The 144,179-nt window shown below is 44.7% G+C and overlaps 2 protein-coding genes across 3 annotated transcripts; both read right to left on the minus strand.

Moving 5' to 3' along the window:
• Positions 1-2,507: 2,507 nt before the first annotated feature.
• Positions 2,508-15,726, minus strand: DMRT3 (doublesex and mab-3 related transcription factor 3). Its single transcript, XM_040247158.1, has 2 exons — positions 15,276-15,726; positions 2,508-3,475 (listed from the first exon to the last, which is right to left on the minus strand). Exons 1-2 carry the CDS (start codon positions 15,724-15,726, stop codon positions 2,508-2,510), a joined length of 1,419 nt encoding a protein of 472 aa, XP_040103092.1.
• Positions 15,727-22,762: 7,036 nt separating this feature from the next.
• Positions 22,763-114,752, minus strand: DMRT1 (doublesex and mab-3 related transcription factor 1). 2 transcript variants are annotated; one of them, XM_040247298.1, is made up of 5 exons: positions 114,387-114,752; positions 110,933-111,116; positions 78,475-78,758; positions 61,930-62,074; positions 22,763-23,950 (listed from the first exon to the last, which is right to left on the minus strand). In XM_040247298.1, exons 1-5 carry the CDS (start codon positions 114,750-114,752, stop codon positions 23,796-23,798), a joined length of 1,134 nt encoding a protein of 377 aa, XP_040103232.1. In that variant the 3' UTR covers positions 22,763-23,795. The 2 variants fall into 2 exon arrangements, with proteins under 2 accessions (XP_040103232.1, XP_040103195.1); XM_040247261.1 differs by having other exon boundaries at positions 78,475-78,756; positions 110,925-111,116.
• Positions 114,753-144,179: the final 29,427 nt, after the last annotated feature.

Below are 144,179 nucleotides of genomic sequence, written 5' to 3' on the forward strand. Positions count from 1 at the left end.
AGGGCACAGGATCTTTACCTTCGATTTCCCCCTCTGACCCCTGACTACACTTACTGCACCAAAGTGAGTTATTTCTTGCTTCAGAAGATTATGCTGAGGATCAAACATACCTGTGGTAGCCCAGGAATGAGCTGCCTTACAGTTAATTCCATATTGCTGGCCATTGGAAAAAGCAGGCAAGGACTCTGATAATCTGTGGGCAAAATCAAACTGTCAGGATATGGTATTTTAAGCCAAGTTTTGTCAACCCAGGTCACTCAACCTAAAGATGTGACAGATTTTATAGTTCTATCACCTCATATGGGATTTGTGATCACTTACTTGTTAGATAAATGTAGATAAACTTTTGAGATGAAGATACCTCTGAAAATCCAACTGTGTTAGGTAGGCTCAGACATTAGCCCATCACTACCATATAAAATGTCCTGGACACGTGTTTTTAGAATCAGGGGTTATATTATTCTATCCCTCACTTCCTTAATTTATGTAAATACTAATATTTCAATATAACCTTAACCTAGAGGGGTGGGATGGGAAGGGGGAAGGGAGGCTCAAGAAGAAGGGGATATACATATACACACACACAAAAAAAACCTGACTGGTGTTGTGTACAGCCTAAACCAACATAATATTATAAGGCAATAATCCTTCAAATAAAAAAATAAATATAACCCTAACAACAAATCACGCTTACTTCGAAACACCCTGGTATGAAATCATGTCAATTAAATACATATTAGTCCAACTAATCTAAGGAGTTTTTCTCAATGATTTCTCATTCCCAAGGTGCCCAACAGAAATAAAAATGAGATTTTAAGTATCTTTTTTTCTCCTGGGACCCACGCAAGGATGGTGAGCAGGTGACATTAGCTCTTGTTCCTCAATGAGGAAGCACCTCAGGCCAAGAGGATTTGCCCTTCTCCCTCCAAGACTGAAGATCCCTTCAAGACTTATTCTTCTGCAGGGAGCTCTCTCTCTCTCTGCACCCTTGTCATGTAGAGGCTTTTGTTTATTTTCTTATTTTCTTTCCCTTCAACATTCACGAGTTTATTGTCTAACCTGGACAGTCACCTTTCCTCTCCAGCACTCTGAAGAAAGGAAACAGTTAAGAAGTGGCTGGCGTGGGCACCACTGTTTATTACTGTTTAATAACTCACTTATAAAAGTATCTGACCAAGTACAGCACCACCCAAATGCTTTCTAAATGAAGGGGGAAAGTCCTGGTTTCCAATGTCTTGTTGTGGTTATCTGCCAAACCGGAATGGCATCTTCTCTGGTCAGAATGAGGGAATTCACTTCTACAATCCTGGCTGCAAATAGGAGTATAACCTGAACCTAATAGGAGTAACTGCTCTCCTTTACTGAGTACTTTCTCTATGTCAGGGACCATGCTAAGCACTTTGCTTACTTTCCACACTGTCGATTGTTTCATTTTTACTTTGTTTTTAATGAGATTCTCCATTATATAATCCCTGCTATCTTGGACTCATGGGCAGATAACTTGGACAATAACATACAAAGAGCATCCTCTTACACAGAGTAGGCACTCAGTAAGTATCTGTTGAAGAAACGAGCAGATGGAGGAATTGAATTAATTCTCTTCTTGAACAATCAATTCTGTCTTTCTGAATGCAGCCTCAAAGCTTTGCCATTCATATTTCTCAAGCAGCATCACGTTTAACTGAAACCTTGATCCATGCACTAGTAAGTAGCTTTTTTATCAAGTTTCTATTTTTAGAGATCCTCTTTCCATAGGCAGAAATGACATAAACCAAGATCATCTCCTTAGTTTATTTTTTTTCTAGAGTCCTTAGCATGCTACATTAACCTGACAAAGCTTAATCTTGTGTTCATTTCACAATATATTTCATGCAGTTCATAGCTGTGATTGGGTTTACATTGACATTACACGTTTTGATTCAGCCATGTGAAAAGAATAATTCTTAATGGAGTCTGTCTCTGAAAACTGTCCAAGCTTAAATAAGCACGTGAGTAGTTCACTCTATTAAGTGCAGTCTCTCTTTAAAATGCAAGAAGGATCTTTAGCATAGGAATATGAGGCCCCTGTTTATAGTCCATTTGCAACCAAACCACTTCTTTAGGTTTCATTACCGTGAGGAATCCTCTTTTACAGAATTGCATTCAAGTACACTACGTTACTGAAGATTCCAGGTTGAGTCTAGGGGTGGGGCCGACCTTCGGCTTTACGTCCCCAAAGACATCTTCCATGGGCCCAGGCTTTCCCCAGACCATTCTTAGCATCAGACTCTCTTTGACAACCAACATTCAGCACTAAAGCCACAGAGCAGAGCTATTTGGCATTTTCCAGTGAAGTGCAAGAAATTAAATAAGTTATGTTTTTTATTGCTAAGGTCTAGAATCAAGCAGGGTCACTTTGTCATATGGCAGGAGAAGGTATACACAGGACGTGGCCTCTCCACAAGGGGAGGGGCGCAGGGTTCAAATGCGCAGAAAATGTCACCTGGTCACCCCCATCGAGCGGCGCTTTAAGATGACGAGTTGAGTATTCGGGAGTCTGAGGAGTCAGACCTCTCGTCATAGTCATCCTCGGTGTAAATGGACTGCTTTGACACCATGGGACACCCGTCGTCGGGGATAGCGATCCGAGGGTCTTCGGGGGTGCGGGCGGGGAGGACGGGTGAGCCTCTGAAGACGCTGGTGGAGCTGGTGGGGAAAGGGCTGACGTACTGGGACCGCAGCTGGTACTGCTGCTGCAGCGTCATGGTGTTCCACAGGGTGACATCGTTGGGCAAAAAGGGGCTCGACTGGTTTCTCGCCAGAGTATTCCTCAGCATCAGCGGGTACCGGGGCGGCTGGGGAAACGGGTGCTGAAGGGGCACGGCCAGGGGGTTGGGGACCACGTTGGTGGAGTCGGCAGAAAACCTCAGCGTGTCGGGGACTCTGAAGGCCGACCCCACAGACCACTTGGACGAGGAGAGGGGGTAGGAGCTCAAGGTGTGCTCGAAGAGGTGCCCATTGGAGGGCAGCACCAGGCCCTCGGGCTCCCCAGCAGAAGTCCGGTCGGCAGCCGAGGAGGACGAGCGGCTGGAGAGCAGGACCTCCACGGCGCTCACCAGGTCACCCCCGCAGCCCTTGAGGATCAACTCCAGCACCGCGGGCTTCTGGTGGGGGAATATCTTTTTCAGCACTTCTAGGGGCGGTCTGTTGGCTTTCAAGCTGAAGGGCAGAGACACGGTCCCCGAAGGGCCCTCAATCAGGAGGTGGCTCTGCTCCCCGGGGTACTTGGGGCTGTCGGGCCGGCTCTCTGAGCTGGCCCCGTTCTTCTGGACCGCAAACCCCGCTTCGTCCACTGGCACGATCTCAGGGCTCTCGGGTGTGAAGCAGCCCTTACTTTTGGTCACGTCTGGGGAGCTCCTCTGGTCCGTGTCTTTGTCGCTGAAAGTCTCAGCATTGTCGGTGGTGCTGCCGTCCCCAAGTCGTTCTTCTGTCAAATCTGAAAAGCAGAGAACAGCTGGTTGAATCCTCTCCTGGTGTGCAAAGAACACAGGTGCTCAGGCGAGGGCCCTACCTGCCCTTTTTGCAAGGGGAACTGCTTCTCTGTGGGTTATAACATACTGCGAGCCAGAAAATTATCCAAACTATGTCATTAGCAAATGGCAAAAAACGAACAAACCCTGTAAGTAAGGATCTAGACATCAGAGTGATTTCTCAGAATGGGCTGTTCAGGAAAGCTTGCCTTCAACACAAAACGGTGCAGAAAGAACCACAACCACAGATGATGTGGCTATCTAGCAGTAACAGTCTAAATGCGGGTCAGACTGGGGATAAACACCATCCAGGGACAAACAGAAAAATGAGCTTGGGCTTGTTTTCTAGCTCCTCTTCTCCAAATGAGGGGTCTGCTGCCACCAAAGGACATCAACAGCTGCAACAGCTGGTGCACGACCCATACACCCAAGGGAAAGTTTAATATTTTAAAACCATTTTCCCTAGGCAGATTCTGTGTTATATGTGAACTAGTCATCAGTATGTTTCATCAGGGATACCATGTAGAATAACAAGTCAATATGATTGCCAGAGTGAAAGAAGCCTCCATACGTGGAAACCTCTCTTAAAAGGCCACTCGAGATCCCAGAAGACTTGGTTGCCTATAACCCGCACCAGAGGGCAAGCAACACCAGCTGTGAAACCTGGGTGTGGGACAGGCTGCAGGGAGGGAGCAAGAGATGCCTGGAGAAGGCTTATGAAACTGGAGGAAGACCCACCAACAAAACAATGTGTCTGTAACTCTAGGACCTGGGGTGTAAGAAGCTATAGGATGGACTTCAAGATACCTTCCTGAACCATATTTTAAAAAGAGAGAGAGAGAAACAAAGTAAAGCAGAGCTTTGCTGTGAAGTAAACCAGTAAACCAGTTGTAAATCTAACACTTTGGTCTAAGACATCACTCACCCCCTGATGAGGGCTAGTATTACTGTGCTAAAGAGGCAGAAAGGAAGGAAGAAGTAAGAAAGACTGGTTTGGTTGCAGAAGTAGGTTCTAAGAGACCTTTCTAATAAAGGAGCATATTCTTTATTAACAAGTTATATACAAGCAGATTTTTATCTTTCTTAAAACATGTACTGGCTGTGTCTACTCAGAGCCAATGTAACTGATCTGAAGATGGAAATTATTAATGACCCAGTTGTCAGGTTGTAAACAACCAGTTGGCCTGTGTTTTCCACTGCCTCTGCCTGAATAGCTTCATTGTCGCCTCCTCCCTGGGCACACCTGATGATGTGTAGAGAGCCAGCTGGTGAAATTTCATCAAAGCAGCATCTAAAATCCATCTCCTCCTATTTGTTGTTGTTTATTTTAAAAGCCTTAAACAAAGACCCATTTGTGAGCTTTTTTCTAATATGGGATGTACTTTAATTATAATCGAAAGACAAAACTTTGATTCTTTACAAACCAATAAATATGTTCTAAGCATAAATAAATACTTCCAAAAAAATATCCTTAAACTATATCAGTGAAACTTTTGAGTGTAAATCTGATACAAATTCATACCTATCCCAAATTTGCATTTAAACTGCTTTTTCCAATACAAAATATCAGCTGTCAGTGTGGGGACCATCTTCAGCCAACACGCATGAAGCCATTTTTGCTTTCTGTAACAATTCTGGGATATGTACAAGAGACCTTTTCCCAAGAGAAATATGACATATCCTCTTCAGCAGCATCCTAGGATTGGTGACCCAATTTCCATCTCCTGGGTTAATGTGGTAGTTGTCCTTGATCCCAATGAGAAAAACAGCAACAGAAAAGCTTCCACAGGTTCATACTGCAAGCAGGTAGACCTGTCTAAAGTCTCCTGACCCATGACCCTACACCTACCTCTTGGTGTTACTCTATCATTAAACACTTGACCATGAGCAGACAATGACAGTATGTTAACTTAGCACTGAACTCAATGCACAATTGGATCTTGGCCTCTGCTCACTGGGGCTTAGGAAAACAAGTCAAATACTCTCCCGGGGGAAATATGGACATAAAGTAAGGCTTTAAACACTGTGCTTCTCTAAACAGTTTTCTTATTTAACTTTCATTATCTATTATTATCAGCATCAAGTACTTTTATCACTGTACCCTGCAAGACATCGAGGGCAGAAAACATCAGCAGATATAAGACTGGCCCCTAACTTGTAGAATTTATTACCAAGTTGGGGAGATGAGATGCGTGTGCAGGGAGAAAGCAAACACAGCCAGGGAAAAATTGCTAAGTGGCAAATATGCACACATGGAACACAAATGTTCACAGCAGCATTATCCACAAGAGACAAAGGTTGGAAGAAACCCAGCATCCATCAACGATGGATGAACAGATAAACAAAATGTGGTCTATACATACAATCAAATATTATTCAGCCTCAAAAACGAATGAAATTCTCACATATGCTACAATATGGATGAACCATGAATATATGCTAAGTAAAATAAGGCAGACACAAAAGGAAAACCATTCTATGATACCGTTTATATAACATACCTAGAACAGGCAAACTCATGACGACAGAAAGGAAGAGAGTGTTGTCAGGGACTGGGGGAGGGAATAATGGAGATGTATAGTCTAATAGGTATTGAGTTTCAGTTAGGGATGATTAAAAGTTCTGAAAATGGAAAGTGGTAAGGGCTGCACAACATTATGAATGTGCTTAATGTCACTATATTGTATCCCTAAAATGGGTTAAAATAGTAAAATTTATGTTTGTGTGTTTTACTATAATGAAAAAGTGAAAGAAATATGATACACAGCATCACAGCAATATAAGGGATGGTGAGATTGTTTTAAAGCAAGAAACAGCTGGCTCTTCTAGGAAAGAAAGGGTAACAACAAATTTTTTTAAAGCTCTAATTTTGATATTTTGATATTTTCAAAAGCATACTTTCAAAAGCAGTGTGTGAACCTCACTTCCCATTTTAAAAGGTAACTTTTCCCCCACCCTGGATCAGTTGCAGACACTGAAGACATTTGGGGAAAATGTCTCTAGGTCTATCACCAAGTTCATTCTTCCACAGAATGCTTCAGACTACAGAAGAAGTGATTCAAAGGGCAAGTTTAGCCAAAGGAGAACTAAGGAATAATGCTCTGGCTAATCTGCCGCATCTACCATTAAGAAAATGTAGTAGTTTTTTCAAGACAGTAAAGGATGTACTGTTCCAAACAACTGGATATTGGATGGCAGGATTATAAATCAGACAATGCAAAATTTTATTTTTGAGCCTATCTTCCTGATCTGCAGAGCAGGCCACAGTCGGCAGCTTGTCCACCAGTCATGAGCCGCTGGGCTGCATGAAGTCTCTTCTGCACTCTCTTGTACCACCTTGTGTACCTGCCACTGTGACATCCCCAGTGCAGGAAGTACTTGTGGTCACTTCTCAGAGAGGGATGTTGGATTGTACTGATTTGTCCACTCTCTCTCTGCAGATTTCTGGGCTGATCAACCTCTCCGAGGGGTGTGCAGGCTATGGCCAAAAAGTGAGAAAATCTAACGTGATGTCACAGGAATCAAACGTACAAATTCAGAACATCCCAACCAACCAAGTTCAGCCCAGTTTACACCATATCCAGTGGGAAGATAGACGCTGTTGAAGGAAGCCGTGAGTGGGACACACCTATGCCGGCCACACACCTGAGCGCCACGTGAAGTCCTGCTAAGGGGTGCTGGGTAAGCAGAATCCCAGCCAACATCCAGGGATGCTGGGGTTTCAAAACTGGACAAGGGAAGGCTAGCCTCTCACCTTATACCAAGAATAACTCCTTACCCAGGAATAATGCCTACAGGGCAGAATATATGATCCCTTCAAGTTCATGGTGTCAAATGTTGGTTGTATTGTTATACCTAAACTACAAGTACTGTAAATTATTCTGTCATAAATACAGACTTTCACAAGTAATTATAGAGGGTGAATCTTGGGCCCAGTTATATAGTGTAATTTAATAACAGCTGTTTCTTTATATCTCTAGATTTTTTTTTCCTAAATGAACTTTATAAAATGCTCCTGTTGGTTTAAAATACAAAGACTTTTTGAGATATAGAAATGTGAAACTGCCAAGTAGCAAAATGAAAAACGAAATGCTCTCCAAATGTTTTAACCTCTTTCTTCTTGAAACTGACACCCTAATTCCTAGAACATTAAAGAGTAAGAATATATTTCAATTGATAATATTTTTACTCCTAATACACAGGTGCCAAAAACTGCTAGACCAAAAGTAGAAATCACTCATCTGCTACTGCAAACCAGTTATTGAAAGTGATATAATTTGCTATTTCTAAAGATAAACATCTAGACATTTAAAAATCTTCTAGATGTTCACACTTCAATTTCATATTTTTCATAATGTAGAAACACTCACAGCTATTCCTGAAATAAACTCTTCACAAGGGTAAAAATGTTTTTTGAAAGTAGATACTCAATTAAGAAGGAAATTTTTTCTCTGGAAAACAGTGCTACCAACTTCAAAAATATATCTGTGCCATAAGAAGCTACAAGACTTTAAGGACAGAAAATGAACACTCACACAAAAATGACTTCCAATCTAAAATTACAGTTTGCAAATTTTAACTTTCTTTAGTGGATTTTTTTTCATATGAAAATGCAACTTCAAAAAAATCCCAAGTATTTATTTCAGAGATTTTGAGAAAGTCTGCCACATATACGAAACAGACACTGTGCTCAAGACACAGAAAAATGAAAAACCCTCCTCACTGAGATGTAGGGGGTTTTAATCCATTCTATCCAATGATATCTACAGAAACAAAATACAGCATCCATCCAGAATAAAAAACGAAAAAAGCACTGGCATAGGGAGTGTTTGCCAGTGGGAAAGTCACTGGATTTCATTTTTTTCTGTTTGAAATCATGTCACGCATTTTGAAACATGGGATTGTGACATCCTCATGTGTTCACTTGAGCTTTGAGGAACACACCTCTAAATAACTATTTACTGATGGCTTGTTTTCAAAGCACACAAATCTCACAACAATGGCAGGGAAGAAGTCCTGGCTGGATAGGGCTTTCAAAAAAGACCACTGCCCAATCAGAAGTCAAACAAGAGACATGCTTTTTACATTTTCTGTTACCTTTATCTTGCACTGGAAGTGCTGAACCATAAAAAACCCAATGGATAAAAAGCTTAGCATACATACAGCAGGGGATGAATGTCAGTCTAAAAATCTTTCTTTTTCTTCCTGAGGTGGAGGGAAAATCTATGAAAAGTAAATAGTCATGCTTTTAAAAATCAATGACAACACTGACTTAATAACATATGAAGAAATCAAGAAGATTCCTAGGGACCAATACTTTGGCAGACATTGATATAGAAAGGGCTGGACTTCAGGAAGGATGGTTTGCAACTGTGGACTTTGTAAATCCTGCAAAAACTTATTTCTGACCTCTTTCTTGACTCTGAAAGGAATATTTTTCAAGAAGCAGGAGGGAAATTATCTATAAATATACAAGTACGTTTGGTACTTATAAAAATGCAGCTAGCTACTTATTCAGCGGTCTATTTAACAAGTTTTAAATCTTTTACCAAGTGCCCTTCCACTGTGCTAGGTAAGATTACACAGAGATGATCAAAGCATTTACCTTGTGACCCCTGAGAGGCTTACTGTTTACTAATGAACATTTTGCAAAATTTCCAAGTTACCTATGCAATGAGTCGTATTTACATTGAAACACAGCAGGTAACCCAAAGGCCAGCAGCTGGGCAGACTGTATTCATGGGAGGCAATGTTGTTGTAAACAGTCGTATAATGGCTATGAATGGAACATATACTGAACAAGTAATAATTACGGGGTGGTGGGGCAGAACACTGATCTCTGCTTCGCAAAATTTATGTCTGCCTAGTCACTGGCATCAAAAGAGATTAGAGATTTGTTAGAAAACCAATGATGTGAATGTTAAGTTTTCCATAATATCGTTATTCAGCAGTTGATTGTGCTGATTTTCTTATAGTTGTTTAACTGTATAGTAAGATATAAAAAATTAAAAATAAAGCCTGCCTAGTTATGGTTTAGTTTCCCCTCAGTTTCTTCAGAGGACAGTGATTTGCAGGGCTCAAACAAGAGGGTGACTCCCTAAAACCACATGGGACTCTCCGACGCTATGTGACAGGATCCCAAGGTGATGGGCCTGCAAGGGCCAGCATTCCACTACTCAGGCCCCAACCTCTGCCAGGAGAGGCCATGCAAACCCCAATGCAAGGCCCAACCCGCCATCAGAGCCGTATGACACAAGACATGGGGGTCTAGGACCTGAGTGACTAATGGCTGAGGGGCCACAACAGGTTCAAAAGCCAATCGAAGGAGAAAAGGAAGAGAAAGGGGAGGCAGGCAGGCAAGTAGGTTTTCAGTGGACTCTCTGCAACATTTCCCAGAAAGGGGCTCGGAGTCCTCCAGGGCGTTGATTTATGAAGACTTACTCCCTTTCCCTCTGTAAAGCTGTTAGCTGAAAGTGCTGACTGGCTGCAGTGAAGAATTTCTCATCAATGCTCTTTGATTGTATTTTGCAAACAAAATGCCTGTTGCTTGGTAACATTTCACTTGAGCCTGACCTTCCCCGAAAGTTATTGCTATCAGATTCGATTTACACTGTCCTCTTGTGATTACTGTAATCTTTTAAACTCGGGAGTTCATCCATCAGGGAAAAGAAAAGTTGGTTGTGTAAGTCGAGAACAGGACTGTCCGCCAGATTTATAACCCAGAGGGGTGGTGTGCTGTGTGGGGGGAGAGGTTTTGTCCTGGGTGGCAGGGAAACTCTGGTTCTGAGATGTGGAAAACGCCCCCGGGGTTCCCTACTCCCGGCGCTCTAACTTCTGGGGGCAGTTTGGGCTCCCCCGGCAGAAAGGGGCCTGGAGACTAGCCACAGCTACGCCAGAGGGGCGCCCAGGGCAATGGGGCTTGGTCCGCCTCCCAGGCTGGAGCTGCCAGATAAAATTGTCTGCAGGATGCCCAGTGGAATCTGCACTTAGGAAAAACAATAAAGAATGTTTTAGAAGTCTGCCCTTTGCAGTATTTGACATCCTATTTTTGTGTATGTTTATTTGTAGGCTTTTTGCTAAATCTGGCACTCTGCCGAAGCAGGGAGGTGGCAGGGAAGGAGCGGGTAGCAGGAGAGCAGAGAGGCGAGGCGAAGCTGAACGGGGAGGGCCAAGCGGGCGCTGGTCGAGCCCTGCCGGTGGGGCTGAGCGCCCACCGCTCACTGCAGAAGGAGCTGGGGAAGGAGGCAGCCTCGGCTGCGATGCCACCGGACAGCGACAAGGTCCGAGGGGAAGCGGTCCAGGGCAGCCGCAGGGGAGCCACAGGCACTCGGCTGCCACCACAAAACGGCTGCCATGGCTTCTATGGGTCTCCCGACTGTCCCAGCTCCAGCCCCGGGGTCCCCGACCAGTCACCCGCACTTGCCGAGCTCAGCGCAAAGGGCCGGGGAGCCAAGGCAGCCACTGGCGGGGCGAGGGAGGGAAAGACCGGGGCTGGGGGCTGCCCCCGAGCCGGCCACTGGTCGGGCTTGGAAGAGACCAATCAGCCTCGCGTCTTCCTTTTGGTTTGGTTGGTTTTTATTGCTTAAAACTAAACCCCTCGCCCCAAATCAAAACGTCTGCAGTAACCAGAGCCTGTCTTAAATTCTTAGGTGCGCTTCAGGAAAGACTTCGAGCTCTCCTACCACTTTCCCTGTGCTTCAATCCCTGGTCGTTGAGCATTTCCCACCCTGGCCTGGACTAGCGCTCTGCCCACAGCTCAGGATCGGTGCAGGGGTGTGTGTGTGTGTTTTAATTAAAAGTAAAATTTAAAATTAGGAAGCTGACAAGACAGGACCTAATCAAGCTGAACTGAAAAGCCGAGAGTAAGCTTCAGGATGTAAGGAAGTGCCGGCCAGGAGGTAAAATAAAAGGCAGTTTTCCGAAATCTCCCAACTTCCCTCCCTACAGGTCTCTTGATTTGCTTCTTTTCAGGAGAAATAAACAGGAAAGAAGATCCTACTTTTCTTAATCCTGCTCTCTTATTCCTAATCAAATATGATGCTTTCGATTTACCTTCAGGAAATGTTAAAACTTGCTCACACATTTCTTTTGATAGCAGATGTAAACCTAGCGAGAGTCTATAGCCACAGACCTGTCCTCTCTCAGCCCAAGGAGACCCAGGACACTCTTCAGGAAGCAGAGGAAGACGTGGGGGGAGGGAGCCACACAGGAATGTAACTTTAGCTTCCCACCTTGGTCATGACCCTTAACTTTCCTGAGCTCTGGAGCGCAGTCCAGAAAGGCAGGCTTGGCTGGCTGAAGCTGCTGACTCAGATACACTAAGAGGTGAAAGATGTTCAAGCTTCCCTAGATATTTTCATGACGGGAAGGAGGAGGGGAATGAGAAGGATGAAGAGGGAATGGGAGAGGAACGAATCGACAGGGTAGATTTAAAGAAGCTGAGACTAGAATTTGAGGTTCCATCAAAATCTACTAATTCCAGGCCAGTCATAGATGATACTCGAGCAGCAGGGGAAATGTACTCTCAAAAAAGAAAAAAAAAATGCTCTAATCCATTGCTAAAAGTAATAATCTGAGAATATGAAATTTCTCCTTAAAACCACTGCCACTTTTAAAAGGATGTTAAACATGATACACCATTAGATAATATAATTCCTGTTCCTTTAAAGAATCTGAAGCATAATTTGGGAAATAAATTTCTTCCAGCTACAAAGCAGAGTTTTAGTATTAATGTTGCTCACTGCACAAGGTGTTTTTTCTCCAGCAGTTGCCCAACAAACATTCCCTTCTCCAGGGCACGTGCTTTTCTTAAGGATCTCTGGAGAGGGGGAAAGATACCGTGTGTGTGTTTCTGCACCTGCATTTGTAGCCAATAAAAAAAGCCAATGTCTCCACAGCTATGTACTTGAACAAAATCTCCATAATCCCACAGAAACAAATCTCTATAAATCACCAGGAGATATTCAGATTCCTAATGGTCTGTGAGGACTTCCCTGGTAGCTCAGCAGTAAAGAATCCGCCTGCAGTGCAGGAAACATGGGTCAGATCCCTGGGTCGAGAAGATCCCCTGGAGAAGGAAATGGCAACCCACTCCAGTATTCTTGCCTGGAAAATTCCATGGACAGAGGAGCCTGGCAGCCTACAGTCCATGGGATCACAAGAGTCACACAGGACTTAGCGACTAAACCACCACCACCCACCAGTGGTCTGTGAACTTACTGTACATGTGGACCTACAATTTAAATAGTGCTTAAGTAGTGAGCTAAGAAGTGAGCTAACTTCCCTAAGTAGTGAGCTACTTGCCCAGGACCATACTTAACAGCCTTCTCAGTATGCATGGTAATACATACAAATAAATCCTAAGAACACCTGTAAAAAAATACGTACAGCAACCAACAGTCCCATCCAAGCAGTTCTCCCTAACTTAAATCCCAAACGGGCTTTCTCCGTATAAAGCACTGCATAGAGCTGATCCGCTTGTGTGCCTGCCTTCCTATCGGAAAACAACTATCTAGTCCTTTCCTGCCCTCTCTCATCGTCATCAGATTGGAGACTGGCTTTTTTGTTGGTGTTAAATGGAATTATGGGATCGAACCAATTGAAAGAAGAAAACAAAAGTTACATAAATAAGATGTGCAAGGTACACAGCAGGACCAGCTGTAAACTGAGCTGCTGGTCCCTGACAGCTTAGTCCCCCAAAGCCATCCCTCTGACCTCTTCTTGTGTCAAATCCTATTCTCCTTCGCAATTACTGGTTTTTGATTTGAAAGGCTGAGGCTATCCGGGAACACTTGGTTCCCAGTGAAAGACAGCACACCAGGCTTGGCATGTCTGGTTGCAATCAGTCTCCCTCTCTTCCTCACCCCAAGCTTGTATCTTTCTCCAGCCGTTGCTGCTGCTGCTCCGCCTTTCTGCCTGCCCTCACTCCCCACCTCTCTGGGCTGTTTTTGGTCTCGATGCTTTCGAAACGGTGAACTTTGGCTATCCCAGAGAACAGGTGTGAAGAGCACAGGATGTGAAAGGAACCAAACCCCTCTTGGACAGGGACCCCAGAACCCAATGCACTATTATGGGGGTGCTGCCTGCACTATCACAAACGCTGCCCGAGTGTTAGGGGAAATGGAGACAGAGGAAGTAGAAATGGGAAGGTTCAGAAAAGTCACTGGCATAGATCAACTTTGAGAACGGAGACAAAACTCTCCTAGTTACCTGCCCTAATTTAAAAGAGAAAAAGGTTCTTTCCCCTCCCCTCTGACTCGTCTGTAAAACATGAAGAGATCACACTGACAAGAGAGAGTCACCAGGAAGTGAGTGGACATACTCAGGGCAAGGTTTATATCCTACCCTGGATTAAACAGTCACAAAAGCCACGTTCAGCAAACTCACTTCTGTCCTTAAACACCCAGTTCTGCTCTTCACATAAGATGTTCTCAGAGGTTGGGTCTGCAGAGCATAACTGAGGAACAGGGCAGCAGAACTGAGCCTGCCAGGCGGCCTACCAGCTTATCCCCAAGAAATGGCATGTCCCTAGCTCCACCCAGCAATCCAGTGCTCCAGAAAGCCTCTCTCCAGAAACCAGAAGTATTGCATTTTGGAGGGGAGGTAGTTAGGGGTAGGCGGAAGCTCTACCATTAGGTCCACCCACAGGAGGGCTTTGGTCCTTCGAGAGCCTTCCACCTCTGAGTCCCAGCATACCTCTCAACCCTCTCCCTGAGAAGATGGGGTTTCTTTCCTTTGCACATCTGCCCCCAGTGAAAGGGAAACACCAAACACCTGTCCACTGAATTCCAAGGGGTTAAAAACCAAAGGAGCACTTAGGTTGGGCAGGACAGTCACAAGCTAGTAAGTCTCCAGGAGGAAAGGCTCCAGTGGGGTGTGCAAGGTTTTGGTGGCCTGAAGGAGGGAACTGGATAAAAAGGTGGGTAGGGGCATCTGCGCAGCTCCAAGCCTCAGGGCAGACCCCTGCTCTCTAGAACACAGTGGAGGGGGAGGAGGAGAGGAGAGGGCCGCGGGAGGCCCAGGCCACGGAGAACTGGGGAAAATGCTCTCCAGGCGTGGCCTTCCTCACTGCAGGTCAGGTTTTGTCTTTCTTTAAAACCGCAGACTGCAGAGGACTGCCTGCGAAATGGTATTACAGGACCTGAACTCCTGCAAAAGGAGTTGGTTGGCTCTGGGTGCACCGAATTGAGTCCCCGCTAACAGTTTGGGGAGTCTTTCTGGTCCCTTTCTACTATTGCTTCTAAACAAGTCTTCCTTCAACAAACCGCACAAGGCTGGAGACCACAGCAGACTACCAGAAAGGCTTCAGGTTCGCTCCAGTTGCCGGGTGCCGAGAAAATCGCCCAGAGTAGGCCAAACCGCGGGCCTGGGCTCCTTCTCTGCTCTCCCGTCCCAGCCTCCAGATGCGAGACCTCTCAAGCCTACAGTCGGAAAGCCTGGAGTGTGTGCGCCCGCGTGGATTTTAATCTGGTCCTGTTTCGACCTCTTTATCTATCCGTCCCCTTAAACTTAGAGAAGGCACTTGGCGAGCCCGAGGCGCCTTTCCTGAGGGCACCTGGGTTCTACCTCCTACCTCGCCGGGTCCAGACTGAACGCCGCTTCCGCCGAGGGAGTCAGGACCGGCTTGGCTGGAGTTGGGGGGGTAAGGTCGCGCCCAGCCCACTCCCGCCACACTCGCCTTCGGGCCTGCCGGCCAAAGCCTCCAGAGCTGCTTCCAAGGGTTTCCGCCCGGGCGCCAGCCCGGCCCGGCCCCGCCGCGGCCCTTACCTGGCTTGGCGAGCGGCGCCTGCAGCGCCCCGGGCGGGGGCTCGGCGGCCCAGCGCAGCGCGGCGGCCGCAGCCAACTCGGCGGCTGGGCGCGACGGCGGCTGCGACGGCTGCGAGGTCGGCGGCGGCTGCGGGGCGGCGGCGGCGTCTCCCGGCGGCGGGGGTCCCGGCAGGGCGCGCAGCGAGTCGGGGATGAGGCTCTCGAGGCTCTCGTTGGCCTGCTGCCTGCGCAGCGCCACCTGCGCCGCCATGACCCGCTGCCGCTCGATGATGAGGATGCACTTCTCGCAGGTGCAGTCTTTGAAGCGGCAGTAGCGCTTGTGGCCCTTGAGCCAGGACAGCACGCCGTGGTTGCGGCAGCGCGCGCACTTGGGCGTGCGCTGCAGGGGCGCCCGCGGCGGCTGCGACACCGGGCCGCCCATGTACAGGTAGGGGGAGCCGTAGCCGTTCATGCCCCGGGCTCCCGACAGAGCTGGCAAGCTGGCGGCGGGAGCCGGTACGGGGCCGCTGGACGGCGGGGCTGAGAGGCCCTCTCAAAAGCGGCCTCCGGGCGGCGCAGTCCTCAGTCCCGCAGTCCAGGCGGCCTCGAGCGCTTCGGAGTGGCTGGAGGGGCCGCGGCCGTCTTTACGGCTCCCGACGGGCGCTTCCCTACTCCGAGTCGGCCGAGTCTCCGCCCGCCGCCCCTTTGGCCGGCACGTCCTCCGCGGCCGAGGCGCGGCGGCGGCTGCGGGGAGCCAGCGAGAGCTCTGGTTAAGGTCTGAGGCGGCTCGTCTGCAGCTCCCGCGCGCAGACCGGCCGGCACGTCCTCCGCCGCCCTCCCCCCGCCTCCCTCCCCCGCCACCCCCACCTTCGGGGTCCCGGTCTCCTGGCACTCTCCACCCCACTCCACTCCACGCCTCCTTCCTTCTGCCCGCGCCTCTCGAGACCCTGCGCTTCACTCTCCCTGCTACCTGCCGCCGGGCCACTCTCACGGGGGCGCTCACAGCCCCCTCCTCCCCGCTCCCTGCGCCTCCCCTGCTTGCACGGGAGGGACTGCAGCACTCGGGAGGCGGCAGCGCCCTCGGGGCGGGGAAGGGAGGACCAGCGCGGATGAGAGTGAGGGTGCCTCTGGGCGAGGCGGGTGGCAGTTCCCCTTCAACTCTCTTCCCGCCTCCCTCCAGGCCCGATTTGGCGGCACCGGGCCCAAGGCGGCTTTCATTCCCACACTTGGCCACAGAAACACGGCTGGGGGAGAACCGGAACCTATCTGAGCGCTGCGGATGCACTAGGGTCCCGGCGCGAAAAGAGGTTTTAAGTTGCGGGGAGCCAGGCCCTGCGGCCACTGGCTGGAGAAGTTGGGGGTAGGGCATTTGAACTGGTTCGAGAAATGGAGGCTTTCTTGATTTCTTTTTGCAACGTTTTTTGTTTTTTTCTTTTTGCCGCTGCAGAAGAAAATGCTTTTGAAAACCTGCTGGTCCAAGGACGACGACCCGTTTTGCAGGCTATTTCAAAGGGGAAAATAGTCCTCCCTCTGTGGCGCAGAGTTTACCTTTCTACACCTTCACGTTGTAATAAAAGATAAAGTCTCTGTCCTGAAAAGCCGGCAAGTGCTCTTTTGGAGTTTGTGTTTAAGCACTGGGTCTAAACTTTCGGAGAGCGAATGGAGGGGCCACGCTAGCGCCCCCAAAGTTACCGCATATGATCTGCCCCCTGCCCAACGGTCTTTGAGAGATCAAACGGAGGTCTCGCATCACCCCATTCAAACGCCCGCGGACTCAGCAATCTAGTTATGAATAAGGGATGGGGCCACCCCACCCCCACACCAGTGTCTTTGGGTGGGAGAGGGCCTTTGCACAGATGACAGTGTAAAACTTTGTTTAAAGTGATACTTGTGTGTATGGGTTTGGCCTAAAGCAGAATACCTCCACAAATGCACAGAAATGCTCCCCTAATGGGAGAAAACAAGAAAAGCAGTGGTTACTGCGGCGCAGGGTAGCACAACGGCTCAGTGCGAAGAGGCGCGATGGTAATCCCGGAGCCGTCTTCAGAAGGCAGGCTTCAGAGAGCGCACCCTGAATTCATCTCTTGGCGGTCTGGACGAATCCAATGCGAATCCGGAGCGTAGACCAGTCGGCTGCAATGGTCAACCGGTCGGCGCCTCTCAGCTTTATTCTGCATTGCTTTGGAAGCAAACAAACAACCCGAAAACGTCTGTGTGTGTGCTGTGAATTCAAGTACCACCAGGCGTTCCAGCAGCCAACCCTCCGCCTAAAAGGGCGATTCCGGGAGGAGAGGAGGTTAAAAAGTGAACCTGACTGTGTATGTTTCCCTTGAGGCCCTTGGCTGCCCCCCACCTTCCCCATTTCAGACCTGCGGCCCTCGTGGGGCGCAGAAAGGAACCCCCAGCAAGAGACTGCTAACCTTAGGAGGCTTGCTTCCAAAACTTCTTAGGGCACAGACCCCTTAGTCTTACTCCTAACCCCCACCACGTCATCAATCTCTCCTCCCAAACTTCGCGAGGAAAACAAGCCTTAAGGCACTACAACTGAGAGGAACTTGCAAAAATTCTCGGGACTGGAGGCCTGGGTCACCCGCAGCGCTGTGGCCCAGAGGCTTGGAAGTGGGAAGTTCACAGTGAGAAACACATAGAAGGCCTAGAATGACACTGAATCTGGGACACTGAAATCTCTAAATCTCTTGGAAATGCAGAGACCACAAACTTTTCAAAGCCAGATTTCTCCCATATTTCCTTCAAATAAATGGTCAGCAAAACCAGGAGTATAAGAAACCTGAGAGTAATGATTTTTTTTTTTAAAGGAAAGCAGCAGAGCTCAGCACCAGGTTTGGGGGACATTTCCACTACAAGGCGACCCACTCTCCCTCAGTCACCTAGTCACCCTGTCCCTTTGCCACTCAAACAGTCTTGCATTATTCGGTCCCCGGGGCCCCCGTTTCACTCCAGTGCACATAGGGGCTGAGACCTAAATACTCATTTGATATAGTGCAATAATCCTTTTCTCATATTTGATGGGAATGTTTTCCATATCCCAGTATTTGACAACATCTCCCTATAGGGACAGGTTTGTATTTATGTTGGTAAAATATCCCCTGCCTCAAAGTCTATTGTAACCCAACACCTGACAACCCCTAGTCCCATTTCTGTTTGCAGAAAGGGTTTATTCAAGCACATAATGGGATCCCAGCAGAAAGCCTTTCAGAACAAGGGGCTATGGTAAACTTCACCACATGAACTCCGTTTCCAGGGCTATTAAGCTTTTAATTGGAAAATAGCAGAGGAAATTTCAAGGTGACTATAACGTGTTAGTAGTTAGTGTGGAGAAGAAAAGCCGGAGCGGGGATGAATGTAGAAAGCATATGGTGCGAATCACATTTAGGAGGAGAGGCCTGCCGCTTAGCAGAACTAAGTCCCGGCGGCTTATATACTTATGGGAAAAATCATCAAAGAAATTGGAAAGGAAGCAGTGAGGGTTACAAGTAAGTGTAACCTCGCTAGACTGGATCCACTCAGTCCTGCTCTGGGTGGGTGGGTGTGGGTGCGCGCGCGCACGTGTTCAAACCACAATGGGTAAAGTTGTGTGTGTGTGTACGCGCGCGCATGTGTTCAAACCACAATTAACCGGGTAAAGCTGTGATAGGTATTAAAGAGTCAAAGGCTGTAACACAAGTGTGCATATGTGGTTCTCTTTCTCTTGGCGCGCACACAATCTCACGGGGTGTGTGTATATCTAAAAGTTAAAAACACAGTGCTAGTGCTCAGAAACTGAAGATGTCCTGATTGGAAGCTGCCCCTCACCGCAAGCAACACTTAATCAAAAGGACAGTTTCATATTGTCCCAGATGTATAAATACATCAAGAAATTTTCTGCTTTGCTGGATTCTCATGGAGGAGGAGGTCAAGGTTCTTATACTGCTGTTTAAACCTCGACCACGGTGACACTGAAGACTGGGGCATGTAGAAAGCCTTTTTATGTTTTTATTTTTTTTAGAAAGCCCCTTTAAAGCAGGACAACGAACTCCCTCTCCCCACTCAAGAATTTTTCAATTCTCACCCTGTCCACCATGCCTCTCAGCATCACTCATTGGTCAGCTTCACATTGAAAGGGGGGAACAAATGTCCAGTGAGGCATTTGTTTCTAGAGGGGAAACCAGCAATCGATTTCTTGAGGTGACAATGATGCCCCGGTCTGCCACATTTGGGAGAGCCTCCTATACACCCCATGGATCCCCGAAGTCACCCTCTGAGGCGCAAGACAGAGGACAGAGACCATGCGACCAACGAGTGATTGAAATTGCGCCTGACCGGCGAGGGACGCGGCTAAGCAGAAGGAAGATCCTGGAGTCTCGTCCCACACCAGTTTGGCATCAGGCTGCCTGAGGATCTCGGCGGCGGAAGCTTTTCGGAACAAACGGGACCTAAAACGGCTTGCAACCCCACCAGCCCCGTACAGATGCGGCTGCCTGGTCCTTCGTATTCTAGAACTCTGGAAACCAGCAACCGCTCACGCCAAGGTCGCGCCTGCCCCTACCATCTAAGGCGAGTGTAGGGGTGTCGCTCCCGCACTGCATCTGAGGCGCGGCGACATCCGCCGAGCGCTTCCCCTGGGCCGGGGCCGCGGGGCCCTAGGGCACCCGGGGCTCCTGGGTTGAGTCGCACACAACCCGCCGGCAGCGGGAGGGCGTGTGGGGACCCGGGGCGGTGGTCAGATCCCTATACCGTTTTAGAAGAGGGTCGCCTCGGCAGCCTGCTTTCTGTGCCAAAGGAAAAGGAAAGCATGTACCCTCCGAGACAAAACGAGAGCAGCCCGGACTTTTAAGTTTTAAGACAATCTTTTCTCTGCGACTCCAAAAACCAAAAAGGGTCGGGAAAATAACTTTAAGTAAGTTAGAGAAAACTTAAAGAAACAAGAGTTTCTTTTCCCCGGAGTATTTGCTTTCGGGGCTCTAGTGCAATGCCCCAGAACAAGCCCCCTTTCCAGAACTCTCTGCCGACTCCTCGGCAGTCCGAGAATAAAGTTCTGCGGGGTGATGCGGAGAGAGGTGAGGACTTCAGCGCTGAAGTCCCTTCTCCACTCCAGCGGCACGATAATAGAGTGAGAAACGCCCGGCGCTGCCCGCATGCCAGGGAAAGCTGGGTACAAACGCCATGCACCGAGACCAGACCGTCAGAACAACGCTGCAAGGCCGAAGCCCCGTGCAGGAACCGAAAAGCAGCCCACCCCAAGAGACTAGGCACAGACTCGGCTCACCTAGCCCGAACCAAAGCCTCCAGGGCGGGGCGACTTCCGGAGCACGCGGGCCCCACCCACCTAACGCCCCGCCCACTCTCCCAGAACCCTCTCGCGCCGTCTGGGCCGCAGCTTAAAGCTGCTGAAAAGTTTGCAGGCCGTTTGGCCAGCGGTAGGGGAAGGCACTTAACGTATTGACTGAGTGAAGGCCTCGCTTTTCCCTGGGGGCGGGGGAGGGAGGGTAGGTGAGAGGCGTCTTTTAAAGGCGAGAATAAAAGATTCATTGGCGACTGAGCTTACGTGTGCCCGGCGCGAAGCAAAGGTCTCAGGCCTTGTTCGCGTGCGTGTACGCAGAGAGAGCGAGGACGTAAACCCACGCAAGGTTCCGGAACAAACCTCTCAGAGGGGCGGCGGGCTGGCTGTGGCGACCCCAACCGGCGGGGCGGATAGGGCCCAGTCCCAGTCCCGGGAGCTAAGGAAAACCCTGCGCTCGCCAGGCTGCCTTCTGTATCGCTTGTGACACGAAGCACGTTCTATAAAGCGTGCCAAGCGTGGTGCTAAGCGTCAGATGCGGGGTGGTCTACATGTGCACGTGAAGCCAGTTCAGCACTGCGGTTTCCGAGAAACAGGGAGAGGGCTCAATTTCTACGCCTGGGTGGCAATCTAGTTTCCACTAGGTGCCCGGGAGACGGCTATGCAGGCTCTGTGCGTGGGGTTTGCAGGGGGAGTCCCCGCTGCGGGTGTAAGCAGGGATAATGGCAGCGAGGAGCCCAGGGTCATCAAGAGTGCCCTGGGCTCCGCAGGCCGCTATCCCTGAGACCCTAGTTCCGCAGCTCACTAGTGGGGTGAGAACCAGGGACACACCGAAGTGGGCGCGGGTCCCGGGAGCCGCGTGCTCCGGAAGGGAGAAAAAATCGGTCCTCACCCCCAACCACTCGAGAGTCGCAGGCGGTCCTGAGGAAAAGGCTCGGGCTTCGTCTGCCAACAACATTCAAAAAAGGAAGGCCCAGCAAGCCTGCCTAGGTTTCCCCGCACGGAAGACAGCGCCGGTAAGGAACAAGAACACGGCGTCCGGAGCGCCCACACCTGCACACGCAGTGTTTGGGAGAGGCTGTGGCCTTGCTGTTACAGGTCTCCATTCAAGGGCGGAGCCAAGAAACTGATCGCCCCTCAAACGTGGTTATTAAACGGTTAAAATTAAGCAGCCCAGACACGCAGTCCGCCTGGGCCTGGCCCGCTTGGTGCTTTCCTCCCTAGCAGTCAAGAATAAGCCTCCAGGTGAGAGCTGGCTAACGCGCTTATCCGGGCTCCGCCTGGCTTTTCAGTAATGTTCGCATGTTCACAGCGAAGGGGGCTGCGATGGGAGAGGAAATACACACACCCATCCACCCATTGAGGGGGCAGTGCCGAGATTCTCCATTAAAGCGAAAGTCGCTCATTCGCCGACTCTGCGACCCCATGAACTACACAGTCCATGGAATTCTCCAGGCCAGAATACTGGAGTGGGTAGCCTTTCCCTTCTCCCGGGGATCTTCCCAACCCAGGAATCAAACCCAGGTCTCCCGCATTGCAGGCGGGTTCCTTACGAGCTGAGCCATAAGGGAAGCCCATCAAAAACACCCGACAAAGTAGTGTGTTCGGTGGGGTCATCTATGGAACAGTAAGCCAGGATTATTCAAATAAATGGAGGGAATGTGGGCCGTGGGCAACGAGTGCGAAGGTGAGGAAGGGATCTTCATCCCAAGAAGCCACCATTACCGCCTCGGAGGTGGCGTTCAGGGGCCCAGTCCTTCCCCGCGCACCCTTAAGCCTCTGGCGTAGCCTTACCGTCACAATAGCTACAGCTACAGCCGCCCCGAAGGGCACACGTTTGCAGTAGCAGCGGCCTGACAAGTGTGATAAAATGATCTTCCTTAACTAAACTCGTAAAGCACTGGGCAATAAAACTCAATCTTCTGTAAAATCCAATTAAGTCATTATCTGACTGATTGTATCTTTAATTGAAAACAGAAGTGACAGTAAATTTCTGTGATATATCAGGATCAATCGATACCACTATACGATTCAGCCCCAAGAAGTGATTTATAATGTCAAACCTATATAGGTAACTCCACATTATTCTCTCTAAAACCACTGGTGGATGAAATTAAGAGTAAGTGCATTTAATAAAAAACAAGATGGTCAGGTTATTGATTACAACAGATGGGGGTGAAATCAAATAGATGTTTTCAAAGCACAGAGCGAAGAAAATACAAGTAATTTCTTTTTTCCTGTTTAATACCGCTCGCCAAATATACACACAAGAAAATTCAGTCATCAATAACATTTTTATTTCAGGTACAGCTGCAACTACACACAACAATGAATTTTTTTTAGACTAGTTTCATTTCAGGATGGCTTCTGTTACATAAGGAAGTAGGCCAGAAGCAATTTTTAACGAAATAATGAACTCAGAAATCTGTAGTAACTTTTAAAGATGTACTTATTTTCAAATCAGATTACAACCTAGGGTTACAAAATTATCTAGATTGCATCCATATTTTTTTGTAGTAGAATGTGCATCATAAACTCGATCTAGAAATAATATTCAAGAACTCTGCATTACTAGAGTTACTTTAAATTGTACTATTTTCAAATTATCCTTTACAGAAAAGGTAGCAATTCTTAAGTCACTATTTTTTTCTTCTGACTATATTTCAGTCATGTTTTGGATCTGAGGGCCTAGGGCAGGCTAGGCTTTACCAACTGCAACACAAACACACAATATTCCTATTGACTAACCTGCAGATATCCAAAATAGTCTCTAACTCTGCTCTTTTCTTCTCACCAGTCAGGTACTTGGCTAAATTTATATTTTTTGCAATTTTATTAATGTATTAAAATTCCAAAAAATATCTAAGGCACCCAAGATTTCATTTTAAAACTAAAAGTAGTATCTAATTTTGACACATTTAGATGCAAATGTACTACTTTACTTGAGTGAATTATTGTATTTCTTGAAAACTACACGTAAACCAATGTCATAAAGAAAGGAGGGATACTACTATTTAATATTTAACTCTGTGAGCAAAGCACTTAATTGCTGCAGATGGTAGACACAGATCCTAAACTATTCCAAATGTGTTCTATTCTCTGGACTAAGCTCTAAGGAGTATGAACCAAACACCTTCTCAATAGTTAAATCTACATGAGTAAAGACAAAATATTAACAACAAACCCTGTGTATAACGAAATAAGCCTGCGACTCCAAGAGACCGGCCACAGGCATCGTGGCTGCCGCTCATCGTGGCTGCCGCTCACTCGTCTTCCTCGATGATGGGAGCAACCGCGAAGTTGCTGGGCTCCGAGGCAGACTCGCATTCGAGCACTGCCTTTGTGCTCTCGTTACCAATGGGAGAGCTGCTGGAGAGGGAAACCAAGCCGGAATCCTGACTGCTGGGTGGCGAGAATACTGGGAAATGGGGAGAGAGAGAGAGAGGGAGAGAGGGAGAAGAGCACATTAGAAGTGGCTAGTCTCTACAACCAGTAGGCAATTAGGTTCCAACAAAGAGAAAGGTGCTCTGCAATTTCTAAGTTGGAAGTGTTTATACAGACACTCATTAAAATCTCTAACGCTTCTTTAGAATAAAAAATAGTACTTCTGCACAGTATTATCTATGCAACTGTAGAGGTTAAGTTAGGCAGCAGAGATTAAATTTTATGTTCATTAAAAAGAAACAGGCCGCTCACCCCTCTTTAGGGACACTGTTTCCACCCTACACAGAGCCCCTTCCTTTTATGTAAAGGATGCTAATGGAACTGGAGCCTTGTCAAATGATCCACTTGATCTAAATGCTTGATCAGAATCTCCCCAAGCAAGACCCCACCCATGTTATTCCACCATTTGATAGGTAACCCTAGTTTCTCAATATATAGCAAGTGAAAGAGACAGCTTATGAGAACTTTCCTATTATTTCTCTTGGATGGGGGGAAATAAACACTCCAGGGAGGGTCAGCATACATAACTTTTAAAAAATAAATAACAGTAAATGGGAAGGAAACTTTTTTTAAAACATAAAGAGTAAAAGAGATTGAATTATATAACACTAAAACAGTAGTCAGGTAAAGATTTTAACAGCAAACCTATAAAAAATATAGCCCGACAAGGAAACCAACATTAAATATGAAGGATGCAAAAGTAATAATGTGTTGAACAATTTTTGCAACCTTACAAGTCACAGTAGATACAAAATTTAAGCAAAAGGGTCTCTGACCTTCTTAACCTTATCTGAGCTTAGATCCACCCCCAGAACTCCCTTCCTGCCTAGTGTGAATGTAATTAAGGGGAAGCTGCAGTGGTAATTTCTCTCCTCATTAACTTCCTGATTGGTTTCAGCCTCAGGATTCTGCCGGGCAGTAGTTTGTCACCAATTCCAAATGGCCAATCGTTAATACTAATGTTTGTGTAACTAACTGCCAGCATCTGCCACGGCTTCTTGTACAACAATAATGGTGAAAGGGTACATTAGTGCTCCTGTGTTAATTCAGCTTGTGTTCATCAATAGGGAAATCTATGATGTAATTAGCAAAATGCATTGGGAGCTGAGTGCTGAAGTCATTTGTAGAGAACTAAATCATAGTAGAAGCTGTACTGGGTCCTGATGTGTTTGCCGTCAATACTTATTATGTTTGGAATTTAATAAGGTATATTACCATGCTGAAAAGAGACCTTTTTACAAGAGAACACTATTTATGCTTGTTATGGGTTTGCAGAAGGTTTGCTGCAGCTAGTGGAACCACACAGAAATAAAAGAACAGAGCTGGGATTTAAGAAGCAGATCTTTAACCACTCCACTGGACCAAATTATTTCAGAAAGTCCCATTCTTCTAATGTGACATATGGACAGACAGACAGATGGATAGTTGGAATAGCTACGTCAATATCCAGTTACAAAAGGAATGATCTGAAAACTTAGTGAGTTAATAAATTTGAAAAACAAAGTAGGTAACTTCCTGACAAGCAATTTACTTTTGATAATGAGAGTATTTGTTTAGATTTAGTAAATTAAATAAAAAGCAAGGGTACTAATCTGTAAGGTTTTTTTTTTTAAGGAGTACTTTACAGATGTCCACAAAAGTGTCCACATGCATATATAAATACATAATAGCAACCAAAAGAACTTGGAACTTAGGAAACCTAAAGCTTTCTTTTCTTGTTTTGCTATTCATAAAGGCTTCTTACTAAATTTGAACTGTTATATGGATTTAAATTTCCATGCAAATCCAAGATAATCTCTGAATTGTGTTACATGCCCAAGGATGCTATATCTACAGACAGCAGACTTTGCTCTAACATCCTGTCACTACACCCAGCCCTGGAGAGCCAGCTAAGGGCCAAGCAGTCTGTGAGTTAACCTGCCCACCCCCATCCTCACCTCAAGCCAGTAACAGAAGGTCCTCTGTATATGAGATGGGGAAGGGAATGAATGTTCTCTGACTACTTCTTGTGTGTCACCTACTTCAATGAGTATGTAAATTTAACCCTTAAACCACCCACTGAGAGAATTAGTCTGCCATTTTACGAAGGGGACCCTGTGGAAGCTGCCATGGGCAGTGCAACCCTGGTCAGGCCCACCTGGTCAGCTTGTGACCAGTCACCCTGGTCAGCTTGTTCTCACCCACGCACTAGCCCACCCTTGGGTGCCATATTTGTCAGTGGCCACTGAAAGTTCCTAATGTCTGTGTGAATTTGAGGAGGCAAAATAACTGACCCTTGTCAACTTGATTCAGAGGCTATAAAGGAACAGGTGAGTGTTCTCCAGACAAGTTCTGAGCCCTGAGATTGCCTTCCCCTACAGGTAACAACAGCTCACCTAGGGATGCCTCCCACACCCTGATGCCCCCATTCAGCTGACTTGGGACTGGAAAAACGAAGGGCGGGAATTCTGCAAAAGAAAGGATCTGGGGATAGTCCCCTTTCACTCTCACTTGCCTTGTGGATATCTTCTTGGAAAGTATTCCTCTGACCTGGGGCTGTGAACATGTGCAGAGTGTGTCACCTGTATAGACCAGGGAGGCTCCAAGCCTACTTACTGCATGACTGCACTCCCGAGAAGATGCGAATAAATGAACTCAATCTGTTTTGGGAAATGTCTATATTTTTAAAGCTTTTCTCCTTTCAAACTTTAAATCCACGTTCATTTTACTCTTGTTGAAAGGCTTAGCACTGTCTTTCAATGTTGAAGTTAAGGACAGTATCTGTTTAACTCATTTTGTATAGCACCTCATAAAAGTAGTTCCAAGTGCATCAAAGATTTATTAAGTATTTACCCTAGTGACCAATTTCCAAAATTTATTTTACTATCACCCTTAAATATAGTCCCTCAGGTACCCTCTTCATTTAAATGCCGCTTCATTAAACTTCACTGGGGCAAAGAACAATTGATCATTTTAAATCACTTTATACCAATTAAAAATTAAAAAGCCAAAATTCTCTTTTTGTGTGTGTTGATTCTAATGAGCCCTAAAGGCAGCTAATTTCAATTTAAAAGGTTCCTCAATATTATTTTGTAAAAATGCTAATGCCTAGTGTCTATGTGACTGTGGGGAAAGATATGCGGTTGGTAGCACTAGAAATTGGTTCAATCTTTCTGGACAGCAATCTAGTGACATGTAATAAGAACCGTAAAACTGTTCATCCCCTCTGACCTGGTAATTCCACTCTGGGGAATAAACCCAAAGAAAGAAAGAATAATTTGCCGGAGATGCTGGACACACCACCATTTGCATGAGTGAAGATGGGAGTGCTTTGCTCTGGTGGTGGGGGGGTGGGATGGGAGCAGGAAGCTCTCTCAAGCAATAGACAAATCAGGACTGCACGACTCTGTCATTATCAGTGGGCTCCCAGCATTTACAGAAATGGAAGAAACAACTTCTGGAGGCCAAAGTAGAGACTGAAAAGTAAGGAAACGGGCAAAGTGCCCATCTGATCTTTTTTTCATGTTACAATGAAAGGTGGGTAAACCTCTGAGGCTGACCCTGCTTTGAACCAGCAAGCCTAATATCTGTTTTCTCTCAAGTAGTAGCCTATTCATCTACAGAAGCTAAACAGTCTTTCTTTATTACTTCAAAACAAACCTTACACATAATCACTTGCATCAATGCTGAGGGGAAAAAAACACATGATTTCTGTGATGTCATCTAATCAGATATTCTTCTTGGAACATATTATAGACTATCCCCCCAAACCCACCTCTCTATAACACAACCGAGTCTAACTGCTAAATCTTTGACATTGCAAAGACCCTTGACTTTTAACTTGAATGATCTGTTGGGAGTCAGTGGACTGGAATGAATAATTCTCTTCCAGTGAGGTGAAAAAATAGGATATTAATGCTTGAGAAAGAAAATTGTTCTTTCTCTATATGCTAAATACTAGTAAGCTCCCAGTAAGAAACCATTTTAAAAATAAAAATGCAAGTGGTATTCTTCAACTATTAGCAACTCTTCACCTAGATGCTGACAGAAAAAAAAAAAAAAAAGTGCCAGCCTCTTTGGTTTCCTCAAGTTTGCAGGCCTAAGAGGCTGATGAAAAGCTGGTGAAAATGTCTTCAACAATGAATTCTTCCACTTCATGATAACCATGGTGTTTGGAAATAAAATGTCCAATCAATACCACTTAGCAGACATTTCATGTTTCACAAGAGGACTCTATTCCAGAGTAGAACTGCTGCCCTTCTCACTAACATTTAAAATAATTAGGATTATCTTAGCTGTCCAAAGCTTGGCAGGTTCAGCTTGTACTTTCAAACAGCATTAATTCTTGGCACTGAGAACAAGGGATAAAAGGTAAAGATATGAATAGAGATCTTTATTCCACCTGATCTATCAAGGATTAGCTCATTCTTTTCCAGTCCATGCCTGCACACTAGTGAAGAGGAAGGCTAAGCTGTAACTGATGTAATTAGAAACCACAAGCTGAGAATAAAATAGCCCTTTATTAATCTCCCCCATTTACTATAAACTTACTAAAAAAAATCATAATTGTAGAAACAATTAAACGTGGTTTTTTTTTTTTTCCCAACTGTGTGTAATCAAAGAGTAATGAGTGGCTATAGAGAGGGTGTTTTTAGGATGACCCATTCTCTGAAAGCATCATCGTAACTGTCAGTTAAAATCTAGCAGTGTTGAGAGGGGCCAGCTGGCCACTGTGCACGCTGTGGAGAGAAGTCAAGCATCATAAAGGAAGCTCTGGTGAGTGAACGAGGTGCACGGCCGCTGCTTCTCCTAGGTCCTGCTACCTACCACACTGCCCTGGCAAGCTCTTGAGAAAGCCGTCTTTACAAATAAGGGAACTGATAACAGAGAGCACATATTTACCCATTATCAACACAGCCCCCTTACCAGCTACAGAGTTCAGCTGAAATGCTCTGATTCTGTCTGTAAGTGAAAGTCGCTCAGTCGTGTCCGACTCTTTGCAACCCCATGGACTATACAGTCCATGGAATTCTCCAGGCCAGAATACTGGAGTGGGTAGCCTTTCCCTTCTCCGGGGAATCTTCCCAACCCAGGGATCGAACTCAGGTCTCCCACATCTCTGGTCCAGGGGGATCTGGCAAAGGAGGGCAGCCCATCTGCAGTGGGGGCAGGGGAGGAAGGCCTGGGCCAGAGACAGTTCTGCCTGGGTTCCAGGTGAGCTGGATGGCTGAACCACATCCCTTCTCTGTTCCCTTTTTGTATGCTACCTTACAGACAAAAAAAAAAAGGAGAAGGGATGTGGTTCAGCCATCCAGCTCACCTGGGACCAGGCAGAACCGTCTCCAGCCCAGGCATTCCTCCCCTGCCCCCACTGCTGCGCTCCTTTGGGAGATCCCCCTGGACCAGTGTGGCAGCTGCCAGGACCCCACACTCCCCGGTTTATTTCAGAGGGGTCACTAAACCTACTTGAGTCTCAAACCAAGCCCGTAAACAAGCGACATGTCTGTGCCAGTGGCCCTGCCTGAGAGGGACTCACCCTCTAAGCACCTCCTCAGTCGTCACCTCCCCAGAAACCTCTTGCCCATGGCTGTGGTGACGCTCCTGGCTGCTCCCTCACCCCCAAAGTGGCCCCGTGAATCGTGGAGACTCCTCTCACTGACATTTCTTCCTGTGAGAGGTTAACTCATTATGGCTGGCGCAGCGGACGTGTCTCATCCAGGGAGGCAGTACCTGGGTGACGCAAACGGTCCAAAGATTCAAAGATGCTCTAATTCACTGTGTTTTAACCAAAATATGCTCGGTTTTAAAACCTAAACATAGTGTGGCTTCTTCTTGCCCTTCATGACAACATTCTGAGGTAAAATCCTCACACAGGCTAATTCTGCTCTCTTTTCCTCATCACTGAAATAAAGCCAACTTTGATGAAACTTCAGTTTCCCCATCTCCAAGATGAGGCTAATGGCAGGCCACCGTGAAAATGACTGAGCGCACAGGGGTTTCCTTACTTCCTTTGTCTGCAGTCTCAGTCTCTCCACACTAGATGACTCTTGCTTTTGAAGGAGCCACAATCCAATCAGGATTTAGTACAAGGTCTATTCCAGGCCACACTTAAGAGAGAGCTCTTAAGAGAGAGCCCTCTTAAGAGAGGTCCCTTGAGAGAGCCAGGAACCAGCGATATACAGCTGCTTCATTTGGGGCCTACATGAAAGCCAGAGTCAAATCCAGGAGGCACACAGCCTGGTCCTCCTTTATCCAACAGGTCCCTCATGACGTAAGTTCAGCCTTTTTCATTCTTGGAGCAGGGGTAAGAAGACAGCTGGTTTCAAATTAAAATCAAGCAGCAGAATGCCTATGGACATGCTAAACCATACCAAAACAGTGTTGTTATTTATTGATCAAGTGAACCATCCCTTCAGACAGCAGTATTTGAAGCAGAAAGTCTTCTTTCTGAGCTTACATTTGTCCTAAAAGATGAAAACCCTGGAAAGTACTAGGCACAAGCATCAGTGCCCCAGAAGAAGTAGAGTTCTCATTGCCCCTCATCGACAACTGCTGGGAACCTGGCGCCCTGACCGGACGAGGCTTGCCAGGGACAAAAAGCTTACCCTCAGTCACAAGGCAATACAGCAGGGCCGGGGGACGTGTGCCGGCCTGGGAGAAGGACCATCACTTACTAACTGAAAACCTGGGCCAAGCGCCTTACCCTCTCTGTACCTCTGTCTCCTCATTTGTAAAATGGGGACAGACTAAACACTTAGGGTGGTTCTACACCAAACAACGCTGGGGCTCCATGAGGCCCACATCACCACTGTGCACAGCTGTACCATTTAGCCATCCACACACGTGGCCCGCAGACGGCAGCACCTCAGCACTGGCCATAGGCCAAATCAAGCTCTATTCCTGCTATCACTGTTCCGCCCTTATCCTCCCCTCGGCTGACCCGTCTACCCCCACCCGCCCTGCTCAGTCTTCCTTGAGAGCTTGTCAGCTCCGGTCCAGCTTCTCCTCTCTGAGGAAGCAGACTATTTCCCTGGCACAGACGTACACTGAAAAGGGCAGGAGGGCTGAGGGGTCCTGCTCCCGGGCCCAGTCCTATTCATTCCAGAGGATCTGTTAGGCTGGGCTCAGCCCAGCTCCCAACGGTGGCCCCCTGAGAACCAGCGTGGAAAGACCAAGAGCTCTGCCATCAGAGATGGTACCTCAGTAAACACTGCTGAGCCTCAATTTTTCATTGTAAAAGGAGGCTAACTGTATCTCAGAAAGTTGCTTTGAGGATCAAAAAGATGATAAATGACAAAATCATTTGTAAATGTGAAGGCTCCTTGCCCTGGCATCAGTCTGTACACTTCCCTAAAGAAGGATTGTGATTCAGTCTCCATCATCCACTGCCTAAGACAGGACCAGGAAATTAGTAAGATTTTTATTAAATACTGGTTGGGAAAGAAAAAAGAAAGAAATAAGTGTTAACATAACTCAAACCTCCCTAAATGTTTTCAGACAAGTTGCAGTTTCAATGTTCAGAGAAGGATGACTTTTACTTTATTAAGTAAAATGAAGTACTTATTTCATTCATCCTTCTTTACACACCAGAAGGCTGAAAGTGAGATGAATTCCAACTGAAACCTGAGCCTGTTATTTTGTGTTTTCCAGGGACTTCAGGTACACATTTCCTGAGGCTGGGCCAACAGGGAAGGAGACTTGACTGAACCAAGGGCAGCAGCCAGGGGAACCACCTCAAGGCAAGGAAAAAGTCTATGAGGCAAAACCCTGAAACCTGCTAAACTGAAATTCAGCCCAGAACAAGTACAGTGCACTACTTAGCCCAGAGCAGTGCACCCAGGAGGTGTATAACGATGGATGAGTTAGTGAGAAAGACCATGGAATTCGGTCTTCACAAGGCATGCTGCCACCATAAAACAGTGCCAACCCACACTGGCAGAGAGTGCCTCAAGTCTAAAAACAGTTTTGAAGATTTTACAGGACAAAGGCTGTATTTGCTGCAAAGACTCTCGCCACCGAGGTAGAGAAAAGCCGCAGCAAACACCCTGAGGCGTGATCTCAGCCAAGAGCCTGGCTCTCGGTAAGCCAGGACCTGATCTTGGGGACTCAGAAATGCCTAGTCCATAGAAGACGGGGGCCACGACTGGGGTTCATTTGAGCAACTGCATTTGAAAACAGAGTTTAAATATGTGTGTGATCTTCTCAGGAACCAAGGCAGACCAGACTAAAACAGCCTCCACAAGTCATCTCGGGAAGAGATTTCCCATTTGATTCTGGGAAAGCTGTTTACTCTGATACAAAGGGCATCAAACCCACAAAGCAGGCTGCGGCATTTGCCAGCCTAGAAACGAGGTCGGCTCTGTCCAGATATTTTGCAACAAGAGACATTTCTAAAGTAGCTTTGCTGAGAGCTTCCTTCACTCTGACAAGAAAGAATCTCAGGTGTTTCAACCTTAAAAGGTAATAGATGATGGAAAACTCAACCTTGATGGAACTCCTGTTAAGACTAAGAAACAGGATGAAGTTTTGGAGTCAACACCACAGCCAGGAGAGCCAGGCAGGAGATGAGATGGGTTTCCGGCTAATCCACCAGCCTGGGGTCAGCCTTTCCCCGTGGGATCACATGGTCTTCGATAAAGCATGTTGTTACAAAACATGCAAGCTTTGGTTGTATGGCTTTTAGGAACACTTTCATTTAAAAATATCTGGATACTTTGCGATTAAATGAATAGAGGAGAAAGTTCATGAGCCATTTCTCAAGTAGAACTCTGCGGCTTATAATCTGAAAATAAATACTCTTTTCCAAATGACAGGCTAGTAGCAGGATAGAAGACAATGTCCAGCAAATACCTTCTTAAAAAAAACAACAAATGCAAAACTGCATCAGCATTGGCTATTAACACTATGCCAACTTTTCCTTCCTCTTTCTAACTAGCATTATAGGAAATTTAAGATGAGTAATTATTAATACTTTTCTCTGATACAGAAGGAGGAAGCAAACATAAGGACGCACTTAAAACATACACCAGATGAAATCAATCAGGACAGAAAATTCCAGGCATTTCCAGACAGGAGGACACATGCCTACTCAGTCACACAGGTTATTTTATCTCCTAAATAAAACATAGCCACCATGGATGGATAAGGTAGTTCAGATTACAGGCTGAAGAAAACACTCTTTCAGAAAGGTTTGTGCTAAGGGTGAAGAGAAATAAGAAAATATTAATAGTACAAGCTGTGCTTCTCCTCGAGAGTATTGACACACTTTGCATAAGACTGCAGTTGCTTAAAAAAAAGTTCATATATGTACTTCTTGAAACACTTTGCTGTTTGTTTAAAATGCCTGTCAATTAGACCAAGAAATGACTTCACCTGTTTAAAATGCCTGTCAATTAGACCAAGAAATGACTTCACCTCCTCAAGAGGTTTGATGTGTGAGTGATATAAAGCATTCAGGGACTGTGACTGCACCGTCCCATCTCCGGTGCTTTATGATATTTTTGTTTCAGGAAAGAAGAACTCACATTTTGAAAAGTACTTTACTTTGCTTTCAAAGAAAAGATTTTCCTTTTCCCCCTAACCACATCCTTTCTGAAGCCAAACTTGACTATCGCCTTTTTTTCAGAGACTTCTCAGACTAACCCACGATCTCTGTGGGGGGAGAAGCTTTACTTGCGGCCTGCTGGCCCTGGTCAACCAACCTCAACTCTGAACCAAGTGAAGGAACTAAAGGCCGGCAGGTACTGATCAAAGCGTAAGACAACTTTTATTTAATTCTCCCTCTCACTGGCCAAAAGACTGGTCTTCTTTCAGGATTTTGTTTTCTGTTTATGAAAAGTATTTTTATTGTGCTAAAATACACAAACCATAAAACTTTACCATTTTAACCACTTTTAAGTGTACAGTTCAGTGTTATTAACTGTATTCACACTGTTGTACAACCAGCACCGCCCTGCCACCTCCAGAACTCTGTGACCTTTCCAAACTGAAACCCGGTAACCATTACACAAGAGCTCCGCAATGCTTCTGCCCAGTCCCTGGTAACCTCCTGATACCTTCCAGCTCTCTGACTATTCTAGATACCTTATCTAAGTGCAATCACAGTGTTTGTCTTTTTGTTCCTGGCTTATTAAACTGAGCATAATGTCTCCAAGGTTCATCCATGTTGTAGCATGGGGCAGTATTTCTCTCCTTCTACAGGCTGAATAATATTCCAGCCCACATACACGAATGGGATGAGCAACCATACTGTGTTTCCCTGAGCATTTCTCAGGGATACTGGACTGTGTCTGCCTTCTGGCTCTTGTGGATAATGCTGGTATGAGCCCTGAGTGTGTGCTCAGTCGTGTCTGACTCTGCAATCCTACAGACTGTAGCCCACCAGGTTCCTGTCCACGGGATTTTCCTGGCAAGAACACTGGAGTGGGTTACCAGGAAATCTTCCCAACCCAGGGACGGAACCCATGTCTCCTGCATTGGCAGGTGGATTTTTTTATCATTGTGCCACCTGGGAAACTGATGTTCAAATATCCGCTCAAGTCCCTCTTTTCACATTGTTTGTATATACACCCAGAACTGGAATGGCTGGACCACATGTTAATTCTGTTTTTAAGTTTTTGAGGAACCACCAGACAGCTATCCACAGCAGGGGCACCATCCAGCAGTGTATACAAGGGTTCCAATTCTCCTCATCTTCAACAACATGGTATTTTCTTTCTTTCTAAAATAATAGTCATCTGAATGGGTGTAAATTGTGGGATTTTATTTTTTTTATCCTTTTATATTAATCCTTTACTCCATTTCTTCCTCTCTTCCCAATCCTGACCTACCACCCAGTCTCTGTTTATGATCACTGCCCACTACTCACTGGGTTATGCCTGGCAAACTGGTGGCTGCTTCATCCCCAGAAACACTTTCTCAAGGTCCCCCATAGCCTGCTGGTCCCCAAAGCCAATGGCTGGTTTCCCTCTTGGCCCAGGAGCACTGACAGCTGACATGTCCTCTCCCTGCTACCCCCCTCAGCTCTCCTCCAGGCCTTCTCCCCCCTGAGCATCCTCCTCTCCAAGCCCAACCCTACATACAGACTCGCCAAACCACTCCACTTGGTCCTCTTGTCCACACAAGCTTTAAATATCCCCTCCTTGCAAATGACTTCACACTTGGTATCTGTTGCCCATATTTCTCACTCAGAACTACTTTTGTATTAAAAATATTGTCTGAACATCTCTGCCTGGATTAGCTTCCTGCCATGTAAACTCACCTGTTTAGAACTGAAGCCACCATCTTGTCCTCTCTTGGGTCCTGAGCCAGCACACATCACTTGCAGGTCAGGTCCTATCTCAGAACCACCCCCGTCCACCTAAGCCACTGCTCGGCCCCACTGTCCTGAATTGCACGGAGCCCTCCTGCCATCTCCCTCCCTTCCAGTCACCCTCACCTGCAGGCATCTCTTTGCCCTGTCCACTCTTCTCTACTTCATTTTAATCTACCTGGGATGGCCAGTTTCTTATTCTTCCAGAAGCATGTCTCTTACCAGATGTTTTTTCCTGAATAAACACACGGAGAAGCTTCTGAAAAACTCCAAACTCATTGGCCTGGCATTTGGGGAGCAATCTGATTTCTCACTTCTCCCTGCAGGTAAGCCATGTTTCAGAGTTGGCCCTGCTCTCAATCCTTGCAGAGCTGGGTTCCCCACCTCAGATACTGAGCTCATATGGGCCCCACCACCTCCCCAGTCTCCACAGGTCAAAAGTCAATCTTCCCCGATCTCTCTGCACAGAAACAACTCCTTCCCCTAACACCCAGCACGTGTTGTCTGGACCTCATTTGTGTCCATCACTTTCACCTTCCTATCACTTTCCCACCACTGACCTAACTCCCCCCCAAAACAGGGAAGGATCCACATCATATTTGTGGTCAAAGCCCTTTGATAGTCACCAGGTAAAAAGCCTTACCCCAGATCAGTACTTAACAAGTGTTGAGGAATGAAAGTCTCACTGGCCAAAGTCAGCTAATCTGTTTCCTAGACCCCAACCATCATGGCCAGCATGACAGATGCGTCTGCATGGAAAGAACTGTGGGGAGGCAGCTACAGTGACAAGAGAGAAGTGACAGGTGCCAGCCCACATCAAGGAAGACGTGAGAAAAACTCAAAAGCAGGTCGCTAAGCAGGAGAGCTGGGAGTAACAACAATAGAGCTCTGTGGCAATGAACCTGAACCCTCAAGAAAGATTCAGCATCCTGAAGGTGAGAAAGAAGAGAATTTATTTGGTAAAAGTCCCTGTCATCAAAGGTTGAGAGGCAGAGAACTTTGGCAATCACAGGAGAAGTTATCAGTTGTTTGGAAAGTTCATTTACGCAAAACAGATCCTTTCTCAGTGATGGTGAGTTAATGTGACATTGTGAATCTACTCTTAAAACCCAGTCCTTGGATGGATGTAATTTCACTCTGGACACTAAGGACAGAAGCTGGAAGACTGAAAGGTATATAGACATTTTATTTCCTCCATAACAAAAGAAGCTTATAAAAACTACTACCTTAAAAATACGTAATACGGTGCCACTGGATAGATTTTGCATAGATTGCTTTCATTATTGTTGAGTGATTGATGACTGACTGAAGATGTGAGAACACAATAAAAAAGCTTGATTCAACAAACTGATGTAGAACTCTGGCTCCAACAATAAGCCAGTCCACATTCTTCCCAAGCATACCTGCAACATTAATACAAAATGACCATGTACTGATCTACAAAGCCAAGTCTCCACAAATTTCAAAGATGTATATCTTTCAAACCTTCAAAGTCTTGGAGATTTAAGCCTGCAGTCTATCAGAGTAACTACTAAGGGAAAAAAAACCTTTCAGCTTTAAAAAATGATAAAGAAGAATATAAATTTCACTGACTCTGACTAACCAACAGGCCAGCATTTGGCCACAAAATAATTGATTTCACCCTTAATGCTACTGTTGAAGTATTTAAGTGCCTGGGCACTCACTCCAACCCACACACTCCTCCTCGATCTCACATTCCAGTAGATCAAGTATTTTCACACTTGGTTCATCTTCAGTGGAGACTGTAATTAAATCTTTAATTTGAAAACAAGAGCAGAAGTCCAGCACTCAGTGCATTATTGGCTGCCCTCAAAGCTTAGAGCAAAAAGCAATCAAATAACAAATGGCGACCTCAGCTCCTTCAAGCTCAAGGTACCAGCTTCAAGGTGCAAGCTTCAAGGTACCAGCACATCACGAAACTGACCAATTTACATGTGGAAACACCTTCCACAGTTATCTGCAAGCTTCCTGGGGATCAGAAACATTATTTAAATTATGCAAACTGTCAAGTTTATGTGCTGCCTAGCCTTTTGATTACACCATAATTTTTAAAGCATAAATTTCAGAACACGCTTTATTTCATATTCAAGGTATAGGAAGAAAGCTCTCAGAGAGCTGAGTACTCAGGAACACCATGGCTACTGCTGGTCCTCTTTATGTTTTCATCTACCTCCAGAACTAGCTAACACTCTTAAGCATTAAAGAAGGCAGTGTGGTGCTAACCAGTTATTTAATTCATGGAATATTTACTGAGCATCTGCTCTGTGCTATAGCCATGAATAAAACAAGTCTCTGTTCTCATAAGAAAAAAACAGGGACACCTGTAATCAGAGACACTTGGGACCAGGTTCTGCTGGGTCACTTACTAGTCATGTGCCTATGGGTAATAATTTAACACTATGAGCCTCAATTCTGGACATTCATTAACATTAAAGGCTATAGTAATTAAAACTAAAATATATTCAATCGACACTATTCCTTTCTCTGCCTGTTGTCCCTTTCCATAATAAGAGAGCAGTTAATCAGTAAATGCTTCACAGGTACTGCAGGGACCATCTGAAGCAAAATCAGGAAGAAGGTAAATTTTCTCTCAATTATGTTTTTCCCTGATCCTTCGTGCCTCCCTCACCTCTGAGCACTTTTTATTTTCTGTTCTTAGGTATCCGGTGCTCCCCGACACTCTGCCCCTGGTCTCCCCTTGGCCGAATGACACCCAACACCTCCCCCAAACCCTCCAGACACAATTATATTCTCTCAATTTACTCCTTGGGGCTCTTGATGAAAGGCAAATGGCTAAACTAATTCACCCAAGAGCTGAACTCAGGCTTCAGGCCCCAGCTCCTGTTGGTATTCTCATTTCAAGGAGGTGGCTTCTAGACACTGCAGAGATGTCACCTTTTGGGGCAGAGCAAATTTCTAAAGTGTTGCCTATATTGCTCAGCATACAAAAGGTACTACTATTATGTGGGAGAATTCCACAATTTTACTTTTCCTATGTCAGGCTTCCACATTTTACAGAAAAGATGTATTCTTGCTGAGTAAGGTTCTGGACCCACATTGGTCTGAGTCCCCACCCTATAATGAACTCACAGCCTTTCAAAGCATCTACCCATAAGAGAATCTCAAGCTAATAATCAGCTTCCCCTTCACTTGGTCTCCAGGAACTTAATTAGAATGGAGTCCTGTGGCTAACCAGAAAATAACTGGTATTTAAAGAACTGACATTACAAGACGATTATTTTCAGCTAACAGTAAGTCTCGTTTTCTAGTGCTTCAATGAGGTTCCAGAATTGTTCATGTTGGAGGAGAGGATAAAATGAACTTTTAATTATTTTCATTAGGAAATAATGCTAGTTGTAACACAACCAGATAAAACTGAAAGGAAAGAAAAATATACAAATATTAGCATTAGCTAATGAATGAGTTTGGTAGTTAAGGGAGAAATTTTTTATAATGCTAAACCAAGGTCATCCATTTATTTAAAAAGTCCTTAGAACCTTCTGTGAAAAAGCAAAAATTATCAGCTGCCACAGGCTCTAATTTACTTTAATAAACACAGATTGCCTTTATAATAATAAAAAGTGATATGAAAAGACAAAAAGCAAAGATAAAAGGAAATCAAAGAAAACAGAGGCCACTGCTGGGAGCATGGCTCTCTGCTTTCACTGTAGGAGTGAACTGCTTTCTCTAATAAGCGCAGGCTAGTGGATGCTGGGACGATGAAACAGGACTCCGGAGGAAGGCTGGACTACCAGCCCCAGGCAGGAGCTGCTAAGTGCTGACTTAGGTGAGATGAGGTTCAGCCCACATTATTTATTAGCATAATTATTAATAATCATCGCCATCATTCATTGAGCCCCTATCACATTGCAGGCACTGTGCCTTACCTACCATCTTCAGAAAAACCCTTTGGGGAGGTGGGTATTAACATCCTCATTTGACAGAATATAAACACTGAGGCTCAGAAAGGGTGATTAACATCCAAGGTCACACAAGTGCTGAGAGTCAGGGCCAGATTCTGTACTCAGGACTTGAACCTGGGTCTGTCCACCACGAGGCCACAGTCTGACAGGTTTGCTGGTTTGATTTTTCATGCAGCCCACTCTGCTGACATGACCCAGGGAGCCAGGAGCCCTCCTCTTCACGTTCACAAAGCTGCTGCCCCGAGCTCCCCTCCAGAAAGCCAAGATTTCACTGAAAAAGACAGCTTTAAACCCCAAGCATCACCTGAGTTGCACGTCTGCCTTTTGCAAATGAACCCAGAAAAGCAGCTACCTAGTGGATGCTGGTACCCACATCTTTCAAATCTACATTCCACCAAAAGAGGCTTCAGGGATCCAACATGTGACTCAGTGAAGTCAATGATTGGAGAAAGGTATCCATCTGCTGCCTATCAGATTCCAGGTATTTCAGACAGTATAGTGGGTGTCACTGGGCAGAACCCGATATTTACTTCAGAAGTGACCCCCTGTTGAAGAACCTTCTGAGCCCCAAAACAGCAGAGCACATAGGAGGGGTGAGCAGGGAGGCTGCCAGGGGCTGTGGAGGAGATGCTGACCCCTACCCAGAGTCCCGAGCCTCTGGCAGGAAGAGTCGGATATGGAATCATAGGATCTGGGAATGTGAGGGCAACCAGACACAGAGGCAGCAAAAAAAAAAGTGATATCAAAAAAGTTCAGTCGTGTCCCACAAAAAGGGGTCTGATTTTTTCCAGTTACATCGGCCTGAGAAGAAGAGAGTAGAGGGGCATAGGAGCCCCCGCCTAAAGCAGAAATGATGCTTTCCTTCATCTAAGATAATGATGACGTGTTCTGCAGAGCCCATGTCTGGTGGAGGAAATGGGGGGTGGGCATCAAAGTGGACCCATACCACAGGTCTCACCAAGCACAAATGGACGCAAGACAAGAGGGCGGACTTCCCGGCTGACCCGTGCAGGTGAGCTTTCAGAGTGGTAAGTAATTACCCAATTCCACCTCCTGTGACTTTCCATGAAAGCAGGATGGAGACAATAAAAAATGAACCAGTCAACCCAGCAAGCTCCCATACCTCCCGGTCAGCAGTATCAAGGGCTCCGGATACATCTAACAGAAATGCCGTGGGGCCTGACCAGGGCCACCGGCAGGCAAACCTATCCATCAGCAAGGCTAACACAGTCCAGTTCAGACTCAAATCTAAAACCAGAGCACTGGGGGGACAGCTTGCAGTAACACACTCTTGGATTCTACAAAATTTGTCTCTAAGACCACACCATCCCTTAGGCAAGCCGCACATGGGGCCTAGTTTCCACATCTATAAAGTGAGGGGGTTGAGCGCAATGGCTTCAAAATGCTCTCAGCGCTAAAATTCGTTTGTTTTACAACTTCTGAAATCTTTATTTCTTTTAAGCTCTAAGAGTTTAAGTGCCTACTTAAAGTCAAAATTAATGAAGTATAAACCAGAACTAATTCAGCATCAAGTGATTACTCCTGAAAGATGTGAAGACCTTTCTTCCCTAGTAGACATTAACGTTTTCTCTGTCAATGACACACTAAGCTCGTCCCAGTCCCTGGAATCCAGGCATTAAATAGGAGGCTCAAATTCTGTCTTCATGCTGCTGTAGAAGAGAGCTTCGGGTGGCACACGACAACCTCTGCCTCATAGTCAATGGCTGATTGTATTGGGAGACTTGGTGGAAATCAGATCATTTATCCAACTTTTCACAACGAATTTCCTAACACTATAATTTCGCTGGTGTCTCGACTGACTCGGTCTATGAATCCAGTCCTTGGAAGAGTGTCAATCACTGCTTTTTCATGTAAATCTCAACAGTTGCCAGTATGACCTCACAAACCTGGACGCATGCCCATTACATGGTGAGGCCACACTGCCTTCTCCTTTCTGTGTTGTGGCCTGTATTCTATCAGACTAGATCCTCTGGTAAGGACAACACAGCTATAAGAGATGAAAATGCCTAGTCTGTCTGTCTATAAAGGAGCTGTTTTCCAAAGTTATTTTTGAGTACTCTCTCTTAAATCTCTGACTTGAGTACTTTTTAGACGAACACAGTACAAAACATAGCTGTATAGCAGGTTTAATCTTGATGGAAGTATAAATGGCTGATGGCAAACTAGTACAAAAGAAAAAAATTAACTGTAGTGTAATTATACTGTTCATATAGACCAATTTAAACTATTTTGGTTTTTGAAAATCCTACTTTGCAAAAGATCTAATTCACTGATAAAATGTGCTGTGGATGTTATTATTATTCCTCATTGGTTAAACACAGAGGGTCTTTATCAGAGGTCAGGACAATTCCTCGGGCTGTTAGTCATTATGGGGTGTGTACTTTAGGCAAAAAGTTTACTAAATTATCCTGTTAATGAGTAGGCATGCACCTTCCAAAGTAAACAACTGACAACTAGAAAAAAATATACTATAATGTCAATGTTTGAGACATAAAATAACAATATTTTATGACATGGAAGTGTGTGGTATTACAATAGGGGCACAAATATAGTATTTGGGATAAAGCCAAATTTAAAGCACTTCAATCACCAACACGTTTGAGTCAGGCTTGGCTCCCTGTACACAAAAAAGGTGGTTACATATAAAAGAGTGACTTAAACATCAGGGGACAAGAGTCTGTCCTTAAAATATGCCTGCCATCCAAGGACCAAAATATTTGAAATTCTACCATTAAAGATGCATTTCTTCAGAAGAAACCCTGATGTCCTTTTAAAATTCAAATACTCCGGAGGACTAAGACATAAAATCAATACTATTTTACCATGTTATTTATCAAGTTGTTTTTTCTCAAAAAAGGGATGGATAAGAGTGGAGAGTGGAGTAGGTAGGCTACCAAAAGTAAGAAAAGTCCCAGGTAAGTATGCGTGCTTATCGTGAGGCTACTGAGGGAGAAATGACCAAAGCTCAACATGACAGCATTCTGTTTCTTTTTTGGAATTGGTCCTGCCTGGAGCACTTGCAACTGTAACCTTTCTAAGAATTTCAGCAGGCTCAGACTCCACTGTGCGTGCTTGCTAAGCAGCTTCAGTTGTGTCCAACTCTTTGTGACCCTATGGACTACAGCCAGCCAGGCTCCTCTGTCCATAGGATTCTCCAGGCAAGAATACTGGAGTGGGCTGCCATGCGCTCCTCCAAGGGATGGAGAAGCTCCTTACAGCTCCCGCATTGGCAGGCAGGTTCTTTACCACCAGCACCACCTGGGACGACCTCTTTATCCCTCGTGAAGCAGCATAATACAAGGGGGTGGGAGGCAGTGAGAGATCTGAGTGTGAATCCTATGTATTTATTACACTATTTAGGGGAGTAACTTCCCTTAGGCCAGCCGGCTCTATCACCACAAATATCCACTTTTTCTGTGGGTCATAAAACAAACATGTAGACATCAAGATTTTAAAAAATCTCTTTAAGAAGAGATTAAGTTATGTCAATCAAAATCTACATGTGAACAAATAAACTCATGATGGTGATATGAAAGGACCAATAAAAAAACCAATCTTTAGAAAATCTAACCATGAAGACAAGAAAATAAGCCTATAAAGAGAAAAGTATTACTATGAGAAAGTAGATATAACCATTAATAGGACTCAGGCATCATGTAGTTCTTAGAGGAATGGGGTATCCCTGGGACCCTGGAGGCAGCCCTCGAATGCCGTGGCTTTCACCCAATGAAGGGCAGTGTGGGTTAGAAGGGCCACCTGGAGTTGACAACCCCGCCACCCTAGCACCTCCCAGATCAGTGATTGTCTTCAACTCTAGAGTAACCTGAGATGGCTGCATGACACCGTGAATGCCCTTAATGCCACTGAATTCTACACTTTGCAATGTTTAAAGTGGCAAGTTCTGTTATTTGTGTTTAGCATAAAGGAAAAGTATAATAAAAATAAAAGATTATTAGTGAGTCACTGAGACAGACATTATTAATGTGCCTGGCAAGCACCATGGGAAAGGTAAGTCAAAGACGACAACAGCCCAACCAAAAAAAAGGAAAAGAAAATCCTGAAATGGTTCTTCCAACCAGTGCTAAAGGTGAAACAGATTTCATAATAATAGGGCCACCGTGATCAAACTCAGTAACATCTGCATCCCAAGCACAGACTCGCAGACCTCTGGTCACTGTCAGTGGCAGAAGCAATGAATACAGCCACGTCCACCATTTTCTCTCAGCTATCAGAACATGTAAGTACCGTGTAGCACACCTCCTTCATGAAGAAGCAGAGCCAAGGACTTTCCTGGTGGTCCAGTGGTTGAGAATCCACTTGCCAACGCAGGGGACACAGGTTCGATCCCTGGTTCAGGAACTGAGATCCCACACACTGCAGAGCAACCGTGCCCATGCGCCACAAACTACTGAAGCCCGGTGCCTAACGCCCGTGGTCCCTAATGAGAGGAGACCCCACTCTCGGAAACTACAGAAAACCCGTGTGCAGCTACAAAGACCCAGTGGAGTCATAAGAAAAGAAGTAAGGAAGGAATGGAGAAAAGAAGAAAGAAGCAGAGCCAAAGAATTCAAAGAGACAAACACACTTTCCCAAATTTAGTTTCTTTGCTTAGAAATTTCTTGGGCAAGAAACCACACTCTCTTTTCAGAGCTCACTGCCTTTCTGGCACATTTTAAGTAGTGGTTGAAAACCAGGTTAACACCCAGAATTGGTCTTGAAAATGACTTTGGAATAATTTCACTTACTGCACGGGGAGATATTTCTTAACGAACTATATATGGAACTTCCTCTCTGGTTTAACCGCAGCAAAATGTAATCCACAGGATTAAAAAATCAGCAAATCATTTGCCTCCATTTCCTGGAGACAATATTTGGTTTGATAAGTAAACAAAAAGTCATTTATACTCAAAAGACCACTTGGATGGATATAAGCAGTTCTGATTTACTCCAGTGGGTCTGGAGGGGATGCAATTTATTACACTCCACTTAGCGCTGTAACAACTGCTTTTCAAAAATCGACAGTGATTCATGAAAATGAACATACGGACTCTCTTTGCAGCATAAACCCCAACAGCCTCAGGCAAGTGCTGAGAGAAATGTAGTACAAGGCATGGCGGACCGATATGCGGAAGCGAGCAATTATGTCTGTATTTAACCCAATCTATTGCTCATCAGAAAAGCACTCAGCACGGGAGTCAGACCCAGACAAACTGACAAGGCACACAGCCACTTAACTGTCCCCTCCAGCAATTACACTCTCAACCCAAGAGTGTGTCAAATTAAAACAACTACACATTGACTTTTTGCTCCTGTAAACATTAAGGGGTGATTGACAACTCTGGGCTGCAGCCAACCAGTCTGGCATTCTCATTCACCGTCTTTGCTTATTTATCTGCTCGCAGCTCCAGGAAGTGTTGCCTTGGGAATATTCCTAAGGACACAAAAGGATTCCATGGCTTTGCCACTGGAGCTCACTCAAAGAGGTTCTGCCATCTCTCGCTGACAAGCAGCTTCAGACGACCCCTTAAAACGGAGTATTTTAAAAATTAACATTTGTCTGTCCCTTTCTATTAGAAAAACTTTACTTCCAAGCAGAAAAATGGAAAACCAGCCAGTTTTACATGCACTTCTGCTTTCACAGCGTTACCCACTAGGGTCCTGATTGTGGAAGGACCCCCTCCCCTGTTATCCCATTCTTTATTTCAGCACTTTAAGGGGGGGGGGATACAGTAGAAATAGGAGGGAGAGATAAGTAAACAAAAGTAAAAAATAGCCCCAGGAAATCTCCTCACCACGGAGATCCACCCCCTGCCAAGGCAGGAGGTGTAAGAGATGCAGTTTGATCTCTGGGTCAGGAAGACCCCCTGGAGGAGGGCACAGTAACCCGCTCCAGGATTCTTGCCTGGAGAATCTCATGGGCAGAGGAGTTTGGCAGAAGGACACGACGGAAGCAACTTTGCACGCACGGAGATCCAGGTGGATCAACAACCGCCAACTGTAGGCCTGTGCTGTGCATTCAATATTCAGTGCCTACTCTTCTCTGATGATCACAGAAAAAAAGCCACTGGCAAGTGTCAAACTTTGACTCTTTCACCATTTTCCCCTCTGCCTTGTTCAATGAGGAAAGGGCAGGCTTTTCAATAAATGGGGTTGGGATATCTACACACAAAAGAATGAAGCTGGACCCTTACCTTACGCCATATATAAAAATTAACTCAAAGCTGGTCCAAACTCAACTTTTAGAAGAAAACATTGGGGAAAGCTTCATAACACTGGATTTCACAATGATTTACTGGTCATGGCACTAAAAACACAGGCGAGAAAAGGCAAAGCAGGCAAACTGGACTTCATCACGGTTACAAATCTGTGCATCTGAGCACACGACCAACAGAGTAAAAAGGCACCCCAAGGAATGGGAAACAGTATCTGAAACTGCTGTATCTGAGAAGGGATCAGTACCACTTGACCCTCCTGGTTTTACCATAAGCAATCGTTGGCAAGGATCAAGACTCACATGCTGCCCCACGCCCAGGACACAGGTTTTCCGCCCTAGGCAAGCACTACCATTCCTGGACTAAGACCAACCAGGTTCTAGTTTACTTCCTTCCATGTTATTTAAAACAAACAAAACAAAAGCACGCACCACAATTAGACCCAAAGACAGAGTTCAGTCAGTCCAAGTCTATTGTTTCTCCTCAACCTGACAGGCCATTGGAATAAGCGCTGATGGCCCACAAAAGACTTTTAAAGCGTGTCTGATGAACTTGTGGTCATTGTGTCACTCTTTTATCTTAGGTTTAAAGGCTATGTCACCCCACCTCATCGCTCTAAAAGTCCTAACAAAACAGCTTTCACGTAACTGTCTGAGACAGCGCTGCCCAACAGCACTGAGGATGGAAACCGCTCTACTTCTGCTCTATCCAGCCCGGCAGTCACCAGCCCCAGACGCCTACTGAGCACCTGAAGTGTGGCCAGTGTGGCAGAGGAACTAGACTTTTAATTAATTTAAACATAACAGGCCTACGTGCCCAGGGCCTCCTGCACCAGCTGCGGCAGGTCTAAGGCAGAGGGCTGAAGACAAGGGCTGCAATCCTGTGGTACAGTGTGAAGTTGAAAGTGAACCAGAGAGACACTGAATCAGAGAGAAGACCACCCAGCTTCACGGTCGGCTGCCACCTATGCTGTCTGTACAGCGAGTCCTCTTCCCTAAACAGGGCCACTGATATCTGCTCTACCAACCCGTGTTATCACAGAACGATATTTGGACTTGGTCCCTGTTGCCAACACAGATCCCCGAAAGTGGAAGTCAAAGTCAAAGTCACTCAGTCATATCCAACTTTTTGTGACCCCATGGACTACACAGACCACGGAGTTCTCCAGGCCAGAATACTGGAGTGGGCTGCCTTTCCCTTCTCCAGGGGATCTTCCCAACCCCGGCATCGAACCCAGGTCTCCCGCACTACAGGTGGATTCTTAACCAGCTGAGCCACAAGGGAAGCCCAGGAATACTGGAGTGGGTAGCCTACCCGTTCTCCAGAGGATCTTCCTGACCCAGGAATTGAACCTGGGTCTCCTGCACTACAGGTGGATTCTTTACCAACTGAGCTATCAGGGAAGCCCGCAGAGCTCAGAAAACCCATGGAATTTCTGCAGTAAGAAGGGTGATAGGAGCCTCTGTTTTCTAATGGGTGACTCTTGGTGGGCTAGATGGTTTTAGGATGGGGGCTACTCATAGATGCAGGGGGGGGCTGAGCACCAGGAAGACCCAGCCCTGATGAGAAGCCTGGAACGTCCAGCCCTATCCCCCAACCTCCAGGGAGAAAGAGGGGCTGGAGATTGAGCTAACTGCCGATGACCAATGATATAACCACTCATATGTAGTAATGAACCCTTCCTAAGAACCCCTCAGTGATTGGGCTTCTCAGAGCTTCCTGGCTGGTGAGCACATCAGGGTGCTGGGAGGGCTTAGAAGCTCCCCACCCTCTCCTCATATCTCACCTTAGGCCTCCTTTCCATTGGCCATTCCTGAGTTACATCCTTTATAATAAACTCATAATAGTAACAGTAAGTAAAGTGCCCTCCGGAGTTCTGTGAGTCATTCTAGTGAATTATCAAACCTAAGGAGAAGTCGTGGGAACTCCCACATTTCTAATGGCCCAGAAAGAAATGTGTGCAGCCTGAGCACCCCATTTATGGCTGGCATTTGAAGTGGGAGCAGTATTGTGAGACTGAGAGCCCTTAACCCACGGGGTCTCGGCTAACTCCAGATACTCAGCATTAAAACTGGACTGAATGGCAGGACATCCAGTTTGTGTTAGAACTGGTGTCAAGAAAAAAAGGCCTCTTATTACCTAAGAAGATTGTTGTTGAAATTAAACAAGATGATGTATGTCAAAGTGCTTCATAAAGTAAGAGATTATTTTCTCTATTTGGTTGATCTGTAAGGGACATTAACTAATTCATAAATACTAACCTCAAGTTTACCATGAAGCAACCTTTGAATTGGTTCATATTAACATCAGGAAACAATGCAATACTTTCTCATTCACTAGGCAGGAAGGCCCTAATTCTCATCTGCCTATTTGCCAGGAAAAGTGGCAAAGAGTCTAATTTGTAACAGTACATCAGGGTTTAATTGTTTAAGGTTACAGACCACTTCAAGGGCAAAAATTGCAAGGAATCAGAAACTCTTTCCCCAAATTCATAGAGAGAGAAGAAACCAAGTAGGGAGGGATGAGAAAAAGAAAAGCAACAATCTGGAAAAGAAGTGCTTTGGGTGAGTGGCATGTGCCTGACTGTGGCATTTTACATCTCTAAAAACCTCTGTGCTCTGGGGACCCAGCTTGCAGATGAGGGCCTGCTACCAGCTGGGGTCAGCATGCGAGACAGCTTGGGAAGTGAGTGAACGGGCAGCAGACGCTGCAAAGTCGGCAGGAAGACCAGACAAGACTCTCCATTCAGTCTATACACACTGGCCCCCTGACATCAGCATCCTTCTGCTTTTCAGGAACCTCATCAAGAGGAAGACGTTCAGAGACATTAAACCCGTCAACAGCGTTACAGACTGAGCTTTGTGTCCCACCTTTATATTAATAAGCTGAAGCCCTAGCATCCAATGGGACTGTATTTAGAGACACTGCCTTTAGGAACATAAATGAAGCTACATAGGAAGGTCTTAAGGGTAGGGCCCTAGCCTGACAGGACTAGTGTTCTTATAAGAGGAAAAGAAATCAGAGCTTGCTCTCTCTGCATACACAAAGGGAAGACCAAAGAAGAGGGGCCCCACCAGAAACCAACCCCGATGACACCTTGATCTCAGACTTCTACATCTCAGAACTGTGAACTTCTGTTTCTTAAGCCATCGAGCCATCTTCTGTGTCAGCAGCCCTAGCAGACTAGTGTAAACAGTATTAATATAAAACAGGAAAGTCACTCGACCTGGTGGGCTGGGTATGGGGAACCTAGGCATGCCAGTTACGGGTGTCATTGATTTCAAACAGTAGGATCTACTCATTATAGACATTCATGTCGTGAGCTGAAAGATGTTTAGCACAATGAGATAAACAGTTTAACAGAATGATATAAAACAAGTATTTCCTCTTGAGAACCTTAGGGTTTAACAGTTTTGCCAGGACCTGCAATACATTCGGAACTCAAAACAAACTAAGCCTTTTCATATATTGAAATGTTACTTGGCTAGAAAAAAGAATGAAGCCTTGTTACATGCCTTACTTTGAATGAACCTCAAAAATATTATGCTAAGTGAAAAAAGTCAAATATAATAAGGCTACATATTATACGACTCCATTCATAAGAAATGTCCAGAAATAGGCAAATCCATAGAGACAGAAAGTAGAATAATAGTTTCTAGGTGCTGAGAGGGAGGTGGAAATGAAGAGTGACTCCATATGGAGATTCTTTTGAGGATGATGGAAATATTTAGATATTAGACAGCAATGAGGGTCGTACAACTTTGTCAGTACTAAAGATTACAGTTTAGTACAATATTTAGTTAGTATTCAGTTCAATTCAGTTGCTCAGTCGTGTCTGACTCTTTCACTCCATGGACTGCAGCACACCAGGCTTCCCTGTCCATCACCAACTCCTGGTGTCTGCACAAACTCATGTCCATAGAGTCAGTGATGCCATCCAACCATCTCATCCTCTGCTGTCCCCTTCTCCTGCCTTCAATCGTTCCCAGAGTCAGGGTCTTTTCAAGTGAGTCAGTTCTCATCAGGTGGCCAAAGTACTGGAGCTTCAGCATCAGTGCTTCCAAAGAATATTCAGGACTGATTTCCTTTAGGATTGACTGGTTGGATCTCTTTGCAGTTCAAGGGACTCTCAAGAGTCTTCTCCAACACCAAAGTTCAAAAGCATCAATTCTTTGGTGCTTAGCTTTCTTTATAGTCCAACTCTCACATCCATACATGACTACTGGAAAAACCACAGCTTTGATTAGACAGACCTTTGTCGACAAAGTAATGTCTCTGCTTTTTAATATGCTGTCTAGGTTGGTCATAGCTTTTCTTCCAAGGAGCAAGTGTCTTTTCATTTCATGGCTGCAGTCACCATCTGCAGTTGATTTTGAAGTCCAAGAATATGGTCTGTCACTGTTTCCACTGTTTCCCCATCTATTTCCCATGAGGTGATGGGACCAGATGCCATGATCTTAGTTTTCTGAATATTGAGTTTGAAGCCAGCTTTTTCATTCTCCTCTTTCACTTTCATCAAGAGGTTCTTTAGTCCTTCTTCACTTTCTGCCATAAGAGTGGTGTCATCTGCGTATCTGAGGTTACTGATATTTCTCCTGGTAATCTTGATTCCAGCTGTGTTTCTTCCAGCCCAGCGTTTCTCATGATGTACTCTGCATATAAGTTAAATAAGCAAGGTGACAATATACAGCCTTGACGTACTCCTTTCCCAATTTGGAACCAGTCTGTTGTTCCATGTCCGATTCTAACTGTTGCTTCTTGACCTGCATACAGATTTCTCAGGAAGCAGGAAAGATGGTCTGCTATTCCCATCTCTTGAAGAATTTTCCATAGTTTGCTGAGATCTGCACAGTCAAAGGCTTTGGCGTAAGTCAATAAAGCTGAAGTAGATGTTTTTGGGGAACTCTCTTGCTTTTTCTATGATCAAACGGATGTTGGCAATTTGATCTCTGGTTCCTCTGCCTTTTCAAGATGGCTTGAACATCTGAAAGTTCTCGGTTCACGTACTGTTGAAGCCTGGCTTGGAGAATTTTGAGCATTATTTAGCTAGCATGTGAGATGAGTACAACTGTGCGGTAGTTTGAACATTCTTTTGCACTGCTTTTCTTTGGGACTGGAATGAAAACTGACCTTTTCCAGTCCTGTGGCCACTGCTGAGTTTTCCAAATTTGCTGGCATGTTGAGTGCAGCACTTTCACAGCATCATCTTTTAGGATTTAAAATAGCTCAGCTGGAATTCCATCACCTCCACTAGCTTTGTTTGTAGTGATGCTTCCTAAGGCCAATTTAACATCACATTCCAGGATGTCTGGCTCTAGGTGAGCGATCACACCATCGTGGTTATCTGGGTCATTGAGGTCTTTTTTGTATAGTTCTTCTGTGTATTCTTGCCACCTCTTCTTAATATCTTCTGCTTCTGTTAGACCCATATGGTTTCTGTCCTTTATTGTGCCCACCTTTGCATGAAATGTTCCTTGGTATGTCTAATTTTCTTGAAGAGATCTCTAGTCTTTCCCATTTTATTGTTTTCCTCTGTTTCTTTGCATTGATCACCGAGGAATCTCTCCTTGCTATTCCTTGGAACTCTGTATTCAGATGGGCATATCTTTCATTTTCTCCTTTGCCATCCCACCTCTACAGCCATGTAAGAATCAGGAAGCAAGCCTGGCAAGGGCTGTGTATGAAGCATACCTATCCAGAGTCTGGTTGTGATCCTGGCTTCTTTAACTGGAGAAGGAAACGTTCTCTTAGGTTCACAGCAAAGTCATCAACCAAGTCTGGAAAATGCTCAACAGAGCATGGCATATGGCTGCTCCTTTGCACACCTTGCAGAGGCTCAGAGGCAAGACTATTCTACTTTGGACATGAAGGGAAGGGCCTATGTCCCCAAGATATGGCGACACTTAGGCATCACTGCAGCATGTTCTGGGCCACAGTTCATCTCCTGGGCATAACGCTAGGGCCACAAACACATAATTGGCACTCCATGAATTTACCACTTGTTTAATGACTGAGTCCTTGGTTCACACCCTGGTGTGGTGTGGGGAGGTCTCAAGAAAGAGACAGGAGCTGGTTTTGTTCAAAACTCACTGTAATGTCCGGTAAAGATAGAAGGGGGCAACTGAACCACATTCACAAAAACTATACATTTCCATCTTGAGTCTAAGCAGCACTGGGCTCATTTTTATTTCCTCTTATATTAATGGAGCTGGCCTATGAAATATGATAAAAGAAACATCCAGACCTACAAATTACCTAGACAGAGGAAGATACAATACAGTTAACATATGCAAGGAGAATTTATAATCCAGAAATTTTTCATGGAGAAACCCATAAAGAGCTTCAACCAAAACAGGAAAGCATTCTGAGCATGATCAGCACTGCCTCTTGTACTATTTTTGTAGAAATATAAATGAAACAACTCTTAAAACTGCTGAATATGCTTAGTGAAGGTACTGCTCTCCTCCATCCACCGTTCATTTCTGCCTTTTTACCCCACTGCCGGAAAACGGTGGTTCAGAGGACTCGGGTGAAGCCGGAGGTTGCCAGATTCAGACACAAATAATTTTTAACATAATAAAATACTGTGGACATACTTATTAAACATTAAAATAAACCACAGACATTATGTGACATTTAACCCTAACTGGACACCTGTGTTGATCTTACAGCCCTAATGAAGCGATGGCGCTGGGCTGACAAGCGACTGCTCTCTCCTTCCTCGGGCACCGTGGTCAGTGGGAGGCTTCCGCCCCATCCCTCCCCAGGGGCCGGCGCTGCACACCTGCAACAGTGTCCTGTGCCGCTTCGGGAGGCTCAGATGTGGCACCGTTAATCCATCCCAAGTAAGAAACCCTGCAACCAAGAGGGCACACATCCAGGAAGAAGAGCGGAGAACACTGGTGGGAGGGCTGTATTCACCTCTGCATCCAGAACGGGGGGACCCCTGCCCTAGATCTGGGGTACAGAAGGGAGAGGCCCTGGATTCAGTGCAGTGGCAGGAGTGTGAAGACCACACAATGGCTCTCCTGACAACCCTGCTACACTGAAGAGCTAAGTTAAAAACATGCGTGTTACGAAGATGATCGTGGGACTGCAGGGCCTGCTGTTATCTCTGAATATTATTTTTTTATGGAGCTCATTTTTAATATCGGCGCTTTTAGGGTGAATGTAAATAAACCCGATCATGCAATAAATTCAGCGTGCTCTTTTATTTTGCCGATTTCAGCTAAAACACCATAAATCTTCTCCTGGAAGCAGCGTTTTTCAAGATAACAGAGGCAGCACTAGGATTTTGATACCCACTAAAAAATAATAAACAAGCAACGGACTTCAGAGCCCTCCTCCAAGTGCATGTGTTCAGACCAACAGGCCAGTCCTGTGTCGTTTCCTCTCTTCACCCTCCTGCCAAGGGATCATTCCAGTACCAGCATAATCCCAGAGAGAGGGGCCCTTTTGTGTTAGAGAGAATGGAAAATATAACCACTTTACACAGCAAAATGAAACCACCTCTATCATGAAATAACCATCTACTCTAGTTTCCCCCAAAGATTCTGCTGATGCCAATTTCAGTGAACAACAGTTGGAAGGGACATAAAAGCCGGTCATCATTCTTTACAGCAGAAGAAGCCCAGCTGGAACCTGACCCCAGCATATACTGTATACCCATGTATACGTGCAAGATGGGAAGTATATGCCTATATATAAATATAAATACATATAAAGCTAACTTTCAGTGTTCGGAAAACAAAAGCTATCCCCATATAACAGCCAAATTCTGACATAACTCAATTTGGACACCTCATCTGGTGTGCACTGCACTCATTCGCAGTGTAAACCCCGCCGCGCCGGGCAATGATATACTGTAATGTCACATCGCAATCTGGATTTACTATAAAGGGCCGCTGACGAGCTTCAGAGCAGTAAACACTGCAGCGAGGTGTATTTCACACTGAGCTGGTTTTTATGAAGAACACTTCACCGCCCAGGCACGGCACCTGGATGATGAATGGTGAAAGATGCATGACAAGCTTCATCATTGTTTGTAAATCTTAACTGTTCCTGCTCACTAACTCTGGAGGCAATTTTCAAAGACAGCGGCCGACAGAAGGACAGCACAGCTTTCCTGAAGGTTATTCAAGTTGTACTTGGCCTGGGCTGGGCCTCTGAGGAGCTGAGGAGGGAACATAAACTCCAGAGTTACTCCACACTGTGCCCAAGAAAAACTGCTGAGGCCCAGTGGAGTCGAGTCAGATTCAAGTGAGGAAATCTCATGCATGATCACGTAGGAGACTCTGCCCAGGGCAGCTACTGTCCATCCAAGCTCACACCCATGTTAGCGCTGCCTCTTCAGGATTTTTAAAGACAAGTGGCCACTGAATGCGTAACAGAATCAGCCACCTTGATGGGGTGTGATGTGCCCACAGATGGATGGGGTTCCCTGCACCGAGCAGTAAGGCAGGGGCCTGACGTCACACCTGCAGCCCATCAAGACAAAATGAGCCTGAAAACACGGGCCAGCAGTGTCTCGCCATGGTGTTCAACCTGGTTCTTTCAGGACATTTGGGAATTCCTAAAACTGCTTTCCAGAGCTCTGCTCTGTGTGTTCCCTTCTGACTGCAATCTTTAGCCCAAAGGAAGGCCTCAGCAAAAGTGCCCTGTATTTAAAAGACAAACCAAAAATATAAAATCTACCTTGTGATAAGCCACTGACCGACTATGCAGAAGATAAAATACTGTTTCCCTCAGAAGTTATCTAAGGATGGGACTCCCTCGGCAGTCCAGTGGTTAGGGTACCTCACTTCCACTGCAGGGGCCATGGGTTTGACCCCTGGCCAGAGAACTAAGATCCCACTTGCCACGGGCACAGCCAAAGGGAAAAAAATTACCTGGGGAAAATGAACAAGCCTTTTATTCACACTAATTTTAAAATAATAATCATGTCCAAGGAGGGGGGAAAAAAAACTTTTAAAAAGTGTTTTTCTATTTGCACTTTAAATTTCAAAGCTAATAATTAGCTATTTAATTTTGTAATCTTTGCCTTTGTCAAATATTGCACTTTGTTGCACTATCCCTCCTGTTAAATAAAAAAACTCAAATATCACCACAAAATCAAACATTGACTTTACCATGTTAATCAGGAGATAAACATGTTTTGAAGTTTACATTCAGCTTTAGAAATAGTAATGTAAATACCACACCTGATACGCTGTGAGTTTTTTAAGCCTATTTTGGGGGGTTTTGAGCAGCTCAGTCATCACTTTCCTCAGCTTTTCTACCTGCGGCAGGAAATGAGTAACCCTTCTCTTGCCTGCTTCACAGACATTGTCTCCATGTCTCAGGGTCCTCATCTGCTAAATGGGGATAATACTATGACCACAAGGCTTAAATGCGCTATCCCCCACAACACACACGGTGTGGTGTTACAGACAGTATGAGAGTTACGTGTTTATGGGAAAAGGAAAGCGGGAAGAAGAAACCACAGGATTCACCAGCAGAAAGAACACCAGGGGAGTGGTTTCGGGAGCTGAGCTCCTATGCCTGCAACTCTTCTTCAGCTCTACAAACTGACTCAGAGGTGGCACGGCATCCTGCCTGCAGCTCCACCAAGCCTCTCTTGGCCTGAAGAGAGATTAAGCCTCTCTTGACTTCTCATGCAGGGCTGTCATTAATCAAAAATCCATCACATTCAAAGATTTAAGTCTTTAAGACTCAAGCTTTCCAAAGAGAAGATTGTACATGATATAAATCCAGGATATGTTGCAGCCTGGGGGGTTGCACCCCATGTTTTTCCATGACCTATTTATTTCACCAAGTGCTTTATCAGAATCCCCAACTCTGGGTCAGGGAGACACCTGCAGAAAGGACCCAGAGGTCAGTTTCTTATTCATACAAGAAACCATGAAACTCCCAGGAGTTCTGAGAGCATGGCACTTTGGGAGGCACCTGGAAGAATACAAAGATGTATGAATTTGCTCCCTGTCCTCCGTGTGTGAGAATACATCCTGATAACTCCTGCTGAAGTGCTGCAGTGAGTGAACTTCTTCCTTCATGAGCGAGTCTGACGTCCCTCAGTCTGACGTTGGGCCCTGGGAACCACCTGCTATTTCTAGACTGGTGGTGGCCTTGTCAAAAGGCAGCATGCTACACAGAAGACAAGTCAACATTCCATCAACACTCTCTTGTCTCATGGAGGAAGGAAAAGAAGTTGTCAGAAAAGACAGAAGAGAATTTGCTGGCTGTTCAGAGGTTAGGTCTCTGCACTCTCACTGATGAGAGCCTGCACAAGCCATGCAGCCAAAAAAAAGAACCCCAGAAGCCTGTGTGTCACCTGACTGTTCTCACCTGCAAGACCGGGAGGCTCAACCTCATCATCTTTTGCTAAAATCCAACTCTGATGCACAACATCTAGAAAGTTCGTTCTGTGGAATGAAAGCTCAACCACTTCACGTTTAGTCACGACGACTTGTGGGCAAGGTAGCATATGCCATCAGTGGAATCAGGCACTTCTAGATTTGGCCTACAAAACTGTAGGTGCTGGATGCATTCAGAAAACCCTATTTGGGGACACAGAGGCCTCTGTGAGCTGCCCAGGTATCACAAAGGAACATGAGGCCTTCAACTCAGGAGGCCTTTCTGCTGACCTGGGCCATCTGACTTTTGGGTGAACTGTAAATGCTCTGCCCCAGGCCTCACAGAGCTGCTCATGTCCTATGTGTGTCCGAGGACTTTTACATAAACAGCTCATTATAGAAAATAAGCACCTCAACTGTGTTTCTGTCTCCTAAAAAAAGGCAGAGTTTGAACATAAGGAAGGGTGGGTTTGCATAGGAGCCTGTCACTTCTTTGAGCTGGAAGAGGCCAAAGACCCAGAAGAAACAGGATGCAACAATTCTGACTTTCAAACTGAGCCCATAAGACAACAGACAAAAATATCTGAGTATTTTCACCTTCACCATTTTAAATCTAAACCTCTTTGAAAATGCTGGCCAGCCACATATACTCTAAGAACTTACTCAAGCAGTCAATATGTAGACAAAAACGCCTGTTTACAGATATGAAGGGGCTTCCCTGGTAAAGAACCTTCCTGCAATGCAGAAGACCTGGGTTCGATCCCTGGGCTGGGAAGATCCCCTAGAGAAGGGCATGGCTACCCACTCCAGTATTCTGGCCTGGAGAATTCCCTGAGCAGAGGAGCCTGGCAGGCTGTGGTCCACGGTGTCACAAAGAATCAGACAGGACTGAGGACTAACACTTTCACAGATATGAAATGCCACCTACTTGCAGACGTGTGTGCATCTATAGTACTGCAGTATTACTGTGGACACTGCCTCTTTATTCCAAGTTGAGGAAGGATCATTTACCAGAATGCTCCTATCACCACTTTCTAAACAACTTGCAGCTGTTACTCTGACCTAGCTACAGTCATACATAAACAAACCAGCCCTCCACCTGGACACTAGGTCAGTATTTTTCAAATTATCTGCAAGGAGGGACCTGTTCTGTTGAAATCCTTTTTCCAGTTTCCAGTCTGCCACAATCTGATGCTTTTATAAAATACCATAAAAATGAATTTCTAGAATCATAATGCAAAAACTGGAAAATAGTGTGTTTTTTAGCTAGAGAAACTGGAACCCTCACACACTGTGGTGCAAATGTGAAGTGGTATCGCCAGTGTGGGGAACAGTTTGGAGGCTCCTCAAAAAATTAAACACAGAATTACCATATGATCCAGCAATTCCACTCCTGGGTATATATGCCCAGAAGAACTAAAAACAAATCTTCAAACAAAGACTTGTATGTGAATATCCATAGCGGTACTATTAACAACAGCCAAAAAAGAGTGGAAACAACTCAAATATCCATTAACAGATAAACAAAATACAGTATACCCATACATATAATTAGGCTATCCTAAGGAATGAAGTACTGATACATACTACAAATTGTACAAGCTTTAAAAAAATTATGCTAAGTGAAAGAAGACAGTCCAAAAGGCCACATATTATGCTTCCATTTACACAGAGCATCTAGCATAGATAATCCATTGAAACAAGAAAGCAAACTAGTGGTTAACAGGGACAGTGAAAGGGAGAATGCAGAGTGCTGGCTTCACGGGTACGGGATTCCCTGTGGGGGGTAGAGATGACTTGAAACTAGGCAGGTGAAAGTGGCCAATCCTGTGACCTGCTAAATGCCACTCAAGTGTGCACTTTAAGATGGTTAATGGTTATGTCAGGTGGATTTTACTTCAATGTAAAAATGAAGTATTAGAAAAGTGAAAGACAAAATCTACCAGCCCCCAACTTTTTTATTGTTCGATAGAACTGGTTTGTCAAGTTGCTGTAAAGTTTTTGTTTACTCTTAATTCCTTTGCTGATCTCTTCTTAGACCAGTGACAAAACATGCCCAGCCCGTACCTTGGGGACCACTGCCCTATGAGGGGGTGTCCTTGGGGATCCCCCCGACCTTGCTTACTCAAGAGTCACTGCCATTATCCTGGACAGTTGTGCCCCCCCCCAACACACCCCACACCAGCTTATCTTAATATAACCTATTATAATAACCTCCTTCTTTAAAAAAAGAAGAAAGGACCTTCCCTGAACTCACCACCTTCTCCAGGTACTGCTCCCCTCCCAGTAAGACTCCTTCAGGAGCTGTTTACACTCACTGCCAGGACGCTTCTCCCCGATGTGTCCCTGAATGCTCAGTCAGGCTTTGGTCCCCACCTCCCCACCACACCGGCCACTCATCAAGCCACTGATCACTCTGATCATTTCTACCTTTCAACAGCCCATGGTCAACTCCAGTCCTCATCTGATCTATCAGCAGTATTTACCTGGTTCACTGAAATGCTTTCTTTCCCTGCCTCCCTAGATACCTTCATCCTACCTCATGGGCAGGAGAAGGCACCTACCTGGCTCTACCCTTTGCTGGTCCCGCTCATCCACCAAACCTCTCAACCTTGGCAGGCCTTAGCGCTCAATCCTCGGTCCTCTATTCTTTGTCTACACTCAACTTCTCCAGGTGATCCTACCATATTAACTTCAAATAACACCTACACACTAAACTCTCAAGTGTCATTTCCAGCAGTGATACTTCCCCTCAACCTCAGACTTCATTCATCCAACCCCTAACTTGATGATCCACTTGGATGAATTATGTACATCTCACACTTGAGTGAAAAGTCACTCAGTCGTGTCCTACTCTTTTCGACCCATGGACTGGAGCCTCCCAGGCTTCTCTTTCTGAGTGATTCTCCAGCCAAGAATACTGGAGTGGGTAGGCACTCCCTTCTCCAGGGGACCTTCCCGACCCAGGGATTAAACCCAAGTCTCCTGCATTGCAGGCAGATTTTTTTATCGTCTGAGCCACCAGGGACACACAGTTAACATGTGCACAATTAACCTCCTAATTCCTGCAAGTTTGTTTTTCCCATGAACTTCTTTACCTGACCAAGTAAGTAGAAACCTCAAGTTCCTATTTGATCAGATCAAAAATTACAGAGTCATTCTTCACTTCTCCCTTTATGTCACATCCCAAATGCATCGCCAAATCTTTTGTTTCTACCTTCAAAATGTACCTAGAATTCAACCCTTCCACACCCCCACCCCGACTAAGCTACTGCCATCTTTTGCAAGAATTACTGCAATAGCTTTCCAGCTGGTCTCCCTGCCTTTACCGTGGACCCCTACAGTCTGTTCTTAAACAAGAGCCAGAGTGATCTTTAAAAACCACAGGCAGACATGTCACCCCTTTGCTGGAAATCCTCCAGGGGCTTTCCATCTACTTGAGATAAAAGCCAAAGTCCCCGCAATGGTTCATGAAGTCTTACACACCAAGGCCTCACCATTTCTGACCTATGTCCTTATACTTCTCAGGACATAGAAGGAGACAGAATGGATCCTAGCCTTTTTGCAAAGAAAAACATTAAACAGAAGCAACACAGCGGAAGTAAAACTTCCCCTGTAATTCCTTCCCTCTCTACATTTCATTTTCATGTTACAATCTTCACCAAAACCATAAGAAAACCTTGAACTTGGACACATTTCTTTAGATAGCAAAGAAAGGTTTAAACTTACCTTTAAAGAAACCAAAGAAAAATAGATTTAGTGGATAAATTTATACTTAAGACTTTACAAACAAAACATCTACTGAAAAGGCTGTTTTTCAAATTACTTATAAGTCCCCACACAGGATAATTGACATACTATTTACAAATCATTATTTGTTAATGCAACCTCAACTCAAACCTGGTAGAATTGATAAATGTAACTGGTAATCAGCCAGCCTCTACCACCTTCTCACAAATGACTACTGATGCCCCATCCCTGTCCCCACATCCCGTCACCAGCCTCACCCCACTCATCAGAGGGTGTAAACGGCCCCCACTTGTATCTGTGCCGACGATAAAACTGATGCCCGGGAGATGATCCTGGGGTGTTCCTAATGATCCGTAACTTTCTCCTTCCCTGTCCCTACCCACCTGCTCTGTAAAAGTGTCATGCAATGTAGAAACCCAAGACACCATATATTTGGAAGTTATAAAGCCATTATTTCTTTAAAAAATAATCTGAGACTTGGATTTCCTATTAATTCATACTCTCCTTCTCCATGGCAATTTCAAAGTAGGTATTGCTGAGATTCCACCGCATTTCTTCCCAGCTATCTCCCTCGTGTCTGAAGCTTGCCCCTCCTGATTAATTATCAGTGAGTTAGAGAAGGACCAGAAGGTTACGCCTGAGGTCTCCTCACAGCAGACTTTCAAACACATGTTATCGCCAGAAAAGTTCTAGGAAATTTTAGGTGTTATTGACCCAGTCTCTCACTATGGACACTCGGGTGGCTGTCTTTTTTTTTTTCCCTTCTTCCCCCTGTAACCTCTCTCCTTCTGAGTCTCTTCCTTTTCTGCCATAAATTCAAATGTTTACTGCGCCTCTCCAAATTCCTTCCTCTCTGCTCTAGTAAATTTCCTCTTATCTTTTTGTCTTACTGCCTTGCTCTGAATTTACACCTCTGTCTCCAGAAATGCCAGTGCTTCTAAAAATATTCCATTATTCCTAGAGCAAAGAGCTCAGGCAATTTCTTCTTAAAAGTAAGTTTCAGTCCTAATTTGCTGTATGAACAAACATTTCTTTAACTGCTTCATTCCTAAATTGTGCCCTGGCTTCTTGAGACAATGAGTTAGGAATCTGACCTTTTGTTTTGGGATGGTGTCTTCTTAAAGACCAAGCTTACTTACAAATCATACTTACTACAAATCATATCCCTTTGTTCATTCATTCCCTCAAACTGATGAACAACAGATATCACAGCAGCTAAAAAGGTATATAAGGTATTCCTTGTCCTTAAGGATCTTATAATTCAAATTACAGAATCAAACACAGTATGTAAAAAGGACCACGTGGGCAAATATTATATAGTATGAATATTTATAAAACAGAATTGTGCTTGTCCACTCCTGAAAAAAAGTGATTATTAATAAAACTCAAAGTGTAATCATCAATGTGTGATTCAGTCTCTCCAGAGTTCACACTGTCAGTCTCCTCGACCTATGTATTCCGTACTAACAAAACCCTTTAATTTAGTACGGAAAATAAAGAGTAACTTTTCCAGATTTTCTAGACTTCACTGTTCTGAATTTGGAAATCAAAGCATGTTCTAATTTTTATTCTCTAAATACTCATTTTACAAAGAAGCCAGTTCTTTATAGAGAATGAAGCTATCTAGAAAACCAGCTTCTTTTGTCCAGTACAGAGTTAAGTTCTAATAGTGGGTTTCTCTCCCAACTCACTATTGCCCTGATTTCCTGAATTGTGACTGCTCCTTACTTTCCTAGATCAAAACATGATGCTGAAATACAAAGAACTTAAAAACAGGATGTGAGCACAGCAGCCATAAAAGATCTACCTATCATCACAGTGTAAACACTGGGGAGAAAGTTAAAACTGAAGTCAAGGAATTGCGTATTTCAAAGTGCTCTGTCAGTTAAACAGTCATTTTTTATTTCCAAGCCATTATATCAGAGTTATTTGCATTGCTACTGCATAAACTCTGAGATCTATTGTATTCAAAAATGTTTTATTATGTTATTTCCTCCTGCGAAAGATGAATATACCTTCAATTTTACATTGGAAAAGTTTTGGAAAACTAGTCTTCAATACAGAGAGATTCATTCCACCAAAAATATCAGGACTTAACCACATTTAAAGGTCCCCTGATATTGCATACTGATCCTCCAGAAAATGTATTTTTGGCTTCTGATCGGAGTCTCTATCTTATTCCTACTGCTCTGTGTGTCCGGAAGAGAAACATGATACTGAGAATCGACCAAAGCAAAAATCATTCCATAGCTAAGTACTTTAAAGGATACTTATACAACCTTTCCAAGAGCTGCTAACTGGTAAGCTGTTTGAGAGGACCAGAGACCCAGTGCTAGCAGGTATCCCCTCCACCTCAAGTCCAGACCATGTAACCAGGAACCTACCGCTTGCTTTGGCTTCCGAGTAAGAGGGGCTGTCCTCGAAAGTGAAGATCTGGGACATGCTCTGGCCCAGGTAGGAAGGAGGCGGGTAGTAAGAATGCATCCTGTACTGGGAGCTCACTGCATGGCGGTTCTCCGAGTTTTTCATCTGCTTAAGAAAAAAAGAGGGAGTATATTGAGACCACAGTTACATGTTACAAGAACTACCCAATTCTTTAAATTAACAGAATAATCTCTTAAAGTTGGAAGTGTCCTCACCCATGAATAAGTATGCTCCTCCAATGCACTATTTCTAGTATCTAGAAATGCTAGAATTGTGCAGCCTGAAGTGCCTTTTCTATCCCAGGGTCCCCTCAAAAGTACCCCTCTGATGCCAAATGGTCACAGGATGCCCCACTAATAAGTGCAAAAGAGAACAGGGCAGTAAAGATCAGAGAGTGCTGCTTATGAACCAAGACAACCCCTGTAACACTGACCGGCACGTCTGATCTGGAACAAGTTATTTAAAATGTGAAATAATATTTCACTCCCTCACATGTCTCCTCGTGTGTAAAACTGGCATCTTACCCATGATTACTTTTCAGTGTTCACATCAAGAGAATGTTTTTAAAAAAAAAAAAAACAAGCACACCCTGTGTGAGTCAGCTGGTATCTTCAACATGAGGCCACACCGGACACTGTCACTCAGAGCCCATTCCTGCCCCCTCCTATGCTCTTCCCTGCAGCAAAGAACCAAGTCTGGGAGCTGAGGCTCTCAGGCTCTCCTGTCTCCAGGCTTCTGGAGGTGATTTGGATTCCACTAACAGGACAAGAAATGAGATCTGGAAGGCTGAATGGAGGCACATGCTGCTCCTTCGGCAGGAGTGGCAGCTGACCCTCAGCTGACCCAATTTTTTCTGGCAATCAGACCCTGCCTTGGGGACCTCAAGTAGCTTTAAGGTAAGGAGCAGTGCCTATAGCATTCTGACTGCTCATTCAAATCTAAGGAGATGGAACCGCCAGGCTTAACCGGGGTTCCCACTCCTGCTTTCCTAGCTCTTCCTGGCCACTTTCACAAACACTAGAATTACTCTGAATCCTGCACGGACCTGGATAGTACAGACAGTGAGCACTAACCGTGGGATCAGATCTACAGAGCAAGAACAGTCAGACCAATAGCTAGACTCTTATGACTTAGATTGCCTTTAAAAAACTAAATTCAGATGATATTAACTTTATTTAAAAGGTCAACAATTTGCGATTGTTCAAGGTTAAGCCAATTCTGTTTAAGAATTAAGAACTAATTTCAAAAATCATGTTTTTCCATCCAATCTTTATAAAGATAGATGATAAAGAAAATACTACTAACTTGACAGACCTGGTAGGACAGAAGTAGGTACTGGGCTTCCTCAAGATTTTCTATCAATGTCTGAATTCTGGACAATTTCCTACGTGATATAGGGCTATGTGTATGGCTGAACGTTATGGCTTTGCTTGGTGGAAAGGCCCAACTCCCTGTGCTAATCTGAGACGTTTCAGGCATTCATGTTTGACCCTCCCTACTGCTCCCCAGAGGATGCTGGCTCTAATATGGGTGAATTATTTCTTCTTGCAGAAGCATAGACTCCATTCCACTTGATTATTTCCTTACAAGTGGAGTTTATCTGGCAAGTTCCCTTTATCCTTTCTAGTTTGCTTTTCTGATACATATAAAATGGCATTTCTTCTAATTCTATCACCTCATTTTCATTTTCTACCATTATATAAATCTTTCCTAAATAAGAGGGCAGGCAAGCTGTACTTGGACTCAGTCATTAAAGGCAGACAGTTTTTCCCCTTTGGCTATTTCCAAGTCAGAAACCATTAAGAAGCCATGAAATCATTTAAAGTGAGGATCAATGGTCAGTTGACTGCACGGACACAGTTATCAATTAAGACTAGTGCTTCCCAGGGCTCTCTTAATGTGTATTCAACCAGCCTGGGGATCCTGTTAAAAAGTAGACTCTGACTCAGTAAGTGTGGGTGGAGCCTCCCAGAGTGACATGCTCTCAATCAGCGTCTCAATCAGGAGATGCCAATTCTGCTCGAAGGACTAAAATAAAGGATCCTTTCTCTCCTGCTTGTAGCCCACAGGGGCTGTGACCAAAGGAAGACCAATGGTTTACAGCCATCAACTTTCTACCTGAACTGAGGGAAGGCGGGCTGATGTAAAAAGCCTTTAAATTTTTTCATTCTTTTTCTCTTTATATATGAAATTCTCCAGAGCTAAAGGGTTTCCTTCAGGGGTCTGCTGTCATCTAGAGTTGCTGCAGGGGGAGTAACAATCTCCAACACCCCTTACATTAAGAGCCATTTTTGCCTCTAAGCCCTGTGTCAAGTCACACACAAAGTCTAAGTAACGAACGCTGAATTAGAAAACAAGAGCAGACTTTTAAGCTCAGTGCCCTAATGTAACCCATGGAGTCTCCACTCTGGGTGGTGAGTTGGGCACCTCTTCTTCCAGTTTCACAATATCTTACAGTCAAGCTCTTCAGGGAAAATGATTTTCTGTTTTTCCCATGTACAAGAAAACTGACAGGGCTTCCCTGGTGGCTCAGTGGTAGAGAATCCACCGCCAATGCAGGAGACAGGAGTCTGCTCCCCGATCGGCGAGATCCCACACGCCGTGGAGCAACTAAGCCGGTGCACCACTGTGGAGCCGTGCTGTAGAGCCCACTTGCCGCAACTGCTGAAGCCCCGGAGCCCACCCTCTGCAGGAAAAGCCTCCACAGGGAGAAGCCCAAGCACCACAGCCAGAGGAAAGCCCAACACAGCAACAAAGACCCAGCACAGCCAAGAAACAATAAAGACAATTATGTATTTTAAAAAAAACCCTGACGGGATTTGACCCTGAAGGCTCTGCAAAGTACCAAATCTTGTTCTTTTACTACGAATTTTACTGTAAAGCTTTTTTTTTTTTTGGTGCCGGAACCCGGGATCGAATACTGTAAAGCTTTTTAAAAAAATTTACACTAGAGCAGGAGTCAGCAAGTGTTTTCTGGTAAACAGCCAAAGACTAAATATCTTCAGGCTTTGCAAGCCACGGGGTCTCTAGAAAATCAGTAAATTAATGGGCGTGGCTATGTTCCAGTAAAACTTTATTTATAAAAATGCACCCTAGTCCTCAACCTCACTCCCACTAGATAGAATTCAGGGAGGCTGAAGACCCAGCATCTAAGCCTTGGTTCCACCCCTTGAGCATCAGATTTCAATGGTCTGGGATGTGGCCTGGGCCCTGGGTTTTTTCAAAGCTCTCCAGGTAAATCCACTGTGACACCTGTGTTCTAGAATTACTTACATATTTCCCACACCCAGAGAAGTATGAAATCCCCAGTATCAAGTAAAAAATACAAAAGGTTAAGTCTGACAGACTGACCAACTGCTGCCAATCCCAATGTGTATAATATTTGAAAAGAGATTCAGGTAAACCATGGATTTTTTTTCCTTCAACTAAATCTTGAAACAAACAGAATTTCAAAATCCATTCAGATGTTTGCTTTTCCTTAATTCCTTTTCTATGTTTTCAGAAAGCATCATATATATTACCATATGTAAAACACACAGCCATTGGGAAGCTGCTGTATAACATAGGGAGCTCAACTCAGTACTCGGTGGCAACCTAGAGGGGTGGGATGGGGTAAGGGAGGTTCAAGAGGGAGTGAACATGTGTATACTTAGGGCTGATTCATGATGTTGAATGGCAGAAGCCAGTACAATATTGCAAAGCAATTATCTTCCAATTAAAAATAACTTAATGTAAAAAAATAAAAAAGAAAGCATCAAGTAACAAGGATTATTTAGAAATAGGTTTTGAACTCAAGACTTTTGATTTCTCCAGTGAATTCCCAAAAAAATGAGCTGTAAAAGACAGAAAAGATACAAAGGGTCAGACTCCACCTGAGGTTATTAAAATGTGAACTTACTGAGGTCCCCAGTCACTTCACCTGCTCCTAGAGGAATAATCTACAAATAACCATCCATGTGACAACCTGGACATAAGCAAGAGAGCTGGCTCGATGCATTTCTAACTACACATGTAAACCTCTGCAACATGAAGTTAGAATTGAGTCGTGATTCACCTAGGAAGTCCAGAAAACAGCATGGAAAGATGAGATTTAAAACTCAAGATCACTTCTTGCTTCCTTCTTATTCCTTAAAAAGAAAAAAAATCACAGTCTGCAACTCTAGGTGAGAGAAAAACGGGTAAATAAGGAAACCTCTGAAACACCCTGTTTTACTTTAAACTAGCAGTACTCAGTGGGGGGCAACGTGTCCCCTGGGGACATTTAGCAACTTCTGGAGACACTTTTAATTGTCACACTGCGGGGAGTGTTGCTACTGGCCTCTAGTGAGCAGAGACCGTCCTCCCGTGCACAGGGCAGCCTCACAACACAGAACTGTCCACAGTTTTGATACCACCAAGCTTGAGAAAACCTGCTTTAAACTAACCTAACACTACCCCCTTGTGCTCAGCTCCTCACCTCCAGCTAAAACAGCAAAGTTCTTCTGAAGGACACAGGTGCTCACAAACGAAAGGTCCTGTTCAGCTCTGCTGAAAGGATGCAGTTTTTCTTTCGTTTATGCAATGCTCCCTTGTTTCTCCTCAAGATTTTATTTTTTTATTCCTTTAAACAAATTAACCAAGTAAAACCTAAAAGTCCTGGATTCCAGCGAATTATGGCTACTATTATTATTAGCATGTGGCAGCTGGCAAGGAACAGGCATGTTTTATAATCTTATTACCCACCCCAGGTCTCTGAACCAGAGTATGACCTACAGATAGGAGCTGGGCTGGCAGAGAATGTGCATGGTATTAGTATTAACCCCGGAGGAAAACCTAAGAGCTTAGTTTTATTTTATTAAACTGTTGAGAACATACAGTGCAGTAAATCAGAAGCATAGGTTTCCTTCTTATATACTTCAGTCACCCTTTTTCTAAATAATAACAATAAAATTCCAACAGAATGTAAAAATGTTAGACCCCATTTCCTTTAAAAAAAAAAAATCCTAAATACTACTCACTGGTGGTCTATTAACACTTCAAATAGGAAGAGTCTGGTCTCACACTGAACCAAACACTCCATCCAGGGACCAACTAAAAGAGATTCCTCAAGACCAAGTACTGGTCTAGTTTATATCAAGCAGGGCTGAGCTGCACAGAATTAGAGTTGGTGAAGAAAGGGAATGGTCTTCGTAAGAAGAGTGACTGTATAGGTTAATAATCCTAATTCCAAGGAGGCGGGGTTCAGGACGGTGGGACACATGTACAGCCATGGATGATTCATGTCAGTGTATGACAAAAACCACCACAATATTGTGAAGTAATTAAAATAAATAGATAAATTAAAAAGAAAAGAAAATAGGGTTGTTATAGCATACAAAGCTAAGACCCCAGCTCTGTAATTTTAAGATGCACAGATATGACTGTATTTGCTTTAGTACTTTATGTTAATAGTCTCAAAGTGTTTATATAATATTTTAATTGTATGTGATCATCTTTTTCCATTTAATGTGATATATTAAATATTTCAGTCATTCATAAATAAAACGAATAATCCTAATTGCAAAACCTTTGGTTTTAAGAATAGAAAAATTTCTACAAAAGAAAGCTTCACATGCTGGAATTATAGGCCTGGTGAAGTTAAGAGTGGAGGTTAGGGCTGACTTTTGCCCCCAGTAAAGGATTTCTTGATTTTCTTTTAAATAATAATTGTATTTATTTTGGGCTGTGTTGAGTCTTCACTGCTGAGAGGGCTTTTCTCTAGGCGCAGCTACTGGGGCTACTCTTTGTTACGGTGCACGGCTTCCCATTGCGGTGGCTTCTCTCGTTACAGAGCACAGGTTCCAGCGTGTGCAGCCTCAAGCTGCAGCATGCGGGCTCAGCAGCTGCAGCCTGTGGGCTCTAGAGCGCAGGCTCAGTAGCTGTGGTACACGCGCTTAGGTGCATGGCATGTGAGGCCTTCCCGGATCAGAGACTGAACCTGTGTCTCCTACAATTGCAGGTGGATTCTATACCACTAAGCCACCATGGAAGCCTGGATTCCTTTAGTTTTAACAGAAGCTTCTTTTCAAACTATTTGAATGGGATGCCTGATCACACACTGAGTGTCTTCCTAGTCCAGGGACCTTATCTAGGCCAGGTGCTTCCCCTGGAGGCAACTGCCCATCCACCTTCTTAAATAGGCACCTGATTTATCCTCTCAGACCCCACACATCATATCTGGAAGGAGTTATCTTTATATGATTGCTGTTATACACACAGTTCAGAGATTACTGAAATATCAACCAGCCCAATGCTGAGTCAGCGCCACAAGCAGACTCCCCACAGCTACACTCTGTTCCTCCCTTCTTGCTTCCCTGGAGGTTAGTTCTCTCTCCTGACTTTATTAGGAGTTAACCTCCTCTGCAGGGCCCACCTCACTTTCTCTAAGGTTCTACATTGTGGAGTGCCTGCCACTTCCCTCCCTAAAGCCAGGAAGAGAAAAGGGAACAGGCAGACTGGCCTGTGAGGACTCGGCCCCTCGCCCCGGGCACTCCTTCAATGGGGGAAGGAGCTGTGTTTGAGGGTCAGCACTTAGATATTGGAGAACGTAAGAATGGTTGTCCAGAAATGGAAGAGATGCTCTTCCTCCTTAGAGGAGATGGGAGGGGGAAAGCATGTATATGGAATATAATAGGAAGGGCAAATAATTTAAGAAATGATAAATCTAAGGTGTTGAAAATTGTAACCCCCATGTTTCCCAAAGTTTCAAACTTGCTAAAGCACATGCTAAAGCTATGACACCTGCTAAACAAAACAAAACTTATGTGGGCGAGCTCTTCAGAAATGACAGAAGAAAAGCAGTTAAATTCCAGGCAGGACTAGTAACAGAGATTTTAAAACATAAAAACACCATAAGATGAACCATGGGAAAAACAAACTCTGGAGAAGACATAGAATAGGAATTCACATCATTTTATAAACTTTAGAAGATGGGAACTGTATATGAAACCAGATTACAACTGAATTTATTAGCAGTCCATTTTGACTGTCCTTAGTAAAAAAAGAAAAGATGCAAATATCCCCACATTTACAAAAGTCCAAGTTAATTTGCTAAAACCTGTGTTGCTCAGTTGGCTGTTTTCCCATCAGCATCAGCAGTATAGACAGCCGTTTACTCCCTTACACAGTGACCCTCTGTGCGTGCGTGCTTAGTTGCTCCGCGTGTCTGACTCTTTGCAACCCATGGACCATAGCCCACCTGTAGCCCACTGTCCATGGGCTTCTCCAGGCAAGAATACTGGAGTGGGTAGCCATGCCCTCCTCCAGGGGATAGTCCTGACCAAAGGATCAAACCCGCCTCTCTTGTGTTTCCTGCATTGGCAGACAGGTTCTTTACCACTAGCGCTATGGGCCCCAAATAATTCAGCTGCTGCCATCAGCAAATACATATTTTTAAAAACAGTATGAAAAGAAATGAAATAAAACAAAGTTAAACAGAAATGTGAAAATTCACTGCATACAATATGGAAAGAGCTATTTTATGAAATTTTAATTTTGTGTTTGTATGTAGGTACCAATATATACTGGATCACAAGATAAAACATTTCTTACTGTGGATCTTGGTCTAAAATGTCTGAAAGACACTGGTGTAAGAATTAGGTGAAGGGAAATAAGGACCTTTAAAAACAGGTACATAGTAAGAAAAAACAAAACTCTGGAAAGGGTTCCTTTTCCTGGAAACTTGAAGGGTTTTATGCATTTCCAGGGTTAACAAAAGAGAAGGGGGGTTCATTTGGAACCAGCCTCTGGGACCAGCCCAGCGCTTTCCTCATTTTTCCTAAACCACAAACTTACACAGGATTTTCTAGCTAGAAAACCTGTATTTGTCTCATTCACAAATCGAAAACCACAAACCCTGACTTTCCAACCAAAGTCATACAGAGCCAGGCAGAAATCGTTCACATAAAAGCCAACAGGAAACAGCTTCAGTGGAAGAGCTGGTTTGTGTTTTTAAATTTCTGTTAATAACTATCCAGACACAGCACTCTCCACTTTCTCTAACATGCAAGACTCTCAGAGCATTACATACGCCTCTGTAGACAGGTGGAGGGGCTTAGGAATGGTGACATCCTTAATGAAACCTTCCTGAGAAATGTAACTGGCCATATCTGGCCATATCTCACAGCTGGGGGGATGGGGTGGGATGGAAACCAGACACTTGAGTCCTCATAATGTAATCATCATGAACGCAGGAAGAAACTGCTCAGAGACATCATCAAACCTGGTTCCACTCACAAAGGGATTAGGAAGAGAAGGCAGCATGCAAGGCAAGTCGGCCTCGAAAGCGTCTCTGCTAAACTAGACCACCTTTCCCTTTCTAAACAAAGGCCTACTACAATATATAATCATATTATATACTTAAATATATTTAAGTTAAATATATATAATATACAATTATATAAATACATTAAATTTCAAACACCTATGAAATATATATTTAATATACTTATTATATAATATGTAATTATAATTATATTTATGGCATGCTGCAATTCATGGGGTTGCAAAGAGTCAGACATGACTGAGCAACTGAACTGAACATATATAATATGTAATTATAATATATAATAGGCCTATAATATAATATATAATCTGCCTATTATAAAGGCCTACTCGCTGCCCTTGGTTTTTAATAACTCTTCCTGTTTTCACCGCTCCAAGATCAAATATGAAACATTTTGGGAGGGAGTCAGTCTGAAAATGAGAAGAAAAAATGCCTGTAACCACAACATTCGGGAACTTTGATTTTAGAACCAGAAGTATCAGAGACATCCATTTCTGTCCCCATCTTGATGGACAAATTTAATTAACCTTTGCTACTCTGTTCCAACCTACTGTTTTAGACAAAACTAGTGACCCACAAACAATATGTTACCATCAGAATTTCAATGGCGGCGACACCAAGAGATATAGCCCTATCAGCAGTATCGGGAAATAAGCCACTTGGATTAGCTGCTCCAAGAAATATGGATTATACTCACGTCACACATGAGCTGTCAGAAACATTAGGATACTTTTAGCATAAATCAGCAGTGTGAAGGGCATCTTATGAGCACCGAACATGACAGACTGCTTGTCGGGCAAGGTGAGCCTGTCTGGGGCCACCTTCCAAGTGTGAGCACCTGTGCGCCTGTCCTTTACTCGAACTGGCATCAAAAACTGGAACACAGGCTGGTGACCGCTGATGGCACCACACCCAGTTCATGGTGGGTCAGGGGCACGGAAAGGTGCTTCCCACACCAGACCCACGATGGGAGCCCACCTCAAAGTGACCCAGTGACACAGTGACTAGAGTGTATGTGAGAGAGAGAGAGATTTAGATGTGGTTAATACTGTCAGTACTGGGACTCTCCTATAATCTAGCATGTCAAGTCTCTGAAAACATTATATAAGATGTTATATCTTATAATAGCTTACATCATAAGATGTAATATAACCCCTCATGGTTTCATACCAGGAAAACCAACCATGCGCTGCCCATGAGGAGGGCAGAGATATGAGGGCACATGTGCACCCAGCCAGGCAAACCAGGGTTCCAAAAAGAGTATTTTGAAAAGAACTGTGATGAAAAAAGGAAGAAAAATGAAAACATAAAATGAAGAGATAATCCCTTTTCCTCTGTTCCTTGGTCTTTCTATGAACCCTGCTCCCAATCCCTTTTCCTCTGTTCCTTGGTCTTTCTATGAACCCTGCTCCCAGGAGGTTGGGCATCTCAAGGAAATGCCTCAGGATCAGGGTCTCCCAAGGAGGGGGTGCTGAGAGCAATCTGTCCTGGGTACAGGCCGTAAGGGGGTACACTCTCCGTACAGCACTTTTTACAACAATATAACTAAGTCAGCCTGCTTCTAATTATCATCAAGCAGGGGCAATTCTAAACAAGAGCAGTGATAAAATACTTGTCCTCACCCCGCCTCGCCCTATGCATGGGCACAGCACCGCACAGAACCCACCTTTCCACAAGGCAGCAAGGGCCCTGGGAATCTCCAGACTCTGACCACAACAGCGATCAGAGAACTGCGTGTGTCCTTTCTCGCATCTACCCACGGTGCGATGGCACTGGGAGGGACAGTGCAGCACAGGGCTAGGCATGGAGCCGGCACTCAACGAATTAACGATTAACACACAGAGGAGTTCCTTACACATGCTCTGAAACAGGATGGAGATTTCTCATGACTGCATTCTTTTTGTTTTTCTGCTACTATATTCCTAATATAGCTCCAAAAAATAGGGCGAATCAGCTTCTGTTATGCATTCCCTTGTTTTGGTCTTTATCCAACTGAGGGCCACTTACCAGGACACAGAAATATGGACTCCCAAGAAATAGGAGACTCACTCATACTTAAAACTTTCTGAAAAGCAACTAATTTTATATCTTGTTGACATCTACTTAGGAAAAAACTAAGCTAAATGGCAAATGTAAATAGACGAGGTTTTGGCCACGAGCTCAACTAAATCAAATCTGAAAGCTTTTTAAAAACTGTGATCTAATTATCTAATTTTCAAACAGATTACAAAATTCCCAAATGACTGTATTATTTACTAACCCAATGCTGTTGTTTCAGAGATCAGACACAATCTCATAACAGACAGATAATGTCTTTCTTTCTGCCTCTAGTAAACTGTGGAGGAGTCCCTGGAGTAGATGAGCCCTTTCCAGGGTTTCCCAACTCAGTTCAGATTAAACTGGACTCATGTCAGAATGGAAGTGAACCTGCAGGACAGCCCAGGATTTACTGGGATCTCCCAAAGGTTCCTAAGAATCCGAGGTCACCCTCCATCTGGATTTCCTAGGATGCTACTGGACCGCCTCAGCCATGCTGAGAGACAATCCCGTAGCATGGACGGGGCCCAGCCCCTCCCCGAGATCCTCTCTGACTCAGAGCAGCCTTGGAAAAGTGCCTGCGGTTTGCAGAGGCCAGTTCCATTTTCCTCAGTAATCCAGATGTTTTTAATCAAACACTCTGTGAAATGACTCTCCTGATGCTGCGCTGCAGTGAAGGAAAATTTCGCAGACCCATCTCTCACCATGAATGAGCTCAGCTTCTAAAATACCCACCACCCCTCCCCTCAGCTTTGGTTCCAGACCAGGAGCCAGCAGAAATACCGTCACCACCGGCATCAGTTCTTACAACACTGGCCCTCCTGCAGGAGCAAAAGCGAAGCACGTCGTTCAACTTTCACAACCTGTGTGAGAGAACCACCACTGCTTTCAGGAAAAGTGCGATGGAGGCCCGGTGGTGCCTGTCACAATCACGGTTTGCTCCTATCTAGAATGAGAGAGCACAGCAATTCCTCTGTGAAAACAGTCAGTGAGAAGGTGGTTTAGAAACAGAAAGAGAGGACTGCTTCCAGACGCACAGGCCTACTGCTGCCCCACACGTGCCTGACTGACAGGAGGAGTAGGAGTCTGACGTAAAGGTCCAAGAAAACTGGGCTCACTGTTTCTCCCTGAATGAGAACAATCCAGTGAGGAATTGTTTCAGAAGAGAAAGTAACAAACGGGGCCAAGACCAGACAGTCCATTTAAGGGAAAGTTCATAGTAGAGGCAATGTGACCCAAACCTGGGGAAGCCTGACATCTTTACTTCACTGGCTTTAAACTTCCAGGGGTCCAAAATGACTTTTAAGTTCAAACAGAAGGTTCTCCATGGCTGGTCTTCTGAACTAGGAAGCCCAAGCCCCGTGTCCCAGAAAGCAGGATCTACTTGAGGTGTATGTGAGAGAGTCTCACAACAATGCTGGACTAACATAAGGGCATTCACAGGGCCGAGATGAAGAGATAGGAAAAGATCTGGAAGGAGGTTGAGACAACTGCCAGAGCCGGCATACGGAAGACCCTGAAGAGCTCTGCTGCTGTCGTGGTGACACGACGCTGGTACGTGGCTTCCAGACTCTCTCTGGACTTCAGACCAGTACAACATTTTAAAACAAAGGTGGGAAAGATGGGGAAGAGCCTCCGGCTTCTTATATTGCTGAGGAAGGGCATTTACAGAAAGGAAAAAAAAAAAAAAAAAAAAGGAATCCTCATAACATTAAAAAAGAAGTTGGAAGGGGAAGGTCTCAATAAAAACAATTGAATAATTTAGGTGTTAGAGAAATCCCCTTGTCTCAGTTTTCCTCATTTCTTTGTAAACCAGCACTAGCAACAGCCTGCATTCAAGACAGTGAATCACAAAATGCATTTCCAGGAAAATAAAGAACAAGCTGGCACCTATTGTCCACCATTGGTATCTAAACTGAATAATGCACTAAGAACATAAACTGCATCTGGAGGTATTTACGGGGAAGAAAAATGTCAGTATCAATATTTTTCTATGAAATGACTATAATCTGGAAATCCTAAAATAAGCACCTATAAAATTATCAGAATTACAGAGCTCACACAAGTGGCCTGATACAAAATAAATACACCACATCAGCAGAGTAGCAACAGAAATGTATGTCTCTGTAATGCCCCTCTAAAAATCAAATTAGGGTGGTTAGCTCTAATAGCCCAAGGCAAACACCACATCTAATTCCCTTTTCCTGAGGAAAGAAATTACATGTTTTAAACTCAAAGTGGTCCTACTGATTCCGCTTCTGTGTGCTTGAAAACTGTTTTTAAAGGACTGTCAGTGTCTGCTCACCAAATAGCGGCCAAATCCCACTTCGCTCTAAAAAGAGAAGCCAGGGAAGTGGGTGACGGGACTGGAGTGGAAGCCCAGTGGATCACAGGAGTGTCTGCAGAGAGAGCGCCTCACCCAGAGAAAGAAGGCCCGGGACTGGGGCTGTGTTCCTCAGGGAGCCTCTTCCTCTTTCTCAGCCAGTCAACCAGGAGTCTGATGCGACCAGATGCACACTATCCCGGGGGCCTGATAGTGCAACCTACAGGGCTGAGGAGGGCACACAACTGATCTGAATTCTCCTATTTCATCTTCACAACTGAAGTGGATTTTGCATTCTACTACCTTCTCCTTGATATACTGTTCTTGTAAGTTTAGAAATTTCAAAAATCAATGGCTTAATTAACGGTTAATTACACTTGTCTCCCTGGGAGCGGGAGCCAGGTGTAAGCCTTGGCTGGCTATCCCTCACCCCCACCTCTGGCCCTCTTAGGGGACCCCGAGGGCACAGAAGTGGAGGCGCTGCGACTGTGCCCACAGTGCACACGCTCCAGAAGCATTCTGTGAGCTGAGGCTGTTCTGATGTTGAACCACACTAATAAAAAGAGGAGGCAGTGTGAAAACCAGGGCCCCAGCAGGCTGCTGGGTACAGGATGCAGAACACAGCAGGCAGGCAGCCGTCAAAAAAGGCGCCTCTTCCAAGTGCCCTGCGGGTCCTCCCGCCACAGCAGGCAAGTGCTGAAGGGCCATCCCAGTAAAGCCCACAGGGGGGCGCCTTTCTCTGTGCACCAAGGCCTAGCCGGCCCATTGATTCCCTGCCTGCCTGTGTCTGTTCCCAACTCAGGGCTACACAGATGATTCCCCATTCTCATACACCAGGTGATAACAGCCTCTCCCCAAGACCTACTTTTCGACATTTTGTCCGTTTGGTTCAGCGGTAGATCCCTGGCAAAGAGCAGGACCTCAAGACATCACTGTTTCATAATCGAATGCATTCCAGTGAGGTGAATGATCATAAACAGATGACCGCACCTTAAGACTGAGCCACCGGAAGGAAGGAGCCACCTCTGCTGCCAAGTGACCACGCCCCACCTGTTCCTGGGACCGGAGTCTCCACCTCTGGTGGTACAAGCTTCTGAAAAGCTAATCCAGGGGGCGCCGGCCATGGGGACTGCAAGGAGAGCCCAGATACAGCTCAGAGTCCTCCCATATTTATTTCTGCTCCCGTGATATGCACCTCTCCCTTGTCAACCTGGTACAACATGTTTATTTAAAAGGTAATGTTGCCGTGGAGGAGTGCACCAGGCAATAAACAGCTTTCGCAGGCAATTAAATGCAGAAGTGAAATTGAGCTGCTGGTCAGTGGAACCAGCCATTCATCCTGAGTTTGTTCCAGTGTCACAAATGTTATTCCTGTTTCACAACAAGACAGGAACCCGTGATTGGGCCACAAATCTCCAGAGGCTGGAGGCAGACCTGAAGAGATTAAAACAGCTCTCGACATGAGTGCAGGGCATCACCAAGGAAGAGTCCTGGGATGTTGGCCCTGGAGAATGCTCAAGCTTTTGTAAAAATAATCTTTTCACTGAGTAGGTGTTCAATAATTACTTGTGACTTGCATGACTTTATAGGGAGACTTATAGGAAGTCTCAACTCTACAATGAAAAGTCAATGATAAGTCAATGATTTCTTTTCGTAAATAATTCAGGACCCTCCCCACTAATTTCTAAGAAGTCTGGCTTTAAAAAATTATGATAATCTCCACTAGAATCGATGTTTTCTAGGAACCAAAAAGAAGCTCTTTGTTCTGAAAACATTTCACACTGTTCCCCACAAACACACCTGATACACAAAGCAGCAAGGGAAGGAAGATAGCATCATAGCTACCGCTCTGGTGAAGAGTGAGGAGGAAGTCGGATCTTAGCAAGAGAGAGTCAAGACAGTAGATGGTGGAGATGCTGCTTAAGCTTCAGGCCCTTCAGGTGGAGCCAGGGTCAGACCAAGGGGGAAGGTCCAGTGAGGGAGACCAGCTCAGGGCCCTCCAGGTAGAGCTGTGGGACACCTTCCACAAGGGAGACAGGAAAGCATGGCTACAACAAGGAGAGGGCCACTGCACCCTCTCCCCTCTGAGGAAGCTTCCACCAGGAATGGGCAAGGCACTGTCCACAGAGCAGAGCCAGGGTGCCCTCCTGACACAGCAGAACAGCCAGGTGGGCAGAGGCTCTGCCCCAGATCACCATTCCCTACACCCCTGCCATAATGACTCGTTGAAAAAGTGAGCTGTTCACTTCCTATCCCTTAAACACTGGTTGTAAGTATTATCGCTAGGTGTTTCTATTTAATTATTGCTTCCTATAACATATATGGGGCTTCGCTGGTGGCTCAGCAGTAAAGAACTGGCCTACAATGCAGGAGATGCAGGTTTGATCCCGGAGTGGAGAAGACGCTCTGGAGAAGAAAGTGGCAACCCACTCCAGTATTCCTGCCTGGAGAATCCCATGGACAGAGGAGCCTGAAGGGCTATAGTCCATGGTGTCATAAAGAGTCAGACACGACTTAACAACTAACAACAAATAAATTTGTTTAGCAACTAAACAAATAAGGTACTTCTTTCTCCTTTCTTAGAAGAGTATCTCTAACAGAAATCAACCTAAAACGTGTCCCAAATCATAAAACCCAACTGGCACTTTGAAAGGCCTACAGGACTCCAGCCTGCAGATGTATAAATCACTGAATTTCCTTTACACTCACATCAGCTGTAAATTCCAACACCTTTTTAAAAGTATGATTCTAAAAGTAAAACTCTTAACTAATGAAAATGAGTAGCCCAGAGGATTAAAGCTGACACGTGACTATTTCAAGGAAGTCAGATCCAAAAGGCCAATGTGAGAGCCCAAAGAAGAGGTGAAGTGAGTATCGACAACTTCTCCACACCAACAAATGCAAAATGGAACAGAACTGTTCAGAAGAAAATGTCAATGCGCATTTTTCAGAAGCGGATATAAAAAGGTCAAAGATTTTCCCTAAACTCCCCAAATACATATACCTCAGTGTGCTGGAATCAATGTGGAAAGCCCACATACAGTAAACGCGCCCAAAATGAGAACAATTCTCGCACACTTGGTATTCTACAGATGGAGGGGATTTTGAGGCGCTGCTTCTAAGTGCTTATGCGTGCACATTCTCACAACATGCTAATCCAGCCTGGGAATGCTATGCTTTCCAGGCCTTGAATATGCCGCTGACAAACTGGCATGAGAGAAATGGTGAAAATGGAGAAGCAGAATGGCGCAGAATAAATGCTCCCTGATAATGCAAAATGCTTTGTTTTACCTCAAATATTAAAAGCTCTTGATTGCACACTATTTCAGAAACACATACTTAGTATATAAAAGACTGACCTCCAATCCCAGATAAAAATGCTCTCAAGTTGGCCCAGCACAGCTGTGACTTAGTTCTTCTCTCACCTTTCTTCCATGCAAACAAACAGATCATTTTGCATCTCCCTTCCAGGGTGCAAACGCCACCATGGTTACTCCCACCCAGAAGGCTGAGTCCAGTATTCTCTAAGCTGCTCTAAAGAGTGAGGGCAAGGCTGGAGGAGGTGAGGCCTCAACATAAGCCACTCACGAAACTGATTCTGGCCCACTGGGTGTTTACACAAAGTGACACTGAAGTATGAGAAAGTAAAATTTCAAAATGCAAACAAATGTACACATATTTCTTTACAATTCCTTTCAGTCAACGTCTGCAGTTAAATGATGTTATGGGGAGAGTGAAAACTTTCCACGCGTCTTGCATAATGGCACACACGTGTGCTGGTTTGGGTGTATGTGTATGTGTGTGGCTTCAAACATCCAGTTCACTCTCTGGCTAACCACCTACCTGCCACTGGTTTCCTGTCTGACCAGGCACATAAGGTGCTGGGAGGCTCCGGAGGCTGTTCTTCACAGGGGAGCCCCCAAGGGGATTTCCCACGTCCCCAGAAGAGGAGTCAGCAGCCAAGGCCATGGAGTACTGCGGGTAGTTGTACAGATTGTTGTAGTAAGGAAACAGAGACGGCTGGTAAAAGCTGCTGTAGTAGGTGGAGTCAGAAACGAGATCGGGTGCGTTCTCCACATGCCCTCTGCTGGTGACAGCAGGAATATCCTGGATGACCATGCGCCCCTCTAGAAAGAAAGAAAATGACATGGTATCAGTCTCAGGACCACAAAATTCTACCTGCACACCTTGCCAACATACGGCCTCCCTCCTCAAGATCTGCAGAGCTTCTGAGCAAGGCTCCGGAGCGCACTGCCTGCCCTGTGGCCAGAACACAGGAGAGTTCCGAAGGCTGCAGTAGCTCGGGCAGCGCAGCTGACAGGCACTGGTGATTGTTTTTACTGAGAACGCCAAAAATATTTCAGACGGGGTCATTTTAATTACATAAAGCCTGACCACATCTAACTTCTACAGAGAAATTTCCTACCCTGATGTCAAGAAATTAGAGATCAAGTCTAGCTGAGTTGGCTATCTGCAAGTCTTACAACAAAATTAATTGTACTTCACTTTAAATGAAGTAATAAAATCTAGATGCCTTTTCTCGGAGAAGGCAATGGCAACCCACTCCAGTACTCTTGCCTGGAGAATACCATGGACGGAGGAGTCTGGTGGGCTGCAGTCCATGAGGTCGCTAAGAGTTGGACACCACTGAGCAACTTCACCTGCACTTTTCACTTTCATGCACTGGAGAAGGAAATGGCAACCCACTCCAGTGTTCTTGCCTGGAGAATCCCAGGGACAGGAGCCTGGTAGGAGGCCGTCTATGGGGTCTCACAGAGTCGGACACGACTGAAGCGACTTAGCAGCAGCAGATGGCTTTTCTATGTGTCTGTCCACACCAGTATGTCCGAAGGCAAAGCAAGAGGCTAAGAGTTTAAGCAAACATTGGTTTCTTTCATCTCCTTCCAACTGATCATTCTTTATCCTTCCCAAGTCTGGATAATGGTATAGACCTGGGAGACAAACTTCTGTAAAAGGTGAGTGTCTATTTTAGACTTTGTGGCCATTCTGTTGTGGGACATACAGGCTGCTGGGGGCTTGCATTACAATAAAACTTTGTTCACAAATATAGGCCACAGGCCCAAGTGACCCACAGGCTGAAGTCTGCAGCCCAGGGTCTAGACGTTAAACTGCCAATTCCAATCAATAACTGAATGGACTCCTAAGTCATCTCTCCAACTTTTGTTTTTTTTCCTCCAACACTTTTTATTAAACAATGTTCTAAGAAGTTGGCCAGGTGCCTGAAATGGCTACAAGGTATTAGGCCGCCCTGCCCACGTGGAGTCTGCAGTTTAGGATAAATAATGGGATCACAAACTATAACAAGGACCCTCATGCAGAAATACCTGTGAACAATGATGCAATCTCAAAGGCCAGAAAGATGACACACAGCCTAGAAAGGGATTATAGAGACTGCCATTAAATGAGAACAAAACCTGCACCTGAGTTTCACTTTAAAAGAGGGGCAGGGGGCTTCCCTGGTGGCCCAGTGGCTAAGATTTCACACTCCCAATGCAGGGGACATGGGTTTGATCCCTGGTCAGGGAACGAGATCCCACATGCCACAATTAAGAGTTTGCATGCCCCAAGTAAAGATTTCATACGCCGCAATTAAAAGATTCCATGTGCCACAACTACTATCTGGCACATCCAAATAAATAGAGGAGCAGAAAATAGGTGAAAATGAGAAAAGCAGGCTTTCCTGGGGGCCCAGTGGTAGAGAATTCCCTGTCAGTGCAGGAGACACAGGAGACATGGGTTTGATCCCTGGGTGGGGAAGGTCCCCTGGAGGAGGAAATGGCGACCTGATTCAGTGCTCTTGCCCGGGGAATCCCATGGACAGAGGAGCCTGGTGGGCTGCAGTCCATGGGGTCTTTGAGTCAGACATGACTGAGGGTGAGCACAAGAGAAAGAAAAAACCGAAGACAGGGCAGCAAGGACAGGGATGGAAGCAGGAAATGTGGGGGACTTGGCAGTGATGGACCAGCCCTTGAGGTGAAGACTTGGGTGAGAAAAGAGCAAGAGAGGGCCAGGGTGACAGGCGGGCTGTAGATAGGCGAGGGAGAGCCCCAAATGGCTCTCTCAGCTCTCGCCAGGGTGTGGTGCAAACTGCTGAGGGGTTTTGAGCAAAGGAGCACAGAGCTGCACTGTGGGGGGATTCAGCTGGATAGCGGTTCTCAAGACAAGTGAAGGGAAGACAAGCCAGGGCAGGAGAGCCAGCAGGGAGCCGCTGAAGTAGTAAGGGAGAGACCCAGCAGTCTGCAAACAGCAGCTGGGGAAGGTTGTGCCAGGGACACGGAGGAGGGAGGCACGGAAACGCATCAGAACTCAGGAGCGAGGGGCGTCAGGAACTGAGACGGGGAAGAAGGGGGAGGGCAGGAGACCCAGGCGGCAGCGGAGACCAAGCGTAAGTTCTGCTGCATCACGGGGCCGCGGGGCACACACATGGGGAGGTGAGTGAGGATGAGAAGCTTGGCACTTGCACCCATGGGAAAGATTGAGATTCGGGAGTCACCACCGGAGATGTGGACTGCATCTGGGGAAAGCAGGAGGAAGGTGTAAGGAAGAGTATGTTACAAAAGGAGAAAAGAGCACCAAGGCCAGGACCCTGGAGGACAGAGGAGAGAGCATAATGGCATGGACGACCAAGTCGACAGGGACCAAGCAGGGCAGGCCACAGTGTCCACCGCTGCTAAGAGATCAAGCAAAATCTGTTCTGGAAAAGAGCCACAGGCGGCTGGGCCTTTAGGGCCTCGTGGTTTTAGCACAGTGAGAGAAGATGCCTGCAGGAGATAAAGAGCAAGTGAGCTCTGCGAATATGGTGACAAGCCTTCTCTCTGGTAGGAAAGAAGGGACACCCAGCGAGCGGCAGCCCCCTGCCACGCTCACTGTGCATCCTGTGCTGAGCACACTGCCAGATACATGGGGGTAAGAATCTGCAGCAAGGATCAATGAACAGGTTTTCTTCCAAGTAGCCTAGCATCAAAATAAATAAGAGAAAAGACCAGAAGCTCCAAGGAGTAATAAGATGTTATTTCATTTTTAAAACACAGAGAGGGTTGAACACATGCAGGCAGGGGGAAGCTCATGAAGAGAAATTCCCAAGACTAGTAACACGTGGTCCAGAGCAGGTGCTCAGAAAGGGTCATCTGGCTGAACGTGGGGAAGGCATGACTAAACGTGCAGTCTCTGGAAGGTTCGGGAGACAGCTACAACAAAATATATTTTTACAGCCTCATTTTACAGTCAGCACTGAAGTCTCTTCTCTGCTAGGACACCAAGTCTGTCCAACGCACGCTCCTGGCGATGCCTCATCAGGGACACCATCTTACAACATCTCTTGCCTTCCTCCCTACTCATCCTCCCAACCAAGAGATGAGAAGCTCCAATCCCATTATTCTACTCCAGTCTGGGGACGGCACGTGCTCTTCTCACCTCCTGAACGTCCCTCAGTCCTTTCTCTTATTTTAAACACAGTTTAGTGGCAAATATGCGGTTTTCAGTATCTAGTTCTTTTGTTTTCAGTGTCATATCTTCACTGTTAAACTTTATTGTTAAAAGCAATACAAGTTTGGCAAAAAATGATAAATTACATGGTTACTTAAAAAAAAGAAATGAATGACATTCCTACCATCCAGTCGTAAGCATTAGTGGACATCCATACACAATCTCATAGGCATTTCAGATGCTCATTCCTGTCTCTAGAGTTAAAACCACTGGGTACCCTCAGGGACTGCCACGGAAAACCAAGCTTCTCGATAAAGAGAACAAAATGTAATAGGAAGTAAAGAATTAAACGGAAACCCAAAGACACCGGCATTCTCGGATCAGGGCACAGGTTCAAGAATTTCTACATCATGACCCTAGTCAGGACCTTTCATCAGGCCTCAGTTTATCCAGCAACAAAATGTTGTCAGTAATAATCCTCAAGGTAACAAGAATGGCTTCAATAAACTTCAGACTAAACCTCAAATAAAATGCTACGTCCGATCAAAGAAAGGATTTGTTTTGCTATAGACGACAGTAATTCATTAAAATGCCATCACCTTCCCACTTACCATATTTTATTCCCTCTTTCAAAGTATATTGAGCTTTAAGAATAAATTAAGACATATATTGGAAAACTTTTGATTCATACCAATATTCACATAATAAAAATCACTTGAGCTTTATAAGAGTAAATGCCTAAATATTTTAGACTTAAAGTGTTTAAATGCTCTTAAAAAGTGACATTTTACAAAGCACTGGGAAAGGGCACCCACCCAAGGGACAAGAGAACTACCGAATTCTGTATTTTATGAACCACCAAATTGTATCTTAAAGATCTAAATGAAAACTGTACTTAAAATGACAGCTTCATGCTTCTCAGCCTTGATGTGCCCATTACCAGTAGGTGGGTATTTCCCAGGGCTGAAATAAACACACAGGAAACTACATGTGTCTCATCCAGCAGTGCTCAGTGTGGGCCTTGGGTCAGCAGCACAGCCACCACCTGGGAACTTATAGAGAAGAACATTCTCAGACCCACCCTAGCCCCACAGAATCAGAAATTCTGAGGGCTGGCCAAGCATCCTGCGTTTTAACAAAGCTTTCAATGGGTCCTGACCCACTCAAAAGCTCAACAACCACTGGCCTCACGATTCAAAGCAACTGCTCCATAAATTTTCCCTAAAAAACGTGATCCCTGACTGGATTACTGTGACAGCACTGTCGCCGTTTAGTCACCAAGTCGTGTCTGACTCTTTACGACCCCACCATGGACCCACAGCCTGCCATGTCCCTTTGTCCATAGGATTCTCCAGGCAAGAATACTGGCGTGGGTTGCCATGCCCTCCTCCAGGGGATCTTCTCAACCCAGAGATTGAACCCGAGTGTCCTGCTTGACAGGTGGATTCTTTACCACTGAGCCACCTGGGAAGCTGCAACTGCCCCATAAATTTCGCTAAAAGAACAGTGACTCCTGATTGGATTATTGTGACAGTGCTGACTGGCTATCAGACGAGAGCATACAAATTAATTCCCCTGAATAGAGAAATTGGGCTGCTACAGAAACCGCTGCAGAGCTTGGTTCACAAGCTGTAGCTGCTCTGTGTATACTGCTGCCAGACGGTTCTAACTTTCATGGCCCACACCGGGGCTTTGACAAACTATACTACTGCTCATCAGGCTTCTGGATTATCAAGAGGAGCAGGCAGTGCAGAAATCATTTATTCTTGACCTTAAGGTGTATTCTGGTACTTATATTTGATTTTTTTCATTAGTTATCACAGAACAACCATGTCCAGGTGTTGCAAAAGGCACAAAGAAATATTCAAAATGTTTCATTTCTTCTTAAGAGTGAGTTATCTATTTGGGAAAGTTATGTGTTAGACCAAGAATCCTACAAACCAATAATCCAATGGCCACGATGACAGTATAGGCAGACGTCACCGTCAGCAATGATGGAGGTGATTCAGAGACGGTGGGGGCAGGGAGGCAATCAAGAGAAAACAGTGTCAACATGATCGTGAAAGGGGAAAAGGACAAGACATGTCCCTTTCCAGGGACACTGACCAGACAAGCGTAGGTGGAGCACAGCGTTCATGTCAGGGGACAAGAGGTGCTGAGGCTGGAAAGTTACTTAGGGACAAACTGTGGAAGGCCTTGTCTGTGAATCCAGACAAGGGCTTCTGATTGCCCCTCACGTTCCAGGGAGTCGATGAGTTTTCAGAGCAAGCTGTGCTTAGGCGCTCAGTCGTGTCCGACTCTTTGCAACCCCATGGGCTGTAGGCCGCCAGGCTCCTCTGTCCATGAAATTCTCCATGCAAGAATACTTGCATGGGTTGCCTGCAAGGAGTGGGTTGCCATGTCCTCCTCCAGGGGATCTTCCCAACACAGGGATGAGAACTCAGGTCTCCCACGTTGCAGTTGGATACTTTACCGTCTCCCACGTTGCAGTTGGATACTTTACCATCAGAGCCACAAGGGAAGCGCTTTTAGACCAAGGGAATAACATAAAAATGTTTTAGTAAAGTTAATCTGGTCCAAGCACAAAGGATGAATTCAAAACAAGGAGGTAAAAGAACAGACTAGGCTAGAATAGTGTCTTCTGTGTATGTATGTGTACATGGTCTATAGACCAAAACGGGTGAGATTCTTAAACACTCCAGACCTCAAGAGGTAACTAAAAGGCTGCGTAAGGAAGCTGCAGTAATAGGAAAAAGGAACCACATGAAGAACACTGGTATGTCTGCTGTTGCGGGAACTCCCTTCAAACAACCCTGACACACTACTAACCTGTCACCCAGGAACCAGCGATGCCCCCAGATCCCCTTTCAGATCCTTGCTCCACTGCCGAGTGGTCATGCTTTACTCACTGCAGCCCAAGAAGGAACGTGCAGCCTTCAACCAGGGTAAGGATACAAACAGGATATGCCATCTCTCCAACCTGGGTTACAGCAGAGTTCTCCAAAGAGTTACCAGAGACACGCCTTCACCACTGAGGTGTCTTCAAAGTCACGCTAGTGAGTCAGGCTAAGCGTCACAAGTAATTGATGATAAACACGAAAGATTTCCAATCCGTAAGCCACAAAATGTATAAACTAAGCATATAAAATTTGAAATGGTACATATGTATACACATGTATGTGTATATATACTCAAAAAGTGGTGTTCCTTGTACAAACTCCTAACAGGCTACTCCTACTTTATAAATCTCAGAAAGAAATAAACAAAGCAGTAAGCACGAACAGTTGGCGCTATACCCCCGAGCTGAATGCGCTGATCTGTGTCAGGGCCCGACTGTGGCTGTGACTTCGTCCTGTCACACACACACCGTGACAGGGACTGGAAACTGCGCGGCCACTAGACTGACTGCGAAGACCAGAGCGGTATACTGAGAAGGAAACGTCTGAGTCCACCGAAAACTCTTAGGCTGCATCTCCCTCTTCGTTATTCCAGAATACCAACTGGCCAAGGTGACTTACCAACTACATTCATAATAATAGAGAACACAATGGCCTTGTTGCAAGAAAATGGGGTCGTTTCCCTAACCAGCCGTGCTTTATAGGAATTATCCACCCCTATGTCTTCTGCCAAGATGCAAACAGAAGCATGAAGCCAGTTGCCTTCAGTGTTGTTACTTATGACTGGGAGAGTCCTAATGTGTGCTGTAAGGAAAAAAGGTCAGGAGGTGTGGATTCTACAGCTAGGAAAACAAGCAGGCCTGGTGAAGCATGTCTTCTGGAAAAATGACCAGCAGCAATCGGCCAACAGAGACACTGCAGACACGCTGCCTACATACCTGATGTCTTTTCACTGCAGGGCTCCGATTTACAGCACTCTGTGTTTATCTACCATCCACACATCCAGTTCTTCGATAAGGCTTCCCATTCTCACTGCTACTTTTTTTTTTTTTTGCACTAACATATGCAGCGTGAAATATGATTCACTCCTTCCTTAAAGATCAATACCCACACATGATAAATACCCTTATCGATCCTGCAGTGTTATATGCTGGTCTCCAGGCCCATGGCATATTAATGGTAGTTAACCAGTAATTCATTTTAAGGTGTGTGAAGGCTTTTTCTCCCACTCTTGGCTAGTGTCAAGATTCCCAGAGTTGTTGCACTGTGAGTCCTTTATGTTCAAATCTGGAGCCATACTCCCTTTTCAATGACAAAACCATACCCCACCATTTTCTATATGAAAGATCACATAGGAAACTAAAATTTATGATTCACAGCCATCTCATGTAAGCGGTGGATTTATGTATACTGTGTTTTATTTTTCTTTACAATCCCATCCCTTGTGTGGTGCTTGTCCTACTGAGCGTCTGGTTTTAAGAGTTACCAGCCAGGCAGAATTGTGCACTGCTCAGTCTGAGATGTCAAAATTACCTGCCAGCCACTATCATGTGCTGAATGGCAGGAAGGTACAGCAGAAGAACAAGCTGTTGCTTTTTTTTTTTTTTTAAGGAACATTAGGTCTTAAGAAAAGACAAAGTTGTTTGATGACATGTCATAGAATCTGGAGGAGACAGCGGGGTGCCACTTGCTGGAACAACGAAGCTTCCTTCTGCTCACTCAGGTCCAACTCTTTGCAGCCCCGTTAACTGTAGCCCTCCGGGGTCCTCTGTCCATGAGATTTTCTAGGCAGGAATACTGGAGTGGGTAGGCATTTCCTCCTCCAGAGGATCTTCCCAACCAGGGATCAAACCGGTGTCTCCTGCATCTCGTGTACTGATAGGTTCACCACTGGGCCACCTGGGTCCTCAGCTCCCTGTTTTTAGCAGTCTTTTCCACAAGGCAACCCAATGTCCAAACTAATCAGCTCCTGACATTGCTACACAGGGAAGAAAAATCAGTGAGCTAATGCCTGGGCCCTCTGAAAGTGAAAGTCACTCAGTCATGACAGACTCTTTGCAACCCCTTGGACTATATATATAGTCCACGGCATTCTCCAGGCCAGAGTACTGGAGTGGGTAGCCTTTCCCTTCTCCAGGGTATCTTTCCAATGCAGGGATCGAACGCTGGTCTTCAGCATTGCAGGCGGATTCTTTACCAGCTGAGCCACAAGGGAAGCCTGGGCCCTCTGAGCACTTATCCAACTCCAAGAAGGAAAGCTCACAACCCAATCAAGGGAATGGGTGGGCTTTCTGAGCTAAAGCCGAGCTGGTGCAGAAGCTTGATGACTGAGACAGCAGTGGGCCTACTGTTCACACCATTAAGTGGTGACCGTGATGGTGGACAAGGGGCATCACCATACCTGCCACCTTCCCCTGCTACTCATGTTCAGAGCAGTACATTTAGTGAGCACCTGTGTGTGTGAGGCAACCTGCCCAGTGCTTTGAAAGACAAAGGATCTAGTCTTTGATGCTGCGGAGCCCTGCCATAGGGGATGTTCCAAGACACATACACACAGGAGAGACTGACCAAGGCTCTGGGAAAGCACAACTGTGTGGCCAGGAGGGCGAGACGAAATCCAGCCTTCAAGGCACAAGTTCTGCCGATGCTGGCTCATTAACGGTACTCTTGTCCACAAGACAGGGAAGATGCCACAGCCCACTTCCCTCCCAAGGAATTATTATTATTTTTTTTGTTCATTTGGTCCTGGAGGAATCTGTCAAGGTCACGTCTCTTTGTAGGGTAGAGGCAGTGCATAATAAAGTGAACCTGAAGTTGTTCTTTGAAGCCAGGAGCAGGCTTGGTTCAAAGACCTGTGAAATATCAATGTCAATGTGGGATGCAAAGGTGCAAAGGGATCTGCGGGTCAAATGGGGAGGGGACTGTTGGTCAAGACCAGATCAAAGGCACCAAGCAGGAGAGTGGGGAGAGAGAGAATACAAAGGGTGGGGGCAGATTCTGCTTCCAGGAGAGCTGCCCCATTTGAAACATGCCGAGGCCACTGGGGCCACTGAGAAGATGTGTGAGTGACAAGCACATCCACTGTGTGCAGGAGCTCTCAAAGTGCTGGGCGGGGAGGCCCAGAATCTAAGCAAAAGCCAACCCTATCCTCTAGGAGTTTCCTCTCTCTGTGGAGAAGCGTGCAAGGCAGAATTTCAGAGATCAGAGGTTTCCATAGTAGAAGACATTTTTAAACAAAGGAGGAGGGAGTGAAGGTGAGAGCAAGGAAGTCCAAGCAAAGAACGGGGCCATGGCCCCAAAAGGATCTGGCATGCAGTCTGGAGAGCAGAGGAGGCGGGGCACAGGGTCCCATCAGGATGAGAAGGAGGGTGCTGCCCGAACAGCACAGAGTTCTGTAACTGAACACTTAACGGAGTTCGGATTCTCCTCCAAGGAAAAGTCCTAACTGGATCTGAAATCCAGTCCTAACTAGATCTGACGGACACGTCGAGCGCGGGCCTGGCTCTGTGGTCCTCGGCAGCAGCCCCCACCTCACTCACCGGCACCTGCCAGTTCTCCCATCACGGCCCCTGCTCCCGTCCCCTGCCTCCGCCCCTCTGTGGGGTGCTGCAGGATCCCCTGGACGCCCTGGGAGGCAGTTCGCCCTACAGGGGAGTCAGACATGGAGGAAATGCCACGCCTCTGGTGTTAACGTCTCGTGGCCATGAAAGCCTACATCATGGCCAAGAAAGAGGTGGTCTCTGCAGGCCCGACAGTCTGAGGCTCTGTCCGCACTGCCTGGCACACCGGAGGCGGCGGCGGGGGCTCCTGCGGGAGTGGAGGAGGCAAGTGGGAAGGTGCTCAGTGAGTTTCCTCTCCACCCAGGTCTCCAGTCTCAGAGCTATCTTACAGGGAATCCCTTTCTCCAGTCTTTTTAGTATTTCTCACACTGAGAAAATTTTAAATCAGGAGCGTTTCTGACTGACCGTGTCCACATATTTAGGTCTCCACAGAAAAGGTCTGCTCTGAACTGCATTCCAGCAGTTTACAATGCAGGAGCTTTACGTATCAGGATCTTTTTCTCAGCAGGAAAGGTGCTAAACAGAGGGGTATCAGTTTTTCAGTTTGCTCAAGGCCAGTCTCTTTCAGATTTGGGATTCAGACTCTGCTCTTATAACTTTTCTTTAAAAATAAGACTGTATATGTATATAAAACAAACATATCACTTCAAGGAAAACAACCCTGCTCCTGCAGGTCCTCAGCAGCAATCTGAAGGGAAAGACTGGACCCTTAAATAAATATGAAGAAACACAAAGCCAGATTATGTCTGGTATCATGTCACATGGCTTTCGGTCAACCCCAAATTTTACCCAGGTCAATTTATCATCCCTGGTTTTCGGTCAGGTACTTGTCTTATAGAATGTTTCAAGCCATCAGGAACAGCACCTTAACCAACTGCTAAGAAGAACTGGGCCCCAGGAATGGAACCTGCCTCCAAGCCAGCAGCTCTTACCTGGGGCTACACAGGGCAAGTGGAAGGGTAAAACCCTCAGGACCAGGCCACATTCCTAGGCTGGGGACCCCAGGCATCAGAGCCCCAAGGTGATGCCAGCACCAGCAGGCGATAACTGCCTCAAACTCATCAGGGGTGGGTGTTTTAGTGCCAAGGGTTCCCATCCTCACACCTACAGTGCAGCTCCAAAAACACAGTTGAGATCCCTTGCCCACACCTCCTGTTCAAGGAGCCATGAAGTCAAAAGTATTTCCACAATAATGTAAAGCTATTATTGGCCTTTTTCACTGTGTTGACAGTTGCACTGATGATGCAGAAGCAATGGTGGAGAAAACCCTGGTTTCTTAGCAGTATTCAAGGCAGTCCCACCAAGCTGTATTGAGAGTCACTGTACTCTTCATTGCTGTGAAATAAAGTACTTTTAAATTATTAGGTCAATTTTGCTTAATATGCTTGATGAAGCAGGAAAAAACTGATTAAATCTCTACCTTTGAGGGCATCTTCTTCATGTCGTGTGACCAGGTAGGAAGGACTCTAAAGCGCTTCTCCTGTTTTGCAACGATGCTGTCCTGGGAAAAGGGCCTTGTGCAGATGTTTGAAAGAAGAGCCATGCTCACTGCTTTTTTTTTTTTTTAAATGAAACATCATTTACTTGGAAGAATGACTGATGACAAACTACGGTTATTGAGACTTGGGTATTTGGCAGACATTTTCTTTAAAAAGAAAAAAAGTGAGCCAATCACTTCAAGGAAAACAACTGGCAGTATTTATTGCCAAAACGTTGAGTTTTCAAGTAAAACTCAGAACTTTGGAAAACTTATATCCAACATTTTCCACTGACAGCTTCCCAAACTTAAAGGCTCTTTCGACAAAAATCAACAGTAATATTTAATAAGTGGGATTTTCTGATACTTTGCAATAAAAAATGTCAACATTTGGGATATCTGTATAATTCAGTGAACTAATATTTTCCAAATGACCAAAGCATGACACTACAAAATAATGCATGGTCGACATATCCATTTACAGTGTAAGACAGATTTTAATTTAACTGAGTACAGGAAACTCATTAGCATGGCTTCAGATCTACATTGCAACTAATCTTTAAGAAATTATCACTTGTCAAGTTTTGGTCTAGTATCAAAGAATAGTCACAGTGATCTCAAAAGGTTATTCAAACACTTTTCTCCCTTTTCCAACTATTTATCTATGTAAAGCTGAACTGTCCTAATGTATTTCAATCAAAACAACAGATTGAACTAAATACATATGGCAATCCAGCTGTGTTCTATTAATAAGCCAGACATATAAAAGATATTTGTAAAAATGTGAACAAGACCACCCTCCCTCACTAATCTGCTTTGGAAAATAGTTATTTTTCATTAAAATGTTACTTATGTTAATTTTAAAAGAATTAGCAAATGTATTCTTGGTTTTTCAGTTTTAGTTTCTAATTCAATAAATATCAATAGATATAATCCACATAAACAAAAGCTCATAAACAAAACCTCTTTGAACGTCCTTGAGAATTTGTTAAAGAGTCTAAGAATTTTGAGAACCTCTATATCACAGGAGGATGGATTTCAGAGCAACTGGAATCAGCATCATCTCCTCTTGAGCTACTTAGTTAGCAGTCAGCCAGCAGGAAAGGCCCAACTGGGCGCACCTCACTTTACACCTTTAACTGGGCATGTTTCTTTGAGTGACACAGCCATTCACCACCACGTGGGGCAGCGGGCAGCAGAGCTTTAGACGGAGAGCACCGAGCCAGGCTCTCAGGTCCAACTTTTGATCAGATCTGGAATCCACAGCCTGGGACCTTGGATCAGTTACTTAGTCTGTACACAACACATAACATGGGTGAACACTGCTACTTACAGCACAGAGCGCAGAGAAAGGCTCGGTGCTTGACAGATGTTAGCTGCTGTTGTCACCACAAGCACCACACACTGAGAGCCTCTCTCGGCCACCAAGCAATAGAGCCACCACGCAGTCTGCCCGAGAAAAGCGCCCTTGCTCTCAACGCTCATCCTCAGGGACCCCAGGAGGGCCAGGCTGCACCCAGCGGGGCTTCCTGAGCACAAAAGAACTTGGACAGGAGCAGAGTCCTGGGCTCCCGGCCCTCTCTGAGGTCAGACAGTAGCCTTGAGTGCAGTCGGTGTGGTATCACTCCCCTAAGTCATAATCAGGAAACGTGGAACAGCCTGCTTCTCCCACAAGGCGGTCATGACAGGGCTGTATCAAATGTCAGACACAAACCTGGCACCTGGAAAGCAAACAACCCCTCCACTTGTGTACCTGCCACGAGCGGGTAGCATCTCTCCTGAATGAGACAAAACCAGCAGGTGGAGAATTGCTGACCTGCCTTCCCTTCTCCCAGTCCCCACCTCCTCGTGTATCGAATTCTGCTTTTGAGAAGCTTAGTAACTATCGTGCTTCCCTTAAGTAAGATGGGGATTTTATTTATTTGGGGGGACTGCTGCCATTCCAGGCCTGAACTTTTAGCTCGCTATAAAGTTAATGTGCTATTCAATGTTCATTCCAGGCAAGGCTGTGGGGCTGTGTATTCTCTGCCACCCCCGGAAGGCCATTATCTGTAATTGCCCATTACCATGCGTAATTATTTCTTCTGGCATGGTCTACGACCTCCAGGGCTGCACGCAGGCACAGTTAACTGCTCCCTCTTACCAAATCTGTGAAGGAACCTTTATTGACCCTCTGTACACTGAATGGTATATTCCAAAGCTGACACAAGACCCTTTTACAGGCAAACTCATCTCAAATCACGAACATTCAGATCCCCTCCAGATGTCCCCTTCCCACCTCCATGGAGTTTTCCCTCCCCTCAAATAACAAGAAAATAAAGCACAATCAACTCTTCATTATGTGGGGGCTGATAACCCAAACTGGGAATTATCTAGAGTCCTTTATCCTCCCTTCTTTTGGATTTGGCTGCTTAATTGTATCATGCTTTTTAAAGACTACTGGGAGAAGGTGGAGATAGTGGAGGAGAGCGAGAGAGAGAGGGTGAAACCTAAAATTTTAATTCAATATATATGTTCCCACTTCTAGTGTTTTTTGAGTAGGAGGAGGAACTATGTTCAAATCAGTGATTAAGATGAGATCTGGGGATTCCAGGCGCATTTAAAGTATTAATTCTAGAACTGACATTTGGTGACACAGGCCAAAATGTCACCTTATATTTACCTCACTTTTCAACATTAGCAGGTAAAGAGGAGAGGGGTGGGGGACTACTGGCTGTACACGCAGATGCCAAAATACTCAGCCATCCGTGGCATTTCTGTGTCTTTTCTGCTGCATCGCTCAGGTGTGAGGGTGTGAGACGTACTCTAAGCTATTATAACTTCCATGCACAAAAAGCTAGGAAGGAAGCCACCCCATCTTTGTATGGTCACTAGCTCCAGCTGCACCCAAGACCATCCACAGAATCTCCATAATGGATACAACCCTTCACACGCGCTGTTCTGATTTTCATTCTGTCTTCCCTTCCTTTTGAATAAAACTCCTCTGAAATAAAGAGACTCTAAAAATAAACATTTGTCCAACCTTTCAACCATGAGTTTTACCAAAGCCAGGTAAGGGAACCGCAGAGAATTAAAGCTAACATGTTGCAGCAAATCTGACGACAGGGAAGGTATAGGAAGGAAATGTTATCCTTCGTTTCGATACCTGGAGAAGCTCAAGTGGCAAGTCTAAGGATGTGTATGTGGTTGTCAGCAGGACCCCATCTGACACCTCATAATTCACCCCCAGGCTGTGTCACGGAGGGAGAAGGAAGCCACTCGGATACGACCAATGAATACCTTCAGCTAAGACATCTGTTGCTACTGACCATCTCCTGAAGAAAAATATAAGTGACCACTAACTGTTCACATGCTGGCCTGAAGGTGCATCAAACACCAAAGTCAAGACAGACTCCACAGACAGAGGTCAGGGAGATGACCTTTCCACAGGGAGACGTCAGGCTGGGCAGCGGCTGGCTGATGATTCGGTCCAAGGGCACATCATGGCCCAAAACCATGACCTGTGGCTCCTCTGACTCGTCCCTGAAGCAGCTTGCTCCGGCCCTGGGTCCTGGGTCAGCTCTACTGCTGTGGCCTCGTGGCCAGCTGCTGCCAAGTGTGTGGAGCTGACCTTAAACCACGCACACAAGCCACTACATACCAAGTAAAGTGACTGCCCCCAAGCTCTGCTGTCTCTCCAGTCAACTGCTCCACCAAACGGGTCACGGACCACAGGGATAAGAAGGCACAGCAAGAAGTGTCACACCTGCGATGGTTCCCGCCTCCCCATGTAGGGGCCAGAACCCCAATCCCCAGCCTCTGTACAGTCAGAGAAAACTCTGCCAACCAGGTTCTCCCAAGTGAGGCTTCAACTGAGACAGTGCCTTTCCTTTCTGAGGGGTGAGAGCCAGAAACCCATGTCTTTTTGAGACAGGCAGAAGCAACAGCTGAAGGGCCATGAGGGCTCTGAAAAGTTGGGATATATACACATGTGTGTCATACATATGTATACATACATGTGTGTCTACATAACACGTGTACGTCTATGTATCATGAACATCCTAACTGCAAAGAAAATCAAATCTCAGCTGAAATAAATGATTACTACTAGCCAATCTGGGCCTGTCAAGAGCAAGGTTATCATGACAACCAAGAGCATGAATGAACCAGCTCTATCAGTGACCAACTCCTTACAACTACTGGCATCGTGTCACCCTGGCATCACATACATTTTCATCTTCCAGATCCAGGACCTGTGTTGTGCAGATTTTGTCCATGTGGGTCTCTGGAAATCTAACATACTCTCAGAAACTGCATTGCACAGAAAGGTCACCAGTATCAAAACCATTTGGCAATTCTCCAAATAAACACAGAAGCAGGAACTCTCTGCGTGGGTACAGCCCATGGCATGGTAGGAGGACTACATAAACTCTAAAACAGGGGGCCCGTATCTGCGGCAAAGCAGCCAGCCAACTCTGTGGGCAGCACCGGGTATCATCAGAGGCTGCGTCAACCACCAGCCTCACTCGTGCTTCTCAAGGTTTATTCCATCACAAAAACAATACCAGATTGACAAGTCAGAGAATAAAGATGTCTTCTACTCAACAATAAAGCAAGAGCAATTATCTGAACCCAGCCAACAAAAAGCATACACTCCTATGAACACACCAGTTTTGAGATGAAATTGTCTGCCCCCACTCTCCATGCCCAGAAAGGAGACAACAACATAGGCAGAGCCTGGAGACTCACCTGAGGCTTCTGTGCCTGGACTAGACCCAGCCCAGAAGTGGCAGTAAAGTTGGCCTGAGCAGAAACTACACGGCTGGGACTGAAAGGATTTCAGAGCTAAAGAGCTGAACTTACTGAAAAGACCATTGCGGATGCTGTCACGGAAAGGACTCACCAAAAAGTCAACCACAGAGGAGGTGACAGAGCTGCTCTTTTATACAAGTTGAGCAGTCACAGTCATTTGTACCAGGAGGCCAACTTGTGAGGGAAAGCTCTCCAAAACTCGAAAGTTGCATTCATTCATTCATTCCTTCTATACCAACTGAGTGCTTAACTGTTTAATTCTAAAGTAGGAAAGGTCATTTTGTCATAACATTACCATACGCAGGTAACTCACCTTAGGTTCAGGTGAGTCTGAAACGAGGAAGCCCAACAACTACTCAGAATGTGTAGGACTTTACTTATTGCAAGTCAAAATGCAGACTGCAGACATGCATTAATAACAAAAATAAAAAATATGTAGACAAGGGGGAAAGACAAATAGTACAACAGGAATACGACACCCTAAGAAAAACTGAGAAAATAATAAGCGACAGATTATTAAATTTGCAGGGACTGAAAACACCAAAATAGGGAGGAGAAACAAAGTCATGCAGATTAAATATGGAGAGCTTTAAGCCAATTATAAAAGATCAAAGAGAACAAGAGAGGGGAGGAGTAGCTTTACAAGTAACCGAGATAGGAGACCTTGGGAGAAATATGACCAGGGTGAAATCATTACAGCTTACAGTGAAAGTCATCTAGGGATGGCTCCAGAGAGAAATTCACCAGAGGCACTCCTGAGAGAACAGAATGGGTACAGCAAGCAAAGAGCTGTTTATTTCAAAAGGCACACAACTCCAGAGGGTTGTTTCTTTCTGCGCAGAATCATGACTAGGACTGGCAAGGTGAAGAACGCAACTGAAAGATGCTGGTGGCTTGAGCCGTATTCTGGATTCCATACCATCCATCTGTGGCTAGGAGCCTCTGTGTGGTCTGCACTCCATGGCCCCATGGGCCAAATGGAGAGGCAACTGCTGCGGAATTAGCAGAAAGGGTATCTCTGAAACTCACCTGACACTTTATCACCCGCCAAAAAAATCTGATCTGCCCCCTTTGAATAAGGTCAACTTCTCCCAAAGTCTCAACGCTTATTAATTATCCTAGATTTTAACCAAGAACAGGAGAGTCAAGAATAACGCAAATGATGTGAACTTTTAACTGTAACGTCTCACTGGTGGAATAATCTGTCATTTACATACATTTTCAGTGGCTACCAATAAAAACTTGATGAGGCTGCCACCTGGAAAGAGCTGCCTGTAGCTTAGAAAGGTGCCCTATACATGGAGGAACACGGAGTCCTGAGTAAACTCAGGTCTTGAGTCCAGGCCCAGTGTCTTCTTGCACTGATGGGAAAAACTAGCTCGTCACCCTGGTTCTGAGTAGTTAATTCTGTGTATTTTTGTTTGTTTGTTTAGCAAATACACTGGATGCTATTTAATATCAAAGTCAGAAAGCCAAGAAAGTACACAGTATTGGCAAGGAATGACCACTACAACTTGCACTTAAGACCAGGGTTAACGCCTGATTTATCAAATTTTCTTTCTTAGCAGAGATTCTACACATCACCATACAACTGTGAGGCTGGTTGAAGCCTATGGTATAACTGAAAATACAAAATGAGAAAATGTAGTATATTAATAATGTAGCACTTACTGAGAAAATAAATCTCAAGCCAAAAAAAAAAAAAAAAGAGAGAGAGAAGCTCTGAACATCAACTATTTTGTTTACCATAATACCTGGATATAAAGTGCTCACCTAACTTAGTAACCTGGCTACCTAGTGGGTTACTATCAAGACCAGAGTAAGGGAGCTCAGTACAGGCCATGAGCACGGGCTGCAGGTCAGACTCAGGCGGGAATCCCAACTTCACTACTTAAAGTATGTGTGATCTTAAGCATGGTATTGAATCTGTTTCTTTATAAGTAGAAAAAATAGTTCCTATTTTACAAAGGTGTTGTAGAGATTAAATGAGAATATAAATAACAAAGCAGCTAAGAGCATACCTGGCATGAGGCAGACACTCAGTAAATGAGGGCTCACAGTACTGTACTCATTATTATCTCCTTTGAAAACATGATGCCAAAGAGTTGGGAATTCAACAGATTACACACCCAGGCGGCAAAGGACAAAGCACTGCCCATTCTCTCCCTTTACACTCAGGAATCAGAAAACATTATTCACAGTCATGCATGGATCCTCAGTTTGAGAAACACCCCTTATTCCTGCCATGCCAGCTCCTGGCAACACAAACTAATGTGAGAATTACATTTCTTTGCATAATCACCCTTTCCATGCTCTCTTTCTTCAGTCCTACCCAATTCTCCCCTGCTTTTAGATGCAAGCTTTTGCTGCCTGTCAAACTCCTCTCCGTTGCTGTAAATAATCTCTCTCCCTCTTTTCTATTGCCTTTCAAATATTTATAGACTGTTATTCTCCTTCTCTCCAAGCCATACATCATTTTTGTTGCCCTTCCCCTGGATTCTCTCTAGTTTATCTACATCTTTTAGAAAAAATCAAACCCCAGGTGCTTCATGATGAAAACAGCACACCCAAAGCTAACAGCCCTGAGCCAATAAGGCCCCTTATTCAAAGGCCACCAGAAAACTCTTTGATGTGCTACTTCTTCCTTTTCCCCTGTAACTCCTAATTCCATCTCTCAGATAAAAACATGGGAGAGTGCGATAGGGAGATGACCACCACCCTCATCCAGCGGATGTCGGGGCTCCACAAGGCAGCAGCGACAGGATGGGGTGTGCCGAGACAGCTGCAGACACACTCACACTTGTTAATGAGAAATTATGCATAGTACCTGTCGCTCCTACTTGTGAATTCCTTCCTCATCCACTGTGTTAGAAATGAAGGTGTTGGAATCATGTCCTTGGGACTCCTCTTCCCTCCCCGGCCAGGTCTGTACCAACATGCCTGCTTTCTTCATTCGACAGGCAGGGTCCGAGGTCTGAATCATGTTACTTCTGTCCACACTGAGAGGGGCAGCAAGACAGAGGAGGTGCTCTACCTGTTTTGCTGTAGAAAGTAACTTGCTTCTATTCAAGTCCTGGGTATCGGTGTGGTTCTCCAACACTCCCAACTCCCTTTAAAAAGGGTGAGAGATGGCTAATACTAAAGACATGTGTCAGTACAACTAAGAAAACAAAAAGAAAAAAAGCAAAGCCAAGAAAAGAAGGGGAACCCTTACTCATACCTCACTGAGTGAGCATTAAGATCGATGCATCTCAGAGACTCCTGGTTGCTGGTATACAGGCTGGGCTGGAGGAACTGAGAGGGGATATATACATCTCACCCAGAGCCACAATTCGCATGTCAGCTCATGGAGCTAGGTTTTTGAATAAAACACACACACACACAGTTTATGGCTACAGAATGGGTCAAATCCGACCTCATTCCTTTACTCCTCATTGTAGTATCTGAAACTTGAGTTTGATGGCCTGAATTTCTGTACTTTGTTATGGTTTACAAACTTTTACATTAAAATCTTAGGTGAGCACCACACTGATTCTGTGAGATAAACTGGGAGGCATCATTATTAATATTTTATCTATTTCACAAATGAGAAAACAGACTACTCAGAGTAATAAATGAACTGCTCATAATCAAAAAAGGCTGCGTAACAGGCAAGTCTTTGGACCCGAGATCTTTGTTCTTTCAACAACATAGAGCTTCCTCCCCAGGTATCAATATAGTTATCCAGGTAAAAGCAAAACTCTGTTTCCAGGTTATCTTCATCTTGAAGACCTTTGATCAAGCCTCTACTACCACATACCACTCTCTTAGAGGGACATCTGGCACTTATAGACTGGTTAATCTGTTAACTAATCTGACACTAATCTGGAAATTGGTAAATAACAATTAGCCCTCACCCTGGGGGAAGGACAACCCTGAACATGGATCAACCAAAGCAGCAGTAAAATCATTTTGAAAGAGTCTATGGATAACACGCACTCCAATTTCAGGTAACATTGGTAAGGATAAGATTAGTCTCCAGCAGCCTGGATTATCTGACTAGACAAGTGTATCCCATTCTGCAGTCATGGCTGTGCTGACTTATTATACACCAGACAATAATACTGCAATCTGCAGACCACAGCTCCAGACATGAATGTAAAATGGTTCAATCACTGGAACCCTTAGCTTAACTTGAGCTCTGCCCATGGTTACAATGAAATGAGGACATTAAGAGAAGTTGGAGGAGTGTGAAGAACATGTCACGTGCATCTGCTCCACCATGGGGACATTTCTGTTTGGCTCTGGTCTGCTGATGGGGAACCAGACGAGCCACAGGCTCCTCCACTTGTCCACAGAGCACAGTGACCAGGGCCAATCCTCGGGTTCCTGGCCTCTGCAGTCTGTCCCTAGCTGTCTCAGTTAGTCTCCTGGCTTGAAATACCAAATCGTTTGTGTGTGTGTGTTGGGGGAGGAGGGTGGTTTGCAACTCATATCACAAAGGGCCAATTCCATAATAAACGAGGAACTCTCAGATAAGAAATTCAATAAAGAAATAGACAAAGGACACATACAGATGGCTCACAGAAAAAAATACAAATGATTTTGTAACATATGGAAAAATGTTCAGTCTCACTAACAAAGGAAAGGGGAAATATAAACTATATCAACTATATTTGTTTTCGATTGCTGTATGACAAACTGCCACAAATTTAGAAGCTTAAAACAATGCAAATGCATTATTCTTGCGGTTTTCTGGGACCATAGTCTGACCCAGGTCTCTCCAGGCTGAAATCAAGGTGTTAACAGGTCCGTATTTGTTTCTGTAGGCACCAGGGGAGGATCCCTAACCCTGCTGAGTCAGAATGCTGGAAGAATTCAGCTCCCTGTGGTTATAGGACTGAAGTCCTGTTTCTACACTGGCTGTCAGCTAAAGGCTGTTCCAAGCTTCTAGAGAACTCCTGAAATCTTCGCCTTGGCACCCCTTCCTCCATCTTCAAAGCCAGCAACTGTAGTCAAGTCTCTTCCTGACTTTGAAACTCCTGGCATCTTCTGTTGTGGCATCTCTGGTGCAGCCAGGAAAGGTTCTCCACTTCCAAGGATTCGGGCATTAGAATGGGCCCACCTGGAATCTGGGGTCACCACCCCGGCTTGCAGACCCATGAATTAAAATCACATCTGCAAAGTCCCTTTTGCTCTGAAGGTAACATCTTCACCAGCCCCCGGGACAGGGGTGAGGACCTCTCTGGGGGGCCAATGTTCTTCTGACCACCCCACACGTACCGAACTTTCAGACTAGTAAAGCCCCACAGAACCTAGCGCTGCCAATGTCATGGCAGCTTCTCTCTGGAGGGAGTGCTGCGGGCGACATCCACCAAAATTACATGTAAACTTGCCCTCAAAACAGTCCTCCTGTCCCCCGTTTCTTTCCGGCTCTACTGTCGCCACCCTGGAGCAAGCAGCACCCCTCTGCCTGGCCAACTGCACAGTCTTCGTGTGCTCCCCCTTCAAACCACATCCACAGCAGCAGAGACCTCTGAAGAGAGTAAATCAGACCACAGCACTCACCGCTGCAAGACTCCAGTGACTTCCCATGGCACTCACCATAAAATCTCATCTCCTGCGGCCTCCAAGGGCCAGCGAGTTGTGGCCCCCAGCTACGTCACCCTTGCGCTCAACACTGAGCACACAGCCTGCACCCTGCTCTAAGCGCGTCTCACCCTGCAGCGCCTCCTGCCTGGCTCTTCCTCCAAACCTTGACCACAACGGCTCACTGCCACTCAGGAGGAGCTCGGATTTAATCTCCTTCGAGGGGCCCTCTTTCCCTAACCACCCTGTCAATGCCGTGACCCCTAGCAGGACACAGGCATCCCATCACTCTGTCTGTCTCCACAGTGCTCATACTTTCTGAAAGCATCTTGCTCACTCACTGGGGTACTTGTTTATCCACTGTCTCCCCTGCTAGACGTGCAAGATCCACGAGAGACAGATTTTTTAGGCACTGATATACACCCCAGGCCTAGAAAAGGGTCTGACCCAATGCAGTCACATAATGAATATTTGTTGAATAAGTGAAAAATGAAACAGGTGGAAGAAAGGGAAAAAGGGAGGGAGGGACTCTGGGTCAAACAGTCGACTTATCAGCAAAGATGAATTCAACTCAGTTCAGCAAACATTTACTAGTGTTAAGATGGATCCAATCTGCTTCCCAGAATTACTGCATATACTGTATTCTGGATAAACCCTCAACTTCAGGACCAGAGTAAAGGGTGATGCAAAAATAGGGGGTAGCTTTATAAATGCTGAAATCAATACCAAGTCGGCTGGGAGGATACACTGGACTGAGCTGACTCTGGGTGTCTGAAGCATATCTGAGAACTCTCACTGCCAATAAACATCAGAAAATATGCTATTACTTGAATACCGAATTGGCACTTCCTTCTGACAACAAACCAGCTACTTATACCCTATTTTAAGAGTTTCTTGTGCATTTTTTTCTGAAAAGTATGCTCAGTGGTATTGTACACTTACCCTATTTTAAGAGTTTCTTGTGCATTTTTTTCTGAAAAGTATGCTCAGTGGTATTGTACACTAAGATGGGATTAGTGATTGTAAATTCCACCAACAGATATGAGAGACCAGAAGAAACTGAGTTTGAAATACAATTTGGTTCAGCAAAGTTGGTCGTCACATTGAATTTTTTTTTACAAGTTGAAAAGTAAGACACCTTTAGACTGAGACAGAAATTCAGATACGCACTTACAGAGTTGCTGCCAACGGAATCATGACTAGTCAAGAACCAGTGAGACAGCAGCCAGAGCCCCCAGGGGCCCACAGGCTTCACAGCACTTCACAGAGCATTTCCAGGCTCAGTGTCCAGATCACCTGGCAGAGGTACAGAATTCACAGTATCGCGCATCAGGCCTTACCCTGGGTCCCCTTCTCTACTGGCCTCAGCCCTCTGAGAAACTCTACTAGAGTTTAGAAGTCCTCATTACCCCAGAGGCACAGATTAGACTGGTGTATGAGCTTTCCCGGTGGCTCAGCTGGTAAAGAATCCACCTGCAATGCAGGAGACCCCAGTTCGATTCCTGGGTTGGGAAGATCCCTTGGAGGGGGGCATGGCAACCCACTCCAGTATTCTTGCCTGGAAAATCCCCGTGACAGAGGAGCCTGGCAGGCTACAACCCATGGGATTGCAAAGAGTCGGACACAACTGAGCAACTAAGCACAGCATACGAACAAGGACAGAAGTCAGCAATAAAGCAAAAATTACAGAGCTGGGAGAAGGACGAAAGGAAAGAACAGATGTTGGTAAGATAAAAGCAATCATCTCACGTGAGTCTACAGGTGCTTCCAAAGGCCAAGAAAGCCAAGCTAACAAAAGAGGCTGTGTTCAGCAAAAAGGTCATGAGAGGGAGAGAACGCGGAGCTCTCACTCTGTAGATTTAGACTTTCAGTTTGGGAAGATAAACCCTAGCGAAGGATGGTGAGGATGGTTGCACAACAATGTGAATACACTTAATGCCACTGAACTGTACACTTACAAACAGTTAAAATGGTCAATTTTATGTTATGTATATTTTGCCACAATAAAATCTTTCAGAAATAAATTAGCTAATAAAACAACTGATGAGACAGAAAGGCATTCACAAGATCCAGTGAGTGGCTGAGGGGGTAATCAATGGACAGGATCCCTGAACCAGCAGATAACCAGGAACCCAAGGGTCAAGGACTTGGGGGGACACTCTGGAGCAGACAGGAGAAACAGCTAACACAGATGAGCTTTCTGACAGCAAATGCAAGGCTGTACAGCACTACAACAATTCCTTACATTACCACCTATAAAAGTTTCCCAATGCTATCAACAGCTATGACAACCTATGGACTGCTCTCTTCTCACTGGTGACGTGGAGAACAGCTGTCCATTCTCCCCAGCACTCAGGTTTCTCTCCTGCTTTCCGCAGGAGTGAGGCCCAAAGACAAAAATTATTCTTGCTACGTTTCTAGGGCAGTAAAATTCCCTCTCCCTTGTTCTGGGGAAACGCCTGTCACCCAAGGTCTAGAAAGTTGCTTAAGCCCTTCAGAAACAAACCAGTGTTTCTATCAGCCAATAATACAACAAAGAAAACCTGTCACCAGGTTCTTCTGTGGTTTAATTCCTCACACACTATTCCTTTCACTATAAAACATGCAATAAGGAGGGAAAAGAGAAAATTTTTAAAAGGGAGTATTAACATATTAAAATTTCTAGTGATAATAAGATGCAATCCCAGAGAATCCTCCGTGATCTAAACTTCTGGTCACCGAAGACCCACTGACTGGGTTTTGTATCTTTATAGTTTCTGCCAGGATGAAGGCATGCTACCTTTTAATTTTAAAAAACTTTAGCATGAATTTTCTGAAGCTCTCACACACTGCTGGTGGGAATGTACTAAAACAGTGCAGCCTCTTTGGAAAATACTGACAGTTCCTCAAAAGGTTAAACATAGTGTTACCGTGTGTGCGTGTGCTAAGTCTCTTCAGTCGTGTCTGACTCTTTGTGACCCTATGGACTGTAGCCTGCCAGGCTCCTCTGTTCATGGGATCCTCCAGGCAAGAATACTGGAGTGGGTTGCCATCTCCTCCTCCAGGGGATCTTCCCGACCCAGGGATAGAACCCACTTCTCTTATGTCTCCTGTACTGGCAGGCAGATTCTCTACCACTAGCACCACTTGGGAAGTGTTATCATATGCCTCAGAAATTGTGCTCTTTTGAATATACTCAAGAGAATGAAACATGTATTAATATAAAACCGACACCAAAATGTTATGGAAGCATTGCTCATAATAGCCCAAAAGTGTAAGCAACCCAAAGTCCATCATCTGATGAATTAAAAACTCACCATATCCATACAGTAGAGTACTACTGAGTTTTTAAAAAGGAATAATAAATATTAATACAGGCTACAATAGGGGTAAATCTTGCAAACATCAGGCTAAGTGAAAAAACTTAGCTATGACCCCAGTAGGAGCAGATGGAGAGGACTACTAAAAGGAAGAGTTTCTTTTAGGAGATGAAAACGCTCCACAGTTAGATTACAGGGATGGTTGCACAGCTCTGCGAATTTACTTTAAAAAAAAAGCACTGAATTGTACACTTTAAACATACAAAGTATACAGCATATGAATTATACCTTAGGCTGTTAAACTAATTTGAATTTTTAGGCATTTAAAAAATCAGAAACACTTAAAAATATCACCAAAATTGCAGATTGATCAGTGATTTTACTCCATATCTGTAAGTGGGTTCATGATCACTAACACAGTGTTTTAAAACAAAATTTCAAATTTAACCGTCGTTAATTCATTCAGCAAAAGTTTACTGACCATGTACTACAAAGCCAGGTACTGTACTATGCACGTAAGCTACATGATGAATAAACTGCAATCCCTGCCCTTAAGATTGCATTTTCACAATGGAGACAGCAGTGCAAATCAGTCACAAGCTTCTTTTGACTTTTACATATGCTGTTATAAAACTAATTTATTATTGTACAGCACAGGAAAACAGTCATTATTTTGTAATAACTTTAAATGGAGTATGATCTATTAAAATAGTGAATCACCATGTTGTACACCTGAAACTAGTAATACTGTTAAGTGAACTATGCTGCTGCTACTGCTGCTAAGTCGCTTCAGTCGTGTCCAACTCTGTGCGAACCCATAGACGGCAGCCCACCAGGCTCCCCTGTCCCTGGGATTCTCCAGCCAGGAACACTGGAGTGGGTTGCCATTTCCTCCTCCAATGCAGCAAAGTGAAAAGTGAAAGTGAAGTCGCTCAGTCGTGTCTGACTCTTAGCAACCCCATGGACTGCAGCCTACCAGGCTCCTCCATCCATGGGGTTTTCCAGGCAAGAGTACTGGAGTGGGGTGCCACTGCCTTCTCCGTAAGTCAACTATACTTCAATTAAAACTAATTTATAACTTTAAACGCTGTATTTACCTTTTTTGATGGCTCCAACTTTTCATTCTAGCCAAGGTAGACCAGTAAGCTACTTCCTATATATTTTGCTGCCAAATTTTTTATAGAAATACTGTCTATGGAGAATTTCTATCAGGTCAATTAACTGTTATATTTGACATGTAAATAGAGACTGCCCTTAGAATTAATAAAATTGATTGAGATGCTATTTAGAACACTAGGCTATCAAAATGATCAGTACAATTAATCTTAAGGGTTTTCTTTCATTCAAGCCTCCTATTCTTACTTCAGTTTAGGGAGATTTCATTTCATTAAACATCCTGGAAACTTCTTTGACTCTGAAAATAAAATTGGGGAATACTTTTATCTGAAGGCCTTTTTAAACCCAATTTCCACATCTTCCATCGACTTGAAATTGAGCTCTGTCTAAAATCAAACGGAGCTCATCTCACGTAAGTGGCCAGAATCCTAGAAGTATCGGCTCTCAAGCTAATTTGGGTAAAATGTTTAGGTTTTTCATTTGAAATGCTTCTTTCTGTGCAACATGGAAAAGTGAGAAGATAAAAACTGAAATATTTTAACTCCATAGAAGATTTTTAGAGCAGCAAAATTACTTGGTATGATACTATAATAATGGATACACACCATCATTTATTCACAGAATGTGCAACACCAAGAGTTAACCCTACTGTACACTCTGGACTCTGGGTGATGGTGGCATGTCTGTGTCGCTCATCAGTCATAACAAATGTACTTTTGCTGGGGGATGCTGATAATCGGGGCACTGTCTACATGTGGGGGCAGGGAATGTATGGGCAATCTCTATACCTTCCTCTAAATTTTGCTGTAAATCTGTAACTTCTCTAATGAATAAAATTTATTTTTAAAGAAACTTAAATAACTCAACATCTTCAACTGTTAGTTCATCAGTCATTTCTCACTGGCAAAAAACTGCATGGAGACATTATTCCATTTTAAAACTACCACATTGCATGTTTGTACAGCATTTGAACCCTTGGAAAGCACACAAGCAGGAAGGCGTGTGTGGCCTACCAAATGAGTTCTTTCTCTGTGCTGAAGTGGAATTACTGCTAAGGAAGAGAAGTGAAGGAGGGTGTCCTGTCATTATCAGACACATACCTGGCTGACCTAACAGGGGAAAGGTGAGTGAAAGCAGGCCACAGGTCACAGGCGCTGGGCAGTGGGGGAAGGCCTGAGACGGCGGAGGTGGCTCAGTATGGGGGAGTGTGAATGTGAGTGTGTGTGGAAGCCCAGGGTGCTCCAGAAGGGAGGGCCCCAGGAGATAACATTCAGGTTCTCACTTACAAAGGACACACATGCCAAACCAAATTCTCTACAATGCAGCCCTTCATCTGACAGCTCTGCACAGAAGAGTTGAGAATTATGGAGACTTTAGCATAAGCTCTAAGTAAAATGGCCTTCTACTTGCTGCACAGGAGGCTAAGGAAAAGCAAAATACAGTATGAAATAAAACAGGAAGAAGCCCACATGTCAAAGAGGAGGAATGCTTATGAGATTTTTTTTCAAGTCAGATGATAACTTGCAAAATATATATATTAATATATTACATATATTATGCTCATGTGATTTTTTTCAAGTCGGTTGATAACTATATATATATGTGTGTGTGTGTGTGTGTGTATAGCTTAAATTTAAAAAGTAAAACCACAGAAATAATGCTGAAGTTGTTATTAACTCATTGTCATTTATAACTAAAATTGCTCACCTTGTTTTCTGGATGCCTGCCTCCAAAATGCCTGAGAAGAAATCATTTGTTAATTGATAGTACACCTGTTAGCACATCTGATCCTGTTAATATAAAAGATAGCAAGGAACAGTGCATTTCTTCAAAACATTGTTCCTTCACAGTGTTACCCACAATCATAGAATCTTTTATACCCATTGTTGGAGGAATTGTCCAGCAGTGTTTTGATCGAGCTTGGCCAATCTTCAGCTAAGGATCGCAGAGACTGTGGTAAGTTAACTTACTCAGAGGGATCAGCTCTCCAATAGATGAAACGACAATTCAGCAAATTCAATTTCCTTCACAGTGGCCTCAGGATTCAACCAATAATCTTGGCAATAATTCTTGGGCACTTTCAGGAGCCAAAAGGAGATAACTAAGAAGCCTCAAGGACATAAACATCTACTGAATTTCACTAAGCCACTGCCCTTGCAGACACTCAACATCATGTATTAGAAAGAGAAAGTGAGCAGTGTCCCCTCTCGTGGGAGCCAGTTGGTGGGCTGCACTGTTCCATGACAACTACAACTTTCACCTTTCACAAAATAACTGCAAATCCTAGCCTTCCACATTGATATAACGGAATACCAGGCCATTAAAAAAATGCCATGGTTTGGAAAAAAAAAAAAACTGCACACAAGTGGGAGCAATATACTCCTGCTATGTTAAATATATACATTATATATATACACACACAAGTAAAAACAATAAACAGGTAAAGCTTCCACCTGTAATCATGGGGTAACAAACAGAAGACCCACAAGCTGGGGATTGCAATCTGGTCGTTGAGTATGTTTTTGTACTCTATAAATGTTTACCAATTCCTGCAGAAAGTTAAATGTTATTTTAAAGAAATTCTTCTCTCTAGAGACATAATCGTAGTTACGTTTGTCAGTAGCACACTATGTAGGGCAGGAAGTTGGACACCCCATGTACTACATAAAACGTAAAGAACATCCTTCAATCTGTCTTGTCTGCTTCACTCTCTCTCTCTCTCTCCCTCTCTTCCCCCTTCTCTCCCTCCCTTCACTTGTCCATCTCTCTCTTTATATAGTTTAATTCTACTGGCATTTCTCTTTTTCTCTTGCTCATGTCCCAGTTCAGAAGTTCATGATCCCAACTCAACGGCTTTGGTGGACGTCCTGTGAGTGATGATGATGGACTTGGCTCCTGCCCTGCTGAGATGAGCTAGGCTGGTTCGGAAAGGCCCATCTTCCCAGAGCAGGCAAAGCCTCCTGCCCTCAGCTGAGCCCAGGGCACCACACACCACTGGCTTCCATACTCCCTCCCTTGGAGCGCTGGTTCAAGACTCTGAACTGACTCCAAGGTCCACCAGCTCCAGGAGCAAAGAAGGGAATCTGGTCACATTCTCCTTGACCCTGAACTGCTGCTTCTATTTGTAACTTTCCCTATCACCACTCTGAAATGCCCTGCAAGAACTTCTTGGTCATTGTGAACTCCATCTAGCCTGAAAACCTTCAAGGCTTCACCATCTTGGGGTGTAAAATCAAACTCTGACACCCCTTTCCATGAAGTGCAATGTGGGATACAGGAGGGTAAGCCAAGTTTACCCATGGTTCCCAACGAAATGCCCAGGACTAATGCTGATCCATCACAGGCCTGTCCCTGTATTTCTCCCTGTGAACACCAATGGCTGCAGCTTTCGTGCCAGCCGAGAATGGTGCTGCCCCGATATGTTTCCATTTGCCCATAAGCCCTAAACCCCGTCTGAGGATTAAACCATAAACTCTAATCATAACTGTTCATTTTCCAAGAAAACACAGCAACTATTCCCACAGCCTCCCTTCAGAGGCAGGTGGAAAATCCATGGGCTCTGGGATGGGACAGACCTGGACTGAATCCCAGCTCAACTCAGCTTTATTCTGGGGCAGCTTCCTTACCACCGGTGTCCTTACCTGTAAATAGGAATAATAATTCCTACTTCCTAAGATGTTTGTGAACATCAAATGAGCTACTCCCCTCTCTACTCCTCTGGCACCCCCACCACCATCCCCATATCAGACCTCCAGCTGAATCCACCAGGTCTGCCCTGACCTGATACTATCTTCTGGTAATTAGATACAGCTTAAAATCCTAAAGTGTGAGAGTCATATTTCTGATAGATATACTCCTTCCTTCTTATGAAAAGGAAAGTTCTGAAACTGCTATATGTTTTATGCCCAACAAAGCTAAAACAAGAAAATACCATTCTCTTTGTGAGCTAGAGATTCTGGAGCCCCAGGAACATACCCAGGGACAGGCGCGCAGACACACCTGCCTGCAGCAGGTACTGTAACTCTGTTGCTTACCTGGCTTCTCTGGGGCCTTCTAATCTTCTTTATAATAGTCAAGACTCTGAGGATCTTAAAAAGCCTCAAAGAGCTCATCCCTCATTTTTGATAAGAGAAAACAAGACCACCAGAGAGCTTACGTGACTCGTCTAAAGTTGCACAGCTATTTAATGACAACTAGGCAGCTGACAACTTTAGCCCAGTGATTAAGCACAGCAAACTAACTTATGAAAAGTTTGCTTAAAACTTACTCCAAGGTTACATTTCATGGAGCCTTAGAAGGCTCAAGATTCTGTGAATCTCAGCGGGTATGTTTAGTATGAAATCTATGTGTTTATATTTGCCAATGGGATGGCGCAGATCCTAGTTTGGTGAGTTTCTTAGAGCCCCTGTATTCTAGACCAGTGTCATTAAATGGAGCTTTGTGAGAAATGGAAGCACACACTATCTAATATGGCCGGCTTTAGCTACGTATGTGCCTGTTCAACATCTGAAATATGACTAGCACAACTGAGAAACTAAATGTTTATAATTTTTAAATTTATTTTTACTGTTGTAAAATACATGCAACATAAAAACAAACATCTCAACCATCTTTAAGTGCACAGTTCAGTGATACTAACTACATCCATGATGTACTGCAACCATCACCATCATCCATCTCCATAGCTCTCCATCTCGTAAACTGAAACCCTATATTCATTAAACAATAACCCTCTATTCCCCTCTCCCCCCAGCCTGTGACAACCACCTCCTGTCTCTATGATTTTGACTACTTCAAGTATATAAGTGGAATCACACAGTATTTGTCTTTTTGTGACTGGTTTATTTCACTTAGCATAAAGTCCTCAAGGTTCATCCGTGCTATAGCATGTGTCAAAATTTCCTTCTTTTTCAGGCTAAACAGTTTTCTTTTTACCACATTTTGCTCTTCCAGTCATCTGTCAGTGGACACCTGAGGTGCTTCCACATTTTAGCTGTTATGCATAAAGCTGCTATGAACATGGATGTAGAAATACCTCTTTAAAATGCTGTTTTCAATTCTTTTCAGTACGCACTCAGAAGAGGAATTGCTGGATCATGGTATAATTCTCTTTTTAACTTCTGAGAAACCACCATACTGTTTTCCATAGCAGCTGTACCGTTTTATATTCCTACTAACTGTGCACAGAAGTTCCCATTTTTCCACATCTTCACCAGTATTATTACTTTCTGGGTTTTTGACGGTAAGCATCCTAACTGGTATGAGACGGCATCTCACTATGGCTTCGATTTGCATTTCCCTAATGACTAATGATATCAAGCATCTTTCCTTGAGCTTCTACCACTTGTATATCTTCTCTGGATAAAAGTTTTAATTTTACTTCATTGTAATTAAATTTAAGCAGCCCAACGAGGCCAGAGGCTTCCATGTTGGACAGTGCAGCTCTAGAGCATTGTGATTCTCAAGGTAATTTACAGACCCGGTGCAGTAAGCACTGTGAGCTTTGGAGGCAGATGGATCTATTCAGATACTTTCTAGTCTGCCAGATGTGGCCAATCACTAAAACTTTTTATACCTCAATTTTCACATAGTATAAAATAGAATTAACACCTCCTTCTTCTGAGAATGAAATGAACCAATACACATCTATAGCCCCTGATATAATCTTAGTGCATGAGAGAGAATTTAAGCCAGTGAGACATGCCTTGCCTCAATTCCAGTGTCCACTGAAACTCAGAACCCAGAATCTGCTTTTTTTTTAGATATGTTCCCCAAGTGGAATTGCAGTCCTTCCCAGAGAAAGGACTTTCAGCTTTAGGAAACAAGGATCGTCGGCTCCCACCAGGAGGATCCCGTGAATGGAAGGGGCTGACTGAGATGAATTCTGGACTAACTTCTCTGGTATTCTGTGATTTTGACTCTGTCCAGATTCAGCCTTGGCAAAAAACAACAGAAAGTAAAGCTGTCGAACTTCTGGTTCTAGAATCCAGGCCCACCTCCTTTGTGAGGCAGCCAAAACAGACCTTCAGAGGGAGGATCTTTCAAGAAATGCTCTAAGCTCTCCATGTGCTTTGGGACTCAGGACCACCCTGAGGCTCTGTCTTTGTGGCCACACCCTTCTTCCCTCCAGCTGGCCCACAGGCTTACCTGAAGCTGCAGTGGAGGGGGTGCTGGCCGGGGGCGGCTGCGAGGAGCTGCCGCTCTCAATCATCAGGCACGGGTTGCTGCCGCTGTTCTCTCTCTTGACCATCAGCTCAGCCGTGCTGGGCAGCGGGATGGGGTGACTGATCCCCAGTTCCTCTTCCTGGGCCTGCTGCCGTCTCAGGGCCACCTGGAAGCACAGGGCAGCGGGTCACCCTCCAGCACCCCAGAATCACTCCTACAGCTTTGCCAAAACCACTGAAGCCCTGCCCATCTCAGACATCTCCATCCATTACCTCCAGGGATGAGGTCTGAGAATCCCTCATTTCTTCTCCCCCTCACCCTCATTTCTTTTTATAGCGACCCAGGTAACTCTGATGTGCAGCCAAAGCTGAAAAATAGTTGAGAGTCAGAGGTCCTTTAGAGCTTTGAGTGAGTGCTCAAAAACTTTTCAATAAACAAATGTGTGTGTAGACTAGGAGGAAAGATTGGATGAGAAAAAGCTGCAGAGTCAGCAGAGGAATTCAACATGAAGAGAAGTCAGCACTGACAGATTAGGAAGGAAGGAAAATGGGATCACTCACTGCTTCCTTCCACAAATATGGAAAAGGCCACTGTATTAGGAACCTCGACCAGCAAGATGTAGTAAGATTAGATTAGATCCGAAGGTACTCACTGTTTAAAAGGAGAGACAGGGAGCAAACATGCAACTGCAACTCAAGACAACACGTGAACACAGGCACAAAAAGGGCTTTAAGTGCAAGGATGAGTGAAGGTGGTGCTGCAACAGGGCCGTGAAGAGCCCCCCGAGTGAAGCCTGACAGGCAAGGATGAAGGGGCAGAACTACCCCCAGCAAGGGAGCAGGGTAGACAATGAAGGCAGAGGCTGCTCGGGAAACCCACAGAGCCCTATTCTGTGGGTGGAAGGATTGTGGAGGGAAGTAATGGGGAGAGGGGGCTGCAATACCGTGTTGGAAGTCCCTGGAGAAAGAGGTAGAGGTGGAGATGGAGAGAAAAGGAGAAAGCAGGTGTGCTATCCCCCAGTGGGGACCAAAGGACCCAGCATACCGAAGACACTCCTCATGGTCCCTCTGCTTTTAAATAACAGTGAAAGGTTGAAAAGTTGTGTCCCCAAAAATTGTATTTTTGTTTACAAATAACAAAAAAAGGCAGACTTTAACTGACCACTGGTGATAATGGAACAAGGAAGGGAAGCACCTGTACCTCAGAGGCTGAAATACAAGCCAAAAAGTTGACATCAAAATGGTGAACCAGAAGCATAACTACAATTTACAGACTGTTTTAGGAAAACTGTAGTCTTTAAATTTTGAAAGATGATTAACTTTGAAGTAATTTTACTCCTAACAAGAGGAGTCGAGTCTTCAACTTAAAAAAAAAAATCTTTGAATAATCAATTAAGTTTAATTATTGAATTTTCTATTATTAACCAAGTTTAGAAACAGAATATTAAAGATTTGACTACAAATGTTTAAAAGAATACCCATGAACTTGTGAAGTATGTCAATGCAACAAAAAAGTGCACTTTAAGCCCTGGTTTACACAAATCTCACACATGCACCCAACATACAGAGTATTACATAGTCCATAAACTAAAAACACTTTTATAAAGACCTCTCAAGAACTCTTAGGAAATGCTATTTAAATAGGGAAGGTGAAGCAATTTTTTAAAAAATGCAATTATTTAGAGGTCTTAAGATCAATTTCAAGCTATTTTAGAATGACTGTTACATGGTTGTTTAAAGGATTTCACTCAGCACAGCACAAGCCTTCTGGTGTGGAAAATACTGAAGTTTTATACTATTAAAATAATTTTGAGTTCCTTTTGTTTTTAACATAGCAAACAGCCTCCTTACAAATTAGTACTCCTACTAATACAGTTTATTCAAACTTAATGGCCCTACTTGGATGCATATTTTTCTTACATTTTGAGAAAAATCCCCCTCCCAAGCATACTCAAGCCAGCAGCTAAATATTCAAAAAAATTTTTCTACCTACAAAAACAACTAAATGTCATAAGTTTTTTTTCCAGTAAGTTCACTGTGATGCATTTAATTGCTATATTCAGTGTATTCTTTTCCACTATAGAGTAAGCTAAAAACCAATAAAGAAACCAAGTAAAACAACCTGTATTTCCATGACTACCCTCACAGTCAGTGAAGACCGAATCTAACTATTTTAAAACATTTTTTTAAATGGGTGTATGTAAAAAGTATAATCTCCAAGAATGTTAAGTCCTGTTAAAGGCTCTTACTGATATCATTTTCAGTGGAGGATGTTTGCCCATTCCTAACCGAAAGTAGCACGTCGTTAGTAAACGTTTCTTTGTAATATTTCATTGTAAATAACCTGTTTTCAAAGGATGGAACAACTTTTAGCTGGAAAGAATGTGTATTATTCTCTTCTAAAAATTCTTTTAGGATACCAACGACTTTATTTCTGTTAAGGTACAAAAGTACTGCCCTGCTTAGGACGCTTTAAAAAAAACACACACACACCAGGAGCAGCAGACAAAACCTCAAACGCTTGCATTTTCTCCTCTGCGTGGACGTTTAAAATTCTTAAGTGTGTTTTAAAACACACTCAAAGTAACCTGTACTTGAATATCTTCGGTCGAGACAGCAAACTTTAAAGGGCAAATGAAATTTTCCTAGTGCTCAAAATGGCTGAGCCAGGATCCGCCGCGGCGAATACGAAAAAGAGCGCCAAGAGCACAGCGAGGACCACGCCGCGCCGGCGCCCGTTAGGGCGACTTTTCCAGAAAAGCAAAGACTCCCGCCGCGACGCGTTATCCGCAGAAGCTGCGGCCGGCCGGGTCTCTGCTTCCCGCCTAACCAGTACCCTGAGAAGGCACCGTCCAACACTGCCCTCCACCCCCAATTATGAGCGCACCTCCCTGCTCCGGGCGGAGTCACGGATCCGAGGCAGCAAGCCCCCCAACTCTGCTCAGAGAGTGAGGTCGGATGCCTAGGGCTCCCCGAAGGGGCGAACACCACAACTCGCTGCTGGAGGCGGGGTCAGAGATCCTGGGGACCCCTTCCCTAGCAGCGCGAACCCCGCAACTCTCTCCTGGAGGATGAGTTTAGGGATCTCGGGGACTCCCAGGCAGAGCGAACCCTGCAACTCTCAGGTAGCTCTGAAAGAGTAAGTCAGACAACCAGAGGATCCCCGAAGGGGCGAACCCCACAATTCCCGCTGGGTCAAGAATCCGGAGTGAACCCCGCACCTCCCTGGCTCCGCCTGCAGCATCGGAGACGAGTCCAGGCCCTCGGAGCGCGGCATAGGAGCGTGGCTAGGACCCCCGGCCCCGAGTGCGCAGTGGCCGTCGGCAAGCACCGCCACCTTCCTTCCGAACCCGCGCCCCACGTGGCGCCCCAGGGACCCGAGGGGCTTTACTCGAAAAATTCGGGGTTGAAGCCCGGTTCCGGACCCCCGCACTCACCTGCGCGGCCATCACGCGTTGTCTCTCTGCTATCAGGTTGCATTTCTTGCACTGGCAGTCCCGCCACATGCAGAAACGCTTGTGGCCCTTCAGCGGCGACGCGTAGCCGTGGTTGCGGCACCGCGCGCACTTGGGCAGCCGCGGAGACTTCTTGCTCGAGACGGCGCCCATGCCAGACGCTCCCGAGCCGGAGTCGCCGCCGCTGCCGCCGCCGCCGCCGCCGCCGCCGCCGTCGCCGCCAGTGGTCCCGAGCGGCGCCCCGGCCGCTTTGCCGAAGCCCCCGGCCTTGCCCTGCGGTGGTGCCCCCGGGGTTTGCGGGGCCTCCGACGGTGCGGAGGACTTGCTATACGCATCGTCGTTGGGCATGGTGCCCCAAGGAGAAGCGCAGGCTCTCCGGTAGCTGCAAGGGGGGTCACCCGGCCGACGGCGAGGCGGGCGAGGAGGAGGCGCAGGACGCGTACGTTCTGCAGCCGGACTGGCGAGGTCGGGACTCGCAACGCCCAGAGAGGTGGGGGGTTGTGCCCTTTTTTTGCGCGCGCGCGCGCGCGGCACAGAACTTTTGGATACTTTTTAGAACGTTCCCGGGACTGCCTGGGCGGGAGAGAACTCTAGGGAGCGCCGTCACGCCCACCGCCCCCCCAATTCTAGCCACTGGGCTCCCGCTGCGTGCAAGCTTGCAGGGTCTGCAAACACCGAGGGCGCTGCTGGAGGGCTGCTGCGAGCGCACACCTGGAGCAGAGGTTCTCCCCGGGGTGCCCCGGCCGGCTGCCAGAACACGCTGCACCGAGGAAGCTGGGCTCCAGCTCAGCGAGGTAGCTGTGCAGGCTGCTGGGAGGAGGTGCAGACCCCCCTCTGGAATCCTCCCGCTCCCTTCCCCCCAGTGACGCCCTTCTGCAAGTTCCATAGGACAGACTTTGGCAGAGGCCAGCTCAAAAAGCAGTTTCTTCCTCATTTAAGATAAGTCTGAGGCTGAAGGCCTGAACAAAGAGAAGCCTCTGCACTTATATCAGCAAATAAGACCCACAGTGGGAGAGTGGGTCCATGCCCACCCCAAATTTGGCCTGTTCTCCAGTTGCCTCTTCCTGCACCTGTGTTCACTTGCTCAAGAGATTTCCACCTGCTGGCTGCATATAACTTTCAAATCTAGAGTTCTAGTCCTTCTCTCTTCAGTGGCTTACAGCTTCTTGCCTTTGAAGCAGCCTCACTTAGGATCTGCAGGCACTGGAAATCCGGTCTTTTAAAAACCTCTGTTGGGGTTGCGCGTGACAGAGATGAGCACATTTATCAAAATTCACTCCACACTTAAGATCTGTGGATTTTAATTATACCTCCCCAAACCCCAAATCCTCTTACAGCCTTCCCCTCACTGCCCGTCCCCACCATTCTTGTCTTCTCTCTGCACTTCCACAGCAAATCCAACCCATTCTTCCTGCACACCCAAGTGTCCCTCTAAAGCCAGCCCTTCTCATGCCTGAATCTCTGCGGTAGCATCCAGCTGGTCTCACTGTTTCTTAGTCTTCCAGTATAATTCCATATTCCATGCACACAGCAGTTGGCTCCTGAAGTGGCTTTGTATTGTTTTCCACATGAAAAACAGAAGTTAAGGACCTGAGGCTGCATCTTAAAGGACTTTGAAAGATTTCCCTCTGCATTTTTCAGCCTCATATATTGAGTAGTTTACCTATCAGCTTGAGCTTTTTGTTGATTTTTACACACCCTTTTTGTTCAATGCCATGTCTCTAATCTTGGGATGGCCACTGTCCAGGCAGGGGTTGGGGTGGGGCTTGGGGGCTGCCCTTATATCTCTCCCCTGCTTGACTTGCTTTTCCCCAGTGTTAGTACTCGAGTTTCAAATTCTTGGCCCTAATAGTAGGAGTTAGGTCCCCAAAGGATCCTGCCATCCCACTTGACTTCTCATCAAAATGTTTGTCTATTGACCCTCAGGTTTAGCAGATTGCTGCTGCTGCTGCTGCTAAGTCGCTTCAGTCGTGTCCGACTCTGTGCGACCCCATAGATGGCAGCCCACCAGGCTCCCCCATCCCTGGGATTCTCCAGGCAAGAACACTGGAGTGGGTTGCCATTTCCTTCTCCAATGCATGAAAGTGAAAAGTGAAAGTGAAGTCACTCAGTCGTGTCCAACTCTTTGCGACCCCATGGACCGCAGCCTAGCAGGCTCCTCTGTCCATGGGATTTTCCAGGCAAGAGTACTGGAGTGGGGTGCCATTGCCTTCTCCTGGTTTAGCAGATTAGGCTTCCCTTATAGCTCAGTTGGTAAAGAATCTGCCTGTAATGCAGGAGACCTCCATTAGATTCCTGGGTAGGGAAGATTCCCTGGAGAAAGGATAGGTTACCCACTCCAGTATTCTTGGGCTTCCCTTGTGGCTCAGCTGCAAGAATCTGCCTGCAATGTGGGAGACCTAGGTTCGATCCCTGGGTTGGGAAGATCCTCTGGAGAAGGGAAAGGCTACCCACTCCAGTATTCTGCCCTGGAGAATTCCATGGACTATATAGTCCATGGGGTCGCAAAGAGTTGGACTACACTAAGCGAATTTCACTTTTTAGCAGATTAGCATTTTCAGCCCTGAGCTCTGAAATCTAGCCTGCTTTTCCCATTCTTATTCTGAGGCCTCTCTCACAGGCTCTTTCCCTCAGCCTGGGTTTTCTCCATTAGTGTCCTCACTCTGAAAATTATTTCCTAAAGAAGCATCTAGCTTTACACGATACCTCATATCCTACCCATCAAGCCAGGAAAGCTTTACTTAGGACAGGGGCCAGGATGCAACCATCCGTCTCAATCTGGAGCTTGTTAAATGATAACCGCTATTTGGTTCAGGAATATCCATCAGACTTTTATTAAAACACACATACCAATTACTGTTATCTACTATTTACTTTTCTTTTTCCATATTTCCATTTTAATACATTACCCAAAGCTGCATCACTCTCAAGGCCAAGTCCAGTTCCAGAGAATGAAGTCAATGCCAGAAGCAGCAGCTGTCAAATCCCAAATTACAGGGGAACACATGTTTCTTATGAGCATCCCCTCACTAGAGTCTGTGATGGAGGGACTTAAGCTTCCTACAGGAAATCTGGGGCTAGGAAACTGTGTGACCAAGATATTAAACCTACAATGTTGTGATGAAATTAATAACCTAATAAAGTTTCTATTCACAAACCACAGAGAAGGTACCAGACACAAGACGATACAAAAGGAAAGTGGGAAGACCTCAAGGATGAAGAGTTGTCCTGGATATTTTGAATAGTTTGGCCCTGTTGTCTCCTTTCTTCCCTCCCTTCTTTGCAAAACGAAACTGTGAAGTATAATGGTGCAGATCTGTATTTACTGAGGTAGAAAGATGTCCAGGGCATACTGGTAAGTGGGAAGAAGAAGAGAGTTCAATCCTAAAACATGGCAGGGTTAGGCAAAGACTTCTTAGATATGATACCAAAAGCACAAGCAATGAAAGAAAAAGTTGATAAATTGACTTCATCAAAATTCAAAACCTTCGTGCTTCTAAAGATATCATTAAGAAAGTGAAAATACAGCACATATCTGATGAATGACTTATATCTAGAATACATAAAGAACTTTTGTGATGCAATAATAAAAAGATAAACCAACTGAAGAATGGGCAAATTTTGGGATGGATATTTCACCAAAGAAAATATTTGAATGACCAATAAGCACATGGAAAAATGTTTGATATCATTAGTCATTAGGAAAATGCAAATCAAAACAATGCGATATCATGTCACACCCACGAGGATGGCTATACTCAGAAACATAGACAGTAGCAAATATTGGCTAGGATGTGGAGAAACTAGAATTCTCACGTATTGCTAGTAAGAATGCAAAATGGCACAACAATTTTGGAAAATTTTACCGTAAGACCCAACAGTTTCATTCCTAAATATCTTACTACAGAGAAATAAAAACAGGTCCATATAAAGACTTGTATGTGAATATCATAGCAGCATTATTCATTTGAAACAATCCAAATGTCCACTAACAGGCGACTGAATAAACAACAGTGGTATATTCACACAATGGAATATCATTCAGTCATCAAAAAGGATGGTGTGTGCTGACACATGCTGCAGTAGAGTGAGCCTTGAGAACATTATGATAAATAAAAGAACCCAAATTCTTTTGTATGTTCCCAATTATACAAACTGTCCAGAATAAGCAAATCAATACAGAAAGAGCAGCAGCTCCAAAGCCGGACCAGGAATGAAGAGGAAGTACCAATGTGTATAAGGAATCTTTGAGGGGGTGATACAATGGTCACAACAATGGTTGCAAAACCCTGTAAATTTACTAAAATTAGTTGTATGGCTAAAACAAGAGAATTTTATGGTTTATATATTATACTTCAATGAAGCTATTTAAAATCTTAACTAAAAAAAAAAAACTCAGGATGTACAATATGGTTCTATTTCTGAAATAGGACCCAATGCATATTAATATCTGCTTGAGGAGTTTATTTAATTCTCCACGAGTTATAGGATTATGAGTGATAATCTTATACTTTGTATGTTTCTTTGGGAGCAGGCCCATGTTCTGGTGCCCTCCCTCCTGTCTCTTCCCTTGTAGCCAGGTGATAAGCAATGACATCTGAGCTTGGGCCTTGCAGACTCTTGTCAGCCCTGTGATCAACCCCAGATCACCAGCATTCTTAACATTAGAATTTGGAACCCAAGCTGGTCTCACAATGAATTATTATGTGTTTTGCTTTCCAGTTATCATAGTTCTGTGATACATCTACTTTGTTTATTATCTGATTTTTTAAAAACAGGCATTACTGTCACCATCAGAAACAATACACTATTTTCTTAGTGAGGCAATATAGCATCATATTAAATGTTTGGCTTTGAATACCAACTGTGTGATACTAGGCAAGTTTCTTAACTGCTCTATGACTCAGCCAGCTCATCTGTAAAAGGAGAGTAATAAGAATAACTACCTCAAAGGATTTTTAGGATTAACTAAATTAGTTAATACTCACAATGTGCTTATAAAAGCATGTAGCACACAGTAATATGTATGCCATTACTATTGTTATCACATATTTGACATTTTAAAAGAGTAGTGAAAAAGCAAATGGATATAACCTTCGCTTACTAGAATAACTTAGAAGGAGGGGACGCTGTATTAGAAAACACTAATGATAAATTTCATCTAGTTTGTACTTTGTCCATGCAAAGGAGTTTTTGCCCCAGTTCTTGGTACAACAGCTCACAGGGAAAATTCTCTGTGATGCTTCTAACTATATATACAAAGCAAGACACTAATGAGTCAAAATATTCAGCTAAAGGGTTTGCCATGTGTGGAGCCTGGCCTTGTGAGTCAGCTGACCTGAACAAATGATCTGGTACCTGGGGCGGGTCTGAGCAAGAGGCATCAAGGGGGAAGTGAGATTCCTGGGGCTTGGGGCATTTCATGAAGGAGGACCCTGTGTGAGAGGGAAGACTGGACAGGACTTGAGTGGGCACAAAGGTTTAAAAAAAAAAAAGATATTCTAGGTCGTGGGAACCAGGGCTAGATGGCGGGGCTCTGGGAGTAAGTTGTGGGTTGGGGGAGAGGGCACAGACATGCCAGTCTGGAACAGAGGAGTCAAGCTAGAGCCCAGTGGGAGATAAGGCTGGAAAGATAATACGGCACCTTGCCTGCCGGGGAGGAATTTGGCTTCTATCCTATAGGCAAATGGAGAATGATGGAGGTTTTTGTCCTTGAGGTGTCTGAAGAATGAAAATGGTGAGTTTGCCAATCTCTGTGTGATGTGAACAAGCCACTTAAGGTCTCTGAGCCTTCCGTGTATAATTATGAGATGACAGTTTCACAGGGATCCGAGCTATTTGCAAGATGCTTGGAACCGTGTCTGCCACACAGAAGATACTGGATCATTGCTCATAGCTGATTCTAACTGGATTGGAGGAGAGGAGAAATCTGAGAGCAGATAATACTGGCAGGGACCTAGTTTTTTCAGAAAGATGGCTGTGCCTGAGGCTACAGCAGTGAAACCTCATTCCCAGTCAATCCTCCTCTATGCATTCAGTGCCCACCAACGTCAGCAGAGATGGATGACAGCAGTCAGAATCTTGGAAAGGGTGGTACAAACGAATGCAGGCCTTGCAGTCAGGCTGGGTAGAGCCCCAACTTTTCCACTAACCAGCTGTGTGTCTGTAGGCAAGTCACTTGCCGTCTCTGTGCCTCCCTTTCTTCATCTGGAAATTGCAAATCAGCTGAGAAGTCTTGTAAAGCTGCAATGATTGATGTGTGTAAAGGGTTTCAGTGAGTGCCTGCAAGAGAATAAGCACCATCTAAGTGTGAACCATTGTTGATTTGGAATTCTATGGGAGGAATTTTGAAGCACACATAGAAGATGAGGGGGACAAGGAGGAAGGTATTAGGATCTGGGCAGTTTGCTAGTTCCTCGCAAGAAAGTTGTTTCCAACAAGGTCAGTAATTAGGAGCTCAGCCCAGGACCTGGAAATAAGTGGCAGGGCCTCTAAACAGCAAATATCTGTCACAAAGCATACGATCCTCACATGATCAGAGGATCTGGAGCCAGTCTCAGGCTCTTAGGAAGACAATAAGGGAACACTTCAAAAGCAGCACATGGGCAGAACAGCAAGGGTTAGAGCTGAGGGGAGAGAGGAGACCCCACAGCCATAGGCAGGGAAGGTTGGTCTGTGTTCCTCAGGATGGAGGTCTACTGCCTGCAGTTGACCCTGGGAACATTACTGTTTAATGACTATACAGTGATTGATTTTCACAAGTAATGCTCAGTGAGTTATCAATAAGGATTAAACCACATTCAATTCCTTGCCCTCTGTTTAAGAAGAGTAAAAATACTCTAGCTTTCCCCAATAAAAATAGCTAAAATGTAAGTTTTGACATTTAAATAAGAAAGCATACGTTATTTAGAAAATCACTGAACATGATACAAGTGAAATGATCTAGAGAAATTGCGCTTCTAGAGAAAACGCACTCATCATCCAGAAAAATGAAAAAATATATTTTGAAGATAACTGCAGATGACTTTTCAGTATTAGCTGCTGTTTTGAAACTATCAGCAGCAAACTTTTCTATTACCCAAAAGAAAAAGAAGTGGCTTGCCATTATGAGTTTTTCCTGTAGGCTCAATCACCTGGAATTCCAAAAATTTGTTGTTCTGTCGCTCAGTCATGTCCAACACTTTGCGACCCCATGAACTGCAGCACACCAGGCTTCTCTGTCCTTCACTATCTCCCAGAGTTTGCTCAAACTCATGTCCATTGAATCTATGATGCCATCCAATCACGTCATCCTGTCACCGCCTTCTCCTCCTGCCCTCAATCTTCCCAAGCATCACTCTTCCAGTGAGTCGGCCCTTCACATCAGGTGGCCAAAGTATTGGAGTTTCAGCTTCGGCCTCAGTGAATATTCACGGTTGACTTCCTTTAGGATCGACCGGTTTGATCTTCTTGCTGTCCAAGGGACTCTCAAGAATCTTCTCCAGCACCACAACTCGAAAGCATCAGTTGTTCGGCGCTCAGCCTTCTTTATGGTCCAAGTCTCACATCTGTACATGACAACTGGAAAAACCATAGCTTTGACTATACAGACCTTTCTCTGCAAAGTGATGTCTCTGCTTTTCAATATGCTATCTGAGTTTGTCATAGCTTTTCTTCCAAGGAGCAGGCCTCTTTTAATTTCATGGCTGCAGTCACCATCACAATGATTTTGGAGCCTGAGAAAACAAAGTCTGTCACTGTTTCTATTGCTCCCCCATCTATTTGCCGTGAAGTGATGGGACCGATGCCATGATCTTCAGTTCAGTTCAGTTGCTCAGTCGTGTCCGACTCTTTGCGACCCCATGAATCGCAGCACGCCAGGCCTCCCTGTCCATCACCATCTCCCGGAGTTCACTCAGACTCACGTCTATCGAGTCCGTGATGCCATCCAGCCATCTCATCCTTGGTCGTCCCCTTCTCCTCCTGCCCTCAATCCCTCCCAGCATCAAAGTCTTTTCCAGTGAATCAACTCTTCTCATGAGGTGGCCAAAGTACTGGAGCTTTCAGCTTTAGTATCATTCCTTCCAAAGAAATCCCAGGGCTGATCTCCTTCAGAATGGACTGGTTGGATCTCCTTGCAGTCCAAGGGACTCTCAAGAGTCTTCTCCAACACCACAGTTCAAAAGCATCAATTCTTCGGCGCTCAGCCTTCTTCACAGTCTAGCTCTCACATCCATACATGACTACTGGAAAAACCATAGCCTTGACTAGACGGACCTTAGTCGGCAAAGTAATGTCTCTGCTTTTGAATATGCTGTCTAGGTTGGTCATAACTTTTCTTCCAAGGAGTAAGCGTCTTTTAATTTCATGGCTGCAGTCACCATCTACAGTGATTTTGGAGCCCAGAAAAATAAAGTCTGACACTGTTTCCACTGTTTCCCCATCTATTTCCCATGAAGTGATGGGACCAGATGCCATGATCTTCGTTTTCTGAATGTTGAGCTTTAAGCCAACTTTTTCACTCTCCTCTTTCACTTTCATCAAGAGGCTTTTGAGTTCCTCTTCACTTTCTGCCATAAGGGTGGTGTCATTTGCATATCTGAGGTTATTGATATTTCTCCCGGCAATTTTGATTCCAGCTTGTGTTTCTTCCAGTCCTGCGTTTCTCATGATGTACTCTGCATAGAAGTTAAATAAGCAGGGTGACAATATACAGCCTTGACATACTCCTTTTCCTATTTGGAACCAGTCTGTTGTTCCATGTCCAGTTCTAACTGTTGCTTCCTGACCTGCATACAGATTTCTCAAGAGGCAGGTTAGGTGGTCTGGTATTCCCATCTCTTTCAGAATTTTCCACAGTTTATTGTGATCCACACAGTCAAAGGCTTTGGCATAGTCAGTAAAGCAGAAATAGATGTTTTTCTGGAATTCTCTTGCTTTTTCCATGATCCAGTGGATGTTGGCAATTTGATCTCTGGTTCCTCTGCCTTTTCTAAAACCAGCTTGAACATCAGGGAGTTCACGGTTCACGTATTGCTGAAGTCTGGCTTGGAGAATTTTGAGCATTACTTTACTAGCATGTGAGATGAGTGCAATTGTGCAGTAATTTGAGCATTCTTTTGCGTTGCCTTTCTTTGGAATCTAGGTTGGTCATAACTTTTCTTCCAAGGAGTAAGCGTCTTTTAATTTCATGGCTGCAGTCACCATCTGCAGTGATTTTGGAGCCCAAAAAAATAAAGTCTGATACTGTTTCTACTGTTTCCCCATCTATTTCCCATGAAGTGATGGGACCGGATGCCATGATCTTCGTTTTCTGAATATTGAGTATTAAGTCAGCTTTTTCACTCTCATCTTTCACCTTCATCAAGAGGGTCTTTAGTTCCTTTTTGTTTCCTGCCATTAGATATCATCTGTATATCTGTGTGTTAGCTGCTCAGTCGTGTCTGACTCTTTGTAACCCTATGGAATGTAGCCCGAGAGTCAGGCTACTCTGTCCATGGAATTTTCCAAGTAAGAATATTGGAGCAGGTTGCCGTTTCCTTCTCCAGGGGATCTTCCCAACCCAGGGACTGAACCTGGGTTTCCCGAATTACAGGCAGATTCTTTACCTTCTGAGCCATCAGAGAAGCCCTCGTTTTCTGAATGAGTTTTAAGCCTGCTTTTTACTCTCCTCTTTGACCTTCATCAAGAGGCGCCTTAGTTCCTCTTTGCTTTCTGTTATTAGATGTCATCTGTATATTTGAGGTTGTTGATATTTCTCCCAGCAATCTTGATTCCATGCATATGATGCCATCATGCATTTCACATGGTGTACCCTGAATATAAATTAAATAAGCAGAGTGACAATATACAGCCTTGACATACTCCTTTCTCAATTTTGAACTAGTCCATTGTTCCATGTCCTGTTCTGACTGTTGCTTCTTGACCTGCATACAGGTTTCTCAGGAGACAGGTAAGGTGGTCTTGTATTCCTGTCTATGAATTTTGCACAGTTTGTTGTGATCCACACAGTCAAAGGCTTTAGCCTAGTGAACGAACAGAAGTAGATATTTTTCTGGAATTCTCTTGCTTTTTCTATGATCTTTATGATGGTGTCCAATTGCTATATTTACAGGTAGCCTAATTCTTGGCATCAAATGCCTTAGTCATCCTCACTGTTTTGCTTCTTTGTCCATTATTATTTTTTCTGGAATTAGATGAATTTTTTTTTAATAATACATCTCTAAAACTAGGTGCAGTTTTCTTCCATAGCTTGGTAGAAACCTGACAAGGCCTTCTTTAAAAAAAAAAAATGGTAAAATACGTAATAGCTGATATATATTATCTACTAAAGGTTTCCATTTTTAAGCTTTGAATCAGTCATAAAATGTTTGTTTTACTATTCCCAACTTTCTATTGCATGTAAATAGCCTATGGTAAAAATACAAGCATACTTACATTGTTATTTATCCCAGAGGTCTGAGCACTGCTAATAATCTATTTGTCTTGTTTTTATTTTGTTAGCAAACAGAGAAATCAGCAAGATAGTGGTTACTGAACCCAATGGGAGATGTATCTGTGCTCTTTTTTGATATACATTTTAACTTCCAATTCATTTGAAACTTTTAAATTAAATTTTATTTCAGGATTTGTTTTCACTGTTTCTCTGTTCTATTGGAAAATTATTGCAAGAGCACCAATTGTGTAAGTACTTAAATAAATAAGATGGTAATTTGGGTGAATTGTTAAATTTAAAAAGTAATTGTCTTTGCTTTTAAATGACCACTTAAAATAAGGTATTTGTAAGTTATAATCTGAAATAGCAAGCTGACATTTGATGGCTCTTTACAAATATTGAACAGTAAATGTATGATGTTACTTCTCCCCATCAAATTAAACTTTGTAAAATAAATGTTTTAAACCAGATTTATTCTTGGAATTTCATGCAAAGATGGGCACAATAAAGGACAGAAATGGTGTGGACCTAACAGAAGCAGAATATATTAAGAAGAGGTGGCAAGAATACACAGAAGAACTGTACAAAAAGATCTTAATGACCTGGATAACCACAGTGGTGTGATCACTTACCTAGAGCCAGACATCCTGGAATGTGAAGTGAAGTGGGCCTTAGGAAGAATTACTACGAACGAAGCTAGTGGAGGTGATGGAATTCCAATTGAGCTATTTCAAATCCTAAAAGATGATGCTGTTAAAGTGCTGCACTCAGTATGCCAGCAAAATTGGAAAACTCAGCAGTGGCCACAGGACTGGAAAAGGTCAGTTTTCAATTACTGCACAACTGCTCTCATTTCGCATGCTAGCACGGTAATGCTCAAAAATCCTTTGAGCTAGCCTTTAACAGTACCTGAACTGAGAACTTCCAGATGTACAAGCTAGATTTAGAAAAGCCAGAGGAACCAGAGATCAAATTGCCAACATCCATTGGATCATAGAAAAAGCAAGGGAATTCTAGAAAAACATCTCTACTTCTGCTGCTTCATTGATCACGATAAAGCCGTTGACTGTGAGGATCACAACAAACTGTGGAAAATTTTTAAAGAGATGGGAATATCAGACCACCTTACCTGCCTCCTGAGAAACCTGTATGCAGGTCAAGAAGCAACAGTTAGAACCAGTGATGGAACAACAAACTGGTTCAAAATGGAGAAAGGAGTATGTCAAAGCTGTTTATTGTCATCCTGCTTATTTAACTTATATACAGAGTTAGTGAAAGTCGCTCAGTCATGTGCAACTCTTTGGGACCCCATGGACTATACAGTCCATGGAATTCTCCAGGCCAGAATACTGGAGTGGGTACCTGTTCCCTTCTCTAGGGGATTTCCCAATCAGAGTTTGAACCCAGGTCTCCTGCATTGAAGGTGGATTCTTTACCAGCTGAGCCGCCAAGGAAGCCAGTACATCATGCAAAATGCCCGGCTGGATAAAGCACAAGCTGGAATCAGGATTGGGCAGAGAAATATCAACAACCTCACACATACAGATGACACCAGCTTAAGGGCAAAAAGTGAAAGTGAAAGTCACTCAGTCATGTGTGACTCTTTGCGACCCCATGGACTATACAGTCCCTGGAATTCTCCAGGCCAGAATACTAGAGTGGGTAGCCTTTCCCTTCTCCAGGGGATCTTCCTAACCCCGGGATCAAATCCAGGTCTTCTATATTGCAGGCAGATTCTTTACCAGCTGAGCCACAAGGGAAACCCAAGAATACTGGAGTGGGTAGCCTATCCCTTCTCCAGTGGATCTTCCCAATCCAGGAATCGAACCGGGGTCTCCTGCATTGTAGGCGGATTCTTCACCAACTGAGCTATCAGGGAAGTCAAGAGGAACTAAAGAGTCTCTTGATGAAAGTGAAAGACAATAGTGAAAAAGCTGACTTAAAACTCAACATTCAGAAAACTAAGATCATGGCATCCGGTCCCATCACTTCATGGCAAATAGATGGGGAAGCAATAAAAACAGTGACAGACTTTGTTTTCTCAGGCTCCAAAATCATTGTGATGGTGACTGCAGCCATGAAATTAAAAGAGGCCTGCTCCTTGGAAGAAAAGCTATGACAAACTCAGATAGCATATTGAAAAGCAGAGACATCACTTTGCAGAGAAAGGTCTGTATAGTCAAAGCTATGGTTTTTCCAGTTGTCATGTACAGATGTGAGACTTGGACCATAAAGAAGGCTGAGCGCCAAACAACTGATGCTTTCGAGTTGTGGTGCTGGAGAAGATTCTTGAGAGTCCCTTGGACAGCAAGAAGATCAAACCGGTCGATCCTAAAGGAAGTCAACCATGAATATTCACTGGAAGGACTGAGGCCGAAGTTGAAACTCCAATACTTTGGCCACCTGATGTGAAGGGCCGACTCATTGGAAAAGAGTGATGCTTGGGAAGATTGAGGGCAGGAGAAGGCGGTGACAGAGGATGAGGTGATTGGATGGCATCATAGATTCAATGGACATGAGTTTGAGCAAACTCTGGGAGATAGTGAAGGACAGAGAAGCCTGGTGTGCTGCAGTTCATGGGGTCGCAAATTGTTGGACATGACTGAGCGACAGAACAACAATAAACAATCACAGCAATTACTGACACAAAGCATTTGAAATCTGCCTTTAACTATAAAATGACAAAACAATTATATTCATTTATGTATTTCTGAGCTACTATTGATAAATACTGCTTCCGCTTGGTAATATGGTTATTGCTATAGTTTGCTGCTGTGACTTGAAGGGCCAAAATACCCTTAACCAACCATGAGGTCAGGAACACTTTAAGAACATGTGTCTGGTGCCAGGAAAACAAGACAAAGCAGTGAAATATACCATCATAGGAAATATCAGTAACAATTCAGTTCAAGAGATGTCTCCAGTTACTGAAGGATCCATTTCCAATTGAGAGGTGACATTAAGAGTTTAGAAGAGAGTGGGGAGGGTGGCTCCTGGAAGCAGCAAGCTTTCAGGAGAGCAGTATTTGGATTAATGAACAAAATCATGAAAGGGTGATAAACTGATATAAACTAGAACTAAATCTCCCAAGAGAGGGCTGGGACTGTCTCAAGATGGGGACACTCTTGCAGCCTCGACTCTGTCCTTAAATGTTCATTCCTGGGATGCTCATTTCCTCCATCCCCAACATCCTTCCCTGCCCTATGCTGTCGTTGGTGGAAGCATTCCTCCTGCTTGTCACAGTTCCGAAGCCCAAATGAAGTCCTTCTTTGCTTCCAGGAACCTTACAGAGAGGAGGCTGGGGCATTTTTAATTATTATTACTTACAAACCCCAATAAAAATCAAGGAAATAGAGTGCCAACCTATACGCTCTGGCTTGTAAAATGTAATCACTTATTTCTCTTTCTGAACACCCCAAGGAAAAGGATCCTTGTCTGGGGCCCTCCCAGTAGGTTTGCCTCACGTTATGTGTGCCATCTGGCAATTTTACACTGGTGGAAAGGACACTGGGCCCAGCTAGAAGTCTCTGCGCCCATTTCACACCCCATTTCCTGTCCGGAAAACCCTCCGGCTTCCCCAGTGATTGACAGGCATTGTCAGCGCTCCCCCGCGCACGTGGTGAGCTCAAAGGGATCTCCACGTGGGAATGTGCAAACTCTTGGCTGATCCTGCAGGAGAGGGGGTGGGGGGAGCACGAGGTAGAGGGTGGGATTGCTATTCTTGTACCTAGAGAGTAGAGTCAGAACTCTGTGTGTGGGTTTCACAGCCAGGTATTGGAAGGGCCTCCTAGATTCACTGGACTGCATCATTTTGTATAAGGGACTTGAGCATTCTTGGATATTGGTATCCCCAGGGGCTCCTGAAACCAATGCCCTGGGGATACTTCCCCAAGTTCCCCAGTTGTACGATGTACTCTTTGAAGTAGGGGTGCCAGATAAAAAACACATAGAACATGCTTACATTAAAAAGATTATTCCTTCTTTATCTGAAATTCAAATTTAACTAGATATTTTGTATTTTAACTTGCTAAAAATTAATTTTATGGGTCCTTGGAAACACCATTTCCTCAAATTCTCTTAGAAGTGGAAGGAAAAGCCTTTGCACCAGAAGTCCTCCAGCTAACAGGCCTGAAAGCCAAATTCAGCTGACCACATGTTTTTGTATGGTCTGTAAGCTAACAATGGGTTTTACATTTTTTAAGGGTTAAAAGTAAATGGAAAGGCAAAAGTATAATTTTTGTGACATGTGGAATTTGCATGACATACAAATTTCAGTGTCCATAAATAAAGTTTTATCGGAGCACATCTACTCCCCGTGTTGTGATGTGCTATTACGATTCCCGCGCATAGCGTTTAGAACAGAACGTGTGATTTGTTAGAAACAGGGAAGGGCGAGATGGAGTCACAGCGGCCCGTGTGGCGCCCATCTTGATTGTTTGTAAATTTCTGATGTAAGACTTGGAATCTGTAATTTACAATAAACTGTGAAATTAGGTAGTTGTTTTGAAAGGTCCGCGGAAAGACTTCGGGTTCGCACTGTGCACTTTGCTGGGGTGTAATGCTACCCCCTGGGGGCTGTACCTCACTGGAGATGAGGCCAGAGTGCACTTGCTGGGGAGGCGTCTTCTCAGAGCGCAAGTCCTACGCACGGACTCTGCCCGCTTTGGGAGCTTCCGGTGGTACTCTCGAGCCGAAGCTTGTTGTTCAGAGAGCCGGCCCCCACGGTCCTTGCTGAACTGCAGGCGCGGTATGCCGGCCTGGAGGACGCTCCCTGCCCGCGCCACTCCTCGGAGCTGTTCGTTAATTCCTTTATTCTCTTCAATATTGGGTGTGGTTAATTTGAATGTATTGAGTACAATAAACCTAGCAATTCGAGCTTTTTCTGCAATTGGCTCCGGTCGTGTTCTGTGACCTCGCCGTCCCCGGGCTCTTGGTCTCGCTGCTTTGCTTGGAGGCACCAGTCCTTTCTGCACCGTTTGTAGCTGCCCTGCCGTTGGAGATAGAAGGGCAGGAGTTGCACCAGAGGCCATAAGGCTCAGGAACCCTAAAATAGTTATTGTATGGTCCTTTACCTAAAAAGTATGTGGAAAACAAATTTATGGTTACCAAAGGGGAAGGGGAGGAGGGGGACTAAATTGTGAGTATGGGATTAACAGATACACACCACTATATAGAAAATAAACAACAAGAATTTACTGTATAGCACAGGGAGCTATAGTCAGTATCTCATGATAAGCTCTAGTGGAAAAGAATCTGACAAATACATGTATATGTATAGCTGAATCACTATTGTACATTTGAAACTAAATATTATAAAGCAACTATAATTCAATTTTTTTAAAAAAGTATGTCAATCCCTGGTATAAACTTTCTTTTTCTTTTCTTTTTTTCTTGAAGCCCTGGTAGTTTTCTTTTTTAAATGAAAATATTCAAATTGGGGCAGTGCATTTGGAGGTATGCCCAAGGTCTTCTGTGAATGGAAGGCTTGGTCTAAAATGGTGGTCCTGCCTTAGTGCTTCAGACCTTCTCCCACCGGCTCCCCCAGGCCCCTACTGGCCGATGGGTTAAAGGATAAACAAGGTGACATAGACCCTTTCTTGGCAGAGCTCATGATTACAAGGAGAGACAGCCATGTAAATGAAGTGCTCTTCTGGAAATGTCTTAGACCTGGGGAGGAGAGGAGAGCTTTGTGATAGCCTAGCCTTACTAGGCAGGAAGGAAAAGCAAGAACATCTAGTTCAGACCAGCCTGAGGATAAAGGTTGGTTGGGCATGTATAATGTATTCCAGAAATGAAGGAGTTAAGATTGGCTGAACCTGAGGGGCAGGGGATGACAGATGGAGAATGAATGACTAAGGTAAAGAAGCAATGTTTAACAAAATTCACATAGAGCTTTCTATGTACCTGACGCTGTTGTGTGTTCTATACTAGTTCATTTAATTATCACAATATAGTGATATAGTCCTGTCATTGCCGCACTTTGTAGGTAAGAAATCTGAGGTATACACCCCTGTCGAGTGATTTGCCTGATCTGGGGAAGAAACAACAACAATGACAAGGAGAACCGCAGGAGGTAGATGCAGGTTCACTCTCTTAACCATGCTAAGATGGGTGGGGCTGCTCTTCTCTTGTTCTCCCAGTAGTGGCTGTGGGAACAAGTGGGTGACGGGAATGGAGAGGTGGGATATTCTCGAGTTCCAGGACAATCCTGGATAACTGTGCGAACGGGTGATAGCAACTGAATTAGGGTGATGTCACTGAGCAATCTTGAAGAAACATCGAACAAAGGGGCAGGAGATTCCTTGTTAAGTGTGATACAGACTAAATGCTGAAGAAAATCAGAGAGAAAGATACCTGCTTCTGAAGGAGTTATGACTTGTCAGAGGAGTTGGCCTTTGCGCTCATTCTTCAGACACTTGGAAACAAGGAGCTGCGAGTCTATGAGAACATTTTCCATTTTTTTGTTTGTTCATCACAGCTGTATTTCCTGCACCTAGACTAGCACCTGTTATGCCCTGAAGTGTTAGTCTCTCAGTCGTGTCCAACTCTTTGCAACCCCATGAACTGTAGCCAGCCAGGTTCCTCTTTCCACAGAGTTCTCCAGGCAAGAATACTGGAGTGGGTTGCTATGCCCTTCTCCAGGGGATCTTCCTGACCCAGGGATGGAACCTGGGTCTCCTGCATTGCAGGCAGTCTCTGTGCTGTCTGAGTCACCAGGGAAGCCCAGTGTCATGCTCTAATGTCTTATTAATATTTGTTGAATGCAGGAGTGGATTTTAAAATATATGTGTATGTTTGTGTAATTAATATGGTCACATGGTTCAAAAGTTAAAAGATTTAAAAAAGCTCAAGAAGGAAGTCTTTTTACCACTGGCCCTAGTCACACAGTTCCCTTCCACACAGGCAACCAGGTTTTATATTTTTTCAGATTTCTGGCAAATAGATGTGTGTGTGTGTCTGCTTATGTTTATTCTCCACCCCCTCCCACACACATACTTTTCATACAAATGGTAGCGTAGTATGCACACTACACATGGCTTTGGTTCACTGTGTATATCTTGAGGCTATTCCTGATAGTCCGTTTTCCAGCGATAGCAATGGCATCAGCCTGCCATACTTTATCCAGTCACTACACAGCCCACGTAGGTCTTTCTCTTCCTTTGCTCTTAGAGGTAGTGCTGCACTGAGGAATGTGGGTGTTGAATGGGGAAACTCTGGGCTAAGGAAGTGAAATGACTTAAGAGCACTTTTTCAACAACTTTAAAAAGTGGCCACCATTTTTTAAAGATTGGCCAGAAGTCACCCACCACCATGGTTGTGAAATCCCCACTTTTGGAATCTGATCGCTACATTAGGGACCTGGAGTCTCGAGTGAAACATAGTGGGCTGGCTCTGCTCCTTATGACTTGCATTCCTTTGGAAAAGCTGCTGAAATCCTCTTCAGTTTTCATGTCTGAACTGTGGATAGTGATGCTTTCAGGCCACGAAGGTTAAATGAGATGAGGTAATGCACAGATGCAGCCTGCCCGCGTGTGTGGTACACAGGAGAGATTCTCACCTTCGTTTCATTGTGCTGCCGTGCTGTGATCCTTCGAATTCTCTTTCCTGTGCTTCCTTCTGCTTCCTTATTCCACCTGCTGTGACCAGAACAACTCGGTGATCTGGAGAGCTACAACACAGATGAGCCTTTCAAGCCTAAGTGAAAGAAGCCAGTCACAAAAAACCACCTATTGTAGGAATCCATTTACATGAGATGTGCAGAAAAAGGTAGATCTAGACTGATGGTTTCCTAGGGCTGGGGAATTAGGATAAAATGAGTGACTGCTGATGGGTCCAGGATTCCTTTTGGGGATGATGAAAATGTTTTGAAATTGATGTGGTTGCACAACTCTCAACCAAAAACATTGAATTGTGTACTTTAAATGGGCCAGTGTTTTGATATGTGAATTATACCTCACTCAGTAAAGTTGCTGTTTAAAAATGCCCTGGCAGAAAAGAGAAATAGAGGAGGAAAGAGGGAGAGAAGGGCTCTGAAGCAACATAGAGAGAGGGCTGCATTCGAGGTGCACAGTAGGTACAGCGACAGGCACCAGCAGGCCTTAACTTTAGTCCTGGCTCAGCCTCCAGCTGGCTGTGTGACCTAGGAAAAGGCCCTTCACCTCTCTGTGCTTTGTCTCATTAAAACATAAAATGATTAAAAATAAGGAGGTGGAACTTGATGACCTAGGGTCTCTTTCTCATCTACAAGTTTACAGTTGGCCTCCTGCCTAGGGCCGGGGGAGGAGAGGTGAGAGGAAGCCAGAGATAGGAGGGCTGCAGAGATACTGGTGGCCCTCTCCCTTCCCTCTTTGCCCTGCTCTGCACCCTGCCCTCCCCTTGAACCTGAGGCCTTTGCTCAGCTTCCCCCACCTTGGAAGTTCCTGCATGCAGAGGAGAGTGTGAGGGTGGGCTCGGGTCAGAGTCAGGAGGAGGCCCAGACAGGAGCCACACTCACAGATATTGCCCCATTTTCTACTCAAAGTTAGAGCCTTTGAGAAGGAGGGAATTTGGGAAAATGAACATAGAGTCAAGGCAAATTCTCCAAGCAGAGAGGTGGCAAAGATAACTTGGCCATCACTGAGGCTGATTGCCATCCTTTAATATATGACACTGAACTGCACTAAATTAAATATGTGCATTCTAATTGTGATAAAATGTACCCCAAAGGTACCATTTAAAATGTTTTTTAAGTGTACAGTTCGGTGGCATTAAGTACCTTCACAGTGCTGTTTAACCATCACCACCACCCACCTCTGTTTTTAAACTTTTATACTGAAAGAACAAAAACATAAAGTGCAAGAATCCTGTGTTCCCCACCTGTTCAGATCAAGAAACAGACGTTGAGAGCACTCCAGGGGGCTCCCTCTTGCCCCCTCCTGTCAATTCTATTTTAAATTTGTGTTTGCTAAATTTAGCTCTTTGCTTGGAGGAGAAAAAAAAAAAAAGTCCTTTGTGGTTTTGCAAATTGCATAGTCAGTATCTTAATGTTTCATTCCTAGAGGTTCAAGTCCCAATGTTCCAGAGAAGGAAGGCACTGTGCTAGGACCTCGAGGTGTTGTGAACCCCTGGATCCCATAGCCCAGGGCCCCCTCAGGGGTTGAAAAATTCTTATTGCAATGAGCTCTTAATTCTCACTGCAGATAATGATAACCTTTCTGTTAAACAAAATGTGGAGATATTTTCTACTCGCTCTCAGGTAATTTGTTGGTTAAGGCAGGCAAACCTACATCCCATCAGTGACATCAAAATTCTGCTGATTCTGTAACTAAACTAAAAATGACATAACCCAGCCCACTTTTCTATAGTCTGATTTTCTTCCTTCAGATTTAAAAATTAATTAAAATTTTTTGAGATATAGCTGACATATATTAGTTTCAGGTATGCAATATAATGATCTGTTATATGTATATATTGCAAAATGATCACTACAATAAGTCTAGTTAATATCCATCACTCCAACTTGTTTTCCTGTGATAAGAATTTTTAAGATTTACTGTCTTGGCAACTTTAAAATATACAATACAGTTTTGTTAACTATACTCAGCATGCTGTGCATACCCAGGACTTATTTATCTTACAACTGGAAGTTTGTCTCTTTTGAACACTTCCACACTTTTTTTTTTTTCCAGTATTTAAATCTGGGCTGTTTGTGGGTGAAGTAAGAAGCAGGAAATTAGAGTATAATTCTTCAGACTAAAAACAAAGAAGGAAGCCAATAGGAGACTAAGGAAAACAGATAATGAAGGAAACTTGGAGGAAGAATTGGAAAAGGATCAAATCAACCTCAGAGAGAGAAAGAGATTTCACAGTTCTACTGAGGAAATCCAGAAGAAGGCAAAAACAAACAATCCCCCCACCCCCCACTGAACTTCATCTCCAACATTTTTACCTATCAGTTTTGTTCTCTACAATTTCTACCTTAACCAAAGCCCTTCAAAAGGCCATGTGTTATTCACCACCGTCTCTCCAAAGCTCATCACAGGTATCTGGCGTGTGGTAAACAGTTAAGAACCAGGAAGCAAAGGACAGAGGAACCAGTTGGTAAGGCCCTTTTCTAACTGGAGACAATGGCATGGCAGGGAGAGAGGGAGACAAGAAGGAAGTGTCATGAGGGAACTGATTACCTACTCATTGTGACAGGGACTAGTGCTGGTACTTCCCGGAGTAGTAGGTATGTGAAAAAGTGGACACAAATCTTAGGGGAACTTTTCATTTTAATAAAACACATACAAATGTGTAACCATGTGTGGTGATGGATATTAACTAGACCTATTGTGGTGATGGGCTTCCCTGGTGGCTCAGAGGTTAAAGCGTCTGCCTGCAATGCAAGAGACCTGGGTTCGATCCCTGGGTCAGGAAGATCCCCTGGAGACTGGAGAATCCCACGGGCAGAGGAGCCTGGTGGGCTATAGTTCATGGGGTCACAAAGAGTCGGACACGACTGAGTGACTTCACTTCACTTCATTGTGGTGATTATTTTGCAATATCAACATATCCTGGATCATTGTATTGTATACATGCAACTAATGTTATATGTTGATTATATGTTCCTTAAAAAAAAGAAAAAAAGGTAAATAAACATTTGGAAGGAACAGGGCAGAATTGCCCAGGAAATGCAAGGAAAAGTTTTTCCTTTAAGTCAACACTAGTGGCCCTGAAGTATATCTCATTGAGATTTTAATTTGTATTTCCCTATGACTAATGCCATTAAGCATCTTTTTATGTATATATTAATTACACCTACACCATCTTAGTGAAATATCTGTTCAAATAATTGGCTCATTTTTTAAGGATGTACTTTTTTTTTTTTCTTTTCGGTTGTGCTGCAGTTTGCAGAATCCCGAGCCTTATGCAGAAACCGCGTGGAGTCCTAACCACTGGACCACCACGGAATTTCTGATGAGGTTGTTTTTTAATGGGGTTGTTTGTCTTCTTGAGTTTTGAGAATTCTTATTCTGGATACAAGTCCTTTATCAAACACATGATATATAAATGTTTTCTCCCAAGGTGTGACTTGTCTTTTCATTTTCTTAATGGTGTTTTTGGAAGCTTAAAAGTTTTGAATTTTGACCAAGTACAAATTCTCAACTTTTTCCTAATACAGATTGTGTTTTTGACTGTTATAGCTAAGAATTCGGCCTAGCCCCAGGCAAGACCTGGTTCATCCTGTTGGAGAGGGGATGATAAATTGCTCCTATAGGAGGCAATGTACCTGAATTGATTTGACTTTAGAATTGACTTTCCGAATGCTTTTTGAGATGGGTATTTGAGTGCATGCCTGATGAGAAATTTAGATTTGGTAAGCAGTTTATAATGAGAATAACAATAGCTAACATTCATTGAACACAGTACCAGGCGCTTGGCTGACTTCTTTAAGTGAATGAACTTCAAGCCTCTCATCACACCTGTGAAGTCAGCCCTGTGACTCCCATGGTTTTTAAAATGGGGACACAGAGGCACTGAGAGGATAAGTGAAGTGGTAAAGCAGGGTCTGTAACCCCAGTGTTCTGGTTGAGAGCCCACAGTGGGCAATATTTAAACATCTAGTTCCAAAATTCCAGCAAGCCTTGTCTGATTGTACAAGTACAAGCCTCCTGATTCTCAGGTGCTTGCTAGGAGCTAGCTGTGGGAGCTACAAGTCATAGGTGACTTTTAGGGGCATAGAAAAGTTCTTGCAACACAAAAGTTTTCTTCTTTAGCATCTATCGTACCTGAGACATTTGCCTTTGAGAAATTCTGGGTTGAAGCAACAGCTCTGCAAAGTCTGTGGTGAAATTGATCTCAGCATGGCATTTTGTTGAATGTGTGCCTTGTCTTTCTAAGTGGTTGTAAACTCCCAAGATGGATGAAATCATGTTTTGTTTTTGCATGTGTTTTGGGATTTGTGTTTCTGGGCACAAGGTTTGTGGGGCTCTCTCTGTGGGAAAGGCAACCTGAGTTGAGAGTGTTCTCCCAGAAATGTTTGCCTTTGCTTCTGCCAGACACCCCCAAGGCTGTTACCAGCCCCAAACCACTTTTGGATATTAATGACTCTGCAGAGGGCTTCCCAGACAGGTAGTGTGAAATCCAAAACTCTGTGAGGACAGCTTTGCGGTTACAAATTCTCGTGGAAGATCTCCTCCCCACACTCTTACCTGCTGCACCCAGAGCCAAGGCCCAGGCAGACAAGCTTCCTTTTCTTCTCGGGCAAGGACTGTGATTTTCTAGTCTTCTCTTTCATTCAAGGCGTATCCCTCTGACAATCCCAATTTTGCACTGGGGTATCAATTCCAATACAGTTTTAGGGGGAGCCACAGGCCTTGTCTCCTGTTCCTGTAAGGGTCTTAAAAGCCAGTGCTCTCAGTCACTAAAATAGGTGTAGGTACTTTTCCAGGAATCCAGTGGTTAAGACTCCGAGCTTCCACTGCAGGGGGCATGAGTTTGATCCCTGGCTGGGGAACTAAGATCTCGCATGCCAAGTGACATGGCCAAAAAGAATAAATAAAAAATTATAATAAAAAAATGATAAAATAGGTGCATCCCATATAGGGGCACCCATGGTGTCTGTTCTCTCCTTCTCCCCTCAGTTTTTTAGGTTTTTCTTTTTGATCTTAGGGGATTTCCTTTATTTTCTTGTCACCTCTTAATCTATAGGACATTTATATTATTTGATCCAGAATTTGTAAGTCTTTTGTTGAAGGAATTTGTTCAAAGTATCTATTCCCCCATAATATTTGGAAGTGGAAGTCAGCCAACAACCATGTTTTTGATCATTTTCCTCAATACCCAACACAGTACTGCACAGAGGCCAGATGCTTAATCATAGATAACAGCTGTGTGATCATCCACACTAATCCCAAGGGAAAGCATATCATCACATGAAAACGGATTTGTGTATCATATTTTAGTTTTCAACTGATGCCAGATTCATTCTCCTAAGGGATCAGTGCTTGACATGGGCCTGGGAATGGGGAATAGGGAAGAAAAGGAGGACCAACAAGACTCCAGAGCAAGGCGAGCTGCCCAGGAAAACCATGCCCCACCTTGGGTAAGGGATGGGCTTGTCACGAGACTGGTCACCAAGTTCAAGGTCACCGTAGTTCAAGAGAAAGGCTTCTGTCAACCCTGTCCCAACTTTTGCAAATAATTATAAGGAAGACAGTTTCTTAAGATTTACTTTTCCACTGATGAAGTCTCTAAATGTATAGTAAGAAGATTTAACAATGTCTGAACAAAAGTTAAGCTCTCTTTTCTCTATTTTTCTTTCTTTCTTTTTTTTAAGAAGAAAAGGGTTCTTTGGGGAAAGTTAGGAAGAGAAGATAAATCCCAGATTTTCCCTTCAAATTTTGGGAAAGGGAGTTTTCCATGGACAGCCATGTTTATTCACTTTTTTTTTTTTTAATTTGGCTTCACATCATGAGGGATCCTGGTTCCCCAATCAGTGATTGAACATGTGTCCCCACAGTGGAAGCACAAATCCCTAACCACTGGACTGCCATGGAATTCCCAAGTTTATTCACTTTTAATAAATATTTGTTGAATGCCCACTAAGGGCTGGGCCCCGTGCAGGACACTAAGGCAAGGGCTGTGAACATGGCTGATGAAGAACTTGCTCTCTGGAACTTCTGCTCCAGGAATGGAGACAGACATTTTGTACATAATCACAGAAATAAATGTATATGTACAGATGGTGAGAAGTGTTATAAATGGAAGTGCACTGAAGGGTGCTGTGACAGGTTATAACCAGGGGCTGCCTTGTCTGGGGGTCAAGGAGGATCTCTCTGTGGAGGTAACTCTCTGCAGAGATCTAGAGGATGGGCCCAAGTAGTCAGGTTAAGAGTATGCAGAAGAATAGACAGCTGGATGGAACAGAATGGGTGCAGCTTCTCATTAGTAATAAACCTATTTAGAGAAAATACTGAAGCTTTTGCTTCATCATGATAAGGAAAAGCTTATCATTTGGTAGCACTTTGTGCTTTGCTGTTTCCTGGGGTGAGGCAGGCTGACATCATTATCCCCACTTTCAAGATGAAGGAACCATGAAAGAAATCTGAGTGTCCATCAACAGATGAATGGATGAAGAAAATATGGTATATACATTCAATGGAATATTAGTAAGCCACAAAAAAGAAGGAAACCTTGCTATTTGTGACCATGTAAACTTGAGGACATTTCGCTAAGTGAAATACATCAGACAGAGAAAGACACATACCACATGATCTCACTTATATGCAGGATCTAAACAAGAACAAAATACCAAACTAACCAAGCAAGCAAACAAACAAAAAAGCTCCTGGATGCCAGAGGCACGTGGTGGTGGGGTGGGAAAGAGAAGAGGGTTAAAAAGTACAAACTACCAGCTATAAAATAAATAAGTCATGGAGATATAATGTACAGCATGGGAACTATAGTTAATAATACTGTATTGTTTATCGGAACGTCGCTAAGAGAATGGATCTTAAAGATTTTCATCATACAAAACAATTTTGTAAATACGTTTGGTGATGGATGTTAACTAAACTTACTATAGTGGCCATTTTGCTATATATAGAAATATATATTGTGATAAATAGAAATATTAAATCATCATGGCAACCCACTGCAATATTCTTGCCTGGAGAATTCCATGAACAGAGGAGCATGGTGGGCTACAGTCCATGGGGTCACAAAGAGTTGGGCATGAGTGAGAAAAAAACTATTATAATATTGTATATCAAATACGTATACATATAAGAATGAAGGAACCAAAGCTCAGAGTTGACAAGTTACCTGCCCAAGTCACACATTTTAAAGAGGGATGGGGTTGCAGACTGTGCTCTGGTCATTTCAGTACCTCACATTTAAAGGAAACTTTGAAAGGTCCTCAGAAACAAGCAGTTTTATTTTAGGCAGCAGGCTGACAGCTCATTTGATGCTCAACAGAAATAACTAGCAGTTTCTCGAAATAAATGGCATTTTGAACAGGACAAAGGCTCAAAAGGAAGAGGTCTTGGCTGTAGATTTAACTGCAAGTCATCATCATAAATATAACTTGTTTCATCAGGCCTGTAATAAGGTTCTTCTGGGCGGTGGGAACGACGGCGCTGCTGTGAGTATGCAGGCTCTGCTGTCAGCAACTGAGCGATGCTGCCTTAATGCCACAGCTATTGACAATAGGACAAATTTCTGCGAACATTACTTTTAATATTGAGTTACTACAACTTAATAGCCACATTTTTTTTTAAAGATTGGTTAAATCAAAGAACACAAACCCCTCTCATCACTCATAAAATTAAAGATGGAACAGCAACAAAATGCACAGGTTTCTGAGCCCTTCCTTTCTTTGCTAGAGATACTTAAACATGTTCTGCAGAAGGGCCTATAGTAGTGTTTACCTTTCTTGTTCATCATTACCCCCTCAGGAAAATACTTTAACATATTTAAGCCAGTTAACCAAGCTTAAATATATTAAGTTCTATACTATGAAATGTATAATACATAATTTAATTTCTTCCTAATGAAAAAAGTTAAATCCTAAGGAATAAGATGATGTCAGATAGAGTTTGGCTTTGGAGAGCTCACACCATTGTAAAATATAGATTTATTTTTGTCCCTTAAGGACCAGTTTTCACCTCTCCTCCTGTTGATGATTCATGACTTAACTGAGAAGCAGAGAAAACGCATACACACACATCTTAGAAATATGTCATCTTATGATCTTTAAGGGGGCTTCCCGGGTGGCTCAGCAGTAAAGAATCTGCCTGCAATGCAGGAGCCGGAGGACACACAGTTTCGACCCCTGGGTTGGGAAGATCCCCTGGAGGAGGACACGGCAAGCCACTCCAGTATTCTTGCCTGGAAAACCCCCTGGGCGAGGAGCTGGGTGGGTTACAGTCCAAGGTGTTGCAAACAGTCAGACACAGTTGGAGCGACTTAGCATGCACATGCTCTTTAAAGGCTTGCACTGAATGGAACCGAAACAATCGTGTCGGTTGATTTTGTGTCAACCTGGCTAGGCTGTGGTGGCCAGCTGTTTGGTCAAACACTAGTCTAGATGTTGCTGTGAGGTATTTTGTAGATGTGATTAATATGTACAGTTAGTTGACTTTGAGATTGCCCTCCTTGATGTAGGTGGGTCTCATCCAATCAGTTGAAGGCCATAAGAGCGAACAGCTTTCCCTAAGAGGACATTCTGCAGAAAGGCTGTAACAAAGAAATCCTGGGGAAGTGCCAGACTACCAGCCTGCCCTACAGATTTCAGACGCAACAACCTCCATAGTTGCGTTAGCCACTTCCTTATAATAAATCTATTTATGCTGGGAATTCCCCAGGGTCCAGTAGCTCAGGTTCTATGCTTTCACTGCCGAGGGTTCATGTTCAATCCCTAGACAGGAAACTAAGACCCCACAAGATGGGTGGCCAAAAACAAAATGAATCTCTCTCTCCCTCTTTCTCTCTCTCCTTCAGTGACATTTATATTTATGTCTCCCAAATCATCTTGCTTTAAAAGAAAGAAGTTAAAATCGAGTATTTCATGCGATAGTCATTCTCTTATCATGGAACCCTCATAGTGATGCTGTGAGGGAGGTATAATCACCTCCATTTCACAGATGAGAAAACCGAGGCACAGAAAGTCTAAGTAAAACTTGCCAAGGCCAAGTAACTATGAACTGACAAGATCAACATTTGAATCCAGGACTTCCTGACTTCAGAGCTCTCTGCCTTCCAGATGGCACTTGCATCCCCTCAGTGGATGCCCTGTAGCTCACTGATGGCCAAGTGTGTGGTTTCACCCAAGCCTCACAAACCACTGGGAACCCCAGATCTTCTGTAATAGAGTCCATAACTGCTAATATTTACAGAACACTTGGCTGATGTTGCAGTGTTCCCCTTGCGTTACTCATCTAATTCTCATAACAACCTTATGAAGCATATACTGTTGCCACTCATGTGTTATAAATGAAGAGGCTCTGAGAGGTTAGGTGCTCCCAGCTTTGAAGCAACAGAGCTCTGACTCCTACTGTACTCATCCCCTCCGGTGTCGGCTGTGACCACTGCAGGGGCAGCCTTCTCTGAAGTTGTCCTTAGGATCTGTGCAGAGCTTATCCTTGGGGCCGTGTCATCTCCCTTTCCCCTTCTGTCCCCTTCCTCTTCCCGGCTCCTGTGCTGTTCCTCACTTCAAAACCTCTAAATCCTGGGCCAGGGCTGGGGGGCAATCCGACAAACAGTCATTACTGGTCTGGGAGTCCTAGTGTTTGCCCATTAACAAAGACATCTGGAAACATAAAGCTTTAACTTACAAGACTGAATGGTGGATTCAGAGGGTGGGAAGAATTTCAGTGAGTGGAGGTGATGTTTGGAAGCTGCATTAGTCAGGGTACCTATAGGAAGTGGATGGCACCCTCAGGCGGGGAGTGAAGGAGAGCTGAATAAAAGGACAGTTTTTAGATGTGTGTGATTATGGCCTCTAATCCCATCACTTCTTGCCAAATAGAGGTGGAAACAGTGGCAGATTTTATTTTCTTGGGCTCCAAAATCACTGTGGACAGTGACTGCAGCCATGAAATGAAAAGAGGCTTGCTCCTTGGAAGAAAAGCTATGAAAAACATAGACAATATATTAAAAAGCAGAGACATCACTTTACCAACAAAGATCTGTATAGCCAAAGCTATGGTCTTTCCAGTAGTCATGTATGGATGTGAAAATTGAACCATAAAGAAGGCTGAGCACTGAAAAATTCATGCTTTCAAATTGTGGTGCTCGAGAAGATTCTTGAGAGTCCCTTGGACAGCAAGGAGATCAGACCAGTCAATCCTAAAGAAAGTCAACCCTGAATAGTCATTAGAAGAACTGATAATAAAGCTGAAGCTCCAATACTTTGGCTACCTGATGCGAACAGCCAACTCACTGAAAAACACCCTGATGCTGGGAAAAACTGAGGGCAGGAGGAGAAGGGGGTGACAGAGGGTAAGATGGTAGCATCACTGACTCGGTGGACATGAGTTTGAGCAAACTCTGGGAGAAAGTGAAGGACAGGGAAGCCTGGCACCCCACAGTTCATGGGGTCCCAAAGAGTTGGACATGACTTAGTGACTAAACAGAGCAACAGAGGAGGATTAAGAGAAGCCAATATGGGGTAGTGTAGCATCACATGGCTGGCATCAGCAGGGAGCCATTGCCACCCTGGCCTGAAGGGGCAAGGGGAGGAATGGTCCTGGGAACCTGAGGGATTTGCTGCAGCTTTGGAGAGTGACCCTGCCCTGGGAGAGACTGGAAGCCAGCCCCTGCCACCCCATAGGACGAAAACTAAGGAAAGAAGTACTCCTTGCCCTTTTTCTGGGAGGCTGGGTTGTGCAGTGCTTCCCATTGACCACACCCAAACTGCAGGCAGATGCTAGAGGAGGTACTTTCTACTGGGAAGGCCAGCAGAAATCAAATGAAAACTATTACATACATGAGGGACTTCCCTGGCGGTCCAGTGGTTAAGACTCCATGTTTCCAATGCAGGGGGTGTGGGTTCAATCCTTGGTCAAGGAACTATGCCCCCACATGTCACAGCTAAGATTCTGCATGCCACAACTTAAGATCCCACATACCGCAACAAAGATCAAAGATCCTGGTGCCGCAACTAAGACCTGGCACAGCCAAGTAAAGAGATCAATGCATAAAAACAAAAATAAGGCCTCACCACAACCCCTCAAGGTGAGTCTTCATTTTAAAAAGAACTGCATAAAAAAAACTGAAACCAAACCATATGCATGAGATAATTTCAGGAAGTCATGTTATGAAGAAAACAAAAGGAAGAATCTAGAAATGGAGCAGCATTATTTTGCTGAGGGAGTTTAGGGAAAGTGGTTTGGGGCAATGTCATCGCTGAAGAGACACAGAGGAAAGTCCACAGAGGCCAGAAATCCAGGCACAGAGTGGAGTGGGGAAGAGAGGAGGGGCCCTGGAGGGCAGTGCTGACCCCAGCACAGCGGCCCTCTGTGACAGGTCAGCACAGGGCCAGTTTCACAAATGAAACAGAAAGACGCCTCGGTGTCCACAGAGTGGCTGACAGGATAGCAAAGACGGGCACAGGCCATGGAGTAAGCCTGCCACTTCTTCCCTGGGTGGACAAGTTACTTAACCTCTCTGTGCCTTAGTTTTCTCCTTAATAAAGTACAGATAACAGTATCCACCCACAGGGTGGTAATGAGGATGAAATGAGCGTATTCTTGAACAAACTCTGCCTCAGTTAGCACCATGCTTATCACACTCCAGGTGGGAGGAAGCAGTGTGGTCCCAAGGACCACACACTAGGAGACAGACACACCTCCCTCACAATACAAGGCAAGGCGAGCTGTCTGCCAGCAGGAGGGGCT

The sequence above is a fragment of the Oryx dammah genome, unplaced genomic scaffold, assembly GCF_014754425.2.
Source record: "Oryx dammah isolate SB20612 unplaced genomic scaffold, SCBI_Odam_1.1 HiC_scaffold_1, whole genome shotgun sequence".
NCBI lineage: Eukaryota > Metazoa > Chordata > Mammalia > Artiodactyla > Bovidae > Oryx > Oryx dammah.

Coding starts and splice junctions, on each gene's coding strand:
- DMRT1 (XM_040247261.1), bottom strand. CDS start 114,752: ATGCCCAACGACGATGCGTATAGCAAGTCCTCCGCACCGTCGGAGGCC. Junction 111,117..114,386: donor AACGCGTGATGGCCGCGCAG/GTGAGTGCGGGG, acceptor CTGTGCTTCCAG/GTGGCCCTGAGACGGCAGCA. Junction 62,075..78,474: donor AGACAGGAAACCAGTGGCAG/GTAGGTGGTTAG, acceptor TTTCTTAAGCAG/ATGAAAAACTCGGAGAACCG.
- DMRT3 (XM_040247158.1), bottom strand. CDS start 15,726: ATGAACGGCTACGGCTCCCCCTACCTGTACATGGGCGGCCCGGTGTCG. Junction 3,476..15,275: donor GGCGCCGCTCGCCAAGCCAG/GTAAGGGCCGCG, acceptor TCTGCTTTTCAG/ATTTGACAGAAGAACGACTT.